Source organism: Talpa occidentalis, unplaced genomic scaffold (assembly GCF_014898055.3).
Source record: "Talpa occidentalis isolate TD23 unplaced genomic scaffold, MPIMG_talOcc4v2.1 talOcc4.16, whole genome shotgun sequence".
NCBI classification, from domain to species: domain Eukaryota; kingdom Metazoa; phylum Chordata; class Mammalia; order Eulipotyphla; family Talpidae; genus Talpa; species Talpa occidentalis.
In genome coordinates, this window is record NW_023601653.1 from 67,449,852 (window position 1) to 67,594,030 (window position 144,179).

A 144,179-nucleotide genomic window follows, 5' to 3' on the forward strand; every position below is an offset into this window, starting at 1 on the left:
GTCAGTCTGGATGCAAATAAGGTAATTAATCACTGTAAATACAAGTTAATAGAAACAGAAAGAATAGAAGTAAAATGTAGCAAATTTAGAGTGGTTATAAATAGAAGTCAGAATTAGTCCAGAATTTTGTAGCCAAAAACTAAGCTTTTTTTCATAGTGTAACATTTTTCTTTGAAGAAATTACTGTGAGTCGATCACTTGAGTGATCAGATGACCAATTCACTGTGAATTAGTTTTTCCCTCTTCTATAATGTAGGACAAAGGTTCTTACAGTAGGGAAGCTGAGGCTTTTGGGGGAATGTACTTTTGCTTAAAAAATGAATATATGTTCACTCTCTAAGCGATCAGAATTGCCGAGTAACAGGTAAAATGTGGGAACCTCCCTGGTGGTGCAGGTGGTTGAGCGCAGCACTGTGAAGCTGTCCGCAGCCTATGCAGCATGAATTCCATCCCTGCCAGCCAAGGAGATGCCCACATGGCGCAGCAGACCTCTCCCGTCTATCCCGCTGCTCCCCTCAGCAGTGTATATCATCAGTCTGCCTGTTCTGTTCCCCTCTCTGTCTCTGGTGAATCTTCTTACCCTTCCCACACATCTGACCTGTATCCTGGTTCTCGTATGCATAAACAAATAAATCTTTAAAAAAAAAAAAAGTAAAATGTGGAGATACTATTTAGATAAGAGAATGAAGGCTTACCAATACACTTTTGTTCTTAATCTTCAACAGACTGGCATTTAGATTCCGACATTCCTGTTCACTGGTTTGCCAATCATTACTCTCCTGACCCTGTAAATAACAGCTGTCCTCATGCCACAACCAGCCCTTTGGACAAGGTTTACATTTGTGTTCTGCGGGAAAGAAACAGTGGTATTTGGTATTTGCACTGATATTCTTCCTTTTTTGCATTTCCCCATTTTGCTCTATATTAAGTTAACCAAATTTACTTGTGTTTCTTTTTTTAATATCAGTGGCGAAGAAAGTGAATCCTGAGATCTAGGTTCTTACATACCAGGGTAGTGTGTTGAAAACATCGCAAGAACAACACATGTCAGAGGAAAGAGCACTATATTTTCCTTCCTCAGGAGCCCTGAAGAATGATCACCTAATCTCCTTCTCTCACTTCTCATGTTTTGTCTTCCTGCTTGGCAGTGAAAGTTAATCCCAAGAAACATTGTCTGTTGAGAATCAACCCCACAAACCTCCACCTATTCTGGCTTCTCTAACTAAAACATTTCTAGCTCTCTGATTTGTTGAATACTGGGGAGACTTCTCAAGATCACAAGATCGTGTGTTCATTATAATAGGAATAAAAGCTGCTAAAGATATTTAAACACCATTCACTTACATTCATGGGGTAAAGTCTAGTTTTATTTCTTTTACAATGATACTTATTAAACATTGGCTGACATTTAGGAATGAAGTCGCCATAAAGATGTGTGTTTTTCTCTTTATCTCTACTCACCTCAGTGTCCAAAATGAAAGTAATACAGGGTTTCCCTGGTGGCGCAAGTGGTTAAGAACTGCACTATGAAGCAATCCGCAGCCTCTGCAGAATGCTTTCAATCCCCGGCCAGCCAAGGAGTAACCCACATAGTGCAGCTGACCTCTCCTGTCTCGCCCACTGCTCCCCTCAGCAGTGTATTTCAGTCAGTCTGCCTGTTCTATTCCCCACTCTGTCTCTGGCGAATCCTCTCACTTCCCCACAACTCTGGCCTATACCCCAGCTCTTGTATGCATAAATTAATAAATCTTTGTTGTTTGTTTTTTAATATTTTATTTTATATAATTCTTACGTCATTTTTCATTTTTGCACAATGTATGCATTTTCATTTTGGTTATATTCCCCATACAATTGCACCCCCCCTTATTTTGACCCTAGTCCTTCCTCTCCCCGTATGTCCCCCGACCCCCCTCCCCCGTAGTAGTCTCAGGTTTACAGTTGCTTGTTGATTTTGATTTTCACTTTGTATTAATTAGTCTTTTCCTGGTCATTTATTTAGGTTTTCTAAATTCCTGCTAGAGCGAGACCATCCAGTATTTTTCTTTTTCTTTCTGACATAAATAAACAAATCTTTTTTAAAAAAGTAAAACATGTCAGATTAGAGAAACTATATGCTAGCTAATGATTTATTAAGTAACTATCCCCTTTGGGGATAATTTGGGGTCTATGGCTATAATTGCTTTTTCTGGTTCTTTTTTCTAGTTCCATGAAAACATCAATGCATCCTCTGTCAGCCACATTTAATTCCTTCCCCCAAATAATGGCTTCTAAAGAAAAACTTCTAAATAGCAGTGAAATGATGCTCTTAAATTTAGTCCACCTTACTCAGAGAAGAATGTAAGATTACCTGAATCTTTCTTATATAGTTGATGGCATAATTTGGTGGCCATATTTTGCAGGATGATAGAGAGTTTCCTGATCATCACAGAACTATTCATATTTTCTATCACTTGTAGAGAAAGATTTTGCTGAAGTTCTCTGAAGCTCTGTAGTTTGTTCAGTTTTCCCATTTGCATGTTGAAAGTTCCATAAAATCCATCGCAAACAACATACAAGATTAAAAGTTTTAATCCCTCCAACAACCACCACTTCCTGAAATCATATTAAAATATTAAAGGTATACAGGAGCAATCGCTTTCCTTATAGGAATCAGGGAGAGAAATTAAGTGCTGTCTTGTAAGTGCAACATTCTATGTGTGTTCTACAGGTCCAGAGCCTTAAATCAAAAAGTAAAACTTTTTTGTAAAACTCATGTGATTCTATGAGTTTTCCCACCCAGTCAAATTATGGGTAATGCATACACATGCTTCTTAAGATTCCCAGTCCAGCCAGCAGCAGAAGGCAGAGCAGAGCCAGAGCCACCACATGGCACTACCAGGGGCGGGAAGGGGCAGCTGGCGCTGTGGGAAGCAAGGTGAGCACAGAGAGTGGAAGTGCTGTGCATCTTCATTTGAATCACTCATTCATTTTGCTTTAACTTCATACTTAATATGTCCCCAAAGTGAAAGAATGTTTTTGCTAGAAACTCAAGGACATTTTCAAAAAAATATTTTTATTCTTGTTTAAAATTTTCTATTTATATATTTTTTACAGCATTGTTTATTTTTAAACAAAGTTTGAAAGCAAAAAATAGGGGGAGGAGGAAATAAAAAATCTTTTTTGAACAATAAATCAAAAAAAAATAAAAAATATTTCATTAGTTGTTCAGCCTCTGAAATGGGTCTCACAAGAGAGGCTGTTAACTGGTGGGCTGTTTCAAGGAACAAAGGCAGAAGTGGAATTTTATAAGAGATGTGAGAAAACCAACCCAACTAGATTCTGGTCTGTCCAAATTTGTGGAAACTTAGCACCTGTCAGCTAACAGGGAGTTCAATCCTTGAGTGGACAATGATCAAATCCTGGAAAATGATATCAGTGATGTATGTTTCCCCCAGGACATCCTGAGAGTCCTGGTGCTGTCTCTATTTTTTTTAAAGATTTTGTATATTTATACAAGAACTTAGGTACAGGCCAGATATGCAAGACAGTGAGAGGTCACCAGAGACAGAGCAGGGAACAGTACAGACAGACTGAAGGAATACACTGCTGAGGGGAGCAGCGGGTGAGACAGGAAAGGTCTGAGGTGCCATGTTCGCATCTCCCCAGCCAACGGGGTTCCAAAGAGCATGGCAGAGGCTGGGGAATGCTTCACAGTGTGTTCAAGCAGTGTGCACAGTGTGCTTCACACTGCACCTCTATTTGTAGTGAACAGCATGCAAAATCAGTGGTGAGAATGGCACAAGCAGGACGATCTAGCTCTCAGGCCCTAACTAGGGTTTATTTGAAAAACAGAAAACATTCAGAGTAACAATAAAATTCTGACCAAAGTGAGAAAAGATATTGGAAGAGGTCAAAGAAAAAGACAGGAAATAGTATATATGGCCTTTGTTAGCCAGAGTTAAGGGACTGGAGTTTGTTTAATTACAGGAAGGTTTTTTAATCAGGAGGGAGAAATAATATAATATTTTTAGAAAGGTTATTGTTACAAAATATAGAGGATGACTGTAGAGCTACAGTACTGGAAGAGGGAACACAGAGAGGAACTTCTTGCAGCAGACCAGTGAGAGAGAACAGTAGCTAGATTGACTAGTATCAGAGAATGGGAAGACTCACGGGGTATATTGTGAAAACATTTTGAAGTTAGAATCTGTAGCACACATTTATGAAATCTATGAGAGATGTTTGACTTGATAAAGTTGTTAGGTAATAATAAAATTGGACATTTATAGGGAGCTTAAGCAATGATAAAAATAAAACAACAACATAGAACATTCTATAGGATTAAAATATCCAGCCTTGAACCCTAGTTCTCCTTCTTATCCCTTGTGGAAACTTGAACAAGTTGTTTAACTTCTCTGTGTCTTAGTTTCCACATCCGTTAAAAAAGAAACAGAAAACAAAAAGTATGAGAAATTATATGGTTGAAGATTTGTAATATGGCACGTAGCACACACTTGGTGATTGTATTTAAGTATTTATTTATGTTTGCATTTAATGATATGAAGATGATTAGGAAGAAGGAACAAGAGGAAAAAAATTTCTATGTTCACCATTTTAATTTCAGATGGTATCAACCATCTATATGGAAATGTGAAAAAGGCATTTGATTTTCTAGTCTGGAAAATCAAGGACAGATCATCAGGAGAGAGTTGGGAGTCACTGTATTTGAATCATTCATTCAAAGGAATGAATGAGGTAACTTAACAAAGTATCTTTAGTGTCACAAAACAGAGGACCCAAGGAGAGTCCTGGAATATTCCATAATATAGAGTTTGATCCAGGGCCTCTCTGGTGGCGCAAGGGTTTCAGCACAGCACAATGAAGCTATTTGCAGCCTTTGCAGCACAAGTTCAATTCCCGTACATCCAGGGCGTTACCTATATGGCACAACAGACCTCTCCTGTCTCGCCTGCTGTGCCCCTAAGCAGTGTATTTCAGTCAGTCTGCCTGTTCTGCTCCCCACTCTGTTTCTGATGATCCTCTACCCCTGAACCTCTGGCCCTACCCCAGTTCTTGTATACATAAATAAATAAATCTTTAAAAATTAAACAACAGAGTTTGATCCTGGACAGAAAGTCAAAAAAAGGCTGAGCAGGAGCTGCTATGGTGATAGTGGAGACCAGGAGCACGCACATGTGTCAGCAGCCTGTGTAAGAAAGTGTGAAGGAAGAGGGATGGCGCAACTGTGTGAACGCTACAGTGAAGTCGAATAGTAAAAGAGCAGAGACGTGATTTTGGGGTGAAACAGAGAAGCCATCAGTGGCCTAGATCCATAGGAGTCTTCATGGAACAATGAGGGCAGAAGCCTAATGTGGTCCATTGAGAAGAGAAGGAGCTCTGAAGACCTAGAGTCCATAACAAAAGGTAATGCTGTCCCAAGGTTGGGCTATGAAGGAAACAGAGAAATGGAAGATAAATAGATTTAGTTGGGCAAGTAGGGTGTGTATTTTGTTAAAATAGGGTAGTAGAGTATATTGTTGAGAGGACAATGAAGCAGCAGAGGAAGGGGAATCTTACAGAAAAAATGTCTTTGAACAGGTACATGATTGAAATGCACAGTAAAATGAAATTTGTCTTTTTTTTTTTTTTTTAAACTTAACAGCTTTTTTTTTTTTTTTTTAAAGAGGCATGTATTTTTATTTATGTATTTATTTATTTGTTTGTTTTTTTTATACATGCATTGGGTACAGTCAGAAGCGCGGGAGGGTAAGAGAATTCACCAGAGCCAGAGCAGGGAGCAGAGCAGGCAGAAGGACCGAAGTACACTGCTGAGGGGAGCAGTGGGCGGCAGGAGAGGTCTGCGCGCCATGTGGGACCCTCCTGTGGTGGCCGGGGAGCAGCCGGGGATCGAACCAGCGCCGCAGAGGCCGCGGGCAGCTTCGCAACCCAGCGCTCAACCGCTGCGCCACCGGGGAGGCCCTGAAATTTGTCTTTTGATAAGAGTATTTCATAATGACCATCTAGAAATAAAACAGGGGATATGAGTAAGAATATGGCAGGATGGCATATTTTTAGCAGAGAGGGAAGGTGTAGAAGGAACTGGGAAGCAAGTCCATCAGGCTTTCCTGGGGTCTTTGAGCTAGATGTTCTTACTTTCTGTGATGTCCTTTCCACTGAATTTGTGTGGTGATTCCCACTGACGATAAGAGCTGGTCTTCCAGCTTTCTAGACTATAACTCAGTTTTAAATCTTCACATACGGGAGTGCAATTAGAGATTCTCTCTCTCCAATCATTTATTTTCTCACACACTTAAAATTTATCTTCTACAAAAGAGTACTTGCTCCTGTATTTTTAGTACCCAGAATAGTGTGTGACTATAAACAAATTACTCAGCTTAATAAGAAGGTACTCAGATTAATAACTGAATATAAAAAGAAATGAGAAAATAATTATTAAGAAAGACAACAAGACATCCCTGGCAGCACAAGGGCTTCAGCACAGCACTATGAAGCTGCAGCATGAGTTCGATCCCCAGCCGGCCAAGAGTTATCCACATGGAGCAGCAAAAGTTTCTTGACTTCTCTGGCTGCTCCCCTCAGCAGTGTATTTCAGTCAGTCTGCCTATTCTGCTCCCTGCTCTGTCTCTGGTGAATCCTCTCACTCCCTGCTCCACTGGGCTACACCTCAATTCTTGTATGCATAAATAAATACATCTTTAAAAAAGAAAAAGAAAGACATTTGAAGTTATACTTTTAACCTTAGGTAAGATCCTGACTATGTAGTTCTTTTCCTCTTCACTGTTTTCCCATGTCTAAAAGAGTTAGTTGGCATTTGACTGTCAATGCTCTCTCTATCTCACAACATTTTGCATCAACAACAGTGAGACGAGAATAGCTCAGACAGAAGTTTAATGAACTGGGCTTGAGAGTTTGTGTAATTTTTACCAGCAACGTCTGCCTATTTGGGTAGAGTTCAGAGTAGGTAAATACTTGAATTTAACCAGAACTGGAGTTTTTCGAGGGAAAATAACACATTAAACAAGGTGGTGAGAGAGTAAGAGATGTTATGACATACTACAATGTTTATATTATGTACTAAAGACTTTAAGCTGCATAATGAGAAAATCAGATAGAACTGAGAAAATAATGAGACATAGATTCAAGACTCCCAGAGAATCAGAAAATTTCTGAAGTGGAGATTTAGAATAAGATGAATTAGTGGGACAGATGGAGGAAAGAATGCGATGGGATACAAAAAAGGTAATTGTTGGCATAGAAAATTTATGGTATGCCCATCCTCTTACACCACACAAAAAGGAGAAGTACGAAGAAAGAAAATAAAACCGAAAATACTGTAAATCCTTAAGGGTCACCATAAAAATTATGTATTAAAGGGAAAGACAACAGAATGGAGCTGTTCTAAAGAGTTACAATGTTGATAAGAAATTAATCTGAACTCTAACAGTGAAATTTCTGTTCACAGGAAAATTAGAATTTTAAAAAATGCTACATTTTGTTGACAAACACAAATAATGTATGAGGATTCTTCTGTTACCCTCTCTCCTAAGTGTACCAACTCTACCAAATTTCTGAGTTCTCCAGACCTATCGTTTAAGTAATTTTTAATTAAGCACACTGGTGAATGTGCTGGAGCAGACTGAATGCAAAATCCAGGAGCCAAGGTGTCAGAATAATATGGGGTTGTGAGTAGGATGACGCTTAGGGTACACTTTATTGAAGGATAAACTGAAAGTCTACACAGCTGGCCCATTTATAGCATAATTCAAATTTGTATTGAAAACTATAAAGTTTTCACTTCCAACATGGTTTTCCGTGTTCTATCTCCCAGTATTTCTCTCTTGCTTCTCTTCCTTTAGTTGTGATGTCTTTTCATTTAGCTTAACCTTTTCTATATTTTAGTTAGTTGAGAAAAGATGACCAAAAGAAGTGGAAGAAATTGAAAATTTAGGATAATATATACTTCAATTAGTATAAAGTCAAATGAAAGTCTTTAAAGTTCTATCTTTCTCTTTTTGTCACTTTCTCCCTCTCTTACATACACATACATGCTAGCATTTTCTTATATAAAAAAAAAAAACCTACAAAGACATGATTTTCTAAATAGCATATACTCCTTGTCCTCTGGCGTCATTTTATGGAGAAAAAAAAAATCAACTTTCAGTTCTATGAAATACAATCCTAACTGTCTTGAGTGAAATATTAACATAGAAAAAAATATAAGATATTAAGTATTCAACCTATTGATTAGGGCCTTTAAAAAACCCTTTATAAACATTTGTATGGACACATTTAATAGCTTTAGTACAAATGTGAGACTTAATTAAAAACTAAAATAGTACAATCACTGTTACTTAGCTCATACTTAGGGGACAATCGTCTACCTTCACTCTTTTACACACTAGTTTTACCACATTCCAACACATCTATAGCTCAAAATCTTACCTTTTATCCCAGATTTGCCATTTTCTGTTTTACTGGAGTCCTGGAATTTTAGATCTGCACACATAACTTCTTCAGACATTGTTGGTAATGCAAGGAAAGCTTGGCAAACTATTAAAAGAAAAACTCAAAAAACAAATAAAAACACTTAGAGTTGAATATTAAATAGGATCTGAGATTTTAAGCTTGTGGTTCTAAAACAAAATATAAATTTAATGCTTTTGAATCCAAAAACAAACTGCAACTAAGTGGTAGAACAAATAGCTGTTGAAGAGCTAACTTATTCACATATTCAACTGCCTCTTATATGTTCCTTTTCTCCATTTCTGTATACTTACCAACTACAGAAAGTAGCTTTTAAAATGATGTTTGGATGTTATTCATCTTTTTCGAGGGGTTCACAAGTTCTCAGACACTGACAAGTCTACAGCAATGACCTGGAACTGCTGTCCTCTGTGTGTCTAGCCAAGTGCTGTCAGATGAGTTTGCCTCAGTAGGGTAACTGCTCATGTACAGAAAGCAGCACAGACAGAGGAAGAGTGGAGGCCCCATCCTGTCCCATTGTTACATAGCTGCTGGTTAGTCTAAGAGGAACTAAGGAACACTTAGTTTCTCTATAACAAAGAAATATACTAAGGAATCTGGGACCTAGTTTACACACACACTGATGGAAAAAGCCCTAGAAATAACTGCAGGCCAGTAGAGGTGAGATCAGTCTTGTTTCTCTGCAAATTGGCTCAATTTATTGAATAAACTCTCAACGAATCTACCAAAAAGGGGAAGAAAAGGAGTCTAGAGGGCCTCTTAAGTTAGTTTCTTTTAAATTTGACCCCACAGTTTTGGAAGCAGGGGTCCATCCATTTCTTGGTCAAGTATGCAAAGCATACTTGGGAAAAGAGCAATGATTGTTTTCAAGTTATTTCATATTTTTTTTGAAGTAACACTGCATTATGGCATTGTATAAATTGCAGGTGTGCATCATTGCAAATCAACATGTACCTGTCCTTCACGGAGTTCACCACCAAAAGTTCAATTCTATCCGTCGCCATACAGTTGTCTCTGTCCTCATTTATTCATCCCTTCGCCCTTTCTCTTCTGATAACCACTAATTACAGTCCAGAGTTTGTTTTTTTGTTTTATTTGGTCCATCTGTTTATTTTCTGTATATACCACATATTAGTGAAATCAAATGATGTTGGTCTTTATCCGGTTTATTTCATAAGTATAATACCCTCAGGCTTCATCCATACTGTTGCAAAGGGCAAAAATTCAACTTTTTATAGTTAAAGAGTATTCAATTTTGGCATATATATGTCACATTTTCTGTATCCATTCATCAGATGATATCTACTTAAATTGTTTCCAATTCTTGGCTATTATAAATAGTGCTGCATAAACATGGGGGCATGGATATAGTGTTTGCATTATTGTGTTTAACGTTGGGTGGTGAATACCCACAAGTATGATAAATGAATCAAGTAGAATTTCTATTTTTGATTTCTTGAATTTCTATTTTTGATTTGCAGTATGATTTCTCCATACTGCTTTCCAAAACATCTACTCCAACTCACCATCCTACCAACAGTTTGTAAGGGTTCTCTTCTCACCACATCGTCTCCAAGATTTTTTTCATCTTTTGGGTAATGACCATTCTCACAGCAATGAGATCTCATTGTTATTTTCATTTGTATTTCCTGAATAATAAGCGATTATGAACATCTTACCAAGGCCCATTGGCCATTTGTAAGTCTTCTTTGGAGATATGTCTATTCAGATAGGTTACCCGTGTTAAAATTGGATTGTTTCCTTGATTGCCATTTTACTTCCCTTGCTCATAATGAGCAGTCTGGTGGCCGGGTCCAGGAAGGGAGTGTTTCTTGGTTTGAGACAATGGGGCCATTTTGCATGTAATTTTCATATGCAGAAGTTTTCCACATTTTTATGAGATGTATCACTCTTTTCCACTTTGGTGTTGGTATAAAGGGTATTGTTTACTGTTGACATTTAGAAGTAGAATTCATATTGCTGCATTAAGATTTTATCCATTGACAAGGAGTTATGTAGTCTGATTGTAAATTATATTTTTATGTATACAATTGTATGAGCTACAAGTAAAATGTCTTCTTTCTCTTTTCTGCATTTTAGAATTTCTTTGTCTTGCCTCTTTCCACAGTTAGACACTCAAATACACTATAGAAGGTCTTAAATCAAATGATAAAGATCCTTCTTTTAAAAATGGGCTCTTGATTTAAGTGTAAGTGTAGGACAATTCTATTGCTCTGTGTGTGGAATGACACCAAGAGATTTCAGAAGCATAAATTTTTAGCCTTTGAACTGCTGATGAGGGATGGTTCTCATCCCCCAGGACCCCCCAAAACCATTCATATCTTGTTCCAGAGCTTAAAAGAAAAACAATCACTCTTTTACCAGAAGTATAACGTTAGATTTAGTTTTTTGTTGTTGTTGTTTCTAGTGGTATTTTCCTTCTCTTTTTAATGCCAACAATCTCTCTTTAATGCTATTATCAGAGAAGGAAAATATTTGCTTCTATTTTCTGAGAGACTTTATTATGTAGTGTTGAATTTTATCAAATGATTTTTCTGTACCTATAAAGAATAATGTAGTTTCTTTTTCTTTCCCATGATGAAATAAATCTGCATTAGTAGAATAAACCGCAATTGGTGATGATGCAGCACTCTTCCTATTGGTGTATATTCCTAGATTTAATTTCCTTTGACTGTTCTATAATGTTGGTATCTAGCTTGTTTATTTTGGGAGAAGCAAGACAAAATAGCTGTTTTTCTGCATTTTTCTTTTTTTAAGATTTATTTACTTATGTATACAAGAACTGGGGTACAGGCCAGAGTTATGGGGGAGTGAGAGGAGTCACCACAGACAGAGTGGGGAACACAACAGGCAGATCGACTGAAATACACTGCTGAGGGGAGCAGCGGGTGAGTCAGGAGAGGTCTGGGCCCATGTGGGATTCTTGCCAGCTGGCCGGGATCGAACCTTCACTGCAGAAGCTGCGGACAGCTTCATGGCGCTGCGCGCAACCACCTGCACCACCACGGGAGGCCCTTTTTCTGTACTTTTCAACCAAAATTCTGTATTTATGCTCAGCAATATGTCTGTGTCTAGCTGTTAAAGAATTTTCTCAGAATTTCCTTTTACTCTTAAGAGGAGGACAAAGAAGAAATTTAGAAAAGCGTGAAGTGTTAGGAGAGAGGCAGAAAGTCAGTCAATCAGCATCTTTATTCCACTTGTCTGGTCCACATGAGGTGCGCTGCATAAAGTTGCTTTTAGTTGCAGGATAATAACTGAAACAAAATAAGTGCACTAACTATGTAAATCCATCTGGTTCTTCATTTATTAGCGTATTTTCAATCTTCACTCGATTAGCCAATTTCTCACATATGAATTTTTTCCTTTCAGTGCAAAGCGTATAATAAACATACTCAGAATATCTGTATCCACAGTACATCTCGCCACTGAAGCCATTTGTGTTGTTTATGAACCTGAAAAAGGAAATAAAGAATTACTTGTTTCAAAAACAGACCACACAGACCAATGGAAATGAATAGAAAACCCAAAAGTAAAACCACATATATATGGACAATTAATCTTTGACATAGGAGCAAAGAACATGCAATGGAACAAGCATAGTTTGTTCAATAAATGGTGCTCGAAAAACTGGACCACCACATGAAAAGAATGAAACTGGAGCTCTACGTCTCACCATACACAAAAATCAACTCAAAATGGATAAAAGATCTGGACATAAGACCTGAAACCATAAAATAGTTAGCAGAAAATATAGGTAAAACACTACAAGACATACATCTCTGTAGCATCTTTAAAGACTCATCACCCAAAGCAAAGAAAGGCAAGGAAAAGATAAACACCTGGGATTACATCACACTGAAAAGCTTCTGTACAACAAAAGAGACATTAACCAAAACAAAGAGACACCCCACTGACTGGGAAAAAAAATTTTGCCCTCCAATCAAAGGACAAGGGACTGCTCACAAAGATATGCAAAGAACTCAAAGGACTCAACAAAAGCAAAGTAAACAACCCAGTCAAGAAATGGGCAGAAGAACTTAACAGGCATAGGAAAAAATGTTCAACATCCCTTATAATCAGGGAAATGCAATAGAAACCACAATGAGATACCACCTTACACCAGTGACAACAGCACATATCAAAATAATAGCGGCAACAAATGTTGACGAGGATGTGGTGAAAAAGGAACTCTCTCCTACATTGCTGGTGGGAGTGCAAACTGGTCCAACCACTGTGGAAAGCTGTCTGGAAGTTCCTCAGTCTACTAAAAGTGGAGTTACATATGACCCAGCAATTCCACTACTATGGCTCTACCCAAGAGACACACAAACACTGTTTCAAACAAATACCTGTACCCTATGTTTATTGCAGCACTATTTACAATAGGTAAACCTGGAAACAACACAAATGCCCAAAAGTAGATGACTGGAGCAAGAAGATATGGTGTATACACACAATGGATTATTATCCAGCAATCAAAAAAGATACACTCATGCCATTCCCAGCAACATGGATGGAGCGGGAAGGAATTACGGTCAGTGAATTAAGTCAGAAGGAAAAAGAAAAATATTGGATGGTTTCACTTATAGGAGGAATATAGGGGAACAAAATAAGGCATCAGTACAATCAGTACTGTTACTTTTGTAACAGTACAAAACATAACAAAGCAAAAACAAACAGACTATTATAAATCAGAGACATCCTGCAGGGGATGAGGGAGAGGGATCACAGGAAGGGAGGGAGGAGCACAGGGGACTGAGGTGATGGTGCGCGGGTGCATTGGTGAAGAAAATTCCTTGGGGACTACACTTGGGTGGGCGGAAGCAAATATTGTTTAAAAGAACCATGATATAAATATATATATAATAATAATAATTTCAAAAAAAGAATTACTTGTTTCATATCAAATATTTGAAGCATATTCAAACACACACAAATTACATTTCCATGTAGCTTAGCTCCTAAAGTCTGCATTAGCTAAAATAAATTTTAATTATTATTCAGAATATCAGGTATTTACAAGTTACATTCACTGACAGATATGCAAGATCAAACACTGCATTATTTCTGTCTTTTCCACTTTCTCACATCTGGAATATTTGCTGTCTTTACTCTAGAGGTAATTTTGCCTTCCCGAGTACTTAATATGATTTAGAATACTGCAGTCTTCTTGAATCTCTACTTTAACTGGCTTAATAGGAAATCTTTGACACTGTCCTCTCAAACATTTTTCACAACCAGCAAAACCAGGGATTAACCTGGTTAATGATAACTTAAGCTCATCATCATCTCTAAGTGATAGTATTTCAAGATATTTTTCAAAGATTTTACACTGAGTTCTGAATAATTACTAGCCTCTAATACAAGATTACTGATGCTGATTCATTTTCTTTTGGGAAAAATGTAGCATCAGTACTTGGTTCAATACATAATAATCATCAATCAATAAAAGTATATCAATTAATGTTCAATTGTGATATTTCTATTTGTGGTGACGCTCATGTGTCCATCATCAATGAAAGCCTTTCTTTCCAGATAAACCCCAAAAATGACATTGAGAATTAAAAAAAGAAAAAGAAATCATATAAACATATATATCATTTATAAGAACATATAAGCAAAAACAATGCATTATATATACTATATCAATCTGTACTTTTAATTTCAGTATCATGAATATTTTGAAATATCTGCTGTACTTTCCTGCAGTTATAGATTGCCTTCTCATTAGCAATACTTGCAAATGCACACAAGGAAATCCACCTTTTCAAAACAAAATCCATCACACACTCCCCTGACCACAAACTACCTTTACCTCTAGTCCATCACTCCAAATTAGATCTTGAACATGCAGACCCTCCTCTCCTCTGTGTGCACACACCTTTCTCCCATTCTGTACTGCACTGCCAACCGCTGAGATGGAGCAGTCCCATCTCTGACCTCTAGTCTCACAACTACTATTTCTAGCAAAGTGAGTAAAACAGAAAAACAATCAGCACTTCTATTTGTTGCCTGGCCCAATGAGGTGAGTGTGCAACAATGTCAGGGCTTAGCTTCAGTGAGGCAGTCCCCCAGATTACTTGTCCTGAGTAGTTCCATCTTGATGTGCCCTCAACTAACACAGAAGTGTGAATATATGGGCTGAGAATAGTTTCCAAGAGATTGATGCTGCGGTTCCCTTCTTTAGTCTGTTTTCCAATTTAAAAGCTTATAAAATACAAATGCAATTATGGCATTTTTTATTTTTTTAAATTTATTTTATTTTATGCATACAAGAACTGCGGTACAGGCCAGAGGTGCGGGGGAGTGAGAGGATTCACCAAAGACAGAGTGGGGAACAGAGCAGGCAGACACTGAAATACACTGCTGAGGAGTGCAGCAGGTGAGACAGGAGATGTCTGCTGAACCATGTGGGTATTTCCATGGCCAGCCTGGAATCAAACCGGCACTGCAGAGGTTGCAGACAGTTTCACAGCTCTGTGTTCATCCCACTGCGCCAAGGGGGAGGCCCTATGGCATGTTTTAATGTAGGTTTTGCTTTTCCCCATGATGAGCAGAACAAATACAACAAAAGGATTCATTTACAATGGCATATTTATAACCACATTTCTTAATATATTATGCAACAGAATACATTTTATGTATCATATTTGCAATATACCAGGTCCAAATTCATTTTATTCTCTTTACCAGAAATGCTTTTCATGCAAAATTGTCCATTTCAAATGCATATGATAAAACAAATTTCAAAGCTAAAATTTATTTTTCATTATTCTGTGCATTCTTTCTGAAGCATTTATCACATATCTATTTTATATGTAGAATTGCTTAATTAGTCTGCACATAAAATTACTTGTCAAGTAACAAAGGAAGAATCAATTTTTCATTCATCTTTGCCTCCCAGCACTTACCACAATTTTAAGTCCATTTAAATCTCAGTGAATTTTGTTGATTTTTACAATTTTCTTAGTCAAACACTTTATTCACAGAAATTATCCCTTTGGCCACAAGTAGATGGTCAGTCACTTGTCAAGAAATTGTCATTTGTGGCACTATTTGCAATATTAAGCATACTTTAAAAAACCCAATGGAAAAGTATTCTTTAAGGGTGTAATTTCTTTTTTTTATTATATATATATATTTTTTACAATTATTCTTTTTTGTACGATGTTTGCTTTCTTCTCCAAGGTATAGTCCCCTAGAATCCTTACCACTAATTCTCCCAGGCACCATCACTATAATCCCTTGTGCTCTTCCCTCCCCTGTTATGATCCCTCTCCCCCACTTCCTGCAGAATGTCTCTGATTTATAGTAGCCTGTCGATTTTGTTTTATGTTTATTTTAATTAATATTTCCCTATCCCCTATGTGTTTCCCCCACATTCCTCCTATAAGTGAAGCCATCCAGTATTTTTTTTTCTTTCTGGTTTATTTCACTAAACATAATCTCTCCTGGCTCCATTCAAGTTGCTTTGAGTAGCATGGGTTTATCTTTTTTGATTGCTGAGTAATATTCCATTGTGTGTGTGTGTGTGGTGTGTGTGTGTGTGTATATATATATATATATATATATATATATATCTCACATCTTCTTTATCCGGTCATCTATCTTTTAGTATTAGGGTCATTTCCATATCTTACCTACTGTAAATAATGCTGCAATAAACATGGGGTGTAGGGATCCTTTTGAAGTACTGTTTTTGTGTCCATTGGGTAAATATCTAGGAGTGGAATTGCTAGATCATATGGTAGCTCCATTTTCAGTAGTTTGAGGAACCTCCACACAGCTTTCCATAGTGGCTGGACCAGATTGTATTCCTACCAGCATTGTAGGAGAGTCCCTTTTGTTTCACATCCTTGCCAACATTTGTTATTGCCAGTTTTTTTAATATGTGCCATTTCTTAGTGGTGTAAGGTGGTATCTCATTGTGGGTTGGTTTGCATTTCCCTGATTGCAAGTTATATTGAACATTTTTTCATACCTATTGGACATTTGCAGTTCTTCTTTGGAGAAGTGTCTTTTTAATTCTTCTGCCCTTTTTTTTTTTTTTTTTACTGTATTGTTTACTTTGTTTTTGTTGAGTAGTGTCAGCTCTTTGTAGATCTTTGTGATCAGTCCCTTAGCAGTTGTACTGTGTGCAAAAATTCTCTCCCAATCAGTAGGGTGCCTCATTATTTTGGTTAGTGTCTCTTTTGCTCTACAGAAGCTTTTTAGTTTGGTGTAATCCCAGCTCTTCATTTTGTCCTTCATTTTCTTTGCTTGGGGGTGTGTCTTTAAAGATGTTACTGAGACGGATGTCATGTTGTGTTTTGCCTGTATTTTCTTCTGTATATTTCATGGGGTCAAGTCTTATGTTCAATCCCTTTATCCATTTTGAATTGGTTTTTGTGCATGGTGTGAGGTAGTATTCTTAAAGATATAATTTTAATAGAAGCTAGTTTTAACTGTAATCTACTGTGTACCAAAAAAAAGGATCTTTACTCAAACCAGCTAAAAAGAATTCAAGAAGAATAAAGTCATATTTTTATGTCTGTACAATTGCTTTCAAATAGCCATGTCATATAGGATTAACTACTTGATCATTGTGAAGGGTTTTAGTTTCTAAATGAAATAATATTACCTAAAACCAAAAAAGTAGTATACTTGTTTAAAAAAAATAAAAAATGACTTACCAGTCAGAGGAGGAAATTTTCTCTTTGAGCATCTCAAAGGATCCTTGATTTTTTCTGGGAGATAATCCTAGCCAAAAGTCAGTCGTCTGGGATTTTATAAAATCCTATAAGAAATGTAGATGGTTGTTGAAATAATTGTTTCTCATTTCTCTACATTACATCACAGCATCATTTAGTACACAAAATTTTTAAGAGAACATTTTAAACATTATACTATGTTTCAATGCCATTAAAAGAAATTGAGACAAAGTGTTCCTTACTGTAAGGTTGCTTTCAGCATTTTTACATCAATTACCATCTCACATGGAGAAGGAACTACCAATCATTGAAAAAACTCTTAATTTAGGAACTACCAACCCATACATAATCACCAACTATAGATTTCAAATATTGAAATATAGATTTCAAGCATTAAACATTCAATCTGGATGCAAATAAGGTAATTAATGACTGCAAATACAAGTTAATAGAAACAGAAAGAGTAGAAGTAAAATGTAGCAAATTTAGAGTAGTTATAAATAGAAGTCAGAATTAGTCCAGAATTTTGTAGTCAAAGTAATAAGTTTTTTTCCATGGTGTAACATTTTTCTTTGAAGAAATAACTGTGAATCCATCACTTATGAGTGATCAGATGACCAAGTCACTATGAATTGATTTTTTCCTCTTCTATAAAGTAGGACAAGGGGTCTTACAGTAGGACAGCTAAATCTTTGGGGGGAATGTATTTTTGCTTAAAAAAAGAATATATGGGGCATCCCCTGGTGGCACAGGTGGTTGACTGCTGCACTGTGAAGCTGTCTGCAGTCTCTGCAGTGCCTCTTCAATCGCAGCTGGCCTGTGAGGGTCCCACATGGTGCGGCAAAGCTCTCCTGTTGCACCCACTGCTCCCCTCAGAAGTGTATTTTGTCAGTCTCACTGTTCTGTTACCTGCTCTGTCTCTGGTGAATCCTATCACCCTCCACGCATCTGGCCTGTACCACGGTTCTTGTATAAATAACTAAATAAAATCTTAAAAAAATGACTATATGATTACTGTCTGAGAGATCAGACATGCCAAGTAATAAGTAAAATGTGAGGACCTTCCTGGTGGCACAGGTGGCTGAGCACAGGACTGTGAAGCTGTCCGCAGTCTCTGCAATGTGGGTTCAATCCCGGCAAACAGGCAGATTCCCACAGGGTGCAGCAGACCTCTCCTGACCGCCCGCTGCTTCCCTCAGCAGTGTACTTCTGTCAATCTGCCTGCTCTATTCCCCACTGTGTCTCTGGTGAATCTTCTCACCCTCCCACACATCTGACCTGTATCCTGGTTCTCGTATGCATAAACAAATAAATCTTTTTTAAAAAAAAAGGAAAATGTGGAGATACTATTTAGATATTAGAATGAAGGCTTACCAATACGCTTTTGTTCTTAATCTTCAACAGACTGGCATTTAGATTCTGACATTCCTGTTCACTGGTTTGCCAATCTTCACGCTGCTGACTGAGTAAATAACAGCTGTCCTCATGCCACAACCACCTCTTTCGACAAGGTTTACATTTGTGTTCTGGAGGGAAGAAACAGTTGTATTTGTGTTGCAATGATAATCTACCTTATTCTCATTTTCCCCATTATCCTCTATATTAAATTAACCAAATCTACTTGTGATTCTTTTTTTAACATCAGTGGTGAAGAAAGTGAATCCTGTGTTTTAGGTTCCTACATACCAGGGTAGTGTGCTGAAAACATTGCAAGAACAACACATTTCAGAGGAAAGAGCACTATATTTTTCTTCCTCAGGAGCCCTGAATAATGATCATCTAATCTCCTTCTCTTACCTACTCATGTTTTGTCTTCCTGCTTAGCGGTGAAAGTTAATCCCAAGAAGCTTTGTCTGTTGTGAAGGCGAAGATAAACAGCTGGGACTACATCAAATTAAAGAGCTTCTGCACAGCAAAAGAGACAATAACAAAAACAAAGAGAAACCCCACCAACTGGGAGAACATTTTTGCACCCAACACTAATGATAAAGGACTGATCACAAAAATCTACAAAGAGCTGATGAGACTCAACAACAACAAAGAAAATAATCCTGTCAAAAAATGGGCAGAAGAGCTAAAAAGAAACTTCTCGGAAGAGGAAATGCAAATGGCCAACAGGCATATGAAAAAATGTTCAACATCACTTGTCATCAGGGAAATGCAAATCAAAGCTACCATGAGATACCATCTTACACCAGTGAGAATGGCACATATATTAAAAAAACTAGCAACAACAAATGTTGGCGAGGGTGTGGAGAAAAAGGAACTCTTCTGCACTGTTGGTAGGAGTGCAAACTGGTCCAACCACTGTGGAAAGCTGTGTGGAGATTTCTGGACCTACTAAACATAGAGCTTCCATATGATCCAGCAATTGCACTCCTAGGTATTTACCCAAAGGACACAGAAACATCAATTCCAAAGAACACCTGCACCCCTATGTTTATAGCAGCACTGTTTACAATAGCTAAGCTTTGGAAACAACCCAAATGCCCAAAAATAGATGACTGGATCAAGAAGATATGGTACATATATACCATGGAATATTACTCAGCATTCAAAAAAGATAAACACATGCAATTTGCAGCAACATGGATGGCGCTGGAAGGGATCATGCTCAGCGAAATAAGCCAAAAAGAAAAAGAAAAATACCGGATGGTCTCACTCATAGCAGGAATCTAGAAAACTTAAATAAGGGACCAGGAAAATGAATAACTATAAGAAAGTGAAAATCAAAATCAACAAAAAACTATGAACCAGAGACACTTTTAGGGGGGCAGGGGCGGGAGGGGAGGGATTGGGGTCAGAATGGGGGGGCTGCAATTGTATGGGGAATATAACAATAAAATTTATTATCTAATAAAAAAAAAAAAAGAAGCTTTGTCTGTTAAGAATCAATCCCAGAAATCTCCATCGATTCTGGCTTCTCTAACTAAAACATTTCTAGCTCTTTGATTTGTTGAATACTGGGGAGACTTCTCAAGATCACAAAGATCGTGTATTCATTATAAAAGGAATAGAAACTGCTAAAGATATTTATACACCATTTCTTTACATTCATGGAGTAAATCTAGTTTTATTTCTTTGACAATAATACTCATCATTGACTGAAATTTGACTAAAATTGAGGATTGAAGTCCCATAAAGATGTATGTTATTCTCTTTATCTTCTACTCAACTCAGTGCCCAAAATAAAAGTAATACAGGGCCTCTCTGGTGGCGCAAGGTGTTGAGCACTGCTCTGTGAAGCAATCTGCAGCTTCTGTAGCATGTGTGTGATCCCCGGCTGGCCAGGCTGCTACCCACATGGTGCAGCAGACCTCTCCTGTCTTGCCTGCTATTCCCCTCAGCAGTGTATTTCAGTCTGTCTGCCTGTTCTGTTCCCCACTCTGTCTCTGGTGAATCCTTTCATCCCCTGCACCTCTGGCCTGTATCCCAGCTCTTGTATGCATAGATAAATAAATTTTTTTTAAAAAAAGTAAAACATGTCAGATTAGAGAAACTGTATGCTAGCTAATGTTTTATTCAGTAGCTATTATCCCCATTTGGGGCTAATTTGGGGTTTATGGCTATAATTACCTTTTCTGGTTCTTTTTTCTAGTTCCATGAAAATATCAATGCATCCTCTGTCAGCCACATTTAATTCCTTCCCCCAAATAATGGCTTCTAAGGAAAAACTACTAGATTGCAGTGAAATGATGCTCTACTAACTCTTAAATTTAGTCCACCTTATCAGAGAAGAATAGAAGATTACCTGGATATTTTTTATATAGTTGATGGCATAATTTGGTGGCCATTTTTTGCAGCGTGATAGAGAGGTTCCTGATTTTCACAGAACTATTCATGTTTTCTATCAGTTGTAGAGAAAGATTTCGTTGAAGTTCTTCTTTGAAGCTCTGTAGTTTGTTCAGTTTTCCCATTTGCATATTAGAAGTTCCATAAACTCCATCACAAACAAGATAGAAGATTAAAATTTAATCCCCCAAACAACCACCACTTTCTTTTTGCTGAAATCATATTAAAATATTAAAGGTATAGGGGAGCAGTCACTTTCTTTCTAGGAACCAGAGAGAGAGATTAAGTGCTGTCTTAAGTGCAATGTTCTATATAAGTTCTATGGTTCCAGAGCCTTAATTCCAAGAGTAAAACTTTTTTGTAAAACTCATGCGATTCTATGTGTTTTCCCACCCAATCAAAATATGGGTAATACATACACATGCTTCCTAAGATTCCCAATCCAGCCAGCAGCAGAAGGCAGAACACAGCCAGAGCCACCACACGGCACTGCCAGGAGCGGGGAGGAGCGGCTGGCGCTGTGGGAAGCAAGGTGAGCACAGAGAGATGGAAGTGGTGTGCATCTTCATTTGAATCACTCATTCATTTTGCTTTAACTTCATACCTCACATGTCCCCAAAGTGAAAGAATGGTCTTGCTAGAAACTCAAGGACATTTTCAAAAAAAAATTTTTTTTATTCTTTTCCAAAATTTTCTTTTTATTTATATATTTTTTACATCATTGTTCACTTTTAAACAAAGTTTGAAAGCAAAAAAAAAAGGGGGGAGCTAATAAAAAATCTTTTTTGAAGAATAAATCAAAAAGAAATAAAAAATATTTCATTATTTGTTGATTATCTGAAATGGTCCTCACAAGAGAGACTGTTAACTGGAGGGCTGTTTCAGGGAACAAAGAGGCAGAAATGGAATTTTAAAGGAGATGTGAGATAAACCAATCCATCTAGATTCTGGTCTGTCCAAATTTGTGGAAACTGAGCAGCTGTCAGCTAACAGGAAGTTCAATCCTTGAGTGGACAATGATCAACTCTTAAAAAGTAATTTCAGTGATGTATGCTACCCCCAGGACATCCTGAGAGTCCAGGGGCTGTCTCTATTTTTTTTAAGATTTTTTTTTTTATACAAAAGTGGGGTACTGGTCAGATATGCAGGAGGGTGAGAGCATTCACGAGAGACAGAGCGGGGAACAGAACAGGCAGACTGACTGAAGTACACTGTGAGGGAAGTAGCATGAGAGACAGGAGAGGTCTGCCACACCATGTGGGTATCTCCCCAGCTGGCTAGGATCCAACTCGCACTGCAGAGGATGCAGACTGCATCACAGAGTGCTCAAGCACCTGTATCTCTATTTGTAATGTCTTGGAGTCCCCCTATAAACTAGATGGTAGAACAGATTGACATCACTTCCTCAATGAAACTTTTTCATGTTCTTTTACCATCAAACTTTTGTTGAATACTTCATTTTTCCATGATCATTAAACCCACAAGAGATCATTTTCCTACTAAATAAAAATAAATAAGGAATCATGCATTTAATCAATATTATATTTATATATAAAATTAATTATTAAATCATTACATTTAAATTATGACATGTAGATGTGAATATTAAAACGTTCAAGAAAATATAAATACAGTATAACATGAGACTCTTACTAAACTTCTGAGCAATGCCTATATCTCACAGCTGGTGATGCAATAAAGTACAGAGATCATTGTTGATAAAATGTGAAACAACCTTTTTGACTTTGGAAAGTAGTTAAGAGGGAAGAATGACATAGTCAGGATCTTATTTAAGATAACAAGCATGACTTCAAGTGTTGCCTTTCTTAATAATTTTTCTCGTTTATTTCTGTATTGAACTATTCAAATGTTACCAGAGTACCTTCCTTAAGGAGTACCTTCCTTACAGAGTACCTTCTGGGTACTAACAACACAGTGATCAGGAAACACAATTCCAGTTCTTATAGAATATAAATTTTAACTATGAGAAAAAAAATTAGATAGATTAGTAGGGAGGTGGAAGAATGGGTTGATGGATGGATGAATAAGTAGATGATAGTAGATAAACAGATGATAGGAGATAGATAGATAGATAGATAGATAGATAGATAGATAGATAGATAGATAGATAGATAGATAGATAGATAGATAGATAGATAGATAGATAGATAGATAGATAGATAGATAGATAGATAGATAGATAGATAGATAGATAGATAGATAGATAGGTAGATAGATAGATAGATAGATAGATAGATAGATAGATAGATAGATAGATAGATAGATAGATAGATAGGTAGACAGACAGATTGATCTCAAATTGTGTATGGTATGCAAAGATTATAATGGAGTTATATTCTGGAGCATAAGCAATTCAGACCTTACCATGGAATCAGCATGCAAAATCAGTGGTGAGCATGTCACAGGCAAGAAGATCTAGCCCTCAGGCCCTAACTAGGATTCTATTTGAAAAACAGAAAACATTCAGAGTGGCAATGAAATTCTGACCAAAGTGAGAAAAGATATAGGAGGAGGTCAAGGAAAAAGACAGGAAATAGTATGTATGGCCTTTGTAAGCCAGAGTTAGGGGACTGAAGATTGTTTAATTACAGGAAGGGATTTTTAAGCAGGAGGGAGGATAATATAATATTTTTAGAAAGATTATTGTTACAGAATATAGAGGATGAACTTCAGAGCTGCAGTACTGGAAGAGGGAAAATAGAGAGGAACTTCTTGCAGCAGACCAGTGAGAGAGAACAGTAGCTAGATTTACAAGTATCAGAGAAAGGGATGATTCACGGGATATATTATGAATACTTTTTGAAGTTAGAATCTGTAGCACACATTTATGAAATCTATGAGAGATTTTTTTTTTAAGATTTTATTAATTTATTTATATAAGAACCGGGTACAGGCCAGATGCGCAGGACTGAGAGAGGATTCACCAGAGACAAGAGTGGGGAACAGAACAGTCAGACTGATGAAATACACTGCTGAGGGGAGCAGAGAGTGAGACAGGAGAGGTCTGCTGCCCCATGTGAGACCCTCACCAGATGGCCAGGATCGAACTTGGCGCTGCAGAGGCTGTGGACAGCTTCACAGTGAAATGCTCAACCGCCTGTGCCATCAGGATTGGCCCTATGAGAGATTTTTGACTTGATAGAGTTGTTAGGTAATAATAAGATCAGCATATTTATAGGGAGCGTAGCAGTGACAAAAAACAAGCATAGAATATTCTATAGGGTTAAAATATCCAGCCTTTAATTCTGGTTCTGCTTCTTATCCCTTGGGGAAACTTGAACAAAATCTTTGACTTCTCTGTGTCTTATTTTCCACATTGGTTAAAAAAAGAAACAGAAACCCACAAAGTTGAGAAACTAAATGGCTTAAGATTTGTAATACGATTGAAATAGTGCTGGCACATAGCACACACTTGGTGATTGTATTTAAGTATGTATTTATATTTGCATTTAATGATATGGAGATAATTAGGAAGAAGGAACAAGAGGAAAAAATATTTCCATTTTAATTTAAGATGATATTAGACATCTATATGGAAATGTGAAAGAGGCCTTTGATTTTCTAGTCCAGAAAATCAAGGACAGATCATCAGTGGAGAGTTGGAAGTCATTGTATTTGAATCCAAAGGAATGAATGAGGTAACTTAGCAAAGTATCTTTAGTGTCACAAAACAGGGGACCCAGAAGAGAGTCCTCGAATCTTCCATAAAATAGTTTGATCCAGGGCCTCCCTGGTGGCGCAAGGGTTTCAGCACAGCACTGTGAAGCTATCTGAAGCCTCTGCAGCACAAGTTCGATCCCTTGGTGTCCAGGGAGCTACCTATATGGCACAACAGACCTCTCCTGTCTCGCCTGCTGTGCCCCTAAGCAGTGTATATCAGTCAGTTTGCCTGTTCTGTTCCCCACTCTGTCTCTGGCCCTACCAGAGTTCTGCACCTCTGCACCAGAGTTCTGCACCTCTGGCCCTACCCCAGTTTTTGTATGCATAAATAAATAAATCTTTAAAAAAATAAACAACAGAGTTTGATCCAGGATAGAAAGTCAAAAAAGAAGGCTGAGCGGGAGCTGCTATGGTGATAGTGGAGACCAGGAGCACGCCACATGTGTCAGCAGCCTGTGTAAAGAAAGTGTGAAGGAAGAGGGATGGTGCAACTGTTTGAACGCTGTAGAGAAGTCGAATAATAAAAGAGCAGAGACATGATTTGGGGGTGAAACAGAGAGGCCATCAGTGGCCTAGATCCATAGGAGTCTCCATGGAACAATGAGGGCAGAAGCCTAATGTGGTCCGTTGACAAGAGAAGGAGCTCTGAAGACCGCGAGTCCATGACCAAAGGTAATGCTGTCCCAAGGCTGGGCTATTAAGGAAACAGAAAAATGGAAGATAAATAGATTTAGTTGGGTAACTAGGGGGTGTGTTTTGTTAAATAGAGTAGTAGAGTATATTGGTGAGAGGATAATGAAGCAGCAGAGAAAGGGGAATCTTACAGAAGAAATGTCTTTGAACAAGGTACGTGATTGAAATCCATAGCAAAATGAAATTTGGTTTTTGATAAGAGTATTTCATAATTACTATCTAGAAGTAAAGCAGGGGATATAAGTAAGAATATGGCAGGAGGGCGGTGTAGTAGCAGAGAGGGAAGGTGTAGAATGAACTAGGAAGCAAATCCATCAGGCTTTCCTGGGATCTTTCAGCTAGATGTTCTTACTTTCTGTGATGTCCTTTCCACTGAATTTGTATGGTGATTCCCACTGACCATAAGAGGTGGCCTTCCTGCCTTCTATACTAAAACTCAGTTTTAAATCTTCACAAACCAGAGCAAATTAGAGATTCTCACTCTCTGTCTCTCCGTCTCTCTCTCTCTCTCTCTCTCTCTCTCTCTCTCTCTCTCTCTCCAATCATTTATTTTCTCATACACTTAAAATTTATCTTCTATAAAAACAGGTACTTGCTCCTGTATTTTTAGTACCCAGAATAGTGTTCGACTATAAAAAGTTACTCAGGTTAATAAGAAGGTACTCAGATTAATAATTGAATATAAAAATAAATGAGAAAATAATTATTAAGAGACAACAGGACCTCACTGGAGGTGCAAGGGCTTAAGCACTGCACTATGAAGCTATCCGCAGCTTCTGCAGCATGAGTTCCATCCCTGGCAGGCCAAGGAGTTACCCACATGGTGCAACAGAAATCTCTTGATTCTCTGGCTGCTCCCCTCAGCAGTGTATTTCAGTCAGTCTGCCTGTTATGTTCCCTGCTCTGTCTCTGGTGAATCCTCTCACCCCTTGCACCTCTGGGCTACATCCCAGTTCTTGTATGTACAAAGAAATACATCTTTTTTTTTTAAAAAAAAAAAAAAAAGAAAGACAACATTTGAAGTTATACTCTTAACCTCTTAACCTTAGGTAAGATCCTGACTATGTACTTCTTTTCCTCTTTACTGTTTCCCAAAATCTTAAAGAGTTAGTTGGCATTGGACTGGCAATTCTCGCTGTATGTCACAACATTATTGCATCGACAACAGTGAGACGGGACTAGCTCAGACAGAAGTTTAGTAAACTAGGCTTGAGAGTTTGTGTAATTTTCAGCAGTAATGTCCACCTATTTGGGTAGAGTTCAGAGTAGGTAAATATTTGAATTTAACCAGAATGGAGTTTTTCTAGGGAAAATGACAGCACATTAAAGAAGGTGGCAAGAGAGTAAGGGACATTTTTACATAATATAAAGTTTATATTACATACTATAGACTTTAAGATGCATAATGAGAAAATCAGATGGAACTGAGAAAATAATGAGACATAGATTCAAGATTCCCAGAGAATCAGAAAATTTCTGAAGTGGAGATTTAGAATAAGATTAATTAGTGGGACAGGAAAGAGGAAAGAATGTGATGGGATACAAAAAGGGTAATTGTTGGCATATAAAATTTATGGTATGCACATCCTCTTACACCACACAAAAAAGGAGAAATACGAAGAAAGAAAATAAAATCGAAAATATTGTAAATCCTTAAGGGTCCCCTTAAAAAATATGTATTAAAGGGAAAGACAACAAAATTGAGCTGTTCTATCATGTTGATGATAAATGAATCTGAAATCTAACAATGAAATTTCTGTTCACAGGGAAATTAGAATTTTAACAAATGCTACATTTTTTGGGGAGACACAAATAATGTATGAGGATTCTTCTGTTATTGTCTCTCCTAAGTGTACCAACTCTACCAACTTTCTGTGTTCTCCAGACCTACCGTTTAAGTATTTTTTATTTTAAACATCCTGGTGAATGGGCTGGAGCAGACTGCATGCAAAAGTCCAGGAGCCAGGAAGTCAGAATAATATGGGGTTGTGAGTAGGATGAATCTTAGGGTACACTTTATTGAAGTATAACCTGAAAGTCTACACAGCTGGCCCATTTATATCATAATTCAAATTTGTATTGAAAACTACAAAGTTTTCACTTGCATCATGGTTTTCAGTGATGTATCTCCCAGTATTTCTTTCTCTCTTCTCTTTCTTTAGTTCTGATGTCTTTTCCTTCACCTTAACCTTTTCTATATTTTAGCAAGTTGAGAAAAGATCACTAAAAGAAGTGGAAGAGAGTGAAAATTTAGGATAATATATACTTGAATTAGTATAAAGTCAAATGAAAGTCTTTAAAGTTCTATCTCTTTTTCTTTTTGTGACTTTCTCACTCTCTTTTACACACACATATATGCTAGCATGTTCATATATATATATATATAAAATACAAAGACATGACTTTCTAAATAGCATATATTCCTTGTCCTGTGGCATCATTTCATGGAGAAAAAAATTTTACAGTGCAGTTATATTAAATACAATTCTAATTGCCTTGAGTGAAATATTAAAAATAGAAAATTTATGAAAAATTCAGTGTTCAAGGTATTGATTAGGGCCTTTAAAAAACCCTTTATAAACATTCTTATGGACACATTTAATAGTTTTAGGACAACTGGGAGGCTTAATTAAAAACTAAAATTGAACAATCATTGTCTTCACTCATACTTAGGGAGCAAGCTTCTACCTTTACTCTTCTACACATTAGCTTTATCACATTCCAGCACATCTATAGCTCAAAATCTTACCTTTTATCCCAGATTTGCCATTTTCTGTTTTACTGGAGTCCTGGAATTTTAGATCTGCATACATAATTTCTTCAGACATTGATGGCAATGCAAAGGAAGCTTGGCAAACTAAAGAAAAAAAATCCTCAAAAAACAAACAAAAACACTTAGAGCTGAATGTTAAATAGGATCTGTGGTTTTAAGCTTGCGGTTCTAAAGCAAAATATAAATTTAATGTTTTTGAGCCCAAAGATGAACTGCAAATAAGCTGCAGGCTGATGTGTTATATAAGACAAACAGCTGTTGAAGAGCTTATTCATATATTCAACTGCCTCTTATCTGTTCCTTTTCTCCATTTCTGTATACTTACCAACTACAGAAAGTAGCTTGAAAATGATGTTGGGATGGTATTCATGTCTTTCAAGGGGATCACAAGTTCTCAGACACTGACAAGTCTACAGCAATGACCTGGAACTGCAATCCTGTGTGTGTCTAGCCAAGTGCTGTCAGATGAGTTTGCCTTAGTAGAGCAACTGCTCATGTACAGAAAGCAGCACAGAAAGAGGAAGAGTGGAAGCCGCGCCCTGTCCGCTTGTTACATAGCTGCCCGTTAGTCTAAGAGGAACTAAGAAACACTTAGTTTCTCTATAACAAAGAAATATACTAAAGAATCTGGGACCCAGGTAACACACACACTGACGGAAAAAGCCCTAGAAATAACTGCAGGCCAGTAGAGGTGAGATCAGTCTTGTTTCTCTGGAAACTGGCTCAATTCATTGACCAAGCTCTCAACTAATCTACCAAAAAGGGGAAGAAAGGGAGTCTAGAGGGTCTCTTAAGTTAGTTTCTTTCAAGTTTGATCCCACTATTTTGTAAGCAAGGGTCCATCCATTTCTTGGCCAGAGCATACCTTGGGAATTGGGCAATGATTGTTTTCAAGTTATTTCATAATTTTTTTGAAGTAACACTGCATTATGGCATTATATAAATTGCAGGTGTGCATCATTGCAAGTCAACATGTACCTGTCCTACACGGAGTTCACCACTAATAGTTCCATTCTATCCTTCACCATACAGTTGTCTCTTTGCCCTCATTTATCCATCCCTTCCTCCTTTCCCTTCTGATAACCTCTAATTACAGTTCAGAAGTTTGTTTTTGTTTTATTTAGTCCATCTGTTTATTTTCTCTATATACCACATATTAGTGAAATCATAAGGTGTTTGTCTTTATCCAGTTTATTTCACTAAGTATACTACCTTGTAGGTTCATTCATACTGTTGCAAAGAGCAGGATTTCAACCTTTAATAGTTAAAGAGTATTCAATTTTTGCATATATATGTCACATTTTCTGAATCCATTCATCAGATGATCTCTACTTAAATTGTTTCCGATTTTTGGCTATTGTAAATAATGCTGCAATAAACATGAAAGTGGAAATAGTGTTTGGATTATTGTATTTACCTTTGGGGGGTGAATACCCACAAGTATGATAACTGAATAGTGTAGAATTTCTATTTTTGATTTCTTGAGGAATCTCCATACTGCTTCCCAAAACATCTACTCCAACTCACCATCCTACCAACAGTATATAAGGGTTCTCTTCTCTCCACATCATCTCCAAGATTTGTTTCATCTTTTGGGTAATGACCATTCTCACAGGGGTGGAATGAGATCTCATTGTTATTTTCATTTGTATTTCCCTAGTAATAAGAGATTATGAACATCTTACCATTGCCTATTGGCCACCTGTATGCCTTCTTTGGAGATATGTCTATTCAGATAGGTTGCCCGTTTTATTTTTATTTTTTTAAAGATTTATTTTTATTTATTTATACAAGCACTGGGTGCAGTCAGAAGCGCAGGAGGGTGAGAGAATTCACCAGAGCCAGAGCGGGGAGCAGAACAGGCAGAAGGACCGAAGTACACTGCTGAGGGGAGCAGCGGGTGGCAGGAGAGGTCTGTGCACCATGTGGGACCCTCCTCCGGTGGCCGGGGAGCAGCCGGGGATCGAACCGGCGCTGCAGAGGCTGCAGGCAGCTTCGCAACCTAGCGCTCAACCGCTGCGCCACGGGGGAGGCCCTAGGTTGCCCGTTTTAAAATTGGATTGTTTACCTCATTATTGTTGAGTCTGATGAGTTCTTTGTTTATATTAGATATTAATCACTTGTCAGCTATATGATATACAAATATCTTTTTCCATTTGGTAGTAGTAGTCTTTTCATTTGATGAAAGCTCTTTTGCTGTGCAGAAACTTTTTAGTTTGATATAGTTCCATTTGTTTTTCTTTTGTTTCCTCTGCTTGTGAAGTTGAGTTCTCAAAGATATATTTTTAAAGCTGATGAAAAGGAGCATATCACCTTTGTTTTTTTCTAAATCTTAGTTTGAAATTCTTATTGGCATTGCCACATATAAATAACAAAAGGCATTACATTTTTTTACTAAAGAAAAAAATGGATTCTTTAAAATAATTAAAAAATAGCTGTTTTACTAGACATCTTTACAACACTTTCAGGCTCCATGCTATTATCACTTATTTTACAGATGAGGAAGTGAGCTATAAAGAAGTTAAGTCCTTCTGTATCCCACACCACACAGGTAACACATGGTAGAACTTAGGCATGACTCAGGCATCTTGGCTGACATTCAAATACATATCCAAAGGCCATCATGCTTTTTTTGGTGGGAATAGGCTTCCTCCTAAACGATGATGTATTTGAATGAAAAGACTGAAAACATTAACATTTTAGGAGTAAACACACATAGGTGAATTTAGTATTATCAGTTGGTATTTTGCCACATGGCCTTTTTATAACTTCAGGATAACTCATAATATTTTATTAAATGTCAGGCATTACCAAGGGGTTAAGCACAGCACTGTGAAGCTATCTGTAACCACTGCAGCACGAGTTCGATCCCCCGCCAGGGAGCTACCCATATAATAGCAGCAGACCTCTCCTGACTCGCCCACTGCTCCCCTCAGCAGTGTATTTCAGTCAGTCTGCCTGTTCTGCTCCCCACTCTGTCTCTGGTGAATCCGCTCCCCTCTGCCCCCCCAACCTCTTGCCTGTACCCCAGTTCTTGTATGCATAAATAAATAAATCTTATAAAAAATAAATATCAAGCATTATATATAAAAATAATAGAGATTATGAAATAATAAAGATGTTTTTCTACAAAGAGGTTTTTTCTGGCAACCAGGTAGTTTAATTGCAGTAAACCTTAACTAATTTTGAAGTCTCCTAACTTTTGCCTTCTCAGTTGCTTTATGAATTTTGTTCCATTTTTGTAATTACCTTTTAATTGGAAGCTTCATCTACCACAAGCCACCGATCGATGGCCAAGACTACATGGTATCCTTATTGCTCATTGTATAAAATCTACTGAGCACATATAGGAGAGTTAATTAACTAGTTAATCTATTTAAACATTAACTAGATTTTCTGGAGCCACATTTTCCAGCAGAAAACATCACAGATCAGAAGCAGTAGCAGTTGCTTAGCTACTCTCTGGGGCAATGCACTGTAATGGGGTGTCAAGACTCGAGAGAGGAGATTCTGATGGTACATGGGTGCATGGCTAAGGAATTAGCAACCCCTCTGCTAACACTCTGTGCTCTAAGCCTTTTGTCCATGGCATTGAAACATGGGAAAATGTTGCTTCCCCACCCCCAACCCCATCTGCTGCTTCAGTCTTTTCTCCACAGAAACCACCAGCCTCGTATCTCAAGTGTAAACTGCGCGATGTCTCAGAACTTATCTATCACCTGAGCCTCCATAAAGTTGCAACATGGCTGCACACCACTAACACCAGCTACTTTGGACATTTATAGGTGCCATATCTGAAGCAAATCAGTGTTGACTGAGTTAATTTTCACCTCTCCTAGTCTTGTTTCTAAATGGGTAGTTTACATTTTCCCCACTTCAGTTGTGCAAACACTTCAGCCTGGAGTGTTGCAACAGACAGCCACAGGAGGGGACACCTCATATTCACTCAACATACAGAAAAAGCTGGAAAAAGTACACCCCCTTGCTTTGATAACAACAGAGTAAAACTATGTAAGCCACAAATTGATAGCTTTTCTTAAAGCCATCAGAGACCTGGGGACAGGGTCAGTGCACAAAACTGAAATCTAAGATAAGAGGTGCACCAAGGAGAGACGGAGCAGGAAATCTTGCTTACCTGCAGTAAAACCTCAACCCACATAAGTTATTATAAATTATTCAGCTCAAGTTTTTAACAAGTTGCTAAAGGCAGAATGGAGGGGGGGGAGGGGGGCACAAAAGCAGAGAACCCCTGAGAGTTGCAGACCAAAGGCATAAGTCACACCCACTTGAAGGCACTTCATAGGCCATATCCAGTGTGGAACAATTGAGAGCAAGTTAGGAGGCTCGAGAGAGCTTCCCTGTTATTGCAGGCCTGGGAGAGATGAATAGCAGTCATTGGAAAAAAACACTCAAAGCTCCATCTAGAAATGTACCCTTTCTGGAACAAAAACTTAAGTCACTGGGTGTGGGAGTGAGGGGTGGGGGAGAGATTGCTAGCAGCAAACACTCCCTTTCAGGCCATTGGTGCAGACTCCTTACAGCTGAGCAGAACAGAAACCTCTTTAGTCTTCTTGGAGAAAGACAGGAAAACATCCTGATTGTATGTATACTGGCTTCTCTGCTAAATAAAGCTCTTGTTATGCACAGGGGGATCTGGCTTGAGTTCACACCCTCCTCAAGAGGTGAATGTCTTGGGCCTTCCTGGTGGCACAAGGGGTTAAGATGCAACTTATGAAGCTATCCTCAGCCATGGCAGCATGAGTTCTATCTCAGGCCAGGGAGATACCCACATGGCGCAGCAGACCTCTCCTGTCTCACCCACTGCTCCCCTCAGCAGTGTATTTCAGTAGATCCACTTGTTCTGCTCCCCACTCTGCCTCTGGTGAATCCTCCCACCCCCTCCCCAACACCTCTGGTCCATACCCCAGTTCTTGTATGCATAAATAAATAAATCTTTTTTTAAAAAATGTAGTAACTGTCTCAATTCTCCAAGCCCTTTTGCATTTCATTCACTTTCCGAATACATGGAAGAGCCTAAAGAAGTAGGCAGCCATTTTATTAAAAAACACAATGAACTTCCTGATGCCACTCAGTCACTTGGAAAATATTAATTAGACACCTAAATATTTGATAAATGCAATGAAATGGCACAGGATACATATAATTATGGGTTTGTAGTAAAACTAATGGATATAATTTTTGAGGAACAACCATATTGTTTTCCATGAGAGCTACCATTTTATTTCCCCACTGGTGGTGCATAATTGTTCCATTATATCTACATCCTCATAATATTTGCTGTCTTTTATATTTGGAAAGTAGCTAACCTAGTAGTTGTTGTAATAGTATCTTATTTCATTGTACTTTTACTTTACATTTCCCAAATGATGACTGATGCTCACATCCATTTATATGTCTTCTTTGAAAAATGTCTATTCGAGTCCATTGCCCATTTTTAAAATCAGGTTGCTTGGGGATTTTTTTCTCCTTTGGTTGTTGTTGTTCTTTATTTGCTTTTTGTGGGAATTTTCTTTTCATTGTTTTTGCTCTTAAGTTATAAAAGATCTTTGTATACTCTGAATTTTAATCCCTTATCGGTGATTTACAAATATTTTCTTACATTCTGTATGCTGCTTATTCACTCTATTGATTATATCCTTTTTTAAAAAGATTTATTTTTATTTATTTATGCATACAAGAACTGGGGGTGTAAGCCAGAGGTGTGTGGGGGATAAGAAGATTCTCCAGAGAGAGAGAGACTGGGGAGCAGATGAGCCAGATCTACTGAAATACACTGCTGAGGGGAGCAGTAGGTGAGATAAGAGAGGTCTACTGCGCCATGTGGGTTAGCTCCCTGGCCAGGATTGAACTTATGCTGCACTGGCTGGTGATAGCTTGATAGCACTGAGACTTCAACCCCTATGACATCAGGGAGGCCCATCTATTGATTATATCCTTTGATTCAAGGAATTTTTATTTTACGTAGTCACCTTAACTGTGTTTCCCTGTTCTCTGTTGTCTGTTCACAGCCAAGAAATCATTGCCAAATCCAATGTCTTAAAGTTTTCCCTCTAAGTATTTTATACTTTTAGCTCTTATATGTAGGACTTTGGTCTATTCTGAGTGAATTTTTGAATATGGTGTAAGCTAAGGATTCAATTCATCATTGTACGTGTAGATATTCAGCTTCCCTAGAACAATGGTTGAAAAGACTGTCCTTTCCCTAATGAATGGTCCTTTTTTTTTAAGATTTATTTGTTTTTATACAAGAACTAGGGTACAGGCCAGAGGTGCAGGAGGGTGAGAGAAATCACCAGAAACGGAGCAGGGAGCAGAACAGGCAGATGGACTGAAGACACTGCTAAGAGGAGCAACAGGTGAAGCAGGAGAGGTCTGCCGCACCATGTGGGGATCTCCCTGGCTGGCTGGGAATCGAACCCATGCTACAGAGGCTGTGGACAGCTTCACAGCGCTGCGCCACCAGGGAAGGTTCCTAATGAGCCCTCTTAACACCCTTTCAACATTGTTGAAATCATGTGAGCACATAAGCAAGGAGCTATTTCTGGGCTTTATCTTATTCTATGACCTATAGCAGTCGAACGAAATTATGAAAGAAATGGCTGATCATGAGAATAATGACTCTTCCTCTTTGAGGAGAGGTTCGATATGAGAAAAGTGACTGTAATGAAAAAGAACCGTTAGAGAAGTTCCAGAGACTGTACAAAAAATTCTCACATCAATGGAATTCTCACTGAGATTTCATGACATTCCAATGCAAAAGATAAATGTTGGAAGACTATCCAAATATAAAATGAAACTCTGAGGAGGCATAGAAAAGATGGTTGATCCATCTTCCAAGCTATTCCACTAGAAACCTCTACAAAGGCCTCTAGATAAGTTTTTTCTTTTTATTTTTTTAAGAAGCACCTGAACTCTCCATGTATGGAATGTTTTAAATTACAGTGTTCTAAAAAAAAATTGCTTTTATTGTTGTTTTAGTCCCAATATTTTTAAGAAAGAGTAAGAAAGCTTTCAATGCATTGACCAAAAAATAAGTAGATAAATAAATAAAGTTCAGTAACATTCATCATTTTCCTCTTTGATTATGCAAATAATTTTGCACAATTTCAGCTTGTGTGGTGATTTTCATCACCTTGTTACACAGAGCAATTTGAGGACTGTCTATATTTGAAACAAGCATCATTGGAGTGTTATAGAAATATAAATATAAGTTCTGATGCAAATCGTGGTGGAGGTGGATTCTGAGGAGACACAGCATTGTTCAGCAGAAAACTGGCTCAAGGAAGGTCATTATGATTTCCTCAGATAATGCAGGTGAATAACTTCAGGGGGCTTCCTGTCCTAGAGAGGCTGATACCACTGTAGGTGGGGAGACCTCTTCCATTGGCAAAGAAGATAGATGAGAGGGCCTCCCCGGTGGCGCAGCGGTTGAGCGCTGGGTTGCGAACCTGCCCGCGGCCTCTGCGGCACCGGTTCGATCCCCGGCTGCTCCCCAGCCACCGGAGGAGGGTCCCACATGGCGCGCAGACCTCTCCTGCCGCCCGCTGCTCCCCTCAGCAGTGTACTTCGGTCCTTCTGCCTGCTCTGTGTTCTCCGCTCTGGCTCTGATGAATTCTCTCACCCTCCCGCGCTTCTGACTGTACCCAGTGCATGTATAAACAAAAACAAACAAAGAAAGAAAGAAAGAAAGAAAACATGCCTCTATATAAAAAAAAAAAAAATTAAAAAAAAAAGATAGATGAGAGATGAAGAGCTCAATACCTTGCTTTATCAGATATTTTCAAATTGATTGTCTTCTTCCCACTAAGTTGAAAGTTAATGATGTACTATTGATTTTTTTTTGCTTTGTCAGATGTATACCTAAACAGCAAAACAATTATTTAAAAATTCTGTATGGCCTCCCTGGTGGGACAATGGGTTAAGAACAGCACTATGACGCTCTCTACAGCCTCTGCAGCACAAGTTCGATACCCCACCAGTCAGGGAGCTATCCACATGGCACAACAGACCTCTCCTGACTCGCCCAATGCTCCCCTCAGCAGTGTATTTCGGTAGATCTGCATGTTCTGCTCCCCACTCTGTCTCTGGTGAATCCTCTCACCCCCAGTGCCTCTGGCCTATACCCCAGTTCTTGTATGCATAAATAAATAAATCTTTAAATATAAATAAAAGTTCTGTAAATTTATAAAGCTAATCCCATCTAACCAGACACTGTTTGTTTGGTGTTTATTTGGTTTATTTCATTTTTTGTATTCTTAGCAGAATATGAAAGACAGGAGGGTAGGAAATGTGTTAATCTTTGTTGCTTGTGTGTACCCAGTGTTGGTTAGGAACTGACTGGTACATAAAAGAGCACAATACATATTTGTTGAGCAAAATGGAAAGGCTATTACCTTGCAACATGCAAAATTTTAGCCAGAAATTCACTTGTCTATCCATCTTCATTCACCAACACATCCTGTGTGGTTTTAGACATTTGTACCTAAGTGAAGTTTGACTATTTTGGGACTTCCTTTGAGTTTTGGAGAACCATCCAAGGCTGAGCCTAGTCTCCATTTTCTTTTTATTATTTTCTAGGTAATATCACAAAACACTTGGGGAGATGGAGAATGAAGATGGCTATATGATACTGGATTTCAAGAATCGTTTCAAACCCAAACAGAAATCTAATGGTAAGAATATTGTTTTTTCTTATTCAGGACCCAGCTCAAAGTTGCGTCATTCTCTTTAGAAGATAATTATCTTTGAATATTTTTGAATTCCTAATATTTATGTTCTTAGATTTCAAGAAATGATCATACATTACCTAAGATAGGTTATTTAGACTCATAAATATCAGCAATAAACAGCAGTATTTTTACCACCATGGGGTTGGAGAAATTCTACTAAAATGATGTTCAATCCTCTCAATGTGGTAGCATAAGAGCAAGAATACAACTTTCAAGCAAAAGTTTGAAAATTATATTTTTATAGAAATTTTTCTTCCTACAAGATGTAAGTTTCATGGAAGCAATTATTTAGGTAGAATAATTAAATGTAGATGCCTATTACACTTGGAAAGATCGAGTGCCGATGGTGGGAGAAAGTTCTATCATGATTTACAGTTTAAAAAACATATAAATGTGATTATGCATCTGTGCATGTAAATATATATATATATACTATATATAGTAATTTTTAATCTTTGCAATAGTCCATCGTATTAGTAGAACAGTCCACTGGACAGAAGAGAAGGGCAAAAAGATAGAAAACACTAATCTTCTATCTAGGGCTGCTGTACCTGCATCCAGGTATTTATTGTTTTGTTTTGCTTTGATTTTTCCATGTCTGTGTCAGGTTCTATTGCCAAGTCCAATAAATCACATATTGGTAACTAAATTCATTATGTCTAAAGCAGATGTTTAAACATTTTTGTTCAAACAGTCAAAATGTTTCTGGATGCCTTTGGCCAGAAATTTGGAATTGCCCAGCACCCCATTACTATGTCAGCTTCCATCTCGCTAATTCCAGATTTAAAAAAAAAAAAAAAAAAAAAAACTTGGTAATTTTCTCATTTTCTGAAGGCTCAAGTTTTGTGGTCTCAATATCTGGAAATTAATGTTCCCTTGTCATTAATAACTTACTTTCATGTGTAAAAATTCAGACCACTGTCTGAATTCAATCAAAATGACTGAATTGGAACCTAAACTCTGGACTAAATTTATGGTCTTGGGCAAAGTCCTTTTGTCCTCTTAAATCTCAGTTGTTGTTTTTTTATAATAAAGTGACTCTTATTATTTTCTTATGTAGATGTTGAAACAATTTATTTTTACTTAATTTAAAAACCACTTTGTAATAGACAAGTGAGTAATGATAACTAAAGTGTGAGTGTAGTATATAAAAAGCAAGATAACATCCGTTTAAATTATGAGTGAAGGAAGGGTGAGGGCATAAAAAGTAGGTAACAGATGAGAAATGATATAATCTCAGCATGTTTTTGCTTGTCATTTTTTTCCAAGAATTTTTGCTCTTGATAAGGAAAACTTGATTTATTATTCAGCTTGACAGATATAATTAATCTTGTCGCTAATCCTGAAAGGAAATGTGCTTACTGCACTGTTATTTGTATTATTCATTTGAATGACTCACTGTTAGGAATAAATGAAGTTCTGTTATGTACCAGCTGTCATACTGGGAATAGCCATGTATTTTCACCGTTATGTATGGTATGTATTTTTCTTGGATGTGACTTTTTGGACCAAAAATATATATACTTTTACATATTATGTATAATACACATAATATAAACGTGCATATTCCATATAAATTATATATATATTTATATTCCATATAAATATATATATAATATATATATTTATATATATTATATATTTATATATATATAATAGAGAGAAATTAATAAATTCTTTTCAAGTCATCGAAAGTATCCTCAAATAACAAAGCAAATCAATAGCAAAATAATTCAACATTTGAAATAGCAGTGACATGTCTTTGTTTTTGGACTGGAAATTTTAAAATTTTTTTCAATGAACCATAAATTCTAATGTCATATCAAAAATGAACGTTGATTATTTCTGTAATAAAAATTAAACAAGAAAATTGTTCATTAAATAAACATTTAATAAATACAAGTGTTCTGAAATTTACCAAAAAATCTCAATATTTCAGATTTCTCATGGTATATACAATATTACTATCTTATGGCTGTATTTGTATGTATTGGAATCCTTATTTTCGTGATGAGCACAATTGGATTCAACTTTTGGAGTGAGTATGGATTTTTTAATTTTAATTTTAGAAAATAAATGTCGATCTTTAATCCTTTTCATGTCAAGATCAGCTCCACATGGCAGTCAAAAAATCTGCCAATTAAAGTGATCAACCATATAGGTCATATTGTAATATTATTTTAAATGTAAGAATAATTGGTAAACACTAAAAATAAAATTATCATGTACTTTGCATCTTTTCTTATGGAAGACCTAGTAAAAGTTTAGATTGTCATATCATGTCATAAAATTTGTAATGTATTTTTACAAAGAGTATGTACTCATTTAGATCACTTTGAGAGAAAATGATTGAAATAAGATAGGTTTGAAAAAAAGAACCTCTGGAAACAATGTTAGAACTAAGTGAATAGTCTATAGTTGCTCTTTTTAAAATAACCAGACCAATTCATGGTTTCTATGATTTTGTTTTCCTCTTGAAACTGACTTTTGAAAATATAAGGGCTAAATGGGTACTTATGTATAGTACTGATGTGGAAACACACTCCAGGGCTTTTGAGATTAGACATTTAAGTTTAGCCCAGCCCAAAGCAATGTCTTATAGGTGACAAAGAAGTTAAAGGTCTATTTTTGCATTAGTCAATTAATTGTGTTTTTGTTTTCCTAATACAACAATGGAAAAATAGCAAACCAACTAATTATTCCACTCCCTGCAATTCTTCTGTACTTTGTACATCTGTTTGGCTGAGATATCAACCAATCATAATCTTGAAATATGTTCAACCATTATATTGAAATAAATTACTAATAATATTGACACTTTCCACGTACTCAACATTAAATGTTAGATAATCAATATTGGTTTTCATGAACTAATTGAAATCCTACGAAGTTGAATATTCTGTAATAATAATATTTTAAAGGTCTTTAAAACTTAAGAACATATAGATACCAAGTATATTTATAGGCTATCACTGATCTTTTGTGATTCAGTTTTCTTCTCTATAAAATATATCACTTAACTCTTGCAATAATTATTCTTTTAGAGCAAGATATTATAGAGAAGTTATCAATAAATTTTGACATATTGATGAAATATTTAAAGGGAAAATACATTTTCCCAGGGATATTTTTTATTCTAAGAGATAAATGTTCACCATAGTCTAGGATACCCTCGATAAAGACATAAATATAAGAATTTACATAAAGAACTAGTCTTCTATCAAAACAAAGAGAAACAAATTGGCATCAGATTTTTAAATGCAAATAAAAACAAACCTTTGTAGTATGTAACTTGATTTTAACTTTAAGTTTAAAACAAGAGTAATTAAGCAATATAATTTACTCATGTATTCTTTTGGAACTTATAGTGAGGCAGGAGTTGGTGATTTTTGATAAAGTGAAACTACTTCAAGAAAGTAATGAAAAGATATTTTGGTTTATCAGCTTTTCTGCATTCCTGGGAAGATGTGAATTCATTCTATATGAAAGAAATCTGTAAAAATGTAACTAAGAAATAAAAAGTATTTGATATGGTAAAAAGGAGATTTTAAAAATCTGAAACAAGAAGAAAACAACATTAATTTAAAAGTTCACTGAATAAAACAAAGTAATATTCAAACAAAATAAAAAGTATTAAATTTTAAGAATCACATCATATTTCGAATTGGGATTAGTATTAAAGGAGTATAAATAGATATGGTAAAATGGTTAATTCTGGGAAGGAGTAGAGTAGAAACACTAGAAAAGAAACTTGGAGACTGAATTTTTATTTACATACCTTTATTTTGTACTAGTATTTAGACTGTTGTTCATCTTCATAGTAATTTTTTTAATTTAATTAATCTCACTTAATATTTTATTAAATTTTTCTTTGTACTGAGCACAGATAAAAAAGTGGATTTCCCCCAGAATATAAATACCAGCCATCTACCAGGTAATGTTCTTTTATTTTGTGGAATGTGCTGCTTTGTGTTAAGATCAATAAATTTCAGTCACTGGTCACATAAATGCAGGCAATTAAACCTCAGATTTTTAAACTTTCAAATGAGGATATAATATCTACAAAGGATATTTAGTTTAGATTAAGCCAACTGGGATGGTAAATGTTACATGTTAGCGTGATTGAATGACCACAGTGGCCAGATTATTTGGTTCATTATAACTCCTGTGTTAGTTTTCTCTTGCTGTGTAATGATTACCTCCTACTGAGCACTTTAAAAGGATAATTATTATGTAAAATCAATCAATAAATAAAACAATTATTTTCTATGTCAGAGCTTCCATGGATTGGGAGTCTGGGGCAGATCAATTACGTCTTCTGTTCCGGGTCTCTCAAAATATTGTCTAGATATTGACCAGATCACATGTCTTTTCAGAGCTGAGGTTATTCTCACAAGCTCATGTGGTTGTTGGTACAATTCAGTTACTTGTGGTTGCAAGTCTGAGGTCACTGCTTTCTTGCCAAATCTAAACTCCTAGAGGGCCCCCGCATTTCCGTGTCATTTCTCACTTTGTACGTTTCAGAACATGAAAGTTCCTTAATTCTTCAAAGATAGTATTTTTGTCTCTTCCTTCAGACAAAGCCCAGTGCCTTTCTCAAAGTCTTGTGCTGGATTAAGTTAGGTCCTCCTGGGTGATGTCTTTTCATTAATTCAAAATTTAATGATTGTTGGGGACCCTACTTTAGTCTTTAAAATCTCCCTGTTTTGCCATATAATAAAACTTAATCATAGATGTGAAATCCCACCATATTCACCAATCCTACTCCCACTCCAGAGGGACATTAAACAGGCCATATATACCAGGTAGCTGGAATCTTAAAATTCTGCCTACTCTAATTCTTAAAACAAAACTGGCAATCACTTCTTTGTATCATCTACCATCCAGTCAGCATTACAATGCCTTTTTTCTTTTTCTTTCATCTGATTTGTTAGAATCAGAACAAGACCACAATGGCATTTCATTAACATGTTTCTGAGTCTCTTTATCTGTAGATAATCTTTCTTTTCTGTTCTTTCTTCTTTGCCATTTATTTTTTGAAAATAAAAATGGATCATGATTGTGTGTCATTTCTCATGTTTTGAATTTTTCTGTTCATATTTCTGTGGCATTTTTATTCACATCTCCTCTATTTTAAAAACAGACACTGTAATCTAAGTTCTATGCAATAGGAGCTTCAAAGATGAATATAACACTCACCTTATGAACTTTGCAGTCACGTAAAAGACATCCACGAATGACTAGACCAGAGACTCTTTGCCCTTTGCTAGTTAATACTGTTAAGTGACCTATGAGTATTAGAGTTGGCAGATAATATGGTTAAAGTCACTGTTTCTGAGGTGGAAAAATGACTGAACTTTTAAAAGTAAGTCCAATTTAAAGAATGAAGAGGATGGAGGAGGTCATTTGTGGCTAAGAGAATCATGGAAGGAAAAGCACAAGTAAAATGTCTTCATTTGTCTTTTCCCATACCAGGAAGTCAAAAAAAAAATACCCAAATCTAGTAGATCAAAAAGAAACCAAACTGCAAAGCTATGTATTTTAAAACGTAACAGAAAAGTAATTTCTTCTAGGGAGGGTAAAGCAGGGATGTGGGGATAGAGTAGAGGGAGTATTACTGCTATTATTATATGCTTTAACTTTTTAAATCATGTACATTATTTTACTTTTTTTTTTTTTTTAGTCACAAAGGTGGAACAAATATCAGGATTTCTCACCCCTCTTTTTCCAAGCCAATAGAAGTGCATTGCTGATTTTTTTCTTATAAATCAGCATTCAGAGTTCATATGATTATGCTGACATAAATTGTTAAATACTGAATTAATGAACTGTCTTTACATTTCTTATACCATTTTATATTTCCGTGGGGGGCAGGGGAAGTGAAAAGCACAAGTATATAAAAGCATCCAATGGAATGAGGTAAGTAATGATAATGGCAAGTAATTTTACAGAAATAAAGTGTAAGTGCAAACTTGAGAAAAAGGAATTAGATTCACACAGTGGAGGGATTAAAACTGCAGCTACTATTTCAGCTAGAAATAAACATCAAAACATTATATATTTGGGTTTTTTTTTAATTTTTTTTTAATTAATAAATTTTATTTTTATATTCCCCATACAATTGCAATCCCCCCATTATGACCCCAATTTGTTTCCTCTCATTTTGGGCATCAGAATTCATAAGCTTTATTCTCTCCAACCCTTTATCCTAATCCCAGCCTTACACCTAATCCAGGAAATATACAGAATAATGAACTAATTGTGTTCTTATTTCCTTTATAGAGGATTTTTTTTTTCTTTTACATCATAAGTCATAAACGCTGAACTGGCAAAAATCTATTCAGTCAATTACATGGAATACAATTCACACTTTTTTTATAGATTGTAGAGTAAAATTAATTTTTTTTCTTAAATCTTTCTTCAGAAAATAAATCTACATGCCCACATGACTGGCAGTTGAACCAAGGGAAATGCTACAGGTTCCTCACTTCTTCCAAAACTTGGAATGAGAGTCAACACCATTGTATAAAGTTACAAGCTCATTTGCTGGTGATTCAAAGTTTGAAAGAGCTGGTGAGGAATTCTAATGAGGTTCTCAGTGTTCAAGGAAGAATTGCCAGGTGCAATTCTAAGACATGTGGTGCTTTGGCTAATGATCATGAATATTCATCAGTTATAATATAATTACTATTGTTTATGGAAGATAACTATCATTGAAGAAATAAATTCATCAATACCTGCTGCAGTGACTTACTCTATATAATGTAGCAACATATTTTGAATAGACAAAAGAATAAAACCAGTATTTTCTCTATAGGCATTCATACAGATGAATTTAAAGCTTGGACAACCTGGTTGGATAGGACTATATTTTATTACATCTGAAGGCAACCAATGGATGTGGATAGATAAACATCCTTTTGTGGAGCAAACTAAGTAAGTAGTTATTTGAGGTGGAACGGTGTGATGATGCTTTAGTTATAGAAAGGAATTTTTTAATTAAACTTCCTTGTTTATTAGTCTTTTAATCTTCCTTCCTGTTTTCCATCCTTCCTTTCTTTTAAAAAATTTCTGTACTTTTTCACATTTTTCTTTTCTTTTTTTTGTCCTTTATCCCTTTCTTCTTTTTTCCCTCTTCTTTTACTTTTAACTCACTAATATTGAGAAATAGTTATGTGGTTTAGTTACTTAGAAAGCCATTTGGCATTTTATCTTTGGGGGACTTGTAACTTCTGGCCATATCTGTAACCTAGAGTGGTTGGTGAATGGACATCAGAAGACCTGTGTAAGACTCTTCACAGCCTCCCCTCAAGGGACTCAACCCAGATAACCATCACAAGAAAATGAATACATACATTGTAGTGTATCCACCCAATGGAATACTATACAGCAATGAGAATAACCACACTAGGTATATAGAATAAAGATAATATTTGCCATAGTATGGACTCACCTTAATTTGATGTGGCATCAGATTAAAATGTCATATGCAGAAGAGTGCATACAACATGGCTTCCATTTACATAAAATTTAGAAAGAGTCCAGATTTGATAACAATGATTAGGAAGCATCAATAGTTGGCAAAACTTCTGTGAAGCTAGGAAGAATTTCCATCAAATTAAAATAGTGGTTACCTATCAAAGGAGAGCAAGCTTTGAAAAAAAAAAAAAAAGATAAACGATTTTCTAGAATGCACCAGTGACCACTTTTTCCCATGAGGAGGCAGATACCTTAATGTTCACACAATGATTCATTATGCTCTGCATTTGCTTTTTGTCTTTTGTAATTTTTAGAGGTGTTTTCTATATCACAATAAAAAAGTACCCAAAAACAGTCATTAACAGCAAAAGTCTATTCTAAGGCCTCTGCAACATGTTACTGCTAAAGAATTACCTAAGAAGTCTAGCTGGAGGAAACCTTAAGAACTCAACCCTTATTTAAAGATAAATCATCTAAAGTTTGCTCTTAATCTTCTAGTTTTTTGGTGATTGGACCAATGGACAACATGAGCTGTGCTGTCATAACAGGAAAGCAGATATATTCTGAAGACTGTAATGCCAAATTTAATGCCATTTGCCAGAGAGATGCTGTCTAAGCCACAAAGGCAAAAATGCTCATTTATATCAAGAAATACAAATGGGGGGACTCCCCTGGTGGTGCAGGCAGTTGAGTGCCACACTGTGAAGCTGTCCGCAGACTCTGCAGTACCGGTTTAATCCCAGCCTGCCTACTAGGGTCCCACATGGCGTGGCAGACCTCTCCTGTCTCACCCGCTGCTCCCCTCAGCAGTGTATTTCGTCAGTCTGCCTATTCTGCTCCCTGCTCTGTCTCTGGTGAATCCTCTCACCCTCCCACACATCTGTCCTGTACCCCAGTTCTTGTATAAATAAATAAATAAATCTTTAAAAAAAAAGAAATGCAAATGGATGGCAACTGTGCTTATTTTTATTAGTATGCAAATTTATTTCTTTTCTATGAAAATTTAAAATGTTCAAATATTATGTCCAAAAATTACCAATATTATTTTCAGTAATAATAATACAACATGGGAAAATGTAACTTATTTTTAAACAATGAAACCCAATTCTTACTTGCTTCAATGTCTAAACAATAGTTAAATTCAATCTTCTAATCCTGCTTTCTTTCCCTGTCTGTGTGTACCTTATTCCTTGGGTTCTAACTCTTTTCAAACATGTGATGAAGAAATACACCAGGCACATAGATATAACTTTGCTATTTTTTTTCCTTTGTGGTGGGTCTTTTCCCCGTATTAATTATTTTCAATTTTTATACCAAAGAAGTCAAACTTCAACTGGTAATAAAGTCTTCAGATGTTGTAATTATGAGATGCTTATTTGAGGTTATATACAATATTGCTCTTACTGTAATTTCACAATTTCCTCCCCTTTAGTCAAATTTATATTTAGACATTATATTGGGAAATATCTCACTCCCTTAGATCTCTAACTAAAAGTCCATACAATGTCAAGCTTCTCATTTTCCTGTCATTATTCAAAACATTTATTTTTCCACTTAAATTCAAAAATTCAACACTGTGGTCACTGTGTAAGTTAGATAATTATTTAACTCAAAGAAGATGCCTTTTATGTCATCAGGAATATTTACCCTAGTAACTGTGAATTTAAAAAAAGGAGGGGGGCCCCCCTAGTGGCACAAGGGGTTAAGACACAACCTATGAAGCTATCTGCAACCACTGCAGCACGAATTCCATCCCCAGCAGGCCACATGACGCAGCAGACCTCTCCTGATTCGCCCGCTGCTCCCCTCAGCAGTGTACTTCGGTCAATCCTCCTGTTCTGTTCCCTACTCTGTCTCTGGTGAATCCTCTCACCTCCAGCAGCTCTGACCTGTACCCGTTCTTGTATGCATAAATAACTAAATCTTTAAAAACAAAAAAGAGAGGAAGGGGGAACCTGAATAATTCTGTTAGGTAGTTAGTGCCTAAGATAAACAGCAAAAGAATTAAAGGGATCCAGGAAAAACTTTCAAGCAAGAATAAGGCAACATCCTGGAAGTGCCTGCACTGTAGAGGGGGCAAAGCAAGGTTGATAGGGCAACACCCGAGCTGTGCTTGAGTGGTAGAGGGCAGGAAGGACCAAGAATTCCCCTCCCAATGGAAGGGTAGAACAAGGACCCATAAGCTTTTTCCTAGAATGCCATGGAAGGAGCAACCTTACACCCCTCACTAAGCCCCAAATCCCTTGGCATCATTCGGTGCAGTTGTTCTTTCATGGACCCTGCCCATAGGGACCTCTCTACCCCCACTTCTTGAGTGTACTGTGGCTAAATAAACCATCTTTTTGCTTTGCCTTTTTGCTATGCCTGGGCATAGCTTTGAATTCTTTCCTAGCCATACGCAAGCATGGAGGCCCTCATTCTACATTGCTAAGCATTTAATAAAATTAACTGTGATGGTGAACCAAGAAGAAAAAATAACACATATTATGAATGAAGTAAAACTTAAACTTTCAGTCAAAATTAATACATCGCAATGTAATATACAATGGCATCCAAAATTCACCAGTTTCAAGTTTTCTTGGTATCACCATGAGACAGATGTTATCTGTGCACAACTGGCCACGTGCTGATGTAACTGGGGCTGAGGTGGATCCTCACCATGGGTTTTTACAGCAGGAAGGAAGCTTTTGCTTTGTGACTGGTTGAGTAAAATCAAAGTGGGTGACCCAGCTCAAATCCACCTCTCAGCCCATTAGAAGACATTAGGGACATGGGGGGCAGAAGGGCTACTCAGGGAAAGGAGAAGTGTGGCGTTCCCATTGCTCGTGTCTCTTCATGGGTTTCATCTTCATTTTAGGGGCAGGGAGCAGGACTTAGTATGTGTTCTGAGGGAGAATTGGGAGGTTTTTTTCAGCCTAAGATTACTCTGGTAGCTACTTCTGGATTTTTTTTAAGGTTTATTTTATTTATGCATGCAAGAACTGAGGTGCAGACCAGAGGTTCGGGGGAAGGGGGTGAGAGGAAATCATCAGAGACAGAGGGGAGAGCAGAACAGACAGATCTACTGAAATACACTGCTGAGGGAAGCAGCAGGAGAGACAGGAGAGGTCTGCTGCACCATGTGGGTAGTTCCCTTTCTGGGGATGGAACTTAGGCTACAGTGACTGGGGACAGCACTGAGATTTTAACCCCTGTGTCACCAGGAAGGCCCCTACTTCTGGATTTGAGTTGTTACTGTAGATCAGAGCTGCTCAATAACCTGTTAGAACTCATTCCAGGTTCTGCTGATCAGGATCTGTTGAACCTGCAAAAACAAGCAAGCAAGTATGTGAAAACGGAGGAGGGAGAACGTACCTGGGAAAGAGAAGAACAATGACCATATCTTGCCTGTTCCTTATGGGACAGGTTTGAACTTTGCAAAATAGTTTTCTGACCTCAGTTGCATGGCATTGGGCCAAGTAAGTTATCTGCCTTTGAATATATTAGTGCCAGCTAAACACTTTATGGGTGTGGCTCACAATCATCTCTTTTTTTCTCATTAATCAGAAAGTTTCATCTATAAGCAAGAAAGTCAATTTCCATTATTTAGTGGGGGAAGACTTGTCTGTGTGTTTCTATGTGTTTGCCTTGTAACCTAGATACTTTCTTTTTCTTAGGTTCTACCTAGTCCCTATGTATTCACCTGCACATATATTTCTCCTACAATCGATTATAGTTATCTATGCAGGAAGTTCAACTCAAATTAATGTAATAAGGGATCTTTGATATAACTTTTGGGTGTCCTCTAGAATTTAAGTTTTATGATGTACCCAGAGATATGTCATAAGCTTATTCTATTTCATTCTCCTTACTTAGGAAATTAAAATTTTTCAATTATCTATTCTTTGGTCACATTTAATGATACCATTCCAGTTTATATTCTATAATCAAAAGTTTGTAATTCCAATGATCTCTAATAATCTCTGATCATTCATCAGATATTACTTTTTATAGAGTGAGGGTGAACTTCACTCTTGGTGAACTTTTCCTAATTTTGAAGATATTAAACATTTTTTAATTTTTAATTTTTAAGATACTAAAGTAAATGCATGTCCCTGGGTGATTCTCTTGTAACAATTCTCTATGCCAAAGTCATGATGGTTAATTAGTATTGTATATTTACATGGTGAACACATATGTTTCCCAACTTGTAAACTGTTGGGTGTTGGCTGGTCTACCCACATAGATTCCTTTATATTTGCTTATCTTTTTTTTAAGAAGTGGGTACAGGCCAGAGTTGCAGGGAGGGGTGGGGGAGGTGAGACGATTCACCAGAGAGAGCGGGGAGCAGAACAGGCAGATCTACTGAAATACACTGCTGAGGGGAGCAGCAGGTGAGGCAGGAGATGTCTGCTGCACCATGTGGGCTGCTCCCCAACCAGATGGGGATCAAATTCTCGCAGCAAAGGCCACCGACAGCTTGACAGCGCTGGGCTCAGCCCCCTGTGCTACCAGGAAGGCCCTATATTTGCTTATCTTAATCACCATGTCATACACATGTTCTCCCGTTGTTTATCGCTATTTTTATTGGTTCTATTAATAGAAGTTTCTTAACTTGTGTTCATAATGAACACTTATGTTATGAATGGATGAGGTTCTGCTGTAATCATTCATTCATTCAATTATGGGTGCCTTTAATACTTTTAAAACTCTGTATTCTTTGAATTATTACATAATTCTGTATTCTATAACATAGCAAGTGAAAAGCAACATTTACCTATCTCATTTCCTTGATTTCTGAAGTGTGATTATCATTTTCCATAGTTTGTTTTTTTTTTTTTTTTGCACTGTTAAAATCTAGGTTTGCTGCAAATCCACTTGATATCAACAAGTCCCTTGGAACTTTGGACTCTATCAGCATCCAGAAAAGCAAAACGTCCATTTCCATTAATTTCAAACCTGAAAAGGAACAATTAGAATTAATTTGGGAACCACTTACAGCTATAAACAAAATCAAATTAAGAACAGAGTATTTGAAACACAATGAACTTCACAATATTCCTGGAGTATCTTTGCTCAGTGTTGTTGTTTTTTTTTAAAGTAAGGAATTTGGGGGCCTCCCCGGTGGCGCAGCGGTTGAGCGCTGGGTTGCAAAGCTGCCCGCGACCTCTGCGGTGCCAGTTCGATCCCCGGCTGCTCCCCGGCCACCGGAGGAGGGTCCCACATGGCACGCAGACCTCTCCTGCCGCCCGCTGCTCCCCTCAGCAGTGTATCTCCGTCCTTCTGCCTGCTCTGCTCCCCGCTCTGGCTCCGGTGAATTCTCTCACCCTCCCGCGCTTCTGACTGTACCCAGTGCATGTATAAACAAAACAAACAAGCAAAACAAATAAATAAATAAAAAACATGCCTCTATAAAAAAAAAAAAATTAAAAAAAAAAAATAAAAAAAATAAAGTAAGGAATTTGGTACTTTTGAAACATACGAAGATAAACCCAAAGAGACTAATTATGATATTTTTATAAATTTACTCTTTTGATGACAAAATATTCCCTTTGCTGTAGTAATTATAATTTGTCCTATCTACTGTATTTCAATATTTGTTTAATTAGCTCCCATGTTTTAAAATTGAGCACTTAATGAAATATTAAGCAGGAACCCATGGATTAAAAACAAAAAAATGTATAGTCCTTGCTATCGGGTAAAATAGCATATAAGTGAGGAAGCAGCATTCACTCAAGAGATACTACATGAATAAACAGTATTGCTTATGACTGACATTTAGAAACTTAAAGACAATTATATGATTTCTAACTCTTAAAGAAAAAAGAAATCTCATACAAATTTAAGTACTTGGATAACGGTATTTTGACTTGGAATTTGCAGAACAGTTGAGTTTGAATTAGCAAAGGAGGGTTTATTAGCAAGAGTGAGAAATAAAAAAAAAACTGGGAAATGTCACTTGCAAAATGTCACAAGGAAGGCAGAAGGAAGATGGATTATTCCAGAGCAGTTTTTAATGTTAAGGGGCATATTTTAGAGGGTGGAGACCAAAAAAAATTAGAAATAAGAATATTTCTTTGTAATAATACAACTCGAAATGATTTAAATTTCTAGAAGACACCAGAATAAACATTTCCTATTAAATTTGAAACTCACAAATCATTGAATGTGCTGCCATTTGTCCATTTCCAGGACTCTCCTTGTTTTCTGCTCAATCCAATCCAGTACCCAGAAGTTCCCGCAAGTTTCTTCAAAAATCCCTTTCACAAAAATCAGAGCATCATTCACCGCTTAATGTTTTAGAGCACACTGCAGAACATGTCTTGTACCCCAAATATCCCCTCTTTTATGATTTACATTCTAACCTGCATTCCCTAATGTTTCTGTTGCCACAAACAGCACCAATATTAAAGTTCAAGTGAACTTTATCAGAAAGATGTGTACACTGCCTTTTACTTCCCTATCTCTCAGTAGTAGAGTGGCTTTCATCGAGTCATTGAACTCCCTGAGCTACACCCTCTATCATTAAAGGTAACTTCTGTCTCTCATATAGAAATTGGTGAGGAAAAGATATTTGACTAGCTTTCCTTCAAGTGTTAATGCATAAAACATTAGTAAGTTTTAGTTATAGGGTGAATGACAGACTATAAACTGATATGATGTGTTATCTGTTCCAATGACAAAATCAGAAGCTGAACAGTTTCAATAAGAATTGACACCACGTGTTCTAGAAGGGTAACAGAGAATTAATGCTTACATTTTGGTTTGTACACAGGTTCTCTCACAAAATCATGAACTAGATATGACGAGAGGAATGTCATTGTTTTGTGCTTTTCTCATATAATTAGAACTCAAACTAACTTCTGGATGAGAATAATTTACTGTAATATAATATAATATAAGTAATAATTTATTGTAATATAGATGGATGACTTCAATCTCTCATCTCCTAGCAATTGGACCTCAAACCTAGTTGTCAGTTTTTCTTTACAAACAAACTCTTCCCTACCCTGTGGCCCTGGAATCCAAGTTCCTTTCTTTGTCCTTTTCCCTTCCATTCAATTCTCTTCAAACTGCATCTATTTCCTTTGTAACCTCAGCACTGAATTCCAAGAGTCATATTTTCTGTTTCAATTTACCAGACTTTTCTTGGAGGACTGCCAATATAAAGAAAGGTATTACAGGGCCTCCCCGGTGGCATAGCAGTTGAGCACTGGGTTGTGAAGCTGCCCGCAGCCTCTACAGCACCGGTTCGATCCCTGGCGGCCAGGCAAGGGTCCCACATGGTGCACAGACCTCTCCTGCCACCCGCTGCTCCCCTCAGCAGTGTACTTCGTCAGTCTGCCTGTTCTGCTCCCCACTCTGGCTCTGGTGAATTCTCTCACCCCCCACGCTTCTGACTGTGCCCAGTGCTTGTAGAAAGAAAGAAAGAAATCTTAAAAAAAAAAAAGAAAGAAAAGAAAAAGAAAGGTATTACAAATAATTAATTCTATAGTCTTAGAACTTTGAACAAAGACATTTAGCTGTATTGACAATGTGTACCATAATGAAGGACAGAGCATCATCAATTAACTGCCTGAGTTCAATTCCCAGTTAGACAATTTATCGCTGTGGGGCAAAGGCTGCCTTATAGAGCATTCTCTGCACCACACTTGCCTCATCTTCAAAATAGGGACTTCATACTCATTGGTTGAAGGTTACATTAAGTTTTACAAATGTGGTGCTGAGAACACTGACATATGGGTATTATTTTTATCATTTGTATTATCTATTTGCAAAAAAGGAGCTTGGAATTATTGAGAACTACCCTCTTCTTACCACTTCCTCTTGTGTGTCAGGCTGAGCAAGTTCCGATCCTTGTGAGCTGCAAAAACTTTTACTGGCTGTCCAATTTCTGGTATCATCAGAAAAATAGAAACACTTCTCTCCTACTCCAATCCATTCCTTTGAACACACTGTAGTTTTTGGACATTCTGAAGATCGTCTCCAAAGTACTGCTAAAAAAGAAGAAACCGCCATTATTCAACTAATGTGAGACCTTGAAATTATAAAGGCTCATGCGATGGTGATACATTAGATTCCTCTGCCTGTGGGGAAGACAGTTTAGCTGTACAACATGTTATAGTGTAGCCTATTTTCCTGCTCCTGTTTTGAGAAATGGAACCTCTAAGGTTTGCTTGGTCTATATGGACATCCTACCAGAACAATGCATAACATTTAGCGATCAAGGAAAAGACCTAGATATAGAGATGCAATTTAGGTCTCCAAGGGTCAGATATATTGATATTGTGATGATTTTGACTGGTGGAAAGTGGGGGACAGGGGAAATTTAGATAGAATGACTTAAGTTAGTAAAAGCAACCAGTTCTTTACCAAGACACTTAGGCAAGAACAGATTAAAACCCGGCTGTGTGGTTAAAATATCAGGAATTAGATTTACACAAGAGTTTCAGTTCTGATTCTGGAATTTATTATTTGGAGAAGCATTTTATTCACTCCAACTCTACTTTGCAAGTTAAACTCCTATTTATAACTGCTTCACAGTCCTGTAAAAATTAAATCTAAATAATAAAATATTGTATATTTTTTACCTTAATTTTTTTTATTTTTTATTTATTATTTTTTAATTTTATATATTTTTAAGTCATTTTTCATTTTTGCACAATGTATGCATTTTCATCTTGGTTATAGTCCCCATACAATTCCTACCCCCCCTTGTTTTGATCCTACTGCCTCCTCCCCCCATCCCCGTAGTGTGTCTCTGGTTTACAGAAACATTTATTCAAAGGGCACCTGCACCCCTATATTTATAACAACACTATTTACAATAGCTAAGCTATAGAAAAACCCAAATGCCCTAAAATAGATGACTGGATCAAGAAGATGTGATACATATATAAAATGGAATATTACTCAGCAATCAAAAAATTTGCAGCAACATGGATGGCGCTGGAAGGGATCATGCTCAGCAAAATAAGCCAGAAAGAAAAAGAAAAATACCAGATGGTCTCACTCATAGCAGAAATTTAGAAAACCTAAATAAGGGATCAGGAAAAAGACTAATTATAATAAAGTAAAAATCAAAATATTGTATATTTAATGTGAGCTCTTTAAATCATGCAAAGAACTCTGAATTTTACAAGGTAGCTATTCCTGTTGTTATCTGGTGGTTTATCTGAGGATTTATGATCTTCTTACTTGGAGTGTTTTTGAGAGCAGAAGGAACAAACTGGCTGAACTGATAGGACATTATAGATGTCTCCACAAACCCTTACATCACTCCAGAACCGAAAGGACCAGGCTTAAGCTTGAGATATAAATATTTTGGCCCTACTAATCATAAAGAACCAAAGAAAGTTGAAGTTGAGCTACTCACGTACAACGATCACCAATAGCACAAAAATCACTGATGATAGCATGATCACTATCTTGTGGTTGGTCAGCATTTGAACTGCAAAATAAATAAATGTTTATTGTAAAGCTTCTAGAGAATCCTACTTGAATATTTATTATTTATTCATTTCTCTCCTATAATAATCAATTAAGAAACTTTCATTAAAATACCTATACCTTCAAGTAATAAGGGACACAATGACCTTACAAAGTGCAGTGAAGTCCAGTGCCAATCACTGCTGCAGCTGCTCAGATGGTGGAAGGAGGGAGAAAAAGCAAAATTAATATAAAAAGTGAAAATACCACGAGTAGGAGGATTTTAATGAGAAACTATCAGTCACCAAAAGGGCTATGATCAGACAAATGGCTTAAACAGACATAGAAATCAACAATAATAAAGTGATAAAAAGTTTACGAGATTATAAGATTATATAACAAAAGAATTTAACTGTAAGACAAATTGTTTTATACTTTAAATGATAGGGGAAGAAGTTTAATGTGCTAGAGTAAGAGAATGTCAAGATAAGGGCAGTTATTTGTAAGCAGAATGAATCAGAGAGGAGAGGAGATTTGGTTCTCCTGGAAATATTAAGTGATTGGAACCAAAGAATAATAATTCTATTAATGATTAAGCTCTCTGACACATTATTAGATTTCTATGCTTGAAAAGACCCCCCTCACACACACACACACATCTTTAAATGTCACAAAAAAAGGATTTGAAGGATCAAAGAAAAAAATTAAAAAGGTGTCATTTTCTGTTTCTGTTTCCATTCCCATTCAGAGCAGGAGAGCAGACCTAGTGAATAAAAACAAAAAGTGGCTATTATGCTCTTAGGGAAGCTAAAGTTTACCTCCACTCATATAGGTTTTCAGTTGGAGTTTTTAACCAAAAAGTCCAGATTAGCAAAAGAAAAATTGTTTATTAATTGGTGCAGTGTACATCAATTGGGAGAAACTAAAGGAAGAGGAACTCAAAATGGCTGCTTAGAACTCCAGTTATATGCATTTTCAACAAAGATGGCTGCAAACAATACATTTGCAGGAAATGACAAGAAAAAGAAAAACTTTTAGGTTTGCAAGGGCAACAAACCCATGGGAAGGATAACACATGAGAGGTAACTAATGGAATAAGATTTGCCATCTGTGGGCTAACAAGAGTATCTCTAGAAAAGGAGAATTGATGTTTAGTCTTGGGTAGAAAAGGAGGAAGGTAGAGTAAAATTTTCTTGACTTTACTTCTCCCTAATTGCTCTTAGTTAATATTATTTTTATGGGGCCTCCCTGGTGGTGCAAGGCACTGTGAAGCAAAGCACTGTGAAGAAATCCACAGCCTCTGCAGCACAAGTTCGATCCCCAGCCAGGGAGCTATCCACATGGCACAGCAGACCTCTCCTGTCTCACCCATTGCTCCCCTCAGCGGTGTGTTTCAGTCAATCCACCTGTTCTGCTTCCCACTCTGTCTCTGGTGAATCCTCTCATGCCCCACACTTCTGGCCTGTACCCCAGTTCTTATATACATAAATAAATAAATTTTTTTTAAAAGGATGAAAGATGGCAGCCACTTTCAACAAAATGGAGGGAATTTGATAGATTTATGTGTAGCAAATTCAGAACAATAAAAGCAAATGCTGGATGGGTAGGCAGTAGACAATTCAATAATGCAAAACACTTTCAAAAACCAATGGGCATCAGTAAATATCCTGAAGGGCTCTAAAGTTAAGAGACATGGGAGAGGGAAAGGAACAAGAGGACACAAAGGATGGTGGTGGGAAAAAAAATAAAATTTTTGTAAAGACAAAAAATATTAAATTAATGAGAAGGTAAAACTAATAAAGATAAACCTGCTAGAATATTATCTTTTACCTTGTTGTGTTGCCAATATTGTCTTTGGAATTTCTTCTAATTTCATAAAATAATTTGTCTTTTTTAACCTTTTTTATCCCAAAATTAAGTGACTTTATTAAAGGTTCAAGCATGGGAGTTTAAGCCTGAAAACAGCCTCTAGAAGCTCTTGTCTTGTTCTGAACTTGTTTTGAAATCAAAGTGACTCTAGCCATTTAAAAAGAACTTGGCAGATTTCTCTTTTACTCTCTTTTTCATTTCTCTTTTCTGTAACATGATGTACAAGAATCAACTACTCAATAAAGGATTAGTATGCTTACCCTATTTTAATTATCATTTTATTTTCTATAAAATAAAAACATAAAATATAATATAAAATGATAATAAAAAAGATCATATAAAATCTGTTAACTTTTTCTCATACTTTGTCATTTTGTAGTTTCCAAACATTTAATTTTCCTTTATCTAAATGTAAGAATTCATTGGCGTTTTAGTTTGCTGGTCCTTCCATAAGAAGTTACCACACACTGGGTGGTTTAAGACACAGATATTTATTGGGCCACAGTGCTGGAGCAAGAGTCTAAAATTAAGGTGTTGGGGCCTCCCTGGTGGCGCAGAGGTTGAGCGCTGGGCTGCAAAGCTGCTGCAGCCTCTGCAGCGCCAGTTCAATCCCCGGCCACAGGGCGAGGGTCCCACATGGCGCACAGACCTCTCCTGCCGCCCGCTGCTCCCCTCAGCAGTGTATTTTGTCAGTCTGCCTGTTCTGTTCCCCGCTCTGGCTCTGGTGAATTCTCTCACCCTCCCGCACTTCTGACTGTACCCAGCGCTTATATAAATAAATAAATAAATCTTAACAACAACAAAAAAAAAAGAATAGAATCCCTTTAAAAAAATAAATAAAATAATAAAATAAAATTAAGGTGTTGATGGTCTAATGAGAGGCTCTTTTCCAGACCTCTCCTGGTTGATGCCTGCTCGCCATGCTGTTCACATGGCTTTCTACTTGTGTTTCAAGTAGAAAGTACTTCCTCCCGTTTCAAATATAGAAACTGGTGCTCAGAAATATTAATATTTTGGGCCTCCCCGGTGGCACAGCGGTTGAGCGCTGGGTTCCGAAGCTGCCCGCAGCCTCTGCGGTGCCAGTTCGATGCCCGGCTGCTCCCCGGCCACCGGAGGAGGGTCCCACATGGCGCGCAGACCTCTCCTGGCGCCCGCTGCTCCCTTCAGCAGTGTACTTCAGTCCTTCTGCCTGCTCTGCTCCCTGCTCTGGCTCTGGTGAATTCTCTTACCCTCCCGTGCTTCTGACTGTACCCAGTGCTTGTATGTATAAATAAATAATAAATAAACAAATAAATAAATAAATAAATAAAGCTTGCCTCTTTAAAAAAAAAAGAAATATTAATATTTTCATCAAAGATCACTTTTGATATAAAAAACACTTGTTTATTCTTACTGTTCTTTGTCCTTCTAGACTTTTTTTCTTTGTGACCCACCTCTTTTTTTTTTTTTCCATTGTCCCAAATGCACCTTTATTACTGAATAGAAGTCCAGTCTCTGGGACATTAAAATTAATTGTTCCAAAGTTTAATTAAAAGCACTATTTGCTAGATGACTGGATCAAGAAGATGTAGTACATATACACAATGGAATATTACTCAGCATTCAAAAAAGAAAAACACATGCAATTTGCAGCAACATGGATGGACCTGGAAGGGATCATGCTCAGCGAAATAAGCCAGAAAGAAAAAGAAAAATACTGGATGGTCTCACTCATAGCAGGAATCCAGAAAACCTAAATAAGGGACCAGGAAAAACAATAACTATAAGAAAGAAAAAATCAAAATCAACAAACAACAATGAACCAGAGACACACTATGGGGGGGTGGGGACAGGGAAAGAAGGGATTGTGGTCAAAATAAGGGGGTTGTAATTGTATGGGGAATATAAAAATAAAATTTTCAAAAAAAGAAAGAAACCCAAAATGAGTTGTTTTAGTGTGGTAACAAAGATGATGTAATTTTTTGCCTACAAATGTGCATAACATTAATATTTACATATAATAAAAAAACAGCAAACAAAAGCACTATTTGCAAATATCTAATATCTTCTGAAAAGCATTCCAAGTCAAGAATGAAAAAAAGATAATATATCAGAATAGCTTCAACTCCTATCAGGTCCACACGCCATCACATGACTTTTTAGACTCTTTAAATTTTCTGTTAAATCTACAAAGTGGTTTTCCACAACAGAGAAGGGGGTGGAAATCCCCATTACTTTCTGAACTCCTTGTATGCTTACAGTATCACCCCCAAGTTATCTGCTATACGAGTTCATTAAGATTATCAGTCATCCCTTGTTCAGCAAGCTGCTTATCTCTGCATTCTGGACTCAAAAGACAGAGAATGTTGGAAGAGGGTCAGGCGCTCTGATGCTTGTTCTGGGATCCCTGAATCTCCCTAAGCAAGTTGGTGCTCTCATCAAGTTTCCTCCAGAACACTTAGCTTCTTCACAAAAATCTCTACTGGAGCTCCAAAGTTTGTTCCTGTTTCTAGGGCTGAGCCCCTACTGATTATTGGTGTCTAAATCTCCTACTGAATCTATTCTCAGTCAACACTTATACTTCTGCAGAAACTCATTCAGTCTCATACAGTGTTGTCAAACCACCTGCCAGATTTTCTCTATTTCTCTTTTCTGCAACATCAAAATGAATCTGGGGAAAATGCAGAAGACAGTAAACACCAAATGATTTTTGAGTCAATCAGACTCAATCATTTAGAAAACTTCAATCACTTTAGCCATTTGGTTACTGCTATTACTTTTAATATAACCTGTCATGCAGACTGAGATAGGGAAAACAATCTCAGCTATGGGATGAGGCAAAATTATAGTAATTAACTTTCTTTTTTGTAAAAGTACTTTTGAGAAAGCTTTATTGGGTTACAATACACACTATAAAATTGATCCCTGATGTTTTCATACACGCAACCCGGTACTCTCTCATGCAGACATAAAACTTTACATTTTATCTCAAACTTTCATAAAAAACAGAAGGGTTTTTCCCACCTCATTTTAGTAATTTTTCATCTTAAAAAAAGATATCAGCATTTTTAGGTTGTATTACATTGTTTTTCTGTTTCTTTCACTTCGTTCTCACTCATCCAACTCACCCAGTGAAACTTACTTGTTCTGCATCGCCAGTTCTCATGCCTGCCATTATGTTGCCACAGATTATTCATGATCAATGTGGTTATTCATGCAGATCTAGAAGGTTCCTTTTATACACCACTCAGAAAAGGCACAGAGCAATGTAATAACTGGCAAGTGCAAAATACGAATGATAGGTTAAAAAGAGATTTAAGCGATGAAAAATGTTCATAAGAACACTTATAGTATTGGTTTGGGAATAGACGTATACAGACGTGTTTAGGGAGGGAGTGGAAAAATGATTCATGCCTAAATGAAGAGTATGATAATATCAGGAAAATATTTGTCCTCAAAAAAGAAAAACATTTATGTAGTACACTGAGTCAAATAATTATGGTACTCTATACCCTTTGCTAGAGTGATCTCACTTTTCATTTTTGCAAGAAACCTAAACACAAATCATTAATAATAATTTTACATAACACATATTCAATCTATATAGTTATAGTTTTAAATGCATTTATTACATATGTGATCTTGAGCAAGTTACCTAAACTCTGGTGCCCAGCCCTTTTATGTGTAAATTAAGAGCCTTACCTGGATAGTCTATACCTGCCTCTCTCTGATGTTTTTCTTCAGAGGACAAAAGAGCCACTCTTTTAGATCCGGACCTCTAACCGCCAGTTGAAGGTTTCTAGATGTCTGTGGTAGAAGCATCTATTCCAGAGTGTGGGAGTTTGGTCATATTTCTGACATAGGCAGGATTTTCATATAGGGCTACTTGTTCGGCAGGGATCCTCCAGTCAAGATAGTCTTTCCTGTATCGTTTTGTGCACACAAATCCCCTGGTGGCATCATCAACCAAGAGGATAGTCTACATTGTTCTGTTTTTATGACTTCATTTAAATTCAACCACTTTTTTAGTATAAATCTAGTGTTCGCTGTAGGATATATTCTTCTCCACACAGTTCTTATGCAGCTCCAAGAGAACCAGTAAATCAGAGCTATTCTGGTTCAGATCATTCATCATACTCTGGCGTTATTAGTTATGATAGCTATTTGAGTTATTAGTTGTCCATGAGTAATAGGGATTTACTACCATTGGTTCATGAGACATTTAAAAACCGGATATCAGGGCCTCCCCTGGTGGCGCATCGGTTGAGCCCTGGGCTGTGAAGCTGCCCTCAGCCTCTGCAACGCCGGCGAGGGTCCCACATGGTGCGACAGATCTCTCAGCAGTGTATTTCCTCAGTCTGGCTGTTGTGTTCCCTGTTTTGGCTCTGGTGAATTCTCTCACCTTCTGACTATACCCAGTGCTTGTATAAATAAATAAATAAATAAATCCTTAAAAAATAAATATAAATAAAAACCGGATATCACATCTTATACACTGAGCATGTGATTCATGGATTCCTGCAACTCCTAACTACTAAATAGTTTATTTTTTTTTTTGCCTTAACATTTCTTACATAATGACCCTGAGTAATTTTTATTGATGCTGCCATTCTGGATTCCCAGAAACTTCCAAAATCCCTCAGGTCTTCAAAGCAAGGGCCATATATTCTCTGGAGTAACTTTTTAGAACTGTCTTGGCTAAAGGTGTTTTGTGTTTGTTTTTGGTTTTTTTGTTTTTTTTTCCTGTCTAAGTCAACAACACTTAAAGTTTTGAGAAGTAAGGCAGGCATTTTATTTTTCTTAGAGCTGTTAAGAAGAGTAACCAAGGCAACAGGTGGGTAACCAGGCCAACTTCTGCTAGGCCCCTAACAAAACAACTTTTACAAATAGTGTTTTCTAATGATTTCCACAAATCAATGGGAGTTAATATAGGTCAAGCAGTAGCTATAGTTTTCATCTTTCTGTGGATTTTCCTTAACATTTAAAATACAAGTTAAAATAATAAACATATCTAACACCTAAAAAATAAATAAATACATAAAAATAAAGAAGAGCTGTAAGTAAAAGTTACAGATCACATAAATCAGAGGCAGAAAATGCAAAATTAAAGCCCAATAACTTTGTAAGATTAGTGGTATTCTGAAAGAGAATTTAAAGTGTTCCAAATAAAAATATTGGATGGTTTCACTTATAGGAGTAATATAGGGGAACCCAATAAGGGATCAGGGAAAAAAATAATAACAGTAAAGAAACACAACAAAACAAAACAAAAATAAACAGACAACTATAAATCAGAGACATTCTGCAAGGGAAAGGGAGGGAGAGGATCAAAAGGAGGGCAGGAAGAGCACAAGGCACTATGGTGATGGTGCACGGGTGAACTGGTGGTGGAAATCCTATGGGGACTACACCTGGGAAAGGAAAGCAAACATAAAGAACAATGATGTAAAATACATATAACTAAATTAATTAAATATTTTTTTAAATAGAGTGCTCCAAATGACTACAGACATAAAATCCTATGGCAAAAATAATATTCTGTAATAACATAAGCAAATTTGATAAAAAGGTAACATTTCTGGAAATAGAAATAAAGCTATTACAATAGATTTTCAACAGATCACTTTAATAGCAGATTAAATATGCCTGGAAAAGAATTAAAGAACTAGCATGCTTAAAGAAACTAAACAGAAAGCAGAAGAGAGAAATTCAAATATGAAAGAAAGAAGTGAGTCACACGGGAATAGAATGAAAACATCTAGTCAATAATTTATAGGAGTTCTAGAAGGAAATGTGATAGAAAAAAATATGGTTAATTAAAAAGAAGTAATAGGTATAAAAATAAGATAAAGTACAGATTAACAAATTTATAAACATGTATTTATAAAAAATTAAAATTAGAATCATTAAGACTTGGTGAGTGGGTGGGTAGGTAGGAGTGAGGGTGCTGAGCCTCTGGCAACATGTGTCAACATCTGGGTAAGACTTGGGAGAGGGTGTGGTAGGGAATTCCAAATGTCTCAATTTTAGTGCCATCTGCTAAGGTTGGAATTTCCTGTTGGCAAAGTTAAGTTTTTATTCTTGCCTCAAGGATCTGGTTATTAACATCCATGTGACCAAATGGCTGCTACCTTTTAAAATTGTTAGCAAAAATCACTTTGTCCAATTTCACCCATTTCCTGATCAGTCTGAATCATTATGATATCAATATATACAACAAAATGACGAGACTCTGGGTGAGAATTATGAATTCACTATTTTTTAGTCACGAGTATGTTTTCCTCTCTAAACATCCTCCCCAGTAATTTTTTTTCCCACAGTGAAAAACTCTCGTTATTACTATGACTCAACCATAGATGGTTACTTCCTTTTTTGTAAGACTGCTTTAAAGCTCAGTTTGTCAAAAGCAGCATAACCGTAGCTTGAAGCTGTGTTGTGTAAACCACAATAGCATTTTAACAACACTTAAAACTTAGAAGAGTGATTTTGGAAGCTATGAACCTACAAGTCAATGGCCACAAGTCCATGGCTGACCAAACCACTGAGGAATCAACATATGATAATAACCACCAAGGAACCAATGAAGAGAAGCAAGGTAAGGCATTTTCAGTTGTTTGAATGAGGTTATCCATTGAATGTATGAAGCATAATGTTAAACAAAAACTTTTGGAGTCATGAATTAGGCTTTGTAGTTTCTTCCACCAAGCCAGAAAAAAAATTCTTTATTAGTTAGTCACAGGTGGGCAGGAGACCTGTAAGAAAAATCTATTTTTTAGTTAATATCTTCATAAATGAAAATTTAATAAAATTCAAATCTGTAAATGGCTATTTTTATCCTTGTAATTCAGATTCACTTTATCTTAATTGGGAAGGGAGAGGGATTAACCTGATGTTGAAACTGTTCACAACTTTGTACTTTCACTAATATTTAATTAAATCAATACCAGAGATATTAAATATGATCTACATACTCATTCAATACACAGATTATCTCTGGGTCATCAGTGCACTGAAGATAAATTAGACTTAAGAGATACTATTAGCTGAAGGATTATCTCCCTACCATATTCTCATCTAAACAAATGTTACCCTGATATCCTTGATGGAGTTTCTGGAAACTTTAAGAAAACTAAGGGGGAAAAATGTAGTAAGAAAGGGTCTTTTGTTTGGTTTTTTAAATTCATTGGTCACCCTGGAACTTTCTTCTCATCTAGTTAACACAGTGAAGCTCACTTACAGACAAAAAAAGTAATTAAAATCCTTAACTGTTTATATTATAATAGGGATGAATAGAGAATTATTTTACTTATTAAAATGAAATGTTAACCTGAATCTTAATATTGCAAATTTTTCATTTAAATTGCTAAAATTAAAATATTTGTTAAATTAAATTAAATGTATTAATTTTAATCCAAGAAATACTCATTAATTTTTTTAGTTGAGGGAACATTGGTTTACATACAGCATTGTATATGATTTATTTATTTATTTATTTATTTATTTTGCATTGTATATGATCATCCCCTTCAGTGGTTGTTACTACAGCACACCGGCACCAAGACACCCATGAGAGTTAATTAAATAGGCTTTTGTTTAACATTATTAAATAAAATCACGTGTTTTCATATTGTTAATTAAATAAGTTTTTATTTAATTGCCCTGGCATGTTCTTTTATTTATTTATTTATTTTTACATTCCTTTTCTGAATTGATTATAAGGGCTAAGAAACGTCTTTGAAATTCACCTTTAATACTAAATTCATCTTTTAATACCAGATTCAATACCAGACCAGTATTTTCTGTTTTTTTTATTTTCTGGGTAATTTGTGCAGTGCACAAGTATTGCAGATTGAGTAAAAAATTAGACAGAAGAGGCTGCTAAAATAAAAACTATTTGTACTGATCATACCAAACTAGATTTTAGCACTCAGGAAATGGACAGATTGAATAAAAGAATAAATATGTAGCAGATTGAAACATGTTCCTGCATATTCAAAAGTACAATGAATGTCCCATTCATTAGTGCCTCAAATCAAACCAAATGTCACTCCAAGTCCCTATCTCATGGAACTGATAGGACAGTTAACCTTTGTCCTTTGGTGGTATGGGGATGAAGTGATGGGGGTGGTGGGAGGTTATATGAGACAGGGATGCACCAAGAGGTCTTCAGACATTACTTCTGAAACAGTATATCCACAATAATCATCCCTTTGGTCCTAGTTCTACTGAACTAAAATTACAATTAGAACTACAACTAGAACACTGTGCTAAATGACTTATTGCAAAAACATGGTTTGGGAGCCACATCCATAGCACATACATCTTTATTGAGCCTGATGTCATCTACATGCAGGATCTAGCACCCCTACAGGCACCACGAAGTCATATGACCTAAAATCTAAGCAAATTTGCCATGGAGATAGTCTATCACCTGTATATGCAAATTGTCATTTCTTGTGTTGTTAGGATGCAATTATTATCAGGATTATTATACTGTACTTCCACAAATACCATTTCTCAGAATGCACGTGTCCTTCATTCTTGTTGACTTGGAAACATTTCCTCTTTTTAATTTTAAGCAACTTCATTTTTTTTCCCCACAGCAATCGTTCTGGGCAAAAGGGAGCCAAAGGAACCTGATTACCTACTTAAAATTATGAATAAGAAAATGTATCAAAAATAATTTCACTTAATATAGTAGTAAATAATCTTCACCTCTCAGTATATATAATAACTAATAACTAATAACATACTAGTAACATAATAACTAAAACATACAAAGATGTGAGATACATACAAGAAAAAGCAATGACAATTATTTTATTTTATTTTATTTTATTTATTCCTGTTACAAGTCAGACCTTCAGAAAAAAGAAGATACATATCCTCTAATTATATATTATTACTTAATGGATGAATACATATAGGTTTTAAAGGAATAAGGAAAAAAATGCACTGAAAATATCTGATCAAGAATTTGAACCTATAATATTTATATCAATGATATCTTTCTTTCCACTATACCGATTCAAGGACAGAAAATAGAATGTCATAATGACATACTGACTTGACTGAGGGCATAAAAAAAGAACTAAATATTGAAGAAATAATAAGATGACATTTAAAAGATCATTGAACACCTCTTTGTCCTTCCTTCATCAGCACTCTCTTTCACACTTAAATCAAGCCTAAATGCATAGAAACGTTAATTGCTGTATCTTTTTATTTTAATCCTACTATAACCATTCATCTCATTTCAACATTTTGTTCGCTCTCCATTCACACAAAGTGCTCTAAGAATCTACATGCTGATTTCATTTCTTTCCAGCAAATTGACTTCCTCCTGTAATTACACAAAAACCTTGTTAAAATCTTCTAAGATCTCCCATTTTTCTTCTGATTTTTTTTTTATCTCTACGGTACTCTCTGTGTTTAAGACATCGCCATACTTTAATGGGTTGGTGTTATTGCCACCCGAGTAGCTTCTCCACCCAGTAGTCAGGAAATTTTTTATTGAATAAAATCAGATCTGGTAAACAATGGACTCTGTGGAGAATTGTCGTGTGCAGTGGGTGCTGGGTGGGGTGTGGTAACACACAACTGCAGCGTGTGATCCTATACCTCTAACACATACACAGCATTGTATACCAATGTTATCTCAATAAAATTATAATAATTAAATTAAATTAAATTTAAAACTAAAAAGAAAAAAATTAAAATATCAAAAGCAAAAGTAGGAGGGAAATCCTAAAGATTATTTGGAATCTTTGTTTTGAAAGTTCCAGAAAAAAGAATTCTTATGGACCTTAAAAAAAAAAAAAAAAATTTGTTAATGTCAAAAAGCCACCTAAAAACTCACTGATTTCCCATTATGCTTAAAAAAAAATCAAGTCCTTTTCCCAAGGCCTGCAAAGCTTAGCATCATTTTGTTCTTAACTAGCCACTAGAGTCTATTGTTTTTGGCCTAGTCACATCTGTTATGGTTACACCATTTTTACCCCTTCTGACTCCAGGCCCTTACTATTGGTCTGTTTCTTAACATGTTCTCTCTCATTTATTTCATATAGAGGGCACCTGCTATTTTGATATCATTTCCACAGAGTGGCCCTCATGACTGTCCTTTTTTTAGTTCCTTCCTCATCAATCCTAGTACACTGTTAATTGCCTTTCTGGCACCTTGCTGCAATTTGTAACTTTTAAATTAACATTTGTCAATTTATTGTCAGTCCCAGCCACCAAATATAAGTTCCAGAAGATGTGGATTACATCTTTTTGGCTTACTATTATATTTTTGGAAACTAACGAAGTAGGTGATTAATAAATATGTGTTAAATCATGAATGATTAAACACAGTCCTGGTTCAAAAGTAAAGCATGTCAAATAGTACAGTTCATATTTCTGGTGTAGTTTTGAAATTCCACAGAACTGGAAGAAATGCAGCTAATGACAAGACTTCAGAATTTTGGCAGAAGTATATAAAGTTTAACAGAACTCCAAAATTATATTTCTCAGATAACATCATCATACTGACATTATAATATTATGATAATGACAGGTATTTCAACTATCTGAGAAAAACAATGAAGATGCTCTCTTTGCTGTTTTCTCCCTCCTTCTTTATAGTACTCTACAAAAATTATTTACCATAAATATCTGTGGGCACTGTATTACTCATAAGAGTATAGAGTGATATCATACTTTTGTAAGAACATTTGACCCATATATGCCAATTTATTTATTTTTGAAACATTTTCATAAGAAAATAATTAGATAAGAACACATAACATTTAAACTGTACTGGGCCTCCCTGGTGGCAAAAGGGGTTAAGATGAAACCTATGAAGCTGTCCTCAGCCACTGAAGCACAAGTTTGATCCCTGGCCAGGGAGCTACCCTCATGGTGCAGCAGACCTCTCCTGACTCACCCGCCGCTTCCCTCAGTAGTGTATTTCAGTGAGTCTGCCTGTTTTGTTCCCCACTCTGTCTCTGGTGAATTCTCTCACTCCCCCCATCCCTGGCCAAACCCCAGTTCTTGTATGCATAAATAAATAAATCTTTAAAAAAAAATAGAGAGAATGGAACTGCATAAATACCAGAAGAGGATTTTTTAAATGGCGTAGTTCTAAAATATTTTCATATATTCAGTAGTATAATCAGCCATTAAATTTTTAATGACAAATTATATTTTATATGATATAATAATTTATTTCTTGCTCTGTATGAAAAACCATCCTAAAGTTTAGTAACTTAAAAGAGCAATCATTGTATTGTTCATGCTTGTTTGTGTTAGGAATGTGGACAAGATTCAATGGGATTAGTTCATTTTTTTTTTTTTTTTTAATAGAGGCATGTTTTTCTTTATTTATTTGTTTGCTTGTTTGTTTGTTTTGTTTATACATGCACTGGGTACAGTCAGAAGCGCGGGAGGGTGAGAGAATTCACCAGAGCCAGAGCGGGGAGCAGAGCAGGCAGAAGGACCGAAGTACACTGCTGAGGGGAGCAGCGGGCGACAGGAGAGGTCTGCGCGCCATGTGGGACCCTCCTCCGGTGGCCGGGGAGCAGCCGGGGATTGAACCGGCGCCGCAGAGGCCGCGGGCAGCTTCGCAACCCAGCGCTCTACCGCTGCGCCACCGGGAGGCCCGGGATTAGTTCATTGATTCCTTGTGCTATGAGAGTAAAATCCATGCTAACATTTGGATTGCATAGAAGGATGGCCTGAGAAACTTCAACCAAAAGAAAAAATCAAATTATTTTTGCATAAGATAAAAAGATTGTTTTGTGTCATTTTCTTGTGAAATATCAGAATTGCCTAAAGACATTTGTTAGGTGCAACTTATAAGCTGCAAATCTAGTCTTTCTTTTACCTGTTTCTTACTTTAAAAATATATGTGTGTGTATATATAATTTTTTTTTTTTTATTTCTCAGGTCTTAAGAACAAGCTGAAAACATTTTTCAAAAACAGATGCAAAAGATCTTATGGTGTTATGTTTGTTCTTGCACTTGTATCAATAGTACATATAATTTTGTGTGCAAAATTTTGTATTCCTAAAGGAGGTGAGTGAATTTCATCCTTTATTTCTTCACTTAATTTTTTCCTCTTTACATGGCTATTATGATCCCTTTACCTTCTGTCCTTTTCTCATTATTCCCACTTCCTTCCCATAATTTATTGTAAAGGGGTATCAATGACTTAATTATTATGAATTACATGGCCTGTGTAAGATAATGTAAATGGCAAAACAATTATCCTGATAATCTGACATTCCAATCAACATTCCCACATCAATGACAGCAATTATTTTGATAGTCATTGACATAGGTTAGTTTTGTCCATATAAATAAAAGCAGGCAGTGCTTTTTACCTTTGTATCCCATTTATTTTATTCCAGGTTATGTTTGTGTTATATGTCATAACATAGTCAGAAGTCATTGAATAAGGGGGTTAGGAAATATATAAAGAGACAGAGAGTAAAAATCATTTAGACTTTGTTAATCATTCAATCTTATTCCAATTACCCAACTCTGTATTTGTAATGCAAAAAGCCACAGAAAGTATAAAATTGAATGCAGATTTTTTATTATTATGTAATTTTAAGTATCACAAAACATTATTTGATTTTTTAAATCATGTTTGATTATTTTAAAATGTAAAAGCATTTTAAGCTTTTGGGGTGTGCAGGAAAATAGATATTGCAAATGTTACAAGAGCAGAACTTTAAATATAGAACTTAAAGATAACATATCTGTGGGAGAGATCTGGGTGTGGCGATTCTAAAGGTGAGCTATTGGAGAAACAGTTATTAGTGATTTTGACTTGTAGCCCAATGTATGTGGAGGACCCAGAGATGAAAGAAAAGTCTAAAAAGTTAAAACATTTGGCTGCCAGGACTGCAAAGGGAAACTTATAAAAAGACTGTGAAATAACCTCTGACTAAGCTCTATAAGAGCTTACCCAGTGGTGCAGCGGTTGAGTGCTGGGCTGTGAAGCTGCCCGCAGCCTCTGCAGCGCCAGTTTGATCCCCGGCCACCTGCGAGGGTCCCACATGGCATGGCAGACCTCTCCTGTCTCACCTGCTGCTCCCCGCTCTGGCTCTGGTTAATTCTCTCACCCTCCCGCACTTCTGACTCTACCCAGTGGGTGTATAAATAAATAAATAAATAAATAAATAAATCTTAAAAAAAAAAAAGATAGGGCTTCTGCTACCACCTTCCAGGTCTTGTGGGTTCTTTTCATTCTTTAACCCAGAATCATATAATGTTGCTGGTTCCTAGTTGATACCAGATAATTCAACATATATCTTAGTTATATATCCTGTTTTATTATTTTCATGGCTTCCTTAGAGCTTAAAACATGTCCTAGATTCATAAGAATGTGATATAAATTATTATTTTTATTACTCCCAGATAATGCCAGGATTTCATTGTATTCCATTAACCCAGAAATGGCAAGGTGAAATCAAATTGGTTGCTGTAGGAAGACCTATATCCCATTGAGATAGGAGTTGAAAGGAATTTCAGTGTCCTGCTAAATCCTGAAATTGCTGTTATTTCACCTAACATGAAATTTCCTTATCAACTTGTTATCTGATAGATTTCCAGTTCTCATCAGGATCATATTTTTTTACATCAGGATCCTGTCTTTCCCCCTAAGTCTCAGAACACAGGTATATTATTTCATCTGGTTCTTAAAACGTGTCTATCTCTGATTTCCAGATATCAAACCCCACTCTAGTCAGGGCACTTGCCCAGATGAATGGATTTTTTATAGAAAAAAATGCTACTTTTTCTCTAAAGAAGAAAAAGACTGGAATTCAAGCAGACACATCTGTTTAACGCAACATGCTGCCTTAACTGGGATTGACGATCAGATTGAAATGGTAAATAATTTCATACACATTTTTTGTAAATTACACTGAGTTGTGGCACTGGGAATACCACTATGATATTTAAAACTTTTCACGTGGGCCTCTCATGTATGCAGAATAGGAAAGATGTTCAGAATATGCCGTGTGAGGTAGAGTTGAAAAACCTAGTGAAATTATATTGGGATATATAGGACATATAACAAATAGTAGACTTGATGACATCTTTCTGTTTTAAGGGCTGTAGGTAGAAGAGCTTGGTAATACTTGGAAATCTTTTAAAAATACTCCACATAGAACTTTCTCAGGAAGGAAGACATACTGCATTCCACTCCCTTTGAGGAAACTTCCTCTGACTTCTCGGTCCTGTTTTACTGTGGTCTCCGAGGTCTAGGGCAACATCCCTCAGAACACTCAGGACCCCTATGTAACAAGTCTTCCCCAGACCAGACTGTGAATTTCCAGGGAGCAGATTCTGTTTGTTTTTTGGGGTTTTTTTTTGTTTGTTTGTTTGTTTGTTTTTAAATTTATTTATTTATATAGCACTGGGTACAGTCAGAAGCACGGGAGAGAATTCACCAGAGCCAGGGCGGGGAGCAGAACAGGCAGACTGAAGAAATACACTGCTGAGGGGAGCAGCGGGCGGCAGGTGAGGTCTGTGCGCCATGTGGGACCCTCGCCTGGCGGCAGGGGATCGAACCGGTGGGGATCGAACCGGTGCTGCAGAGGCTGCGAGCAGCTTCGCAACCCAGCGCTCAACCGCTGCGCCACCAGGGAGGCCCAGCAGATTCTGTTTTATGCGAAATTGTATCCTTTGCTACAGCATAATGGCAGGTACAATTTAAAAGTCTAATTTTTATTGAATACATATTGATTTACATAAATAAAATGCTGTAAGTAATAAGAATCTCCAAAGTTTAAATAGGGTTTGTGATACTCTATATCTCTACATTGTGAAATCTGTTCTTTCCCCAAGTTGCTTAGGTGGTAACATATGTTTTTACTTTTGCTTAGTTGCTTTCAAATAGGGGTGAATACAAGATATAATGTAACTTGATTTTTTTTTTTAATTGTGAATAGTATACAATTAAGAAATGTTGAAAATGGAAAGCAGCAGAGCACATCAGCGAACAATGTTAAAAGAATTGTGTGTTACTTCTGTGGTGAATAAGGTATATTTATTCAATCTGCTTGGGGATTTCTTTAAATTTAAATGAATATGGGCCTCCCCGGTGGCGCAGCGGTTGAGCGCTGGGTTGCGAAGCTGCCCGCGGCCTCTGCGGCGCCGGTTCGATCCCCGCTGCTCCCCGGCCACCCGAGGAGGGTCCCACATGGCCCGCAGACCTCTCCTGCCACCCGCTGCTCCCCTCAGCAGTGTACTTCGGTCCTTCTGCCTGCTCTGCTCCCCGCTCTGGCTCTGGTGAATTCTCTCACCCTCCCGCGCTTCTGACTGTACCCAGTGCATGTATAAACAAAAAAAACAAACCAGCAAACAAATAAATAAAGCATGCCTCTATTAAAAAAAAAAATTAAATGAATATGAACTCGGCTGGGCAATTTATAAGTCAATGCAATAGAAGGTTCAGGAATCTGAGTAAAATGTGAAAAATTAGACATGTTAGGAGAAAACAGAAAATTAGAGGAAGGCAGACTCAATATAATAGGAATAGCTTCTATAATCAACAGTTTTCCTGGTAAATTTTGTAAGATCTTTAAAATGAGCATTCTAAGAAATCTATAAACTTCCCTTAACATTTTCTCTTTGAAAAATAAAGCTAAAATAGCAACAAGATACAAAAAAAGTATTCATTAAATGTTTAAGGAATAAAATAGTAATAAGGCAAAATATGGTAAAATTTTCCTTTATAGGAATCTCATCAGTAAAGATTGACACATACAAAGAAGTGCACAAAAGTAGTTAGTCTTGAATTTAAGGAAATCTTTAAATACATGAGCTAAGGAGGATTGAACCACTTGGATTGAGAGAAAAATCTGGTCATACAATATCCTGATGTATTTTAAAGATCATCGGTGATTATGTACTGCATGATCAGGGCAAAGTTTAAGTGACAAACTGAATGAGGTGATGCTATCTGTGAAAAAGTGATAGAAGTAATGTATAGAAAATCTTGAAAGTATAATTTACTTAAAATAGTTCAATTAAAAAATATATATTTATTTAAATCATAAAATGTTTCCTAGAATGAAATGAGGCTTATTTCTCAAATTATTTACATTTTTCCCTCCTATTTAAAAATTGAGCATATAGCAATTAACATTTTTTATAGGACAAACTACTGCCCAGTTATCTGTCATCCAGACTCAAACTGCTGAACCCCATCCAATTTTCCCGACAATCCAAGAACATATATGCAGTTGGTTAAATAAAAAAAAAAAAAACTGTCCTTTCTTATTTCTTATTTTGCCTTCAAATAAATTTTTTCATGGGCTTAGAATATGAATTGCCCTCTCCTCCCCTGCTCTCTGTATTTGTCATGGAGTCTTCTGTTGGTCTCTTCCAGACCCATTCTAAGCACACATCTAACATGAAAATCTCCCATAAAGACTCAGAGGCTTCTTCCTGTTAACTCAAAGCTCAAATTTCACCTTGTATTTATGGTACTCATTATTGTCTCCTTATCTGGCAGAATATTTTCTAACTCTATCTTGACTTGTTAGTGTTTCAGGATGATCAGGAAGGCTGTGCCACAGCTCAATTGCAATACTTTCTTTCCAGGAGTCCACAATTTAAAAATCCTGGAGGAATAGATTTTTTTTAATATTTTATTTTATATATTTCTTACATCATTTTTCATTTTTTGCACAATGTATGCATTTTCATTGTGGGTATAGTTCCCACATAATTCCCACCCCCCTTGTTTTGATCCTACTTCCTCCTCCCCACTCCCCCCAGTGTGTCTCTGGTTTATAGTTGCTTGTTGATTTTGATTTTTACTTTATCATAATTAGTCTTTTTCCTGGTCCCATATTTAGGTTTTCTAAATTCCTGCTATGAGTGAGACCATCCGGTATTTTTCTTTTTCTTTCTGGCTTATTTCGCTGAGCATGATCCCTTCTAGCTCCATCCATGTTGTTGCAAATTGCATGTGTTTATCTTTTTTGATTGCTGAGTAATATTGCATTGCGTATTGCGTATATGTACCATATCTTCTTGATCCAGTCATCTATTTTTGGGCATTTGGGTTGTTTCCAAAGCTTAGCTATTGTAAATAGTGCTGCTATAAACATAGGGGTGCAGGTGCCCTTTTGAATTAATGTTTCTGTGTTCTTTGGGTAAATACCTAGGAGCGTAATTGCTGGATCATATGTAAGCTCTACCTTTAGTAGGTTGAGGAATCTCCACACAGCTTTCCAGAGTGGTTGGACCAGTTTGCACTCCCACCAGCAGTGCAGGAGAGCTCCTTTTTCTCCACATCCTTGCCAACTGGGTCGCTACATGCAAAAGAATGAAACTTGACTACTACCTCACACCATGCACAAAAACCAACTCAAATGGATTAAAGAACTAGACATAAGACCTGAAACCATAAAATATATAGACAGAAATATAGGCAAAACACTACATGACATGCACATCAAAGACATCTTTACAGACACATCACCCAAAGCAGTGATAGTGAAGGCAAAGATAAACAGCTGGGACTACATCAAATTAAAGAGCTTCTGCACAGCAAAAGAGACAATAATCAAAACAAAGAGAAACCCCACCAACTGGGAGAACATTTTTGCACACGACACTAATGATAAAGGACTGATCACAAAAATCTACAAAGAGCTGATGAGACGCAACCAAAACAAAGAAAATAATCCAGTCAAAAAATAGGCAGAAGAGCTAAAATGAAACTTCTCCAAAGAGGAAATGCAAATGGCCAACAGGAAAATGGAAAAATGTTCAACATCGCTTGTAATTAGGGAAATGCAAATCAAACTACAATGCGATACCATCTTACACTATTGAGAATGGCATATATTAAAAAAAAAACTAGGAATAGATTTTTATACTGAATACTTATCAGTTTGGAATCAAAAAGTCTCATAGTGAAAATTTTTCTCACATCTTAGCTTTCATCGTTCTTCAAAATAGTACAGTTATTTTCTGATGAAGCCAGTAGTTGAATATTTGTCATCTGCCTCCCCACTACTTGCAAAGCAAAGCAGACAAAATGGGTTAGAGTAAAACTGTTAAGTAAAATGGTGACATTTACTTTGTCTTCAAAGGTTTTTCTTTTGAAACACAAATGCACTGGTGATCACTGGATTGGGCTGGAGATAAAAAGCACAACAGAAAAAGAGACATGGTAAATTCCTTTTTTTATGGGATTACTTAAGTTTAGATAAGTTTAGATAAGAGAACCTTCTATTATTATGGAGAATTTCTGTCTAATGAAGATACAGTGACTGCTGGACTAATATTGATGATCAGCCTAGAATACATGTGTTCAACTACATTTCTCTAGAGTCCGAATTTCTGTGTATATTGGAAAGATGGAGTGGTTAAGACTGTACCACATATTTAGATTTATTCCCATTGTTACTCAGAGAAGCTGGAAATGGGATATTAAGGCGAAGAAAGATCTTCTTGTTGGCTATTTTGAAAATAAGACCTGAGATACATGTACACAGTTCCCCAATATTAAATTCTTGCCCAATTTAACCTATCTGCTCCATTTCTATAGTATCTATTCTTCAAGTGTTCTATTACCTGTTTGATGACATGTTTTACAATTCAAGGTAAATTTGTTGGTCATTCTAACCTAATTTCATTTCATTCATCGTGTTCCTATCTTCAATTTTGTAGTACAGAAAATTGAATGTGAAAGCCTTACTGCTCTGCCACATAAGATCTGCATAACCCCAAAATGACGATGGCCAATAATGTATCCCCTTAGTTTATATTAGAACTTCTGATTAAAAATAGTAATGGCATTTTTGACTCTGTTGTGTGGAGGGAGCACTTTCTTGTGCATTATAGAGTGTCAGCAGTAACCCTGTCCTCCAGCAGTTACCCCACCTTCCTCCTTCCACTTGTGAAACCAAAAATATCTCCAGATATTGCCAAGCATCCCTTGGTGGGGGCGAGGGGAAAGGGAGGAGATAAAATTGCCCTGGTTAAGAACCGTTGTATATATAAACTGGCAGTTCCACTGAATGTAACAAAATACCAGGTTAACAAAATCTTGGAAGAGAACTTTCTTGGACCAATTTGGTACTGATAGCTTAACCCTACTAAGAGAGAAATGTATTGCAACACACTTTTTCAGGACTCTGGATAAACAATACATTCTTTAAAAAAAAAAAAAAAAAGATTTATTTATTTATTTATTTATTTATTTATTTATTTATATAAGAACTGGGGTACAGGTGTAGGGGGTGAAAGGATTCACCAGAGACAGAGTGGGGAACAGAACAGCCAGACTGACTGAGATAAACTGCTGAGGAGAGCAGCAGGTGAGTCAGGAGAGGTCTGCTATGCCATGTGGGTCACCTCCCCGGCCAGGGATCGAACTCGTGCTGCAGTGGCTGCAGATAGCTTAACCCCTTGTGCCACCAGGGAGGCCCAAGCAATACATTCTTTGAAAGGACCATTGGGCAAGGGAGGAACTGCAGGACTCTCTTAGTCCATAATCTTTAACCCCTTTATTGTAGGTATTATGTGTCAGGGAATGAGGGATGTGGTTATCTGCATGAAAATGGCGTGGCAACCGCCAGATGCTACACAGAAAGAAAATGGATTTGTGAGAAAAATGTACATTGTATAACAATTTCCGATGTTTGACTTAACAACCACAGGTAAGATGGTTTAATGTCTGAAACCTTTTCTATTTCCTTCTGTATAAATATATTAGCATTCAAAATTTTACTGTGTTAATATTATAAACAGATAGCACACCTTGATAATTGTTAAATTTCCTTCTACTGATTTTTCTACTTTTCAGATGCCCTGCATCTTTGCTGTTCTGTGTCATTTTTAAAGAATATTATAATTTCAAAGAATCTATATACCATTTTTAGAAGTGGTTTAATCATTTTTATTCATTCATAGTGTGTATATCTTATATTAATCTTTGTCTTCTTTTATAACTGACAATTTTGCTACACAGTTACTGTATTGCATTTGTATATACCTATTATATACACACACGCACACATATGTTTTTACTATCGCAATGATATAACTTTATTTTCTTTTAAAATAGTTTTTCTATATAGAAGTGTAACTAGGCTATTCTTATGTTCAACATCTATTTTTCTAATTATTTGTGGATTCTTTTAAACATTACAAAACCTAGCATCTAATAAGAACATTTTTAGTATTTCCTACTTATAACTATTACTTATTTCTTGTCTAATGAAGATATAATGACTGCTGGGCTAATACGGATGGTCAACATTTTTAACTTGTTTCACATTTTATAGAAAATTCTAATATTTTAACCTCAGTCATCTTTTCTCTAGCTTTTTAAATGACTTTTAATAGTTAAACCTATACTTTTCTATTCTTATTCTCTAAAAGTTATTTTTTGAAAGTGAGTTTGAATTTTCTTATATGCTTTTGTTCCCTGCATTTTTTTTTTATGTTTTCATAGCTTCTCTTCCTTATTTTTAATGTGGTGGTGAATGACATAAGTTTGCTTTTTTTTTTTTAAAGATTTATTTATTTATTTATTTATTTATTTATTTATTTATTTATTTATTTATTTATACAAGCACTGGGTACAGTCAGAAGTGCGGGAGGGTGAGAGAATTCACCAGAGCCAGAGCAGAGAGCAGAGTAGGCAGAAGGATGGAAGTACACTGCTGAGGGGAGCAGTGGGAGGCAGGAGAGGTCTGCCATGCCATGTGGGACCCTCCTCCGGTGGCCGGGGAGCAGCCGGAGATCGAACCCGCACTGCAGAGGCTGCGGGCAGCTTCGCAACCCAGCGCTCCACAGCTGCGCCCCTGGGGAGGCCCAGCTTTCTTTTTTTTTTTTTAAGATGTATTTATTTATGCATACAAGAGCTGGGGCACAGGCCAGAGATGCGGGGGGTAAGAGGATCCACCAGAGACAGAGTGGGGAACAGAACAGGCAGATTGACCGAAATACACTGCTGAAGGGAGCAGTGGGCAAGACAGGAGAGATCTGCCTCTCCATGTGGGTTTCCCCCTGGCCAGCTGGGGATCAAACTGATTGCTTCATAGTGTGGTGCTTAAACCCTTGTGCCACCAGGGAGGCCCAACATAAGTTTTCTAATGTGAAAGAATTTTGTATCCCTTCATAAAATTCAAGTTGGTTGATGTGATATCATATATATTCAAGCTTCATTCTGATATTAATTTTTATATAATTCTTATATCTTGATCATGAGTGCGATTACCCTAAAATTTTCCCTAGGGAAAAAAAAGGTTAATGATGAAATGAAAACATGGCTGGAGGGCCTCCCCGGTGGCGCAGCGGTTGAGCGCTGGGTTGCGAAGCTGCCCGCAGCCTCTGCAGCGCCGGTTCGATCCCAGGCTGCTCCCAGGCCACTGGAGGAGGGTCCCACATGGCGCGCAGACCTCTCCTGCCGCCCGCTGCTCCCCTCAGCAGTGTACTTCGGTCCTTCTGCCTGCTCTGCTCCCCGCTCTGGCTCTGGTGAATTCTCTCACCCTCCCGCGCTTCTGACTGTACCCAGTGCATGTATAAATAAATAAAATGAAATAAATAAATAAATCTTTAAAAAAAAAAAAAAAAAAAAAAAAAAAGAAAACATGGCTGGAAAATGAGTTACTTTAAATTTATGCTATAAAATCATAAAATTATTATAGGCAAATTTAATTGACTAGACAATTAATTATTGTTTATGTTTTCTGCATATTTCCAGTCATATTTATATCTTTGATCATCTATTCATCACTGCAGCAGCCTTTAAGAGTGTCACCAGAGTGTTTGTGGACAATATGAGAGAAAGCTCATCTTCCTTTACCTCTTTGGGAAATGTGACTGGAAAATACAGTTGACCTTTTATGTAAACACTAGGGGTACTGGGCCTCCTGGTGGTGCAAGGGGTTAAGTCTCATCACTACGAAGCTATGGGCAGCTACTGCAACTCAAATTCGATCCCCTGCCAGGGAGCTAACCCATATGGCACAGCAGACTTTTCCTGTCTCGCCCGCTGCTCCCCTTAGCAGTATATTTCAGTAGATCTGCCTGTTCTGTTCCCCACTCTGTCTCTGATGAATCCTCTCAACCCCTGAACCTCTGGCCTACGCCCTAGCTCTTGTATGCATAAATAAATAAAATAAATCTTTAAAAAAATAAACATTAGGCATACCAACCCCAGGAAGTCATTCTTTCATGTATACCATTATGTTATGGACATTGTTTTTTAATATTTTTTTTCATTTAAAATTTTCTTTCCCAACTGGAACATCACATGCAAAAAATGAAACTATACCACTACCTTTCACCGTGTACCAAAATCAACTCGAACTGGACATAAGACCTGAAAACATAAAATATATAGAAGAAAATATAGGTAAAACACTACAAGATATACATCACAATAACATCTTCAAAGACTCATTACTCAAAGCAAAGAAAGTCAAGGAAAAGATAAACACCTGGGATTACATCAAACTGAAAAGCTTCTGCACAGCAAAAGAGACATTAACCAAAACAGAGAGACACCCCACTGATTAAGAAAAAATCTTTGCACTTCAGTCAACTGAGAAAGGACTGATCACAAATATACACAAAGAACTCACACGACTCAACAAAAATAAATTAAACAATCCAGTCAAGAAATGGGCAGAACTTAATTAAAAGACATTTCTCCAAAGAGGAAATGCAAATGGCCAACAGGCAAATGAAAAAATGTTCAACATCCCTTATAATCAGAGAAATGCAAATCAAAAACACATTGAGATGTCACCTTACGAGTAAGAATGGCACATATCAAAAAAATAAGCAACAACAAATGTTGGCGAGGATGTGGTGAAAAAGGAACTCTCCTACATTGCTGGTGGGAGTGCAAACTGGTCCCATCATTGTATGGAGTTTCCTCAGTCTACTAAAAAATAGAACTACCAGGGCCTCCCCGGTGGCGCAGCGGTTGAGCGCTGGGTTGCAAAGCTGCCCTCAGCCTCTGTAGCGCTGGTTCGATCCCCAGCTGCTCTGCGGCCACCTGAGGAGGATCCCGCATGGCGCGCAGACCTCTCCTGCCACCCGCTGCTCCCCTCAGCAGTGTACTTCGGTCCTTCTGCCTGCTCTGCTCCCTGCTCTGGCTCTGGTGAATTCTCTCACCCTCCCGCGCTTCTGACTGTACCCAGTGCTTGTATAAATAAATAATAAATAAATCTTAAAAAAAAAAATAGAACTACCATACGACCTCACAATTCCACTACTAGGGATCAAGCCAAAGGACATAAAAACAGTGATTCAAAAGAGCACCTGTAAACCTATGTTTATTGCAGCACAATTTACAATAGGTAAACCTGGAAACAACCCAAAAATAGATGACTAGATCAAGAAGATGTGGTACATATACATGATGGAATATTATTCAGCAATCAAAAAGATAAACTCATGCCATTCGCAGCAACATGGATGGAACTAGAAGGAATTATGCTCAGTGAAATAAGCCAGAAGGAAAAAGAAATATATCATATGGTTTCACTTATAGCAGGAATATAGGGGAACCAAATAGACATCAGTGTAAAAAAAATAGTAACAGTACAAAACACAACAACGGAAAAAAAGACAATTATAAATCAGAGACATACTGCAGGGAAGGAGGAGGGAGAGGGATCAGAGGGAAGAACACAGGGAACTGAGGTGATGGTGCACGGGTGCATTGATGAAGGCAACTCTATGGGGACTACACCTGAGGGGGTGGGGGGAAGCAAATATTGTTTAAAAATGAACAGTTACATAAAAAATAAAAAAAATTTTTAAAAGAATGTAAAGTCAAGTTAGAATAAGTTTAATTTAGAGGCGTTAAAGCCAACAGTTACCTCAGAAAGTGAAAAAAATAAAATAAAATTTTCTTTCCCACCACCATTCCTTACATGTTTTTGACCCCTTCTTCCACCACCCTCCTTTATCTCAGAAGTCTCACTTCATTTGTATCCCCTATTTTTTATGTTTGGCTTTCTTGGATACAACTCAGGCGGTAGTGATGATAGCACTGAGGTTTAACCCTAGGGAGACCCCCTGATTTGATATACTACCATAAGACCCTTGTATTCTTTGTATTTTGTTCTATCTTTTATTGTTCACTGGATAACATTCCATTGTGAATTTATTGCCTGTAGGGTAAATGAATTTCAGGCTTTTCTACCCTCCCACCATTAGGATTGCATGCCTGATTGGGGGAGGGGGGGCACCTGCATTTGGTTACATTGTTTTATTCAGTTGTATTGTTTACTTCTGTGGGCCATGGTTGCTGTATTTATATTGGCCAAGAGAACAGGGAGCGAGAACACCAGAGAGCCCAGTAAAGAGTGAAGATTCACAGGGGTCTGAGAGGCCTATCGGCCTCCTGGTCCCCTGGCACCAATGCCTGCCAAGTACCTGGTTGCCACACTAAATGTAAAAGCTCAATAAACACCTGAAAAAGTCACTGAGGGTTCCAGGACTCTCCTTTACCCATCTGCTCAGATCATAGAGAACCAGCTCTGTGCCTATCCTGGCACTACAGTTGCAATAAGCTGGCAGAATGATTCTATAAGATGGGTGTGGAGCCCTCTGAAGACCTCAGGAGGGACTGAGGAGTAGCAGACCGTGAGCCTGTGACAACGCTGGACGTGCCATGGCAGCACAGGAGGTGACCAGAGTCCAAGAGCTGCAAGAAGAGCTAAAGATGCTGCAGGTGCACAGGAGGTGGACAAGGTCTGGGAGCTGCGGGACAAGAGCTCAAGTGGAGGAGGAGACAGTCTGAGAGGACCAGTCCAAGACCCCCGAGGCAGCAGAATTATCCAGAGCTCACCAAAGCTGACACAAGGAACAATGTGTGATTATTCTTGTGTGAGACAAAGGTTGTCAGATGACTGGGGTCGGGGAGGGCATGCCTGTGTATCTTTGTTTCACTAAGATGAATACGGTTGTGCTTGGATCATAGTTAATGCATATACAGAAAGCCGTGGGGAAGTTGACAATCTTTCCAGAGTAGCGCCATCATCCATCACAGGTCTAATATGGTGGTAGACACATGTGGTAGTAATTGTTATCATCTTTTAGTTATGTGCACATTGTTCTTAGAAAGGCAAAAGCTGGTGCTGATATTGGGCCACCCTGAGCAGCTGCTAAGCAGCCTAAGTATGCTAAGGAAGCCCAGTGATTCTCTTAAATTCACCTGTGGGTGATGCCCTGCTCATTGCTGAGTGAGGGTGAGGAGCTGAGGAACCCAGTGGGGAACGTTCTTCTGTTACGTTTGAATTATATTTCCAAAAAGCTATTTTGACATCTTAAATTTCAATACCTTGTAATGTGATCTTATTTGGAAATAAAGTTATGGAAACTGTAGTAATTAAGATGACATCATTAGGATGGGCTTTAATGTCTTATAAGAAGAGGAATTTTGGAGTCAATAACAGAAATTTATGAAGGGAAGTTTACGCGAATACGTGGAAAGGAAAGTCATGTGATGTATTTATGAGCCAAGGAATGCCAAAGATTGCCAGCTATTACCAGAAACTTGAAGAAGCCAGGAGTATTGTCTCCTAGAACAGGCAGAGAACATGACCCAGCAGAAACCTTGATCATGGACTTCTAATCTCCAGAACTGTAAGACTATATATAGATTTCTGCTTTTCTAGTTTTGAGATGCAGTTGGGAATTCCCCTATCCCTCTGAGTTCTTCTGAAGTGAACTAATGAGCAAATTAGCATACAGATGGAGAATTTACATGACTATAAAGCAAATTCTAAAGCAAATGAGGTAAACTGGAGGTGTTATATTCTGTGCTAAGGGACCTGGGCACTGAAATAAGAGGTGGGAGCTTCACATCAAGAGGGCATGACTTCTTCCATACTCTAAGGGTAAAATTGAGTTTCTCATGATAATCTACAGTTGGTTGGAAACTCCCAGATGGCCTTCCTCTAAGTCATTATAGGAAGCAGTGATGACATCTTCACCAGAGGTAGAGCCAAGGGATTAGGAAAAGGCCAAGAACTTCTCCTTAGCTTCTAGGGCTTCTATTGACCTTAGCTCCACATACCGAGGTGGCAAGTGTTAGAAAAGGCCCACTTTGGGCATTTGGAAATAGGGGTGCTATCTCTCTTGATGATCCCCTTTCAAAAAGGTGACTCTTAAGTCCTTGAGAAAGAAATTTCTGGTTTGTAAAACTTTCAAGAGGCCTTTAAAAGACTTGCGTCTCAAGGGACAAAAAATATTCAAGTATAAATTTTCTAAAGTAAATGCTTTAAAGAAAAAAGGGGTGCAAAGTCAGTTTTAAGTCAGTCAAGTTGAGGTGGAGGCTAAGAACATCTTGGTCACTCCTCACAATATAGTAATAAATTACAAAGGGAAAAGAGTTACTTTACAGGGGCCTCCCTGGTGGTGCAGGGGTTAAGACCCAACCTATGAAGCTATCCACAGCCACTGTAGCATGAGTTCGATCCCCGACCAGGGAGCTACCCACATGGTGCAGCAGACCTCCCCTGACTCTCCCGCTGCTCCCCTCAGCAGTGTATTTCAGCCAATCTGCCTATTCTGTTCCCTACTCTGTCTCTGGTGAATCCTCTCACCCCCCCCACCCCATACCCCTGGCCTGTACCCCAGTTCAGCCTATAGTTTTCAAAAGTGTCAAGGTTATGAATGTCAAGTAACACTAAGACTAACCCATTTTATTTCTCTATATTCCACATATAAGTGAGACCATCTTGTATTTGTTTTTCTGTTTCTAACATATTTCGCTTAGCATCATTCTCTCCACTTCCATCCATGTTGTCAAAAAAAATCACTATCAGTATTTTTCCAGTTCCTAATATTGACAAATCCATTTGAGAACACTGTTGCAGGTTTCAGAGTAAATATTGTTTCCCCTGATGGCAGCACAGCTATTTTTTTCATCTGGTCCTTTTTTGGAGAATCTGGAGAGACAATAAATACATTGTTAATCATTAATTGCTGGGGACATTCATTTGTGTTTTCAGCCAATACCCTCTCTTAAAAAGGTGATTCAAAAATTTCACAACATTTTCAAATATAATATCTTGATTCACTAAGTATTGTTTTCTCTGACTGGCAATGTTCCCTGAAGAATCTGTTTACAAATGACAAAGCTAAGACTAAATGTTTCCTGTTGCTGCTGTGACAAATTACCACAGACCTATTGATTTAAAACCGCACAAATTTGTTATCTTTCAGTTTTAGATATCAGAAGTTCAAAACAGGTATTACAGAGTTAAAATCAAACATCTTTAGAGCTGCCTTCTGGATGCACTAGGGGAAAATTCATTCTTTCTTTTTCTTTTTTTGCAGCTCCCAAAAGCCACTTACATTCCTTGGGTCATGGCCACATCTGTATTCACCTTCACATCTCTTCTCATTCTGCCCCAACTTTCTCCCTCACATCAGAATCCTTGAAATTACATTGGCCCCACTTGTATAGTCCAACATATTCCTGTCTTAATGTTTAATTTTAATTATACTCCCAGAAGTTTGTTTTGTCACGTAAGGCAACATATCACAGAATTTGTAGATTGGTATATGACATCTTTGAGGGGCATTATTCTACCAATCAACATAAAGATAATATTTGAATTCACATGTTTTACTACCTGCATGTCCAATGAAATAATAAAAATAATATAAGCACACAAAAATGTTGATAAAAATTGTTACATTCTCACTGGACATGCAATTATTGAGAAGTTTCAGTCATTTTAACTGTCTTAAATTTATTTGTCTTTTAACATTATGATAATCATACAAAATAAAAAGTTGTACCCATTGTTTTTCGAATGCTCAAGGTGGTTAGAAAAAGCATTAAGAACACTGAAAACAGAAGAGCACATTTTCATATTAAGTTTGATTGACTTTAAACAATAAATCAAAACCATTATTTTCAAGTCCTTTTGGCTTGAAAAACAAACCAAAACATCTATCATTTCTCCAGTAAATATCAAATTAATTTTCATCCTTTCAAATTCTTTAGTACCAAGAACTATTTCAGAGTTGATTTAGATTGACTTAGCGGTGATTTATGAAGATGAATTCTACAGTGGAAAATAAAATTGTCTTTTAGGAAAGACTCACCTCTTTGAATCTAATGGAGAACCATCCAACCAGGTCCATGTTCTTGTTATGGAGGTAAAGCTAAGCCCAATCCACATATAGTTTGACTGTTTTAGGTGTTTCTGTATAAAAGCCTAAAAAGAACTTGATGAATGATTTAACAAAATATTTTAATATTTCAGATAAACTAACAAAGTTTTTGGAATGTTATTAGACAATTAGCACTCCATAGTGCTAAGAGGATTCTTATACAAATCAAAATTTATCTTATTTACACACATTATATAATACTTTATATATTCAACATATACATATACACTACTTGATAATTGATACTAGTATCAGATCAGGAGTAGGATGAGTCAAGTGAAGCACTGATGTCAAGTACAAACTACAAGTTGAACCAAAAACTCAGTAATTAAGATAAATGATAATTTAATGGAACAGTGGGAAGAAACTTGAGAAAAATCATTTTAACTCTGAAAAGGATACTGCTATATTCCTGAAACTAAATCACTTACCATCTCGAGCTGGTCAGATATGATTAAGAGACGAGATTTTCTTTCCAGACAATACTCATAACTGCCTTTCCAACTTTTCATTTCATTAGAGAACCAGTAACACTTATGTTCATATCTGAGCCATCCTGATGGGCACAATCCTACAAGGGAAATTGGGGAAACAAATAAAAAATAAATTGTGTGTTTAACTCTGAAAATTGGCAGTACAAATAGTGGTTCGACATTACATGAATTACTCGTAAGAAGGTATTCAGATTCACAGGTGTTCAAAATGCAAAAGATAAGTCAAGGGAATTAACAAAATCATTTTAGTAAGATGAAGCAAAACAAGTTTGTTTTCATGCCAAGATCTAATATAATCACTAAATTAACATAAACCAAAAAAAGATATATATTACATTAATAATACTTGAGAGATTAAATTGAGTATTATTTATAATATTTGTTTGGAATTTATTCACATGAAGTTTTAGAATCTTTCCCTGTGTTAAGTGCATAAATCTCCCTTTAATATCTCACTCTTGATATCAAATAATACTGAGATTAGTTACAGTTATTTTCAACCTTGTTATAAGCATGAGATCATGAACTCCTTTGACTTTGTTAAATTAAAATTAAATTTAGTTTTGCTCAAATTGAAAATATCTTAGATATTTGATAGGTAAAGCTAAAGCTATGCCATAGCAATGAAAAAAAAAAGTAAAGTGTACATCCAAATAGAAGTGCAGGGCAAAATACCTATTCAAACTTATAGGCCCTACAATCTCCTTTGGTAAATAGTGAGGTAAAATTCCTTTATCATAAAATTTACTATTTTAATAATTTTACAGTATAGATGCCATGGGTTTTAGTACCTCCACAGTTTTGTCCATATATAGATGACTACTATCTATCAGAATATTTTCATCACCCACAAAATTAAAACCCATGAACATTAAACAGTCACTATCCCTTAAACAAATTGTGGGATATAAATATGATGGAATATTATTCAGTCATAAAGGGAAAAAAGTACAATATATGATACAACATGAACTCTTTAAAATATTATGCCAAGTGAAAGAAGACACAAAAAGTTAAATATTGTAAGAAAAGTCAGAGCAGTAAATCCAGAAAGCAGATGAGTTTTGCCAGAAGCTGGTGGGGAGGGAATGAGGAATAATTGTTTAATGGGTATGTCTGTAGGATTTCCTTTTCAGGGTGATGACAATGTTTTGGAGCTACTTAGATATGTGGCTGCACAAATATTCTCTTGAATTTAATTGTCAGTAAGTAGCTTTATATAAGTTTGATAATACCATCTCAACTAAAAATATAGGAAATAAATATTATGTAGTGATAAACAGTAGACTGACTTTAATGAATATTTAATAGTATCTGATTACCTATCAAAGCTTCCTTCCCTCAGGAAAAAAGTGTAAAATTCAACATAATGAGGAATTAGCTAGTCAGTGTGTAAAACACATGGTGAAATTACAATATTATCACTGGTTTGAGACTTGAACATGTAAAACAGACAATCCAAAAGAAGGTGAATAAGTAAGCCATAAAACATATGATATTTTCAAAAGTGATAAAGAGATAACATAAACTAGTAAATTAGAGAAAAGTCCTTTGATACATAATTATAAAATAAATCCATGTGTACCTTTATCACATTTTACTCTGTAAAATAAATGTCATGGGCTCACATATTGTTAAAGAATGCTAAAAAGTTAAAATAAAGAAATCATTGAAATAGGATGTACAGATTTCCAAAATTTTATGATTAAAATTTCTAAGCTTAAAACAATAATAGATAATTTGTTTATTATAATTAAAGTTCAAATGATTAAAGCTATTACTGGCCAAGCCTTGAGGGATACCTGAGTGGTGTGTAGCTTCAGAAACACAAGTGTCTGAGTCCTTACCCCTTATATTTCCTCTTTTGTCACCATTTACTTTAAGGTTTCCAGTGTCATCATGCTGGGTGGCATTTGAATTGTTTTCATTTTGGCATGTAAGCAACATTCCCTGAGAAACTTGAAAACAGAATATTTTAAGCTTGAATAAATCCTTTCTCTGTGCAATGTCTTGGAGAGAAAGACTTTGAACTGATTCTGATGGTTGGAATGAGAAAAAACTAAAGTGATAAAGAGAAAAATTCATTTTCTTGTTTATTTCATGAAAACTAATTTTAGATATTACACAATCAATTCACATATAGAAGACATATTCATAGAGGAGCCACTCTGCTAGATATCATCTTAAGAACCAATGGCATAATAGTAAATAAAAGTTCCTGCTTTAGCAGCAAAAATGCTCTTCCCATGCTTTTTTAATGTTCTTCTGAAACCTATGATAGTGTGTTTAGTCCACTAGTCATATTTTTTCATTTAAAGCCTATTTCTTCAACAAGAATATGAGATTGCTCACCATGATTATTCCTTTCTCTTAAAATAAATGGGGAATTTATAGTAATGTTTGGGATATAGAAGTTTCTTATTAAATGCCTGTTGGACAAAAGCAAGGGTACATTCAACACAATCTTAAGCAAAATACATAAAATATTTAAGAAAATATAGTAGAATTTTGTCTAAGAAATCTGAAAATTAATTTTTAAAACAATTATCACACACACACACTTTCCTCCTCTTAGACTATGTGACATTTAAGGAATAGATTCTTATCTGATTCAACTATGTATTAAACACATCACTCTGGAGTATAATATCATGCTTGATATATAGCAGCTCCTTATTTAATCTTCATTAATATAATAATGAATGAATATAAAAAGACATAAAAAAATGAAAACGTTTTTCATATATATACTTAATTAAGATCTTTTAACTTACCCAGTAAGATCAGGGAGATGAAAATCAAAACCAGAATGCCATTTACTGTTCCAGATATTCCCAAAAAGATTTTATACCAGCGCAACATCACAGAATAATCTGAGAGATTAATCACATGAATTAGCTTAGAAAATTGAATTTCAAAAAAGTGATACCAATCATATTAATAGAATTGGATAGTACATAGATTTTTAATTTCAAAGTAGATTAGGTAATCAAATGTAAAAAACATAAGTAAATAGAAAAGCATATATTTATTTAACAATGATAATATGCTGGGTGGTCAGAAATTATGATACCTGCTACATTGAATCTTAAGAAACTGCTAATATTTGACAATATTAACCAGTGAAAAAAACAATTTTAATCACATCTAATAATCCCTCATACACACATTTGTGTATAGATGTGTACTTATATATGCAGAGATACAGTCACTAAAATACTTTCTGATTAATCATTTGTTCAATACAATTTCACAAGTCATTTACCCATTTCATTTACTAAGGATGTAATAGCAATCAGAGCTAATTATGACTCCTGGTACCTGCTATATTAATCTAAAAAAAATTCTGAAGCCCTTCCTTTCCCATGCATGAATGGTACTTCAGCTTCTCATGGGATTAAATTCCTAAAGAGCGCAGCTGTATTAATTTCCATATTCTTACTCTGTCAAATTCAAGATGAGTGTTCATTTAGTGATGACTATTGATCATCAAACTGATATCATTTGACAAAAGGAGATAATCTCATCCAGTATCTCAAGGATATATGTCATTTTTCTCAACCTCATTAAAGTGGACTCAGATCTAGAGGATACTGACTTCTAGACTTATATGAGTAATCAGTTTATACTGAATTAAAAAACAGCTATATTTTGCATAACAGGTTATGTCCATATAAAATAAAATTTATGCAAATGTATTATAATTGTGATTACTTTATTGCTCAGTCAATAAATTGAATTATTGATCCTGACCTTCATAGTCCAAACAGCTTTTAAACCTGTGACAACAGAAAAGCTATTACTACTAGAAATTGCCAAATCCATGTAGAAATTGCCAAATCCATGTAGAAAAGTATTTCAGAAAAATACAGTTTTTCTGTTATCATAGCATTGACATAGATAGCAAGTAAGATATTTTATAATATATAATTTAAAACTGTTATAATTATAATATAAAAATTATATATTTATATTTTATATATTTATATTTATATATTTATATTTATAATATAAAAATTACATTTATAATATAATTTAAAACTGTTAAACTATCACATGGTATACCTTAAACTTATACAATAGTATATGTCAATTATATCTGAATAAACCTGGGGCCAAAATGTTTCTTCAAATCTCCATTACCATTAAACATTGTTTGGAAGGTATTATTTAATACAATCAGATAAAATAATTTGATTAGAGTTTACTTTTTTAATTAGAAAAAAGATACAAATATGTGAAGATAATACGGATACATATTTGGCAAAATTAAAAAAAAAAATCCATTGGGGAAAATTACTGTAATCCCGCAAATAATAAAACAATTTAGGAGATGCAGATGTAAAGTTAACATAAAATTAACAACCTTAATATAAGCAATAACCATTTAAAATATAAGTGAAGGGAATGGCTTATTTATAGACAGCCAACAAAATTTAAAAAAGCAAACAAAAGTCTTGCAATTTATTTTTTTCTAGTTAATCATATTTTTTTAATAATTTTTATATTCCCCATAGAATTGCACCCTCCTTATTTTGACCTCAAACCCTCCTTCCCCTCCCCCCACCATAGTGTGTCTCTGGTTTATAGTTGTTTGTTGATTTTGATTTTTTCTTTCTTATATTTATTCTTTTTTCTGGTCCCTTATTTAGGTTTTCTAGATTCCTGCTATGAGTGAGACCATCCGGTATTTATCTTTTTCTTTCTGGCTTATTTCATTTAGCATGAGCCCTTCCAGCTCCAGAAGTCTTGCAATTTAACAAGAAGTGCCCCAAAACCATGTGAACACTGAGCAGATTGATGCCATTTTGAGAGCTGAGCCTCTGTCTTGTCCACTTGACTTTTGCTGACAATGTGCTGCCAGAATAGTCACAATCGTTTCTTTTCCTGTTACTGACAACTGAAATTGTTGAGTGTAAGAAAAAGCAAGACCTACTAAAATTTAGGACTTTCTTAATAAACCAGTGAATTGTAGAGAATTTGACCTTCTGTCAGTTATAACTGTAAACAACATACCTAATTCCTGTTGCTTCCTTAAGTTTACTGAAAAGTGCCAATAAAAAAAATTTCTTCTCTAGGACACATTTCAACACTCTACACTGTGTCCAAATTGCAGTTCCCCCCCACACCATGCAAATGCTTCTACTTATTCTATAGCCTCATAGTGTTTTTGTTTGACATAAAAAGGAGAACTAAACAAAAAACTGAATAACCTGAATGTCTCTTAAACAAATGGTTACCCTAAATTAATTGATAGATGTATATATAATTCAAATATATATGTAAGATATATGTGTAGAATATCTCTATAGTATACATGGAGAGAGAGAAGAGGAAGAAAACAAGAATTTTTTTTTTTAATCATTGATGCTAAGACATGAGAAAAGGTAAGTAGTTACGTAAAGTAAATCCTTATAATCACAAAGCTTAAATTGTCAATCAGATTCAAATATAATATGTCTTACCCTAAGCTTAAGTAAATATTAGCAAAAGAGACACTATTAGCATATGTCTGTTCAGAATTAGGAACTGCAAAATTTCCTGAGCCCCTTTTCTTCACCAAAACACATTTTGAGGGCCTCCCGGGTGGCCTAGTGTTTAAGTCTCAGTTCTATCATTGCTACTGCCTGAGTTCCATCCCCAAACTCACACATGGCGCAGCAGACCTTTTCTGTCTCCCCCCTGCTCCCCTCAGCAGTGTATTTCAGTACATCCGCCTTTTCTGCTCCCCAGTCTGTCTCTGGTAAATCCTCCCATCACCCGCCTCCCTCCACCTCTGGCCTACACCCCAGTTCTTCATGCCAAAAAAAAAAAAAAAGCACATTTTGGTTTATGAGTGACATCTACAGAGTGTGAAAAAGTTTGCAGACTCATTTTGTGGTCTTTCAAGTCAATCTATTTTCCAAAATAATTCCTTTCACCTGGTGAAAAACATCTTAAAATATTTTTGTAGACTGAGTTAGAAATTGGTATTAGAAATCCCATATTTTATAACTGATTAAGAAGTAGAGGACTGGCACCAAATATTCATTTCTTTAATAATTTTAATTGACTGTATATATTTCCTGCGGATGTCCTAAAGAAATTGTAAGACCAAATATTATGTTTAAAGAAGTGATTTTTAGTCCCACGATTATAAATGAGAGAGAGACAGAGACATGGAGACAGAGATAAGATGGAGACAGAGACAGCACTAAGACAGACACAGGGAAGCTGGAAAAAAATGAAGCAGTCCTAGAACACAAAAGAACAAAGTAACAGAATATTGAAAGGTAGCAGCCTCTGAGGTTGAGTTTGATCCAAGCCAGCCAGGGAGAAACCCACATGGCGCCGCAAACCTCTCCTGACTAGCCGGCTGCTCCCCTCAGCAGTGTACTTCGGTCAATCTGCCTGTTTTGTTCCCCACTCTGGTGAATCCTCTCACCCCCCACACCTCAGGCCTGTACCCCAGCTCTTATATGCATAAATAAATAAATCTTTTTTTTTTTAAGTAGTATTCCTACTAACATCTGTGTCATCATTAATTGTACTAAACGCACACCCACATCAACTCAAACCAATTGACAAAGAAAGCTGAATTCCTTACCTTTAAATTTAAGTCGGGATGCTTGGCTAGAGCTCCTCTTTTTCAGTTGTATGTTCAATGCCATGTATCCTTCTTCATCTTGCATCTTCAGTGTGAGTGAAGGGCTTTGTATGTATATGCTCTTGTTTGCTTTTAAAGAACAAGGAGAATAACCTGCTGCTAATCAGATCTTGTCCTCAAATTGTCCACTCAGGCTACCTACATGGGTTCACAGTTTCATCTGTTAGTGAAAACCTCAAAGGAAATGTTGTTTTTTTTTTTCCTTTAAGCCTATTGCACTTGGCATACATAACACAATTTCTCAATTGTTCACCACATACCAAATTTAACACTATGCTTGTTTTTTTTTTAAAGAAACAATCCTGATAACCCCATAAAGCAGAATGTAAATTGCCAGTCTTTCAGAGAATATGTGATTTTCAGTTATACACCCTAATATATTTACATTTACTTTAACATAATAGCTTGAAATTACCTATCAATTAAAGAATTTCCTGATCTTAAAACAACATTGATTATAAATCAAGATGATGACTTAATATCATTTACAGAGGAAATAATATATCTCCATCTTATCTCTGTCTTCATGTCTCTGTCTCTCTCTTATTTATAATCGTGGGACTAAAAATCACTTCTTTAAACATCCCAAACATCCCAAACATTAATTATTTAATACATCCCAAACAGTAAAAAAGGACAGAATTTAGGAGAAAAAAAACTATGTTTTCCCATTGCCCTCTCTTGATTTGAAAAGAATACCCAAAATTCACAAATCAGGGCAAAAATTTGACGTTATTTTGCACTTTGTTTTAGTGAGGTCCAATTTACATACCATGAAACTCACCCATAGTGAGTATATGATTGAACGACTTTTAGCAAATATAGATCTGTGCAACCATCATCAAAATCTAGTTTCTATCACTAGAAAAGTCCCCTCAACTCAAACAAAATAGAGTATGATAGCTTTAGTAACACTAAGTTTGTATGTTGAGATAAAGTCCTTTAAAATTTTGACAAGTTATGAAAAGTTGACATCTGTGAAGCCACTTTAGAATAGAATCTTAATAAATTTTATTTTTATATTCCCCATACAATTGCAGCCCCCCCCACCATTCTGACCCCAATCCCTCCCCTCCCGCCCCCCACCCCCAAAAAGTGTCTCTGGTTCACAGTTTTTGTTGATTTTGATTTTCACTTTCTTATAGTTATTCATTTTCCTGGTCCCTTATTTAAGTATTCTAGATCCCTGCTATGAGTGAGACCATCCGGTATTTTTCTTTTTCTTTTTGGCTTATTTCGCTGAGCATGATCCCTTCCAGTGCCATCCATGTTGCTGCAAATTGCATGTGTTTATCTTTTTTGAATGCTGAGTAATATTCCATGGTATATATGTACCACATCTTCTTGATCCAGTCATCTATTTTTGGGCATTTGGGCTGTTTCCAAAGCTTAGCTATTGTAAATAGTGCTGCTATAAACATAGGGGTGCAGGTGTTCTTTGGAATTGATGTTTCTATGTTCTTTGGGTAAATACCTAGGAGTGGAATTGCTGGATCCTGTGGAAGCTCTATGTTTAGTAGGTCCAGAAATCTCCACACAGCTCTCCATAGTGGTTGGACCAGTTTGCACTCCCACCAACAGTGCAGAAGAGTTCCTTTTTCTCCACAACCTCGCCAACATTTGTTGTTGCTAGTTTTTTTAATAAAATTTATTAATTAAAAAAAAAAAAGAAAGGTATCAAAAAGAAGTTTAACACTGTAAACTATTATCAAGGACTTGTCTGAAAAGTTTTCAATGGAATTTGTAACTAGGAGATTGCTGTTCATGTTGAAGAAAGGATTTCACTAATAAAAGGCATAATCCAGATTATGATAAAATAAAAAGATGGATAACAAGAAGGCAGGCTAACTTCCCAACAATTTTGGCAGAGAAAGACATTGAGAAAATAGACTGAATGTGTAATATCTAGAATGAAGTGTAGGGTTAAAAACGGTTTATTTGGGGCTTCCCCGGTGGCGCAGCAGTTGAGCACTGGGTTGCGAAGCTGCCTGCAGCTTCTGCGGCGCCGGTTCGATCCCCGGCTGCTCCCCGGCCACCGGAGGGTCCCGCATGGCGCGCAGACCTCTCCTTGACCGTACCCAGTAAATAAATAAATAAAAATAAATCTTTAATTAAAAAAAAAAAAAGAATAGAATCTTACAGAGGAGAGGTGTTACCTGTCTCCTGTGAACTAGGTCAAAGACTTTTGGCCTAGATCACAATGATAGATTTAAAAAGTCATAAAGCAAATAATTACTTAAGAAGTGATAATCATGGCCTTTTGAGTGGAAGATAGAATTCCTGAGTTCCCCTTTTATTCTTTCTAGAGAATTGGTAACCAATTACATATAAGGATGTATATCAATTCTCTTTAACCACTTATCATATGTTCCTCTTTTCCTCCCATAAAAACTGATTTTGTCCCTTGTTGGGGCACATTTTAGGTTTTCTATCTGAATAGTGGGTAACAACCCACTATTGGAATTGTTAAACTCCAATAAACATGTTTTGCCTTTTTAATCACCTTCTGAATATTTACGTTAAAATAGTCAAGCATTTAAGGACTAAAATATCAAATGTATTGGTCACAAACTCAACAAGTAGGATCAACCTGAATGTGGAAGAAAGCAACTATAATCTTTCTCAAAACTGACTTTACACATTATTTTCCTTGAAAGTAAAAGGAGGGGACATGAGAGAGTTTGCTATTTTCCCAAGATAACCCAAGGGCAGTGAATATTCTGAGACTATAACTCAAAGACCTCAAATCTGACATCATGGACTTTTTCCTCCACACTAGTTTTCTCTAGTGTAGCAAGGAAAATGAGTCGTACTATATTCTCCAAAACCCTTCGCCACATTTCTTCACTACCACAAACACACTTTTCCACAAATCAAATATTTTAAGTAGACTTTTATCTGTCTATACAACTATGACTTCTAAAAAGGAGGACATTCTAATACTTGTAAATGTCTGTAAGTAGTAGATATCATTTAGTAAAATGCGATGAATGATATGAACTTTGAAAGACTTTATATCATACAAAGTTCTTTATTTCTGCTCTGAACTTTTTCTCTTGGTCAATAAACTCTGCATAGATACAGTAGGCAACTCTATTCTGAGCTCTGAGGACAGGTTCCCTCAAACAACTTCTAAAATAAGTGCATACAATCCCTAAATGCTAATTTAGTACCTACAATACTCCAGAAGTATAATAACTCAAGTATGATGACTCATAACCAAGAAAAGAAACTCCAAAGGTCAGTGATAGAATTTCTCTGGAACTACGCTCAAATTTTTATGTATACAAAATAATTTATGAAATGCACAAACTAGAAAAAAAATTGTAGTATTTATTTTTGTATCTCCATCATCCATCAGTTACTGGACCTCCAGTTTGTATCTAGTGTTTGGTTACTAGGATGGCAAGGCAGGCTTTGGGGAAGGTACTCTTCTGGGGGAAACAGATGTTTGCAGGGAGGACAGTAGAGAGTTTTGCAGTTCATTCTTTACAAACATTTGTCTATCTTACAATCACTCAGCAGCCAGCTCCTCCTAAAGGTGTCACAGCCACTAGAGAGCACCAGTTCACAAGTACATCTGAGGAGTCCCTGCTGAGTTACAAAAAAGGAAGAATGAAGGGCAACCTCTTGTCAGAAACCAACCTGAGGATTTCACTTAGCCCCAGGCTGTTAGTTATTGTTGATCATCAGTGGTGACATCATGTCAAATCATCCAATTTTGAAGGCATATGAAATCAATCTAGTGATGCTTATTTGATATTTACTAATCATCTACACCCACCCAGTCATTGTGCTCTGTACCACCCGATGCTATTGGTTAATATCTGCAGTTATGGGCCTCCCTGGTGGCACAAGAGGTTAAGCACAACACTATGAAGCTGTCTGCAGCCTCTGCAGCACAAGTTCGATCCCTGGCCGGCTAGGGAGATACCCACATGGCACAGCAGACCTTTCCTGTCTCACCCGCTTCTCCCCTCAGCAATGTATTTCAGTCAGTTTGCCTGTTCTGTTCCCCACTCTGTCTCTGGTGAATCCTCTCACCCCCCCATACCTCTGGCCTGTACCCCAGTTCCTGTATGCATAAATAAATAAATCTTTAAAAAGTATATCTGCAGGGCCTCCCCTGGTGGTGCAGATGGTCGAGCGCAGCCCTGTGAAGCTGTCCGCAGCCTCTGCAGTGCTGGTTTGAACCCGGCCAGCCGGCTGGCAAGGGTCCCACATGACGCAGCAGACCTCTCCAGTCTCACCCAGTGTATTTCATCAGTCTGCCTGTTTTGTTCTCTGCTCTGTCTCTGGTGAATCCTCTCACCCTCCCGTGAATCTGGCCTGTACCCTGGTTCTTGCAAAAATAAATAAATAAATCTTAAAAAAAAAAAAGAAAAAGAAAGCTTTAAAAAAATATATTTAAAAAAAGAAAAAAATGTATATTTGCAGTCATAACAAGACTGTTATACAGGTATAATTAATTATTCTTTTAAAATTTAATTTTTTGAATTTTCTTGCCATCAAGAATAAAAATTATTTAAAAATCTTAAAATAATTTGGAATTAGAATTTTTCTGTAGTATTACGTGCTGCATGAGATAACTGAATATACATTTCAAGTTTGTGGCTGAAAACCATGAACATCTAGGTTACTTTGTGCATAGAGACTCATTGCACAAATTAAACTTTTTCAAAGATGTTATCATTGTTCTAAAGTCAACCTCTTTGAAGCCAGAAATGAAATTAGTATCTTTTTCTCAATTTTATTATGTGAAAAATGTATAGGCCATAAATAAGCAAATTTTATTGATTTATAAACAAATTTCCTCTTAAGAATGCCAAACAAAAATAACTTTAAAAGTTTCAGTTTAAATACTTTCAATGCCAATCTATTTTGTAGACTCTCTGTAGGCCTGAAGACTAATATTGTTGCAAAATTCATAATATTCTTTCTTTAAAAAGTAAAAAGTGGACTTAATGAATTAAGGGCTAAGAATTGTGTCAAAGTAAATGAAACTAAAATCTTTGTAAAACTGGGCCTCCCTGGTGGTGCAAGGGGTTAAGACACAACCTATGAAGCTATCCAAGCCACTGCAGCATGAGTTCAATTCCCAGCCAGCAAGGGAGCTACCCACATGGCACAGCAGCCCTCTCCTGACTCACCCACTGCTCTCCTCAGCAGTATATTTCAGTCAATCTGCCTGTTCTGTTCCCCACTCTGTCTCTGGTGAATCATTTCAGCCCCACACCTGTGGCCTGTACCCCAACTCTTGTATGCATAAATAAATCTAATAAATCTTCTTTTAAAAAATCACATTATTGCAACAAAGAAAACATGACATGTGATGTTTTCTTTTTTTTTCTGAGAAATCATTGCTCTAAATGACATTTCCTAGTTTAATAGTCTATGAGACACCAAGACAGTTAACATTAGTGCTTATTACAACAATTTTATCATTTTTTCTTATGATAAAATGACCAAAAATTTTATTACCTGTCCCTCCAAAGCCCTTTGAAATAGTTGCCTAATCATAAACCCAATCATTTAGGACCACTAACCCAAAATGTGTGGTGTGAAAATACGAAAAAGAAAGAAGAAAAAGTGTATTCGTGGTGTGAACCCAGTCAGCCCAGTCAGTATATCTGAATGTTTTAATTAAGAGTTTTGAATTAAGAGTAAAAGAACCATGAATCTAGGCATAGATGGATTTCAATATTCTAAAATTTGACAGTTTTATCTCAATTTTTCATTAAAAAATAAAAAATTAAGACTATCCCAGTGATTAGAGGCAATGGTCTAGATAGATGATAATACATAGATAAATGAATAATGGGTGAACAGTGGATGGATGGATGGATGGATGGATGGCAGGCAGGTAAGTAGAAAAAAATACTTACAGGAGCAAATTAACAAGAAATCTCACCAGTGAATGTGAAATCTCACTGCCTGCTCATGAAAATAACTCCACTATGAAATCAGATCTCAGACTTACAACTATGGATAATTCAAAGAAAACATCAAAGAAAGTTAATATGAGATAAAAAATGTTTATGTATATTTCACAAGAGAAGATGCATAGCAGTGGAGAGATGGTGAAGATGGTGGTTATTATGTTAATGGTGTTGCTATACTACTTCTCTGTCAGTCACAGGAAGAAAGTTTATGAGTGAAGGGAGAGATCACTTGTATTAAATTCTTTGAAGAAGTCCACTAACAAGAAAATGGACTATTAAGTATAGAGTATAGAAACAAGTCAATAAATTTCTGACTATATCAGAAAACTTATTTTAAGAAACAGCAGGAGAGTCAAGATTTCTCCCTTCCAAGAAAGACTTACAAATCTTTATCATATATTAAATAAGAATAACAGTAATACTATTATTGTCTTCCTAAACTGATATACAATCACTACCCAGGTTTTAGATTAATTCTTAAATTTTTTCAAGTTTTAATGTTTGAATCATCAGACTAGATATGAAAATGAGAATTGTCAGTCATGCGCATCTGCTTAAAACCCTTGAAAAAAACAGTATGTTCATCTTTATAGTATATCAGTGATCTACATACTACTGCTGCTTGAATTTCCATAATTCTCCTATGCAGAAGATATAAAAAGTCTTGAGGGTATAAATTTATTTATTTATTTATTTATTTTAAAGATTTATTTATGCATACAAGAACTGGGGTACAGGCCAGAGGTGTAGGAGGTGATAGGATTCGCCAGATACGGAGTGGGGAACAGAACAGGCAGATAGAATGAAGTGCGCTGCTAATGGGAGCAGTGGCAAGTCAGGAGTGGTCTGCTGTACCATGTGGGTAGCTCCCTGGGTGGAGGATCAAGCTCACTCTGCAGAGGCTATAGTCAGCTTCACAGCACTGCAATTAACCCGTTGTGCCACCAGGGAGGCCCTGAGGGTATAAAATTAAATCAGGACAAACTATGTAGTTCACTGACACAAGAAGAGGAAGCAACACAATACAAACTATATGAAAAACTTGGGATGCTCGATTAGACTTGCTGCCAAAATACCACCCAGTATCACCTACCCAGGAAAAAAAGCAAATTTTTCAGCAAAGTCAAACTGCACTTGTAATAGACCATTGAAAATGAAGATTTGAGTGCAAGTTTCATGGCACCTTTCAAAGCACAGTGCAACTAAAGGGGATACATGGCTCCCCAAAGCCATAAGGCAGATACCACTTGGTATCTGCACCTCACTTATGTAGTGTCTGATTCTTTCATGAACATGACTTAAGCTAAGAGTTTGCAGCCTAAAAGAAGTCACCTGAACTATTCAGAGAAGTCCTCTCTGACCACCACCCTTAATTCACCCTTTGTCACTCACTATCTATGAACACTTTGATTTAGTCATTCATTCAATCAGTAATTATTGACAATCTATTATGTGCCTGGCAATGTTCTAGGTGCTGGGGATAGAGCAGAGAATGCAGCAAAACTAATGGTGTCCTGCTGTTTATATCCAAGTGGAGGAAGATAAGAAATAAGCAAACAAAAACCAAACAACTATATAACAATTCACTATGTGGGGAAATAGCTTGAAGAAAATACAACAAGGTCCAGGTATAAAATTGAGGTTGGGGCTGCTTTGCAGTCTGTGCAAGGTGGAAGCAGAAAGATCATAATGATCTGCTACGATGGTTAGCAAGAGTTGGTGTTAAAGTGAAATACTGTGGTAATAGTAGAGGTGGTAATTCTGCATGACGAAGGCAGAACACAAGAACTCACGTTTAAGGTAAATGTACTATTTAAGAAAAAGAGAGCAGACAAAGATGACTCAGGCTTTTTTGGTATGAGATACTGAGATGAAAATGCCATTAACTAAGATACAACAAAATGGACACTAACCTGGCAAGAACAGCAAAAGTTAAAGGTTAATTTTAAGCATTTTAAATCCAATTTGACATTGATATAGAGAAAGTGAATAAGCAGTTTATAAAGGAGTATAAAATGCAGGAAAGCATTTTGGCCTGAAAAGTATAGGTTGTAAAAATATGAATGGCATTAATGTCATGGGGTTATGAGATCATTTAAGGGAACAAAGGACTGTGGGGTAAACAAGAGACATGTTCAGCAACTCAGAAAGAGACAGCATTTCAGGAAAAAGAGAGAGAGAGAAAGGTGGTGACAGAAATGGAAGGAGAGAAATAGATATCTCAAAGGATCAAAAACTGTCAGAGTTAAGTAAAATGTAAACAAAGAATGAGTCCTTGGTTTTTAAAAAGAAAAGTCATTGATGATCTTGACAAGAAACATTGAGATGGAATGCCAACTAAGAAAGTGTGTTTAGAGATGTTGTAGGGTAAATGATTTTCAGGCTTTTCTGCACTTCTGCCATTAGGATCACCCTGCCTGATGGGGCACCTGCATTTGCTACATTGTTATAAACTTTGTTGTTTACTTTTGTGGGCCATGGCGGCAGTATTGAGATATTTGCCAAGAGAAGCAGAGGCAGGAGAAAAGAACAGGAGAGAGAAGGGGGAAAGAACTCAAAGTGAACACTTGCCATGAACAAAGCAACACTTGTTGCTGCACTACATGTTAAAGCTCAATAAAAGTCTGAGAAAGCCACGGAGAGCTCCAGGACTATCCTTTACCAGGTCTGCATAGGATCATAGATAACCTGCTCTGTGCCCTTCAATCTGTTACAGGGCAGGGAGAGGGGCAGCCCAAACCCTGCAAACCTGCCTATTCTAACTGGGTTCTGCCATCCGCCGCATCAACACAAAACATAGGAGACTTTAATGGGAAGGAACTTTAATACAATTTGGAAACAATACAGGAAAGGCAAAAAGTCTAGTTTTTAAATGAAGCACCCAAAGTTACCCGTCCCCTCGTGGGTAAAACTCTGTCCAAATGGGATTGGCCCAGAGCAAGGCCCCAAAGCCTGCCACAAGTCTAAAGCATCTTCCAGTGGGGACCCACAGAAAAGGGTCAGAAACAACCAGACAAGCCCAGAAAGAAAAGAGCAAAATCAAAATCAAGATAAAAGCTGCCACTGTCACCTCCCCACGGGTCTCACCCACATCTGTGTCACCCAGTCCACGACCAAAAGACAAGCGCAGTTTCTTCACGTGTCTCTAGGCTCTATGTGCCTCCTCCAGGTCTCCTTCTGGCTCCATCCTGCTTCCTTCCTCAGTCTCCTCTGCAGCTTCTCCTCTTCCTGCTCAGCTCCACCCTCTATTTGGGTGGGGAGGGAACCTGGAACCGCCCCCTTTCCTGGGGACCACCTTGTTACAATCCCCCCTTTTAATTTTTATTCCACCATATCTATGGTGGCACAGATCTCAGGGTGTAGTCTTAGGAGACAAGTCTTTTTTCAGGGTTACAATGTGTGTAAGAGAAGCAACAATTAGTCAGCAGCATTGTCCATGAATGTCCAGTATGACTCCCCCTTTCCTGGGGACCACCCTGTTACACTGCCACTACAGATGTATTTGCTTCTATAATGAGACATTTCATCGTGGCTTTTTGTAATTCCCCAGCAAGGTAGATCAAGTCAGGAGCAGGTGTAGTGTAGAAATAAAATGGGATTTTGTCACAAGGGAATAGCCAAATTATATTATTGAAGTCCTATAGTTGTAACAGGAAAACTAATGTCACCGTGGTCATAATGCAATATGATTCAGCTGTCACTAAAAGAATTTTACAATCTCAGTCCACTTGTTGCTTAGATAGACAAACATTTTAGGAAAAATAATTGGTTGCCTCACTGGATTGTGAAGACATTGGAGTCTACATTTATTCTTCTCAATTAATATTACCATCTTCTTCTTTATTAATTCAGCTATTTTCTAGTTTGACATGTTTATTTATAGGAGTTCCTTACATAATCAGTTGTAAAATATGAACTTATGAAGAGATTCTTTCTCTAAAATCTTGTAATTGTGAACTTCTGGTAACCTTGAAAATACCCTTGAAATGTGTAACTTCTTGTTTCTAAGAAAAGATGTTAAATTTACTTCCTATAAATTACATAGCTTTTCTGATGAAATCAAGAGCAACAAAGTAAAGGAAACAGATGTGGCGACAGTACATCCTTATTTGGTTGTAAATGTATTCTGAGACTTGAATGAAAAGTGAAAGGTGAGTGTTTCTGAAATCTCGCCACTGGTAAATTATTCCAACATTGAAGCAAAATTGCCAAATGTATTGCCTATGACTGGCTTGTTAACCAGCCCCTTTGAAAGACTTATCAAATCTCTTCCTATTATCATCTTGTGTAGTTGTGAGATTATGTAATTTTACAGTTACATTTTGTCAGATAAAATGATTTATTTATGAGAATAACATCTATAATTAGACTGTAGGTGTCCAGGACAAAGCTCATAGAATTCATATTTTTCTCTCACACGGTTTTTCACTATTCTGGTATTTGTTGAGAAACTTGGGACATCAGTATTTGGGGCTGGAAGCTTGGATAAACATAGGTATTTCCTATTTTCTTCATCTATTTAATTTTGGCTATGTTCTGCTATAATTCTGAGTACTAGGTGTCCATTGTTTTTTTTTTTTTTCAGTCAATCACATTCAATTCAACCTATCTATCATTCGAATCAATCATTTTGTCAATGAGAAAAGTACATTTACATAGATCGATCAGAGGCATTTCAAAATTAGCATCTGCAAGAAAGAAAGAGAAGCTTGCATCTAAGCAAAGGGAAACTTGGAACTGTGATTCAGTCCCAACAAACACTTCAACTGACAACATAGGGAACTCTGGAACTAAGTGACTCTTTATCCTGATATAAACCAAGAGTCTGTTTGATGCAGTTGGCCCTGAGAGAGTGTGTGGTTTTGAGAAAGAGGCACTCATTGACTAAAAGTCACAGCTTAGAGATGCAGCTGAAACCCTAAAGATGCCCAGTCCCAGGAACTGAGGGAATGAGTTGTTCAGTTTGGATTAAGTACACATCTCTTCATCCACAGCAGATGGAAAATCACTATCTAAATCAAAAGATAGATAAGAGCGACAGAGAGACGATATATGTGATATATACATATATACATACACATATAAATACATATATGTGTGTATGTATAAAACACAATTTCTTGATCAGACTCTTCTGCTTTTAACAAGAACCAAATATTCAAATGTCTGTTAAAAGTTCCTGCTTGAATTGCCCACATATTCATTGTTTTTATTCTCTATACATTCAATCAATACTGTTCACAGTTTTCTAACTCAAAACACGGGACCACCATCTCTCAGTTCTCTTGTCTTCTCTTCCCTTCTCTTCTCTCTCCCAACTTTCCATTCTTTGAATTCCCTAATCCAATCATCATAGAACACATTTACTGATCATATGTTTAATTCAATAGCTTTTTTTCATTTCTATTGCAACCAGGCTGGTCTTGAATACAATCCTCTCTCTATGGGGACAGCTCCTTTTTATTCCCACCTGTAAGGCAAGTATTTATTTAAACTGAAATAATTAAACAAAGCATGCTCAGCGCAAACAAACTTTTATCCTGGAGTATTTGTCAAAAACAATCTGCACCAATTACTAAACAGTGTAGCTACCTAAGGTGGCAGTAAGGGGAAAGACTGACCAGAAAAAAGTAAAAAGGAAATTTAGGAAATGAGTTATTCACAGAAGGCTTGGGAGAGATCTAACATAATGCTAAGAATATAGGATGCTATATGCATATATAAGGCTTGGCACATGCCCCAGAAAGACTGGGAAGGCCCTAAATTCTCCCTTCTACTGATCTGAAGTTTAAGAACAAACAGAGATTAAGGCAAAGATTTTCTTATCTTAGTTTTAGGTATACGACATCATGATTTGCTCATTGTATATATCGTGAAATGGTCACAGCAATATGTCTAGTTAACACACATCACCATATACAGTTACAATATTTTCTTGTGATGAGAACTTTCAGTAACTGTCAAATTCACAATGCAGTATTATACCATACTGTGAAAGTCACCGTCAACTATATCACCATGCTGTACTTTACATCCCTATGATTTAATTATTCTATAACTACAAGTTTGCACCTTTTGATCCCCTTCATTCATTTTGTACCCCCTTCATGACCTGCTCTGACAACCACCAATTTGTTCTCTGTATCTATGAGCTTTCCTTCTTTATTTGTTTGCTTGTTTTGTTTTTAGACTTCACATATAAGCAAAATCATATGTTAATTGTCCTTCTCTGTCTGATATTTAACTTAGCAGGTCCATCCATGTTGTCGTGAATGGCAGAATTTCCTTCTTTTTTTTATAGCTGAATGCCATTCCATTTGTAAATATGCTACATTTTCTTTATCCATTTATCCATTGGGGGACATATAAGCTGTTTTCACATTTTGGCTATTATAAATGATGCTGCAATGGACATGGGAGCACAGATATCTTCTTGATTTAGTGTTTTTTTTATCATATATATATATATATATATATAATCTCTCACATTTTCTATACCCATCCATCCACTGTGTTTCCATATCTTGGCTATTGTGAGTAATGCTACAATGATCTTGGGAACACAGATACCTCTTTGAGATCCTGTTTTTATATTTTTTGGATGTATTATATCCAAAAGTAAGATTGCTAAATGATATGGTAGTTCTATTTTCCTTTTTGGAGAAAACTAATTTTTTTCTATAGTTGCTACAGCAATTTACATTCCCATTAAAGGTACACAAAGATTCCCTTTACCCCATATCCTCTCCAACATTTATTAGTTCTCGACTTTTGGGAATGAAGATCCAAACAGGTGTGAGGCGATATCTCATTGTGTTTTAGCTTTGCATTTCCCTGGTAAGGAGTAAGGTATGGTATCTTTTATGTGGCCACTGGCATGTCTTCTTTGCAAAAAAAAAAAAATGTTGACTCACGTCCTCTGCCTATTCTTAAATTGAATTATTTCCTTTTTCTTTTTTACTATTATATTGGGTTATATGAGTTCCTTAAATACTTCGAGTATTAGCCCTTTACCACATATATAATTTGCAAATATTTTTTCTTCCATGATAAGAGACAGATTTTGTTGACACTTTTTTTTTTTCCTCTGCAGAAGTTTTTTGTCATTGTTTGATGTAATCCTACTTATTTATTTTTCCCTTGTTGCCTTTGATTTTTGTGTCAAATCAAAGAAAATGCCAAGACCGAAGTCAAGGAGCTTTAATGCCAGAGGCCAGCTCTGGCAAACTGTCATGTCAGGGGTTCCTGTAAGGATGAGACAGCGTGGATGAATCTGAGGGGTTGAGGGGGAAGGGAATGAGGAGACACTGACCCTTGATCAGGGTGCAAGTATCATCCTGCTGAGGGTCTCAGCTGTTCTTTATTTATACATCTCCAGCGAGCAAGCCTTGGGAGTCCCTAAGCAAGTGTTTTCAAGTAAAAAAAAAAAGGACTAACAATCACGCATTTTTTTCAAAACCTGCCAAACCGGCCTGGGGACCTTTTGTAACAGGGTGGTCCCCAGGAAAGGGGGAGGGACCCCTTGCTGAGGTGATAACAGCCATTTCACTTAGTTCTAAAAATAAATACAATAACCACCAAAAAAGTCCACTAACAATTATTTATTTTTTCACTGCGGCAGTAATCATTCTGTTAATGCTAAGCAACAGTAAAACAACAAAAAACTTATATGATTAAAACTTACTTCCTTTATAACTAGTAAATTACTAATTAATCAAAATTTATAAAATTTCTAAATCTTAAGCATTAAAAAACATAATCACCTTATATATTGGTAATCAAGTCCAATTACTGCTAAAATCAAAAAACTTCTTATTGCTATAACTAATCTATTGTAATTTAATAAAAATAGTAAAAAAATTTTAAAAAAACAAAGAATCCCAGTGCCCCATAAGTTGCACTAAACCTTATCTAACCCCAAGCTTCAAAAAAAAAAAAAAAAAAAAGGGAAACTCCTTTTACTTTCTCAAGGCTATATTTTCACCTGTTACTTCCCTGATATTTTGTCAATTAACTGCTGTTTCTAATTTTAACTGCTATCTCTAACTTTAAAACTCCTCTCCAGATGGTCTCTTCTTAAAGACCACAATTGTACACCAAGGACTTGGCTGGGAATGTTTACAGCCTTTAGTTCCCAGAAGATTTTAAGTGTGGCATATCACTTGTTACAATGAAACCAAATTCTGAATCACTGCCTTCAAGCAGAAAAATAACTAATTGTTTCCAAACGTACTGTTTATATCATTCAGTGCCATTGTCACCAAATTAGTTATTTGGTATTTGGTCATGCAACATTTGCAATTTTACTTCTAAATGCATATTTTAACAATTTCCACATTCAGTAGAAGCCAGCCATAAACAAATGAGAAGAATTTAGCAGGAGTCAGCTAAGGAGATTCCTGACTTCAGGAATCTGCCCCATGCCCAGACCTTTGTCAGACTGTTAGGGGGAAAAGGATGTCCTAAAGCTAACAAGACGACATGAGTAGGATAGCCCCCGGCACTTTAACCTATGTTTTCTCTATGAGTTTTATGATTTCAGGTATTGTGTTCAAGTATTTAATCAATTTCAGTTAATTTTTAGGTTTGGTACACAGTAAGGGCAAATTATGCATGATACAATAGACTGACTTCTCCTCTTAAGTTTTCCAAATCATTTGATGGTTGGCATAGTAATAAATGTGTATAGAGGAAATATTTTTTAAATTACGCTTAAGTAGAGGCCTACAAAGAAGAGATAAAGGAAGTTATTAAGCTTACTAAAGGTTACTATGCTCACTCAAACTGATAAAAGTCAAAAGCAGCAGACTGTGATAAGTATCCTCCCAAAACACTCCCTATATGTAAGAAGCCTGGGATTAATTAATATAAAATTCCACATTATTGTTAAGCCTTGTAGCTCATCTTTGATACAGATTTTTAATGTCTTATACTTTCAAAAACAGCCAAACTTTTCAGAGTCCAATTTATGTATACATAAACACTGTATTTAACCTTCACCATCTCAATTCAGGAAGAACCACACCAGCTCATACTTTCCAAACCAACTCATTTCCGTGTTTTTAGGAGATGTTCCACCAAAGAGGAAAGTGAGAGAGTTCAGTCAACTCAGAAAGAAGAGAAGGTTTGAAAGTGTTTAGAACTGGAAATTCCCCACTTACCAGCTCTTACCTCTGTTGGCCCTTTACAGTAACCAATTGGAAAACACAGACAGCTGTGATTTAAAAATAAATTTCATTATTTGCATAATTTACTTTAATTTTATACATGATGAGACATTATAGATTGAAGCTGTGAGTCCCAAGAAGATTAAAAGTCATTCAGAAACCTAATTCACCCATTGAAAGAAAAAAATGAACAGGTGTGTCACCGGAAATTGTCTTAGATCGGAAGTTTGCGGTGGCTATAAACGTGTGACACTAGCGCATCCTGCAGCCTGGCTGCCTGATAAGGACTGTATATCCTGTCTTCTCTGCACTGCTTGTCTTGCATCTAGCTCACATTACTTCATTTCCTTCCTGGGACCTTCCCCGGATTCTTCATATAAGGTCAACCCCAAAAGGGGAGCTACACTGAGTTCTGGTATCTTCAGAGGCTTCTTCTAACTTTGCCCAGGCACTAGTTTCTCTAAGCCTCACTTTCCTCAATTAAATTTTGAAATGTTATGGGACTGTCCGCCCCGTGGATGTTCCTTATTTTTTATATATTACTTACAAAATAAGGTCCTTGCAGGTAGTGCAGTGGGTTGAGCACAGCTCTATGAAGCTGTCCGCAGCCTCTGCAGCACTGGTTTGATTCCTGGCTGGCCACAGAGATACCCACATGGCGCAGCAGACCTCTCCTGTCTCGCCCGCTGCTCCCCTCAGCAGTGTACTTTGGTTGATCTGCCTGTTCTGCTCCCCACTCTGTCTCTGGTGAATCCTCTCACCCTCCCGCGCCTCTGGCCTGTACCCTAGCTCTTGTATAAATAAAATCTTAAAAAAAAAAAGACATATACAATAGCTCTTCAAAAGTTGAAAACTATATACCATTGTTATGTGTGTTTTACAGGGAGACTGAAAGATTTATTGCACTAATTTTGTTACTTTCAGTTTTCTTTAGGTGTTTCTTTGCTTTAGAGAATTGAATCTATCAGGACTAACCACAAGTTGACTTCCTTATATAGATGAATTAAATGAACTGAAAAACCCACTGACCCCAAAACCTCTCTCATACCACATTCTGACCTTATCCTCTGTCTATTTACTTTATTTTCATATGCAGAGATACCTTCCTTTGATTTACCAAAGATTAATTAGTAAAATGACCATATAGTTTATTGTACCTAGGAAAACACTCTTGCCAATTAAATGACATACTTTTATTAACTACATCAGGATAACAGGCATTAACCAGGACTGTGCTGGGTATTACTACTCAATATTGACTACTTGCATGAATGTAAGCAAATAGCTTTCTCAAATCTAAGGATTGATTTCTTATACTTAAAAAAATGATTGTGTAAGGAAAGAGAGGATTAATGAAGAAATAATTAATTTTGCAAGAAACTTCAGGCTATTGTAAAAGACCTGAGTAGCATTAAGTAGCATTAAGTCAGATGTTACCAAGGAGACAGAACGATACCACATGTTCTTGGTAATTTGACCAATGTTTACGTTTACAGCAACCACCTACTCCTTTCCACAATGCAGCGGGTAGAACACACCCAGTTCAACATAATACATTGACAACTCCCATAAAGACAGGTAGAGAAAAAAATTGCTTTAGAACCAAGGTAACAGGCCTCCCTGGTGGTGCATGGGGTTAAGCACTGCACTATGAAGCAATCCAAACTCTGCAGCACGAGTTCGATCCCCGGCTGATCAGGGAACAACCCACATGGCACAGCAGACCTTTCCTGTCTAGCCCGCTGCTCCCCTCAGTAGTGTATTTCAGTCGGTCTGCCTGTTCGGTTCCCCACTCTGTCTCTGGTGAGTCCTCTCAACCCCCTGCATCTCTGGCCTGTGCCCCAACTCTTGTATGCATAAATAAACAAAACTTTTAAAAGAAAATAGAACCAAGGTAACGGATTCGGGGCCTCCCTGGTGGCATATAGGTTAAGTCTCAGCACTATTGCCACTATGCCCTGAGTTCAATCTGGCCAGGGAGCTAACCCACATGGCATAGCAGACATCTCCTGTCTCTCCCTCTGCTCCCCTCAGCAGTGTATTTCAGTAAGTCCTGCTGTTCTGTTCCCCACTCTGTCTCTGGTGAATCCTCTCACTGCCCCCCATACCTCTGGCCTCCACCTCAGTTCTTATATGCATAAATAAATAAAAATAAATCTTTTTTTAAAAAAAGGTAACAGATTTTGCTCAATGTTATAATGTTTAGAAGGTACTTGTTTTTTTTAAAAAATAAAATCTTTGTATTTCATTTTTCTGTATCTGATGACATATATGATATATACTGTTCCTTACATGTGTAGCATATGCAACAGATATGTGTTTATATATGCACATAAATATACCCATATGTATACATATATAATATCTATTCATCTAATGACGACTTTGCAAGAAAATTGAAGTTCCTGACCAAGTACCTTAGTGTAGTGTCAGCAATTAGAGGTTATTGTAGGAGACTGCAGCTTCCTCTGTCTCTGTGCCATGGACAGACAAGATTCACCTTGCATCCTATCAGCACTTAAGTTGGGACTTCTCAGGTATGATCTTTCAGTGTCTGACATCAAATGAGGAATTTTCCCTTTTCATGACTTATATCAAACTGTGATTCTTTCCCAAATCATTAAATGTCTCATGTAATGTACCAAATACAGCTGTAGAAAACTAATTTTCCTATTTATAATTTTTCTTATGAGTCTTATAAGTTTGATGCTAATATTTTCATTTCAATATAACAAAGCCAAAGCTCAGTGGAGGTGTGTGTTTGCCAAAGCTGCACAGTTAACAAGTGGTTAAGGTGGTATTCACATATAGTCTTTCACTATATGTGAAAGACACATATAGTGTCCAGCCAACATTTGCAGAATTCCTTCTATGTTCTAGGTACTAGAGATTCATTGTTGAATAAGCAGCCATGTCCTTGCTCTTGAGGACCTTATTTTCTTGTAAGAGATATAAGTGATCATAATAATAATGATTTTTGAAACTACCTAAAAACATGTGTTATCTGTGTACAAACATGTATATTTGTTTATAACACACATGTATAGTTTAATACACAGAAAACTTTATATAAATATATATGCATAGATACAAATATATGAAATAAGTGGAACTATGAAAACTTAAATGATGATAGTTCCTTAAACTAAAGGAAGAGTGTGAAATAAATTATGACTAATGTGACATAATTTATACAGGCAGTCAGGGAAGAGCTTGTTGAGGAGTGACAAGAAGTGTAACTATAAATGAGAAGAAAGATTTAGTCATAAAAAAACTGAAAGCAGCGGGAACAAGAAAAGAACACACCCATTAAAATGAAAATAGTTTTAGCATTTTTAAGAATGACAATCAGTACAGCCAGCCTCCAGGGAGAAGAGGGGAAATTGTGAGAGCTGAGTATCTCTCTGTAAGCTCTGTATCTATTTCTTCATAATGTTCACCTGACTAAATGTTCTTGAATATTCATATTTCAAAGATAATTCATGTCCAGCTTAAAAAAAATAGATTTTAAGCTCATAAGGGAATCATGGGGGGTGAGGGGTGCATTAGTAAATGATATAACTGGGCATTAGTAAATGATATAACTGGATCATGATTTCATGTCTGGCCAGTCAACTACAGAAAGTCCTGCTCCACAAAATATGGACATCAACCTGGATCTCCCAATCCTAGCAGGATAAGTAAACATTTAAAAGATGTAAGTTACTTTAACCCAAAGAAATAAGCAAAATCATCAGTTATTCATGAAAGTATCAAGCTTAACTCCTTCAGCAGCAGCAGTGCTATTCAACTGTATACTTGCTATCCAGTGGCATTTAAAGTCATATTTCTCAACTATACAAACTCACAAACCTCCATGAGTCATGCTGAATATTTTGGAACTTCTGTGTTTTTTATGCATAGTCTTTCATTAATTCATATTTATGTATATACTGATTCGACAAATAGGTACTGAATACATACCACGTTCTAGTTACTATGTCAGTGTTAAAGACACTGAAGGGACAAGTCAGGACAAGTCCTTGTCCCCGAGCAGCTTACAGGCCAGGAAGGAAAGCAGATGATAAACAATGATATACCACGTCAGATGCATAGAAATACAGGTGTGTGGAGGCAGAAGGTAGGAGGGTCTATTTTAAACATAGAAGGCACATGATGACCTCTCTGGGCAGATGACAGTTGAGCAGTAAGTAAACTAAATAGAAAGGAGGTCAAGACATACAAATAGAGGGTGGAAGAACCTCTTAGAGAAAATGCAAAAACCATAAAGAGAGAGATGATTTGATATTTTTTGTGGAACAACAAATAGGTGATTGTTGGAGGGGGCAATAGTTAGTACTGAAAATAGAGGGAGTGCCAACAGGAGACACAGGTCATGGTGATCCTTCTCAACTAGAAGATCCTTGAAAATCCGATTTTATGGTAATTTTGACAAGAAGGCTTGAGGGTAGTATATTAAGAAATTGGCTGAGGGCCTCCCTGGTGACGCAAGGGGTTAGGATGCAACCTCTGAAGCTGTCCGCAGCCACTGCAGCATGAGTTTGATCCCTGGCCAGCCAGGGAGAAGCCCACATGGTGCAGCAGACCTCTCGGGACTCACCCGCTGCTCCCCTCAGCAGTGTACTTGGGTCTATCTGCCTGTTCTGTTCCCCGCTCTGTCTCTGGTGAAACCTCTCACCCCCCATGCCTCTGGCCTGTACCCCAGCTTTTGTATGCATGTATGGATAATTCTTTAAAAAAATGGCTGAAAATGTTTTAGATAAACAAAAAAATACAGTGACTTACAGTAGATGATCATTTCCAATTCACTTTAAGCATAACATTTTCAAAAAGTTTATTCTGAAAACAGAATATCTTTATTCCAAAGAAGTCATATGAAATGTAACATTTTAGCAACAACATTATCAACCAGAATGTCATTTTGATCCCCAACTTAAATCACCTTACATTCTGCAATAACTTAATCATTTATCTGGTTGATATTGACACCGTGACAATATTTTTTTTATAGTAATCATACTCCAAATGTCAAAAGACACAGATAAGGGACCAGGAAGAAGAATAAGTAAAAGAAAGAAAATATCAAAATCAACAAATAACTATGAACAAGAGACACTCTATGGGGGTGGGAGGCGGGGAAAGGAGGGCTTGGGGTCAAAATAAGGGGGTTGTAATTGTATGGGGAATATAAAAATAAAATTTAGATTTAAAAATAAATAAATAAATAAATGATAATGATGGGAACTGCCTCCCCTCATAGGGTTTTTGTGAGATTAAATGTCACATCATTTAGGGTTACATAAACTATAATGATGAAGCTAGATAAATAATAAATAAAAATAAATAAATAAATAAATAAATAATAATAATACTCTAGCAGAGAGGGGGAAAATAAGAGAATACATACCAGATATTTCTGAGGGGAAATAAGTTAATCTAAAAGATGGTAAAATATAACAAGAAAATTAACAGGTGATAAATGAAACAGATCACTTAAGATAAAAATTTTAGAGCATAGAAAGGAAGTTCCAGACCACAAGGTTTCTACTTCCTGAATTAAAGTCACTACTTACCAAGTGATACCTTATTTCCTAGGGAAGTAATGAATGACAAACCTCTAAAAGTTAATTTCTGTCTTCCTTACTAAAATGATCTCAGACTGGAATGAGATCCATAACTTAGAGATAATAAAATTCTTATTCAACAATAAATCCTCTGACCTCAAACAGTGTGAGGTGAGGTTCATAGTCAACAAATAGTTATTAAATGTATGCATAAGTGACTGAATGAGATGCCAGGGAAATATTACTCTCTAAATCATTTCCAACTCAAAGATGGAATCCCTTTTAGTTCTTTACCTAGATATAACATCGTAGAAACCATTTGCTTTCTACAAATCTAAGGAGGATGTCTCCAAATGTGGGAAAATCCCACTTGGGTCTTCAGACTACACCTGAAGTTGTGAGAAAGCACATTTCAAACAACAGGGAAAGCCCACAGCTCACCACAACAGCACGTTGTAAATGGTCTGGTCCATTGAAGCATAAATTAAAGTAACAAGAGTCGTTGAGCATTTAGGTGACAAGAGGAAGGGGCGGAGACAGCAGAACTGAATATAAGTGCTAAGATATTTCGAGACTGAACCAGCGTTCCAGCACAGACTTTCACTGTAGAGTGACTGCCCTGGGATTAACTAGAGAACCTTGAATATGAGTCCTGGAAATTGCCCCCTAACAGGGAACCGCTTCTTGAATGTGAGGAGGGGACAGCGACGTAAGTCAGAAATTTTTTCTTACGTTCTGATAATATCACTGTCTCTATACATGGTGCGTAGCTGTACTTGGGGGAGAAAATGAGGACTTCACTTCTTTAAAAACTTGCTTTACTTCTATTTCGGTCAAGATAAAGGAGAGCCTGGGAAGAAGTAAATATATCTTTATCTAGAAGCCAACATACCTGAGGTTTGTGAGGAAATCACTAGATGCATTTTAGGAAAGTTTTTAAATATCTATTTGTTTGTTTAGTTTATAACATCTTTATTTTTCACATTTAATGAGAAACCCCCAGCGCTGACCCAGTTCACTGGCATTCATTTTTCTGTATCCAGCTGCACATACTCCAGGAATCATTGCCTTTCTTTATAAAAATTCAGTTCTCTGCACCAAATACACTCTTGATTTCTCTGTGACTCATCTTGTGTTCTGACAGCCACCTCTAGCTGCTGAAATGGAGGTTTCCTGTCTGAGAGAATAGCCATCTAACCATCTGAACATTTACAGTTCCAGTAGCAAATTTTAGGAGAATATCATAAAAGAATTCTTGAGTTTGCTACCACCTGCTTCTGCATTCACCCCGCCAATCACTGGCTTCACATGCTAGGTGAAACGTTTATTTCTTCCTTTCCATTGTTTCTCATTAAAATATCTTCATAGCTATGTATCATTTCTTCCCTTGCATTCATCTATTCTGACCACAGCACTATTTTTAGAACTGTCCTGTAAGTCCTCCGGGACTTCCTTGATTTTTTTTCATGTATTCCTTTCTTCCTAATTACTGAAGTACCCCCAAAACACTAGCACTTAGAAACCCCCAAAACACTAGTACTGAGAAACGTTTACCTTTAAGCAGCTATCCAGTAACAAATAGATGTGTTTTGTTTTTCATTTCTGTTTTGTTTTTGAGGTAACTGTTGTTTGTATCTTAGCACTATAACATTCTCCGCTTTAGGTGGTGTTACCATGGTGATGCCACCCCAAAGCTCCCATAGTCCTCTACTATGATCTGTTCTGCTCCCGCCCCGCTGTTTTCTTCCTCCTCCTAGTTGGTAGCCTCAGTTCTTAGTGTGGCCTTTGTCTGACTCTGGTTTCTCTACACTCCACCTTTAAGTGACATCATCCAGTGTTTCCCTCCCCCCCACCCCACCCCACCCCACCCCACACCACCCCTGCTTATTTCATTTAAAGTAATCCCAAAGGGATGTGTTTTTTTGTTTGCTTTTTAAAGATTTATTTATTTATGCACGAAAAAGCTATGGTACAGGCCTGAGGTGGTGGTGGGGGGAGAGAATTCACCTGAGACAGAGTGGGGAACAGAACAGGCAGACTGACTGAAATACGCTGCTGAGGGGAGCAGCAGGCAAGTCAGGAAAGGTCTGCTGCACCATGTGGGTAGCTCCCTGACCGGGGCTCAAACTCGTGCCTACAGAGGCTGCAGACAGCTTCATAGGTTGTGTCTTAATCCCTTGCACCACCAGGGAGACCTCTAAAGGGATGTGTCTTGAAATGCACAACAGAAACAATCTAGAGGACTGGGTTGTTTTGTGAATGTGTGTCTACCAGATTGGTTTGCTTTTAGAAAACCATCAGTTACTTCCCACAAACCCATCTTTCACTTAGAGGCACAAAATCAAATGTGGACAACAAATGCAAGCCACGTAAAACATCTGGTAACCAAGTGAACAAAATTTTGTGCTCCAATTGAATTGCCAAAAGAAAAAAATACAATAATAAAACTACAATAGAGACTGTAGTGGAAAGAAGAAAGACTTAATGCAAGCATTCTTTTCCTGACATCACCCCCCGTTTTCCCCTCTCTCTTTTTTTTTTTAAGATTTATTTATTTATGCATACAAGAACTGGGGTATAGGCCAGAGGTGCAGAGTGGGGAGTGAGAGGATTCACCAGAGACAGAGTGGGGAGCAGAACAGGCCAGAGACAGAGTGGGGAGCAGAACAGGCAGACTGACTGAAATACACTGCTGAGGGGAGCAGTGGGAGACAGGACAGGTCTGCTGTGCCATATGGGCCACCTCCCTTGCCGGCCTGGGAATCAAATTCATGCTACAGTGGCTGCGGATAGTGTCACAGTGCTGTCTTAACCCCTTGTGCCACCAGTGTGGCCCTCAATTTTCTCTTTACTGGTTAAAGTAGGCTGCCCTGTACTTTGCTTCACTAGTATGAACAATCATTGGGCATCACCACTGGCTGATTCAACATGTTAAAGTGGATTTATTTTCGATCTCCATTAATAGACATGGTGTGTGATCACAGAGGAAATGTGCTGGATGAGTTAGTACTTGCTGGGGACCCAGAGCTGCTGCTGCAGTGAGTCTAAGCAGCATGGGTGACTCTCGCATGACAAGAAGTGAAACTAGACAGAAGCTCTGAACTTGCTACCCTGTCTACCCGGGGCTGATGATCATCTGCTGGTGAAAAACAGAAGACTGGCTTTGAGGAGCTGAGAAAAATAGAACTAGATAGGAGGGAAATGAAGGCTACTCTTGCAAAATCTGAATGCAGATATATGCTGGGAAAACCTCCCTGATGGTGCAAGGGGTTAACACGCAACCTATGAAGCTATCTGCAGCAGTAGCCACTGCAGCACGACTTCCATCCCCAGCCAGGGAGCTACTCACATGGCACAGTAGACCTCTCTTGTCTCACCTGCTGCTCTCCTCAGCAGTGTGTTTCAGTCAATCCACCTGTTCTGCTTCCCACTCTGTCTCTGGTGACTCCTCTCACCCCCCACACCTCTAGCCTGTACCCCAGTTCTTGTATGCATAAATAAATAAATCTTTAAAAAAATAAATAAAAATGAATCCTTAGTTTCTTTGGGGAAAAAAAGTTGATGTTGACAGTACTTGGAAAGAAAACAACATCTCTTTGCCCAGTTTAACTTTAGGTAAATGCCTGAAGAGGAAAAAATAAATGAATTTCAAGATACATTCTATGTAGACATTCTTTTAATTATAAAATTTACCCATACTGAAAAACAGAATTTTTTTGGCATTTAATATTATCCAAGTAACTGTGTTCTATTTCAGTATCTTGAGATCATAATAAGGGACTCTACATTTCTAGTGAGGCCAAATTTTAAAATCCTGATAGCTCATTCTGGAAAAAAGCAAATACAAAGTTCATCATAAAATATCATTCTTTGCTTTCTCAATTATTTGTTTATATTTTAAAAAGATAGCCATCTTTTTTTAATAACATATGCATATTCCAAATCTTTCCACTAAAAATATTTTCTGGTGATGAAACCTGGCTTTTACTTTTATTCAATGTTATATAAGCCATAAATGAAAAAATAATCTTCCACACTAAATTTGGTCTATAATTCTGTTATGTTTCCTTCCCCTGGGAATTTAAGGATTTCAGTATTCATTCACAGATCATTTCTTATTAGGTATAACTTACTTACAATGCATAGATTAATCAGTTAGACCCATTACCAACACTTGAAATTGTCCATCACTCTCAAAGGTATGTTCCTTTTCCTCTTAAATTGTCCTTCCTACACACACAAAAGCAATCACTTTTCTGATTTCTATCACCATAGCTTAGTTTGACTCCTGTAAGTGGAAATATGTAGTATATAATTTTGTCTGCCTTTTTTTTTCATGCAGCATTTTTTTGAGAATTCTTCATCTGTTAACCTGCCATAATTTATCTTATTTTCCTATTGATGAATATTTGTGTTATTTCTACAATTTGGTTCTTAATAATAAAGTTGCCACAAGAGTTCCCGAGGATGATCTTTTAGCACATCTTCTAGGGTAATCAGATATTTAATATATGTTATTATGATTAAAACAAAATTACAATAGTCTTAGAATTTTTATAGCTACTAACTACATAGATTGAAGAGATATTTCATGATCTCATTATTATATTTGGGTTATTTCATGTTGGGCCAAGAAGAAACTGACGAAATTCAATCAAATTTTGAGGGACATTAACATAAACATTTCATATTAAAAAATGGGGAGACATGTAGCTATTTTTTCATTTATAAGCCTCAAGACAACATCAGCGTTCTGTTCTACTGTTATCATTTGCCTAAATTCATCTTCAATTTTCTCTCTGCAGATACCACCACCAGCTCTCCTTTTGCAGAACCTCATGAAGGGCCCCTACTAGTGCCTATCCCGTGTGCTGTGCTGACTGTGGTCATCATCACTGTCTCAATCATGACTATTGTTACTTTATTTGGTGGGTTTGCACTTCATGAATTCATTCAGTGTCTTAGAGATAGGCATTCATGCTCAGCTGAAATCAGTGGGGATTACTTATTTTAATCAATTAGAAATCCTGCTTCATTCAGCACCAACACATATATCATATTGGCCAATTTACTAATAGATAATAAATATAATTTCATGTTCCTTGAATGATTAATACATTTTGTGTGTGTTTTCTAGAGCTTTTTTTTACAAGTATTAGAATTTATAAAACTATGTTTTATAGATTACTACAGAGGAAATTACATCTGGGTAGATGTTTAAATCTGAAATGAAAAAGGGCTGGTTTTGATCCCAAATACCAGTTAACATTCATTGTTAATGGAAAAAATATATTTAAGCCATACTTTAATTAGTAACTGCTCAGTCTTTTATCTCATAGGCCAGAGGATAGTGGTTATGGATATCTAAGAATATATCTGGAAGTTCTCAGAGTCAGCTGTCATATGGTATTCAAAACATACAGCTACACTGAGACACATTGTGTCTTTTACAAACATGAAATTTTGCGGTTAGGTGAAACATCCCCATGCAAAGATCTCTCAGTAAAATTAATCACTTCTCTAAAAATTATTTTTTCTCTATCGCCCAATATAGTGTTATATCTATTTTATCTTCAGATTCCTCCACCTCTGCATTCATATTCAAACTCTAGTTTGGAACTTAGAATGCAATTCTCCTTTCTAGTCCAAAGACTACTTTCAAGAGTTTTATATTTTCCTGCCACTCTCTGACATTGTTGCCAAAGAGAAGCTCCCCTCTCCCACCAACCTTGTTTCCTATACCCTGTTCAATGATGATTAAGCACAATGGTAGATCAGAGAAGGCAAGAGCTGCCTTCTTATCTTCTCACAATTCTTGACTTTCATCCTCCACTTCATCGCCTAGCTCAACACAGCATCCCCTGAGCAAGTTTTGCAGCTGTGGGTATTCAGTTTCTTCTGATACTAAAGCCAACCATTTTTTGGTTCACAGTGGGCAAATACAATTGTCCAGACCAATATATGCCTTCAGCGCCTTCCAACAACAATGTTTCTTCAGCGCCCTCCAACAACTATGTTTCTTCATGCTCCAACGACTGGATCGGATACCAGAGGAAATGCTACTTCATTTCCACTGCGAAAGGGGACTGGACCTCAGCCCAGAAGGAGTGTGTCCAACATGGTGCTGCTCTTGCTGTCTTTCATTCTGAAAAGAAGGAGAACATGGTAAGATACTGATCAAAACCAAGTTCATAAAATATCACTGTTCTCTCTTGTACAGCTAATCTGTGGCTTTTATCTATTTCCTTCTCTGTGATGACATGGTATCTATCTTCCGCGTAGGAAAACTCAGTCACAGAAAACCAGGTAATCAGTCTGAGATCAAAATGATAGTTCAGTTCATTCTTGTAAATTTGACTTTATTGTTTAGCTTCAAAGGCAGAGATTGAAATGAGTTGATCCTATGTAGAACTAACAAATGATCAGATTAGCTAGAAAGCCATAAATCACACCTTTTGAGGATCAAGACTTACTATGTATTTAACTAGAGTAATTATTTAACCTACATCTATCTTCTTTCTTCAGAGGTCTTCTGAGAGCTTTTTACAACGATACGTGGGTGCAGAAAAACACTGGATTAGACTGATTACTCAGAGTCCTGAAGTGGGACACACATGGAACTGGTCAAACAGCAAAGAAGAGATGTGGTAAGTTTTAGGAAGTCTCTTCATGCTCCCCAGGTTGGTAACTCAGGGAAACCAATTTCAATATGAAGGTTGAACTCTGAATGAGCAAAGTCCTAACAATCCATTGTGTGTAAATACTCTATGGAATTCTGTCAAGGAAGGCTTTAGTATTACCTTTCCGGTTTTATCTCCTTGTAATTTATATGATAAATGCTTCTAGTAATTTTATGTGAGCAAATTCTAGTGGAGTTATACACTCAAATATTCCAGGAATAATTATACTGATGCAAAAATATAGTATGTCCAACTTCATAGTTATATTTTACTGATGAACTAGTTTCTGGAAAACAATTACCTCTTATTCATTCCCAGTTCTCATCTCCACAGGGATTTAAAAAAAAAAAAAAGTTTTCAAATCTAATAAGAACCTTTTGTGGACCGGAGAGAAAACTTGTCCCAGAATTTAAGATATTGATTTTATTTGTGTTACTTGCAATTAAAATACATTTTATAGTTGAAAGGCACTTCATAAGTTTAGTTTACACCTCTGCCATCTGAAGACTCAGAACTGAATATATTTCTAGTTATCTAAATAATTTTGATTATTATGATAATGACTTATATCAAGGATAAATTCAAATTTCTAGAAAGCAATTCTTAATATATGTGTCTTAATATACCATGTCCACAAGTGGACTTAAAGGGTGATAAATGCCTAAAATTGTTTGCATCAGTATGCATGATAGTTGAATGTATATACTTTCTGGGAAGTGTTTCCCCAAGGGTTTGTGAGCTCAAAATGATCAAAAAGTACTCCTCAATCAAGTGAAAGGAGTTTTGTATCTTCCGCTATGCCACTCCTTCCCACTTTGTCTGCAGATGAGTCTATGTTTATTGGCTGGAAGACTTGCCTCATGTATTGTTCCTTAACTGACAAATAAACAAACAAAACCTGAGTTCATCACTATCACACCATCACTAAGTTTATTCTCTTAGGGAATGAAAACAATGACTGAATGAAAACAATGGACTAAAAATACTTCTGCTTCTCTTTTAAAAAAAAAAAAAAAAGATTTATTTATGTATACAAGAGCTGGGGTGCAGGCCAGAAATGGGATGGTGAGAGGATTCACTAGAGACAGAGTGGGGAGCAGAACAGGCAGACTGACTGAAATACACTGCTGAGGGGAGCAGCAGGCGAGACAGTAGAGGTCTGCTGCACCATGTGGATACCTCCCTAGCAGGGGATCGAACTCATGCTGCAGTGGCTGTGGATAGCTTCATAGGTTATGTCTTAACCCCTTCTGCCACCATGGAGGCCCCTAATTCTGTTTCTTGATTGACAGGTTCAAACTCACAGGATCTGTGAACTGCACGTTTTTGAACAGCACAGGTGTCTACCGCATAGAATGTGAAGAGAAGTTACCCTGGATATGTAGCAAGCCTTCCATTTAATGAGGACACATCTGCTCATAAACTTATCCTCTCATGAAACCTAAGGAAACTTGTATCGATGAATGCTGCTCAATGGTCAGAAGTTTTCCATAAAGACTTTGTGAAATATAAACAACTCTGTATGATTTTGGAAATCTTCCTCTAACCAAGATTGTGGAAAAAGGGGAGAGGAATTCAGTAATATCTGCACTATGGAATACCCTAGCCATGAGCTGCAAATGTCAAAGACTGACTGATAATCATGTTCAGGGATGAGAAGAATGACTCTAAACCTTTCCTGTGCACTTTATATTTTTTTGAAGTTCAGAAATAATAAAATAACTAGGTTTAGAGTTATTATTTATTATTGAATGACAGCCAACAATGAATGTCCTTCAAACATTTGCACTATTTGAAGGAGTCAGAAGACAGTATTAAAAACTGAATGTATATAAAGGGAATTTTAGCTGGTGACAGATATTTAGTATAAATACATTTTTGAAACCTTGGCATTTATAGGTGGACAAATGCTTATGGAACTAAGCTTTGTAATATTTCTCTCTTTTTAGAGAATTTTTTCAAGTTACTTTGTCATTTTTTTCTCTAATTATGTATTTATGTTTTTGTTGTGTGTGTTTGTGTGTGTGTGTTTTACTTCTTCAGTGTAGACTAGTTTATGTTGATGGTAGTTAGCTCACTGCCTTGAAAGCCTGTATAATGTTTAGAGATAAAGGCAGAAGCAAAGAATTGGAGGAATATTTGTAAAACAGATAAAAGATTGGCAAATATGTCATGTGTGATGTGATAAATTCCCACCAAGAAAATTTCTGTTTTGTTCAGACCTGAAAGAATGCTAGTTTTATCTGATTTAAAATCCGAGCTTCTCCTTAATCAATTCTAACTTGTGCAATACTTCATGCAAAATATTTTCTAAGTGCAATAAAGTGTTTGTTTGTTTTTGTATCCAGTACAATTGTAAGTTGATCATATGCATGTTAAAATAAATTTTTTTAAAAAAGGGTATCCAAGAAGTGTTCATTCCTTCAAAATATACTAACAATTATATAACATACTAGAAAGTAGAAAAAAGAGTACTATAACTTTTTTTAAGTGTTCCTATAGTAAAACTTTAGCTTGATAACATGGTCTGTACTTCTTGAATAGTTTACATATATGTATTTAAAAAAAGCCGTATCTATCTTTTTGTATATAGGAGAGTTTCAGTAGGTATTATAATTAAATAGAGAGGAATTTATATCATTGACCATTTATTTGTTCTTTCCTATCTTATATTATTTTTCACCCTCACACTGAAGAGACAGAGAAATTGGGAGATGCCTAAAGTCCTACGAGCTGGTTATAAGCTTGTCCTCCAATAAGAGCATCACTGGTTCTCATAACTAATTCTTCAACAGCATGTTGTTCAATTCTGAAACACCCACCTATTTTAGTATCTACATAAAACAATTCATTCACTAGAAATGTTGAGGTGCTACATTATCTTCAAGGAATTTTTTTTTTTAAGATTTATTTATTTATACAAGCACCGGTTAGTCAGAAGCGCTGGAGGGTGAGAGAACGCACCAGAGCCAGAGTGGGGAACAGAACAGGCAGACTGATGAAATACACTGCTGAGGGGAGCAGCAGGCGGCAGGAGAGGTCTGCGCGCCATGTGGGACCCTCACCAGCAGCTGGGGATTGAACTGGCACTGCAGAGGCTGCAGGCAGCTTCACAGCCCAGGGCTCAACCACTGCACCACCAGGGGAGGCCCTCTTTTTTTTTTTTTAAGATTTATTTTTGTGCAAGAGCTGGGGTACGGGCCAGAGTCATGGGAGGGTGAGAGGATTCACCAGAGACAGAGCAGGGAGGCAGAACAGGCAGAAGGACCGAAGACGTGACTGAGGGGAGCAGCGGGCGAGACAGGAGAGGTCTGCCACACCATGTGGGTTTCTCCCTGGCCGGCCTGGAATTGAACCTGTGCTGCAGAAGCTTCAGACAGCTTCACAGCACAGCGTTCAGCCCGCTGTGCCACCGGGGAGGCTCTCTCCAAGGAGTATTTCAGCCTGGGATAATCTGATTACCTTTGAGATGGTTTTATGAATATATTATGTAGTAGTCTCCTTCTCTGAAAGGTGGAAATGTAGGATACAGGTGTTGTCTTTAAACTTCCACACTGGTACTCACATGGAGAAGAAATAAGGATTCCAGATACTATTTAGAGACAAGTCATAAAGAGGTTCCTTAATCTTCCTCTGTCCCCACAGCTGTAAAATGAAACCAATTGCCTGGAAGCTTTTATGTCATCATTTATGACAACAATCTACTCCCAAGTCCTCCTCAAAAACAACATCCTGTGACTTGTGAGCTGTGAAAGTAGGAAGTGTATTTTAAGAGCTGGAGCACAGGGGAAATACTATCTGCCACCCACTAGTTAACTATTTTTGTTAGAAATAGTTGAAAATGTAATTAAAATTAGCGAGGAATTCAATTAGTTAACACTTGAAAATGGACATAGAACAGTAACCAGTGTAAAGTAAATCCCTAAGATGTATTACATATGATGTATTACATATGATGATGATGATGAAAACAGGAACACTTTGTCATTAAATCTTTAATATTGGCATAGACCATCATTTCCACGTAATATGTCCAGCTCTACATAGCATATCTTATTTCTGTTTTCTTTTTGAGGACCTTTACAGAAATTCACTCAATGAGTGATTTTTCCCCTCCACTTATGTTCATTGAGGTAATGTTGGTTTACAACACTATTTTATGGATTATAGATTCATACCTCTACAAATGTATTTTTCACAGCCACACCATGAGCACAACCAAAACCTCAATAATCCTCCACCCCACTGGGACCCCATTGGGTCCCCTCCCACACTCTCAGCTTTTACTCTCCCCCTTCCATTATTAAGCAGCTACTTTTGTGGTGGGGAATAGAGTTAAACACCATGCAAATTTAACTTGGTAACTGGCTTTGTAAAATGAATGGTCTATTTATAAAACAAAGAGTAAATGATTATATTTATGGGGGGTGAAATGTGAATTTTTTTCACATGCAGTGTAACTATGTTGCAAATAAACTACTTTAGTTGCTTCTGTATTCAAACTTTTAATGTTAACTTGGTAGGCTATATTCACCTAGGATAATTATATTACAATGTGCTGAAGATAACTATTAGTTATCTGTGCTTTATTTTACTTTTCCAACACAATTTCAGTATCTTTCTCTGGCAAAGGGAGTAATCCTTCATGTTTTTATTTCACATAATTATTGATATTCGGTACAATTAAAAGTATTTTAGAGAGGATAAAATTCCATTAAAATATTAGGTTTGGGCCTCCCCGGTGGCGCAGCGGTTGAGCGCTGGGTTGCGAAGCTGCGCGCGGCCTCTGCGGCGCCGGTTCGATCCCCGGCTGCTCCCCAGCCACCGGAGGAGGGTCCCACATGGCGCGCAGACCTCTCCTGCCGCCCGCTGCTCCCCTCAGCAGTGTACTTCGGTCCTTCTGCCTGCTCTGCTCCCCGCTCTGGCTCTGGTGAATTCTCTCGCCCTCCCGCGCTTCTGACTGTACCCAGTGCATGTATAAACAAAACAAACAAAGAAACCAGCAAACAAATAAATAAAGCATGCCTCTATAAAAAAAAAAAAAAAAAAAAAAATATTAGGTCCTTTAGTCAGTATTCAAATGATTCAAGAATTTTATGACACTATTATAGAAATAATCTTTCTAAACTTGTTCTTAATTTCTATAAATTTTACTGTCTTTTCACAAATGGAAATGTATCATAACTGAAATTTAAAAGCTAATAAAATGCTGGAAAATAGGACCAGAAAGATTTCTGGCGATTATATGAATTGATTTCATTTACCTTTGGGAAAAGTTTGAAAATACTTAATCAAAACCCTCTAAAAAAATTCATATTGGTTTTGGTGTGACCATTTTGGCCAGAAAGAAGTGGGAAGACCATAAAAGAATAATCTTGGGTATACAAGACATTTTTGTGGTGATAGATCAGAAGCCACTTCATGCTCCAAAAATGAAGATTTAATGAATGAATATGATTCTACTACGTGACAAAATAATATTCCAACACTAAGATATAGTAATGGAGATGCACTAACTATTATTACTAAGCCAGTCAAAAATAGAAGATATGGGGCCTCCCCGGTGGCGCAGCGGTTGGGCGCTGGGTTGCGAAGCTGCCCGCAGCCTCTGCGGCGCCGGTTCGATCCCCGGCTGTTCCCCGGCCACCGGAGGAGGGTCCCACATGGCGCGCAGACCTCTCCTGCCGTCCACTGCTCCCTTCAGCAGTGTACTTCGGTCCTTCTGCCTGCTCTGCTCCCCGCTCTGGCTCTGGTGAATTCTCTCACCCTCCCGTGCTTCTGACTGTATCCAGTGCATGTATAAACAAAACAAACAAACAAATAAATAAATAAATAAAAACATGCCTCAAAAAAAAAAAATAATAGATATGATGAGATACATAAAAGAAGATTCTATCCTGTTTAATACATGCGTGTGCGCATGTGTGTTGTGTTTCCATGTGCTGAAAGACAAAATAGCTACATAGGTCAGCATAATAGCTTGTAGGTTGTATTTATTTTCTTCTCTATGGTTCTCCTTAGTTTCAGAATATTTTATAATGAAAGTTATTTTACTCAATAAGAAAAGCTTTTGAATAAGTCTAAGTATAGGGAAATAATTTCATTATTTAAAGCACTTCTATAAACTAGTAACCAAATACAAATATTAGAATAAGTTTGCTTCAAGTATCCAATCTGTACGGGCCTCCCCTGGTGGCGCAGTGGTTGAGCACTGGGCTGTGAAACTTCCCACAGCCTCTGTAGCGCCGGTTCGATCCCCGGGAACAGGCGAGAGTCCCACATGACCCGATAGACCTCTCTCTCCTGTCATGCCCCCTGCTCCCCTCACTAACGTATTTCGTCAGCCTGCCTGTTTTGTTCCCCGCTCTGGCTCTGGTGAATTCTCTCACCCTCCCGTGCTTTTGAATGTACCCAGTACTTGTATAAATAAATTTTTAAAAAAAGAATCCAGCCTATACTAAATTATCTATAAATTCCCCTCTTCATCCCTCTGGGTGCCTATAAATCGCAGTGCCATCTAGAGGCTGAATGAAATCAGTGCACTTTTAGTATCTGCTATTTTCCCAAATTCTTTTTTTTTTTTTTTTAAGATTTATTTATTTATGCATACAAGAGCTGGGTACAGGCCAGAGATGTGGGGAGCAGGGGAGCAAACTCATGCTGCAGTGGCTGCGGATAGCTTCATAGGTTGCATCTTAACCCCTTGCACCATCAGGGAGTCTCTGCTGAACAGTTTTGGTGTACTTCAGTCCCAATGGCCAGCTGCACATATGTCTTCCTCTGGGCAACTTCTATGGGACCCCTGAAGGTGCCTTCTTAATGGAGGGGTCCCTCCATTGATGGGTTTCCTCTTCCATACTTCCTGCTGGTTCTGGAGTGAACCCCCAGTGTGACCCCTTTCTGTGCACACTCTGCCTGGCACACCAGAGAATGGATTGCACATTGTGGCTGCCATGGCACCTCAGCTAACATCTCCATCATCTACTGAGCCACGTTCATGGCCCCTCTATTAAGGGCTGGATTTCAATCCAGTTTGGTGTGAACAGAGACCTCTTCTTTGAGCATTTTGTCTGCACCTGAGGGGTAGTGGCTGCTCCCTATGTCTGGTGTTCCTGTATTCTCTAAAGCTTTCTTTAGCTCCTTCCACCAAGCCACTATTATTCAAGACCTTTTAAATAATCTTTATATTTAACTTTCCCAATTCAAATTATTGTGGGGTTCAGCCTTCCAGTTACATCCTGAGTGATATGGAAATGTTAAGTCCATTGGAATTGTATTTGTTCTATTTTGATTACATTTAATACCACTAGACTTTCCCTCTAATTCAGTGGTATTCAGACTTTTTAAGTAATGGAATCTTATTTACAGACAAAATCCTATATGGCGTGCTATTTAGTATAACACATAGAAAGCAGAGGTGTTTTGATTTAAATGGGGATGGATGGCAAGGTGCCCCCATGTCCAGCTCCTCCTCCATTCCCCTGCTTTCTGCCTGTGGTGGTCTTAAAACATCTCTCCTGAACAGGCAATTTTCTTAGGGCACAGTGTCTCAGTCCATTTGGGCTGCTATAACAAAATACAGACTGGTGGCAATTAAGCAATAGAAATGTATTTCTCATGTTTTTAGTAGCTAAAAGTCAGAGAGCAGAGTATGAGCACAGCCAAGTGAAGGCCCTCTCGTGGGTCACAGACTTCTGGTTTTACCCTTATGTGGCAGAAGGGGCTAGGGAGTTCTGTGGGGTCACATTTTTTTTTTAAAGATTTATTTATTTATGCATACACCACGGGAGGGTGAGCAAACTCACCAGAGACAGAGCGGGGAACAGAACAGGCAGACTGAGGAAACACACTGCTGAGGGGAGCAGCGGATGAGACAGGAGAGGTCTGCTTCGCCATGTGGGATTCTTGCCGGCTGGCTGGGATCGAACCTGCGCTGCAGAGGTCGCAGACAGCTTCACAGTGCGACACTCAACTGACTGCGCCACCAGGGAGGCCCTGTGGGGTCACTTTTATAAGACATTAATTCCACTTGTGAGGGCTCGACTTTCATGACCTAAGAACCTCCCTGAGGCCAAACCTTCTTATGCCATCATATTGGTATTAGGATTTCAGGAATTTGAAGGGGGTTAAGGGGACACATTGAGTCCATAATGGAACACAGTTTGAGAAACAGCTTTTTTTTTTTAAGATTTATTTATTTATGCATACAAAAACTGGGGTACAGGCCAGAGATACGGGGGAGGGGGGCTTAGAGGATTCACCAGAGACAGAGTTTCAGAGCAGAACAGGCAGACTGAAATACACTGCTGAGGGGAGCAGCGGGCCAGACAGGAGAGGTCTGCTTCACCATGTGGGTTTCTCCCTGGCCGGCTGGGGATCGAACTCATGCTACAGAGGCTGCGGTGCTTCATAGTGCTTCACAGTGCAGTGCTTAACTCCTTGCACCACCAGGGAGGCACTGAGAAACAGTTTTATAGCCATCTTACATATAACAAAGTAAAGGCCAATCTTCTGTATAATCAAGTCAACTCTGCCTCTAAATTTTACAAATAATATTGGCATATTCATTAATACCAGTGCACTCTGGATGGACTCTCATTTCATGTGTTATTCAAGAAATATATCTCTTTAGACCAATTTAATTAGCCAATCCTGGAACAATAAACTATGGTAGTAGGAACGTAGGGTTCTAGAAGGAAATGAAATATCTTTATTTCTATTAAACCAGAGCTGATAATGAGATGGGAGAAGATGTTTACGGGAGTAGCTTTGTAACCTCAGTTTTCAATTTTGAAATGAAATAAACTTTTGGTTTCACATCTTGCAGGCAGCACTGAAAAAAAGCCATTGTCCCCAGGAAAGTCCCTTTTCTTTCGTATGGGGCTAGAAAATGAAGCCCAGAGACGTAGCTTCTTCTTTGAGGGGAACTGCTTCCTCAAAGGAGTCCTCAGTCTCAAACCTGCATGTCAAACCTGGACATTAACTTAATGTTTCCAGTCTTTAATTCAGAAAATGATCCAAAATGAGCTGTACTGCAGAAGTCTCATTCTCCAGAATTAACCTAAGAGGACTTCACCCTGCCAAGCCCATCAATATTCTAAAATAAATGGGAGAAAACTAGCTATTTTTCTTCATAATTTCTTGCTTTCCTGACATCTAAGGACATGATTTTATCCAAGGAATTTATGACAAATACCTTGACTTTCAAGATGGGTATGGGAAGGGCTGAGGGTATAGTGGTCATACCATACAAACTTGATGTTCTGGAAGAAATTTATGGGAGGAAGAAACTGTGAAATGAATACAGAATGTTACAAAAATAAAACAATTTTCTTCTGCGCTGCCCATGTAATTAGTGTTTTCTGGAAATAAAATATAAAGAGGTTCCATTCTGTTTGTTAGCAGGCTTATTATTTATTTAAAATGCAATCATCCAGAAAACAGAAAACAAATTGCAATCACTTCTCTCGGCTCCTATCATAAAGACAATTGTAATATAAAAGCTTCTAAAAAGTAATTTATATTTGATTACTTCCAATTTTAGATCCCATTTTTGAAAGGCCCCTGACACAATTTTCTCATATAGTAAAATTAAAGCTAAGGAGATTTAGATTGTTGAACACAGAAATCCAAAGTGTTACTGGAGTTTGGGTTCAGAATGCAATTAAAAAGAGTTGATAGGGCCTCCCCAGTGGCGCAGCGGTTGAGCGCTGGGTTGCGAAGCTGTCCGCAGCCTCTGCAGCGCTGGTTCGATTCCCGGCTGCTCCCCGGCCACTGGAGGAGGATCCCACATGGTGCGCAGACCTCCCCTGCCACCCGCTGCTCCCCTCAGCAGTGTACTTCGCTCCTTCTGCTTGCTCTGCTCCCCGCTCTGGCTCTGGTGAATTCTCTCACCCTCCCATGCTTCTGACTGTACCCAGTGCTTGTATAAATAAATAAATCTTAAAAAAAAAAAAAAAAAAAAAAAGAGTTGATAAATTCACACTTGCACAAGAGTGAACAGGGTTTAATGAGGATCCTGGCAGACAAGAAACCATCCCCCATATCAGCTGTTGCACATAGAATTAGGGATTCTATGAGCCTCCATTCACAGATTATGATGCAATTGATTAGAAGTGAAACCCAGGCATGTGTGTGTGTTTTAGTATCAAAGTGTTTCTAATGCAATCAGGATTCCTGTTGTCTTCACTCCAACTTTCAACCCCCATAAATATTACTGTTTCTGATGCTGACAGTACAGCAGTGAATAGTGCAGACATCATTTTTACCTGATGATGCTCATCTTCTGGAAAAGAAGACACCTTACGAAAAGAAGCAGGCAGGTTAAATGGTGACAGATTGTGTTAGATTTATAAAAAGAACCACAAAACCTGAGTGGCAGGTGGTAAGAAGGCTTACTTCCACTGAACTGGTTCAGGAAGACCACCGAATGCACTGGCACTGAGCTGAGACTACAAGGACAGGAAGGAGTCAATGGTGTGAGAAATGGGGAGAAGGGTTTTTCAGGAGGGAGAAAGGGGCAGCATGTGCAAAGGCCCCGGGGTGGGAAAATGTGGCCTGTGTGAAATACTAAGCATCTTGTCTCCATTTTCCTTGTCTCCACTTCAGAAAGTTCCCAAACAAATAATGTTTTTTTGTCCTTCCAAATAAAAGTTGTGAACCTATCTCTCTTAAGAAAAAAATAACAATCAAGGAGGAGGCCTAATGATGACATAGTCCAGCATTCAAGAAACCCAACTTTTTGAGTGACAGCCTCTGATTTTCAAATGCCATCAAATGTGGCAAAGTGTTTAGACAAAGGGAGTAAAAGGCTGAATCCAACCCATAGATTATCAGCTCATAACTTTTGACTTGAATACTTCCATTCTCAGGGAGACAAAAATATTCAAAAGGAAACTTGACTTTTGAAAATAAGTACAGCAAAGAAGAAAAAAAAAAAACAGAACACATGAATTTTGGAATCAGATAACCTGGCGTTAGCTGTCTGACACTGTTTAATCTTTTGATTCCTGAGCTGTAAAATGCATGAAACAAATTGTAAAGTACTTATAAACCTAGCTTCAGGCTGGATTGCTTTAAGGTTTTTCTGTCTTGCCATCCTTAAATTTTCCTATGAGTCTGGGCTTCATTTGTAGGTTACTTGTTCCATCAGACTAGAAAATAATTCACACATCTTAACCCTAAAGGAAGATCCATACTTGTCTGTATTTCAATGCCAAGTCAGAAACTTCAGAAATATTTTGTTCTAGGACACCGTCTAGTTCTGAAAGAACTTTTGAGTTAAGGGAGGTGGCAGTCTGGTCCCTGAGCTTAACCCTGGGCCAGTGGGTGCACATCAGACAGCACCCAATATGACAGCCCCCAACATGACAGCCTGGTATGTCCACATTTAGATTAGGAAAGACTTTTTTCCCCCAAAGGAAAATTAAAATGTTAGGAGGCTTTTATTAGATAATATACCATATAACGTGCCTGTGAAGACTGAGATAGAAGGTAGATATTTAGTAGGGAAAGCAAAGATACCAATTCTGATTTCTTGCATGAAAAATTAATTTGTAGCAAAGAGTTACAATTAGCCTTTCTAAGTCTAGTAAGAAAGATAAAATAATTAAAAGCATGCAATGTGGTATTTAGAGAATAATTTCTAAATTTAAGGAACACATTCTAAAAGTATTTTCTGAAACTTTGACAATCTTTTTTTAGGTTTGAGTTTACACACCACATTTTTGACCTCAAATTTAATTTCCCTTTTGGAAAAGAGGAAGAAGTAAAGAAAAAACAGATGCAAGAATCTTCTCACATGCACTCCAGGAACACCACCACCTAGGAAGTGCTAACCAATATTATTCACTGCTCTTTAATATAAACCTACACTGCAGTGGGACTGCAGTAAAAAAGGCATAGCCATAATTATTCCAACAGGAAGAGGCTGTGAGCTTTGCCTTAGACTGGATTAGAAGAACAGTTCCAGAGAAAGTAAGACTGGATTAGAAAAAGAATGTTCCAAAGAAGGTGATCCAAGAACAGGTGGCAAAAGTAACTTCTCCCTCCAGAGAGGGAAAAAAAATAGAAAGCAGGTAGCAAAAGTCAACTGTGACACTAAATGAAGACCCCCACTACAGTGGAAAGTTAACCCTGTCCTGCCCCTCAAAGAAGCATGTTAGGGTCTCCCTGGTAGCACAAGGGGTTAAACACAGCACTAAGCAATCTGCAGCCTCTGCAGCACAAGTTTGATCCCCGGCCTGCTAGGGAGCAACCCACATGGCAGCAGACCTCTCCTGACTAGCCCGCTGCTCCCCTCAACAGCGTATTTCAGTCAGTCTGCCTGTTCTGTTCCCCACTCTGTCTCTGGTGAGTCCTCTCACACCCTGTACCTCTGGCCTGTACCCCAGCTCTTGTATGCAAAAATAAATAAATCTTAAAAAAAAAATCTAACAGCAATGATCTCCTTTCTCTACCTGGGAAAGATATGCATGTCTAGCAGCCCAGTTTCTCTGGCCTCCAGGCTCCTTTTCAGCTCAAAGAGATTTCCAGAACAGGCTCCACCTGGGGTCTCTGTGCTGCTCCCTGGTTTTGCTCAGCCAGCACAACCTGCAGCCACAGCTCATTGTTCCTGTCTCTTAGGTGACTATGGTTCGTTGTCTGCTGTGAAATGCTCCTTAAAGCCATTTTTACACATATTAGTTTTCCAGTTGTTTCCAGTGGGGGGATAAATCTATTCTCTCTCCATCTTAACAGGCAGGGGACATTGAATTGTATTTAAAAAATCAGAAAACAGGGGCCTCCCTGGTGGCACAAGGGGTTAAGCATCAGCACCAGGAAGCCATCCACAGCCTCTGCAGCACAAGTTCGATTCCCGGCGGGCCAGGGAGGTAACCAACATGGCACAGCAGACCTCTCCTGTCTCACCTGCTGTTCCCCTCAGCAGAGAATTTCAGTCAGTCTGCCTGTTCTGTTCCCCACTCTGTCTCTGGTGAATCCTCTTACCACCTACACCTCTGGCCTGTACCCCAGCTCTTGTATGCATAAATAAATAAATCTTTAAAAAACAATCAGAAAACATCACAGTGAACAAATCTAAAAGATCCTAAAAGAAATAAATATTGATGATACAGAGTTATTAACAAATGCTTTTGAGGTTCAGCAGTGCCGTTGGTATTTGTGATGAGGAAAACCAACTGCATAGTGGAGAAAACAAATACAGGAAGGAATGATCTGCTGATCTTATAGAGTGTAAAAATATATAACCTGTCTTCAGAGAACATTTTTAATTTAATTTCTTTTTAGCAGAAACCAAATTTTATTACTGGTCATTTATGTAGAAGAAGTTACAGAATAGGAGCCCAGATTAATAAAAGATGTGGTGAATCAATGTAAATTTATCAAGGAGCCACTGTTTTGTATTAAATATCAGAACATGCACAGAGGCTATTGCTCCAATTGGTCCTTTCTAGAAAGTTCACTTGTAATTTGAGATTGATAAACTCATCATTCTACTGTTCCAGCACTAAAATTATATTCCATTCATTTATCTTCTTTATTACATTAAAATATTTTTAATCAGATGGTAGGGAAATTTAATACTGTGTATATCTGAAAATTGTATTTATCCCTTACAAATAAGTCAGTTTAAATAATTAAATGCCTTCCCTCTAGTAAGATTATTAAAAATATTTGCTACCTATTTTTCAGTGATAAATACCAACTCACATGACACACATAGAAAAAACAAATCTATCTGTGGCAGGCAAGAAGACAATTTGTTACACTACTTAAAAAACATGGGTGGGGCCTCCCCTGGTGGTACAGCGGTTGAGCACTGGGCTGCGAAACTGCCTGCAACCTCTGCAGTGCCGGTTGGATCCCCGCGGCCGACGCGAGGGTCCTACATGGCGAGACAGACCTCTCTTGGCTCGCCCGCTGCTCCCCTCAGCAGTGTATTTCGTCAATCTGCCTGTTCTGTTCCCTGCTCTGGCTCTGGTGAATTCTCTCATCCTCCCGTGCTCTGGCTGTACCCAGTGCTTGTATAAATAAATAAATAAATCTTAAAAAAAAACAAAAACATGGGCAGGACTTAAAACAGAAATGAGATGCACAGTTGTATCATAAAGATAAAAAATCCAAGCAATGATTGCATGAAATACAAGTAATTTCTGAAATTATTCTCTGTCAGATGCTACCAGAATGGAACAAACTCATTTGCAACACTCCTTTAAGCAGTCCTTGAAAATATCCTTTCATGTGTATGAAGAAGTTCTATAGTGAGCATGAAATAGAAGTATATGTGCATTTTTCTACTTAAAATGTTTGTTTGGGTTCTTGATTTTTGACATATTCCTGAATGTCTAATAATTGGAAGAAAAAGAAATATGGGTCTAGAATTCTCAGGTCAAAAATGAGCAATTGGACTAGTAATATACATTTTTTTCTCAGTAAACAAGTGCAAATAATCTCAGTTATGTTCTCTGGTCATTTTATATATTCTAAATATATATTTTTTAATTTTCTAAAATTCATTTGTATATATTTTCTATTTATTTACTTATTTTAAAGATGTATTCATATTTATGCATACAAGAACTGGGGTGTAGGCCAGAGGTGTGGGGGGGTGAGAGAATTCACCAGAGACAGTGGGGAGCAGAACAGGTGGATCTACCAAAGTACACTGCTGAGGGGAGCAGCGGGTGAAACTAAAGAGGTCTGCTGCACCTTATGGGGTAGCTCCCTGGCCAGGGTTTGAACTCATGTTGCAGTGATTGGTGATAGTTTGATAGCACTGAGACTTTAACCCCTGTGCCACCAGGTAGACTCCATTTGTATATTTTTAATTGAGATAATATTTGCCTACCCACTTCAGGTATTGCCACGGTTATTATAACCACTACCAAATCACCCTAGTCCTCCACTGCAGTGCATAGTGCTTCTTTCCCTCTTTCTTCTTATCTCACCCCTACTCTCTCCCCCATCCGGATGTTTCAGTTCTGTAGTCAGCTGTCAAGTGGTGATTTTTAAGCTTGTTTTTATCCTACTCTTAATTTAGTTATTCTGTATTCCACATATAGTGATACCATCCAGTATTTATCTTTTTCCTTCTGGCTTATTTCATGTCTCATAATCCCTTCTAGCTCCATCCATGTTGCTACAAATGGCATGAGTTTATCTTTTTGATTGCTGTGTAGTATTCCATTGTGTATATACAACACATCTTCTTGATCCGCTCACCTGGGGCACTGAGGTTGTTTCCATAATTTAACTATAGTAAATAGTGTTGCAATAAACATGGGAATGCAAGTTCTAGATGATTTTATCAAAGTTATGTGTCATTTTTACAATAATACTAATTCTGTATAAAAGTTAATTTCTGAAGTAGTAGAGAAAGGAAGCACTGGTCAGAGAATCAAGCACAATTTCTTCGAAAAAGATAGTATCTTCTCTCACACAGAGCCTGTTGCTCTTTCTGTCTGGTCATCAAAGAAAAGCAGAGTTAGCCACTGCTGTGCAGGATTTTACCACGACAAACTCGCCATATTTTATAAAAATTCCCCTGCCTTATTTATTTTTTGATAAAAACTTTTAACACAATTGAAAACAAACTATGAGCTAATATAATAGAACTAAGCATTTCTTCAGATTGTACCTTACTATTCCTTTGGTAATTAGGGTTGTAAAATGTCCATTAGCAACTAATGAATATGTCACTATGAATCATAATATATGAGTGGACAGGAAGAGAATGAAATAAACCAAATTTGTTAAAATTGGAGCTGAAAGCAACCACAGATACAAGGATTGCTGCAAATTTGTCATTGTAACTTTATAAAGTACAGATTCCTGGTCCCCAAGCAAAAGATACTAATCCAAAAGATTTGAAATATTTTAAAGACGTGGCTATTCAAGTGATTTAACACCCATCATAATTTGGAGCCACTAAGCTAAATTAACACTTCAGTTTTAAAAAAAGGAAAAACAAAAAAAAGTTTGTATATGTTAACTGCTCACCCAGCTGATAAAGAAAACACTGGAATATAACATAACTGATTCTGCCCCAAGTGTTTCTTCCTTGCAGACAATATTTATTAATTACTTGCAAAGTAACTTTTTCCTTGATAAATGCATTTTAACTAAAATGGAATTAATAGCTTATAGGAAAAGTTAAGTAAAATACTTATTATTTTTATTATCCTAATCTTCTCAAACTTGACTTAGCTGGGTCAGAAGTCATAGTACTCTTTAGTGCCCAAATCACCAAGGTCCATCCTATTTTTACAGAAGAAAGTCAGTCTTTACCAGTTTCCTTTTCCCAAATCTCTTATAATTCATTTCCAGCAAGGAAATTTTACAAATAGGCATTCAAGGTGGTTTATTTCTTCAGTCAGGACAGCTGGAGATACAGACCCTGCCTATCAAAAGTTCCCTTTTAAAACAGTATGTCATTGACTGCTTTCCTCTAGTTTTGGCTACCTTTCCATACACAGTCTCACCTCAAGAATAAAGACTTTAGGGGCCTCCCTTGTGGCGCATGGGGTAAAGCACAGCACTGTGAAGCTATCCTCAGCCTCTGCAGCATGAGTTCCATCTCCCCAGCCAGCCAGGGAGCAACCCACATGGTGCAGCAGACCTCTCCTGTCTCCTGGCTGCTCCCCTCAGCAGTGGATTTCAGTGGATCCACCCCTTCTGCTCCCCAATCTGTCTCTGGTGAATCCTCTCACCTCCCACACCTCTGTCCTATACCCCAGCTCTTGTATGCATAAGGAAATAAATCTTTTAAAAAAAGAATAAAGACTTTAGTGTTAATGCCTGTGACACAGCAGACAACAGGCTGAAAATACTTTTGATAAGATTCGCTGAAGTTTTCACAATAATACAAGGGGAATCGACTGCAAGGTCAGTGGTTTCGGTTCCAGCCTTCCTAGAACGATTTAGCAATCTGCCCTGCGGGCTAAGCACCCCAACCTCCACTCCCAATCTCTGAAAGAACTGTGACTTCCTCTCCCCTCACTGTCCCTGCCAGAACTCAGGGCCCACTCCGGCTGTGGCTGCAAAAGTGCAAGACACCAGTCAAGGCCCTAACAGCTGTCTCCACTGAGGTGCGTGTGCACAGGGCTGGCCTAGCTCTGCCCCCCGCACACCATCAACCTAACTGGCATCCCGAGCCTCCACCAGTGTGTCCTCCACTGGGGCCGTGGCACAGACAGCCACGGCCCTCACAGCTGCTGTGGGTCTGCCCTGGAGGCTCCAGTCCTTGAGCTGCAGCACCGGGCTCGCCTGCAGCCTCCCGCTCCAGCTGTGCACTTGCCTGCTAGCAGCCTGACTGCTGACAAGCCTGCGGTGAGACCGCGCCGCCGCAGTGGAGCGTGCCAGTAACCGGGGATCTCCCAGCTGCAGCGCAGCTGCAGTTGCAGTTGGCCCTGATCCTCGCCTCTGCGGCGCGCAGGGACCCGCAGATGGCGCCACAGCCGAGCGTGGGCACAGTCTGCTGGAGCGACCCGTGCCGCCCTGGTTCCTGGCCACCGGACCCGGAGGTGCGCTGGGCGTCCCCCCTGCCTTTGCAATCACAGCGGACCACCAGGCAGCACTCATCACCGACACGGGGCAGTTGTCAATGCCCTTGACCCCGCAGCCTGAGCCACGGAGAGCCCCACGCCTGGGAACCTGCAGTTGGCGCCCTGCGCCCTGCAGTGGGCAGCCTGCACCGCTAAGCCTGGAACGCAGCGGCCTCCAGGATGCCTCCAGCCACAGGGGATGGCCTTTCCTCACCCAAGTGAAGTCTATAAAGTCTGGAAGAAGCGGCTGCCTCTTCAAATGCGCAGACACCAGAGCAGCAAGCTTTCAGTAACGGAGCAAGAAATGGAGATCCCTGAATTGCCTGACTCAGAATTCAGAGTAATTGTTCTAAAGACACTCAGATAGATATATATATATATATATATATATATATAAATTAGTTTTGCCTGCATTTTAAGTTTATATTAATGAAATTATTATATATTCTTTTGGGGCTTATTATTTTCAGTCAAATTTACACTTGAGATTCAGCCAATTTGATGCATGCAACTGCAGTCTATTTCATAATGAATGGACATTTGGGTGGTTTCCAATATTTTGATATTATGAACATTTGATATTATAAACATTTTAAAATTCAGTAATTTTAAAAATTCTATTTATAGATACCATGAATTAAATTATATTTCAGTGGAAGGTATTTTCTTTATTTTTGTGAGATAAATATCTGCTTTTCATGTAATAGTATCATCATGTTTTCATTCATTCATTGGACCACTTAACCCTAAGAATGTATAAGCTCTGTAATAAACTTGATTACCATATAAAATAAATAAATAAATAAATAAATAAATAAAAATAAAGACACTCAGAGCCCTATAAGAGAACACAGAGAAACAGTCAAAAGAAATCAGTAAAATAATACAAGAATAAAATGAGTTCTACAGAGAGAAAACATAAGAAAGAACCAAACAGAAATTTCAGAGCTGAAGAATCTAAGACAAAAACACTAGAAAAACAATGGAAAAGAGAAATGAAACTAAAACTTGGCTTTTGAAAAGTAAACAATATTGACGAACTTTTTAAAAAATGTCTCATTGCATAGCTACTTGTGACAATAACGTATCTAACAAACATAATATTGTGAAAGAAGAAAGTCATGAAGTGTTCTCAATTTTATTATATGTCGAAACTATTGTTTTTCTTGCTTTTCTTTGTATTTTGATGACATAACTTAAAAGTTTGTTTTCAATTTTATTATGTGTTGAGAATAGTGATGAATGTGGGAAGGGCACAGATGATGCAAAGGCACAGAAAAAACAAGTTCTGTACCTAATTAAATCAAATTATTTTAACAAATTCCAAATCCGATTTTATTTTTTCCTAAATAAATTATGTTAGTATTATCAGAGGTTTTTATTATAGTAGGTATACTTGGTACTGGAGAAAGGCCATTTATATAGACTCACATAAAAGAAGCATTCACACTTCATCATAAATGGTAGAAAAGGGGAATTCAGTGAGCTTGATCAGGAAAACAAAGCAAAATTATTTTGAAAATAAGTTTATCTTATACTTAAAATTTAAGCTCAATTTAAGGTACAAGAGGCTGCAGCCTCCGACTTCCCCATCCAGTAGTTCTGAAAACCAGCTGTGCACATTTCAGAACAAAGTGACTTTTAATAGTTTGATTCAATCCCCATTAGTTTATCTCATCCCAGGTGCCACTAGTTAAACTTCTCTCTTCTCTAACAGAAGATTAACAGGGCCAGATGCCTTTGATAAATAAAATTGATCAAATCTCATTATCCCAATCAGTAAATTCTTGCCCTTTTGTCAAACAAAACTGGGAAAAACCTATTCTCTGATAGGTAAATTAATGTCCCTTTTGTTAAGCAAATGTTGTCAAAAACCATTCTAATTCCCAACTGTTAGCCTCTGTCCCCTCAAACTAAGCCAGCATTTACACCAGCCGCCTTTAAGACCCAGGTACAATTCTCTGCTGAATCTGCCCTGCTCACTCTTGGGTACTTTCACTTACAATAATACTTTATTTCTTTTTATTTATTTATTTATTTGCTTGTTTGTTTGTTTGTTCGTGTATGCATACAAGAACTGGGTGTAGGCCAGAGCTGTGGGGGTTGGGGGAGGGTAAGAGGATTCACCTGAGACAGAGTGGAAGAGGCAGATCTACTAAAATGCACTGCTGAGGGCAGCGGTGGGCGAGGTAGGAGAGAGAGTCCTGCTGTACCATGTGAGTCAGTTCCCTGGCAAATTCTTGTTGCAGTGGCTGGTGATTGCTTGATAGCACTAAAACTTTAACCCTGAGCCACCAGGAAGCCCAATAATACTTTATTTCTAACTCACCTACACTGAACTCTGCACGAATTCTTTCCTGACTAGAAGTCAAGAACCTCCAGGGTCCTTCAGCACCCCTGGGTCCCAACAAATTGTGTCTATGCAATAATTCTTGGAATAAGGAACAGAATCAAGTGTTGAGATTACTAGAGCAACAATATTTTTTGAACAAAATTGTATGATAGTGTGATAGCACAACTCTACCTCCTATTTGACTTTTGTAATGTGATTTAAAAAAAGGTCATTTCATTTATAAAGAGAATACTTTTCAGATTTTAGTTTTACCAAAAGTGTCTCTTTATACTACATTCTTCAGTTTATTTTACACTGAAGCAACTACCAATTTTCTCACATCCCTGTTGATTTTCTACATTTAAATCATTAACTGGTCTAACTGATGTTCTCTCATTTGTCACTTTACCTTGATTTAAACAAATCTCTAATATCACTTACATGGAGGTCATATTTCGAAGGAAATTTAATTTATACAGCATGTTATATTTGTACTATATCAATATTTCTACTATATTTGTTCTAGCATCTTGACAGCTGGAGGACAGTTTACAATAATCTTGATGCCCAGACAGAAAACAATACCAGAAAAAAAAGGAAGGTGTTTGCAGTTAATTTCTGTGTCAGTTCATCAGTGAATAATTTTGTTTCTATGACTTCTAATATTTATTGTTTTTACACACAACCTCATAACTTCAGTGATGCTAAAACTGAAAATTTGGAGAATGAGGGCCTTTTGCCTATTATGTTAAAATTAAAGATACTTGAACACGATCCTTAAGTGGTTCTTACAGTTCTAATGGGATGTATCCAGACAGACATTATTGTTTCCACTGGATACTTAAAAAGCAGAGGTCTGCACCCAAGCCCATGCTTGTAGCCCGGTTCCGTTTTCTATCTTGTATTTATGCTGCCCTCTAGTGGTAACGACTTATAGTTACAGGCATCTGTAAAATAGAAGTGATAGCATTTCCTTTCTTAAAGATTTGGGAATACTGAAGATCTATTTGTTTGCACTTCATTAAAGTAATTTTTTTTTCCTAAAGGCCAGCGTACTCTTTTACAATCTTTTAATTTTTCTGAATTTTTATATTTTTATGTTACGTGCAGGAAAGTTAATTATATGAAAAGTTAACTTGCATAGCGAACGTTATCTCAGGCTTTGTGATATGTACCCCCAAAAGTTACATTTGTTATCCTTATTCTTACTCTGGTAGTAAAATATACGAGCCTTGTAGAGTCTATGTAACTTACCAATGCTGCACCGTCAGTAGTGACCAAACCTAGCCTCAACTCATCTGTTCTCCCAAGCCCATCCTTGAAACCATGAATTACACTTTTTATTAGTTTTCCCAAATAAGACACTTTGTTGAGGCTCAATTCTTTCACTATCTGTTTGCTGCTTCTCCAGCATACTATGTTCTGACTGACCACACGTGTCTTATCTTTTTAAATCAATCCCTACTTATACCTTATTTAAGCACTAATGTGAGTAAGCACAACAAATATCTCATCACTGCCTATGATCTGTACACATACCACTTTTCACAAGAAGTTACCAAGAGCTTATTCTGAAATATGTATAGATTTTGCCACTACATTCCTTACAAAGAAATTGATGGTGAAAAATTTCTCTATGTGTGGCAATGCTGAGTGAGCTTGGAAAGGTGCTCCCCCACAACACACACACACACACACACCACCACCACCACCACCACCACCACCACCACTCCTCCCCATGAAGGGGTGCTGAAAGCCCAGCCTGCAACCTATAGCAATGTTGGTTTGGAGACCCAGACAGGAAGCTATCAGTGGTAACACACACAATAAGCCACCCCTGTATAACTTTCTCCAGTGTCTAGAACCCTCCAGAACCATCCCCCAAGCCCTAGCTCCCCAGCCGCAATCACTTCTCCCTGACACACAGCACTATCTGCTGGAGAAGTGGAAGCAAAATGGGGAGACAGAGAACACAATACAAGGCACCTTGAGTCCATTAAGGAATATTTCACCAGAGAGAGAGAGAGAACAAATATCCAGAAGCCAACCACAAAGGATAGGGAAGACCTTTCCTATGATCTAGAGTTCAGAATTGCCATCATAAAAAAAAACTCAAAGAAATGGGAGAAAACATAGAAAAGCTGATTAAAGATATACAAGAAAGCAACCACAAAAAGAAAGCAGGAAAAACCTTTAATATGTGGAGACTGAACATCACACCAGTGAATGACTAGAGGGTTAATGAGGACATCAAAAAAGAAATTAAAACACACCTCAAGACAAAGGAAAATGGGGCCTCCCAGGTGGCGCAGCGGTAGAGCGCTGGGTTGCAAAGCTGCCCGCGGCCTCTGTGGCGCCGGTTCGATCCCCGGCTGCTCCCCGGCCACCGGAGGAGGGTCCCACATGGCACGCAGACCTCTCCTGCCGCCCGCTGCTCCCCTCAGCAGTGTACTTCGGTCCTTCTGCCTGGTCTGCTCCCTACTCTGGCTCTGGTGAATTCTTTCACCCTCCCGCGCTTCTGACTGTGCCCAGTGCATGTATAAACAAAACAAACAAACAAATAAATAAATAAAAAACATGCCTCTATTAAAAAAAAAAAAAAAAAAAAGACAAAGGAAAATGAGGACACAACCTTCTAGAATCAATGGGACACAGCAAAAGCAGTCCTAAGAGAAAAGTGTGTAGCAATACAGTTCCACGTGAAGAAAAAATAGAGATAAAATAAATAATTTTATTTCTCACCTTAAGGAACTAGAAAAGCCATGGATGAAAAGAAATAATAAAAATGTAGCAGAAATTAATGAAGTAGAAATAAAAATATAGCCAAAAAGTTAATGAAATGAAAAACTGGTTCTTTGAAAAAAATAGACAAACCCTAGCTAGGTTCACAAAGAAAAAGGGGAGAAACTCAAATAAATAGGGTCAGAAAGGACAGAGAAAGATGTCCACTTTCATCCCTGCTTTTCAACATGATATTGGAAACCCTAGCTAGGGCAAATAAACAAAAGAAGGGTCTAAATAGAATCCAAATTGGGAAAGAAGAAATAAAACTACAATTATTTGCAGATGACATGATAATATAGATAGAAAACCGTAAGTCTCCGATTAAAATGCTAATTGAAGCAATAAATCAGTTCAGCAAAGTAGCAGGTTACATAATCAACATAACAAAAATCAGTTGTGTTCTTATTTGCAAACATGAGCTAGAAAAGGAAGAAATCAAGAAAATAATCCCACCTACAGTAGCATGAAAAATAATTAAATAGGTAGCAGTAAATTTAACAAAAGAGGTGAAAGTCCTATACAATGAAAACTATAAGACATTGCCAGAATAAATAGAAGACACAGAGAAATGGAAATATATTCTCTAGACATGGAATGGAAGACCAGTGGAAAAGAATTGAGAGCCTGGAAATAAACACAACTATATGGACAGTTAATCTACAACTAGAAGCCAAGAGTACACAACAGAGAAAGAAAAGTTTCTTGAACAAACAGTGTTGGGAACACTGGACAGCCACGTGCAGAAAAATGAAATGAGATCATTCTCCTATACCACACACAAAAATTAACTCAAAATGGATTAAAGCCTTGGATATAAGACTGGAAACCATAACATCAATAAAAGAAAACACAGGCAAAACATGCCACCATACTAACTTCAAGGATGTCAAATTTAAGGAATCAATTCCAACAGCAAGGAAAACAAAAGCAAAAATAAACAAATGGGATTATATCAAGCTCAAAAGCTACTACACAACAAAAGAAACAATTGTTAAAATAAAAGAACACCTTACTGAACGGGAGAGACATTTTGCAAATCATACATTTGACAAGAATTTAATATCCAAGACCTATAAAGAACTCATACAGCTCAACAAAAAGAAACTAAAGAAGTTAATCAAGAAATGGGCAGAAGAGTTAATTGACATTTCTCCAAAGAAGACATGCATTTGGCCAACAGGCACTGGAAAACATGTTCAACATCCCTTATCCTCTGGGAAATGCAAATCAAATCCACATCTTCTGATGACAGTCTTTAAAATAGACTTGGAGAATCAAAAAAGGTAAATTTGTGCCATTTGCAGCAACATGAATTGCCGGGGACCAGCCTCCGACAAAACGTCTTGTCAGGGGTTCCTGAAAGGATGAGACGGCCTAGGCGAAAACGAAAGAACTGAAAACTTAAGGGCTGAGGGGAAGGGAATGAGGAGACACCGACACTTGGTGAGGTGTTAGTATCTTCTGCCGAGAGAGTCAGCAGGTATTTATTCATTATTAGTAATAATAATAAGAAAATACATTATCATGTGTAAAGCATAAACAATTAGTATATTATGTTTCCCATAGACTACTGGCCCCTCAAGGTTAACAGATAATAAACCAAACCTAACATTAAAGCTACTTATTTTTTCATTTAGACAATTATTAAAAACAGTGAATAACCGCCAGTGCATCCCTATCAGCTAAAGCCTAAGCATCAAAGGACTATTCTATTCACATGACCTTCAGCCGAGACCAGCTGCTGCTCAGCTATCAGAACTTTTTCTACCTAGAAACTCCTTAACTCAAATAGCTTCATATTAAAAACTTTCCCAAGAAACTTCAAGAGAAAACAAAATAGAAGGACCTACTATGATTATTGTATTGTAATGCTTGTCAGGCATGCTCAATAAGTTGTCTTCCATTGTCAAGTAGGCCAAATCGTTTAATAATTAGTTTCTAATTTTTCATGCCGTTTATTTGCAATATACTGATGCATATAATATAGTGCCTAATGTACCTTTTTGGGAAATTTTTTCTTATTTATGACCAAGAACAAAAAGTGAAGGAATGTTAGATCTTCAACCTCACGGTGTGAGGCACAAGGAATCTTCAGCCCCACGGTGTGAGGCCCTTTAGCTTCGGCCCCACGGTGTGAGGCCCTTTGGGCTTCACTGCTTGCCAGTGTCTTATCTGGCTGGGGCATCAAGGCCTCCTGCAGCAATGAATGGAGCTGGAATGGATCATGCTCAGTGAAATAAGTCAGAAAGAAAAAGAAAAACAACCTCCCCTTATAGCAGTAATGTAGAGGACCCAAATAAGGGATCAGGAAAAAAACTAATTATAATGAAGTAAAAATCAAAATCAACAGGCAACTATAAACCAGAGACACACTACAGGGAGGGAGAAGAGAGTAGGATCAAAACAAGGGAGGTGGGAATTTTAGAGGGACTATAACCAAGATGAAAATGCACACATTGTACAAAAATGAAAAATGATATAAAGAATATATAAAATAAAATTTTAAAAAATTGACTTGGAGAACTGAAGGAGAGACCTCCCAGGTGAGAAAGCTTTGCTAAGTTTAGGGAATGACATCAGGAGCTATGCAGGAGGCCAGCGAGAAGCCCCACCTTGCGATGAGGATTCCTTTGACTTTTGCACACTAGCTGCAGTTTGTAGATGGAAGTGTGTAGATGGAATAAATCAGTGGTAGGATTCTCACAATGGAGGGTGGAATATAATCCACCTCCACGGAAATACTGAGAATAACAAGTTCAGCAAAAAGTCCCTCTGAATCACTTTGGATTGGAGCACCAGCTTTCTTAGGGTTCTGCCAGCACCAGTCAGACAGGGTTGCCTGCCCACCTCCCACCTACTTTGAGTGGAAAATATACTTCACAGTCTTCTATTGTCCTCAAGAGGCAACTTATGCTTATACGTGGGGAGAAGTAGCAGCATTTAGCATACTGTCAAACAATGGGAATTATAATGTCACTACATGACCAGACAGCTCTCCAGTTTTATATTAGAAATAGGTATTCTGAAGTTGCTAATTCATTAATGAAAATCACCCAACTGAGGGTTATCCTTTTAGGTGTAAGGTATCTCAAGCCATAGAACGTTGTGTCTCTGTTCAAGGAGGAGAAAACAGAAAGATATGCATTTTATGAACACTCTTCTCTGCAGAAAAGAAATAATGTCATGAAACACAACACAAGTATTATTCAAGATAGTTTTATTTCAGCTAACCCTCCCA

General features: G+C 37.2%; 7 protein-coding genes across 8 annotated transcripts in view; 3 read left to right on the forward strand and 4 right to left on the reverse strand.

The window, feature by feature from the left end:
- LOC119247028 (C-type lectin domain family 12 member A-like) overlaps window positions 1–2,539 on the reverse strand; it is a 7,767-nt gene extending 5,228 nt beyond the window's left edge. Inside the window, exons 1-2 of the mRNA XM_037513254.1 lie at window positions 2,348–2,539; window positions 696–847 (exon numbers count right to left, since the gene is read on the reverse strand). Of these exons, the coding sequence (XP_037369151.1) occupies window positions 696–847; window positions 2,348–2,516 (321 nt within the window). The 5' untranslated portion in view covers window positions 2,517–2,539. The remainder of the gene's footprint in view (window positions 1–695; window positions 848–2,347) is intronic.
- An 8,708-nt stretch (window positions 2,540–11,247) lies between these two features.
- Window positions 11,248–28,602, reverse strand: LOC119248359 (C-type lectin domain family 12 member A-like). Of its 2 annotated transcripts, none has more exons than XM_037515317.2 (7): window positions 28,460–28,602; window positions 28,111–28,218; window positions 21,407–21,505; window positions 20,947–21,135; window positions 18,570–18,721; window positions 17,178–17,281; window positions 11,248–11,957 (listed from the first exon to the last, which is right to left on the reverse strand). In XM_037515317.2, exons 2-7 carry the CDS (start codon window positions 28,187–28,189, stop codon window positions 11,783–11,785), a joined length of 798 nt encoding a protein of 265 aa, XP_037371214.1. In that variant the 5' UTR covers window positions 28,190–28,218; window positions 28,460–28,602; the 3' UTR covers window positions 11,248–11,782. The 2 variants fall into 2 exon arrangements, with proteins under 2 accessions (XP_037371214.1, XP_037371213.1); XM_037515316.2 differs by having other exon boundaries at window positions 28,111–28,234.
- Window positions 28,603–36,757: 8,155 nt separating this feature from the next.
- Window positions 36,758–44,979, forward strand: KLRF2 (killer cell lectin like receptor F2). The gene is made up of 6 exons (XM_037513255.1): window positions 36,758–36,827; window positions 38,824–38,922; window positions 40,771–40,818; window positions 43,309–43,457; window positions 43,702–43,820; window positions 44,862–44,979. Exons 1-6 carry the CDS (start codon window positions 36,758–36,760, stop codon window positions 44,977–44,979), a joined length of 603 nt encoding a protein of 200 aa, XP_037369152.1.
- Window positions 44,980–49,192: 4,213 nt separating this feature from the next.
- On the reverse strand, window positions 49,193–52,361 carry CLEC2A (C-type lectin domain family 2 member A). The gene is made up of 3 exons (XM_037513256.1): window positions 52,161–52,361; window positions 50,499–50,602; window positions 49,193–49,301 (listed from the first exon to the last, which is right to left on the reverse strand). The coding sequence occupies exons 1-3, from the start codon at window positions 52,359–52,361 to the stop codon at window positions 49,193–49,195; spliced, it is 414 nt and encodes a 137-aa protein (XP_037369153.1).
- Window positions 52,362–67,657: 15,296 nt separating this feature from the next.
- LOC119247031 (C-type lectin domain family 2 member B-like) lies at window positions 67,658–78,470 on the forward strand (the record flags this gene model as incomplete). Its single annotated transcript, XM_054696782.1, has 5 exons — window positions 67,658–67,673; window positions 69,333–69,496; window positions 73,721–73,800; window positions 75,149–75,292; window positions 77,963–78,470. Coding segments are annotated over 4 exons (390 nt in total), but the record flags the coding sequence as incomplete, so codon positions are not given.
- Window positions 78,471–82,270: 3,800 nt separating this feature from the next.
- On the reverse strand, window positions 82,271–91,046 carry KLRF1 (killer cell lectin like receptor F1). Its single transcript, XM_037515318.2, has 6 exons — window positions 90,870–91,046; window positions 87,058–87,156; window positions 86,131–86,241; window positions 84,221–84,360; window positions 83,721–83,833; window positions 82,271–82,552 (listed from the first exon to the last, which is right to left on the reverse strand). Exons 1-6 carry the CDS (start codon window positions 90,952–90,954, stop codon window positions 82,444–82,446), a joined length of 657 nt encoding a protein of 218 aa, XP_037371215.1. The 5' UTR covers window positions 90,955–91,046; the 3' UTR covers window positions 82,271–82,443.
- Window positions 91,047–112,201: 21,155 nt separating this feature from the next.
- CD69 (CD69 molecule) lies at window positions 112,202–119,753 on the forward strand. The gene is made up of 5 exons (XM_037515319.2): window positions 112,202–112,311; window positions 116,408–116,530; window positions 117,535–117,767; window positions 118,128–118,249; window positions 119,575–119,753. Exons 1-5 carry the CDS (start codon window positions 112,248–112,250, stop codon window positions 119,681–119,683), a joined length of 651 nt encoding a protein of 216 aa, XP_037371216.1. The 5' UTR covers window positions 112,202–112,247; the 3' UTR covers window positions 119,684–119,753.
- Window positions 119,754–144,179: the final 24,426 nt, after the last annotated feature.

What these genes read in the sequence shown, in the direction of transcription:
- LOC119248359 (XM_037515317.2), bottom strand. Translation starts at nt 28,189, where the DNA reads ATGTCTGAAGAAATTATGTATGCAGATCTAAAATTCCAGGACTCCAGT. An exon ending in ACTATATAAAAAATATCCAG is followed by an intron (nt 18,722 to 20,946) that starts GTAATCTTCTAT and finishes TCTTCCCTCCAG; the next exon opens with AACACAAATGTAAACCTTGT. An exon ending in TTAAGAACAAAAGCGTATTG is followed by an intron (nt 17,282 to 18,569) that starts GTAAGCCTTCAT and finishes CATTTCTTATAG; the next exon opens with GATTTTATAAAATCCCAGAC.
- KLRF2 (XM_037513255.1), top strand. Translation starts at nt 36,758, where the DNA reads ATGGAGAATGAAGATGGCTATATGATACTGGATTTCAAGAATCGTTTC. An exon ending in AATTGGATTCAACTTTTGGA is followed by an intron (nt 38,923 to 40,770) that starts GTGAGTATGGAT and finishes TACTGAGCACAG; the next exon opens with ATAAAAAAGTGGATTTCCCC. An exon ending in TTCAAAGTTTGAAAGAGCTG is followed by an intron (nt 43,458 to 43,701) that starts GTGAGGAATTCT and finishes TTTTCTCTATAG; the next exon opens with GCATTCATACAGATGAATTT.
- CLEC2A (XM_037513256.1), bottom strand. Translation starts at nt 52,361, where the DNA reads ATGGCGGTTTCTTCTTTTTTAGCAGTACTTTGGAGACGATCTTCAGAA. An exon ending in CTGACACACAAGAGGAAGTG is followed by an intron (nt 50,603 to 52,160) that starts GTAAGAAGAGGG and finishes TTTTTGTGAAAG; the next exon opens with GGATTTTTGAAGAAACTTGC. An exon ending in GGCAGCACATTCAATGATTT is followed by an intron (nt 49,302 to 50,498) that starts GTGAGTTTCAAA and finishes GTTCCTTTTCAG; the next exon opens with GTTTGAAATTAATGGAAATG.
- KLRF1 (XM_037515318.2), bottom strand. Translation starts at nt 90,954, where the DNA reads ATGCAAGATGAAGAAGGATACATGGCATTGAACATACAACTGAAAAAG. An exon ending in ATCCCGACTTAAATTTAAAG is followed by an intron (nt 87,157 to 90,869) that starts GTAAGGAATTCA and finishes TTAATCTCTCAG; the next exon opens with ATTATTCTGTGATGTTGCGC. An exon ending in CATCTCCCTGATCTTACTGG is followed by an intron (nt 86,242 to 87,057) that starts GTAAGTTAAAAG and finishes TCTGTTTTCAAG; the next exon opens with TTTCTCAGGGAATGTTGCTT.
- CD69 (XM_037515319.2), top strand. Translation starts at nt 112,248, where the DNA reads ATGAGTCCTGGAAATTGCCCCCTAACAGGGAACCGCTTCTTGAATGTG. An exon ending in CTGAAAAGAAGGAGAACATG is followed by an intron (nt 117,768 to 118,127) that starts GTAAGATACTGA and finishes TTCTTTCTTCAG; the next exon opens with AGGTCTTCTGAGAGCTTTTT. An exon ending in AACAGCAAAGAAGAGATGTG is followed by an intron (nt 118,250 to 119,574) that starts GTAAGTTTTAGG and finishes CTTGATTGACAG; the next exon opens with GTTCAAACTCACAGGATCTG.